The sequence below is a fragment of the Scatophagus argus genome, chromosome 6 (assembly GCF_020382885.2).
Source record: "Scatophagus argus isolate fScaArg1 chromosome 6, fScaArg1.pri, whole genome shotgun sequence".
NCBI classification, from domain to species: domain Eukaryota; kingdom Metazoa; phylum Chordata; class Actinopteri; family Scatophagidae; genus Scatophagus; species Scatophagus argus.
The window spans coordinates 12,775,001-12,907,500 of NC_058498.1; the positions used below are offsets into that span (position 1 = coordinate 12,775,001).

The following is a 132,500-nucleotide window of genomic DNA, read 5'->3' on the forward strand; positions in this document are numbered from 1 at the left end:
AAAGAAAGTCTATTCTGTCAGTCCTGTGGGGATGTTGGGGGAGGGCGGTGGGTGGTTGGGGGGGTATTTATTGCCAGATGTTTTTAAGGCTCCCTCAACCCCAGAAATGTTGTATTTTGCAAGAAAACAAGACCCCAGAGTTTCATGGAGAAATAAGGTAAGGGATGGAAAGCAATAGGAAAGGCTGGAAAAAGCTTCAGAGTTTCATGAAGCGGTTGCCTCAGTTAAAAATATGGGCAAGAAAGCAAGCAAAAGACAAAACAAAAGAAGACTGGGGGAAGGAAGATTTGGCTGAGCGGGGAGGGTCATAATTGAAGAAAACAGACAATGAGCATTCATGGCTCTTTCACACAAGCACATACATAAAGGTAGAAAAAGGAATGAAGAAAGGCTGAGATGAGTGAGGAGAGTGAAATTACAGGCCCAAAACTTTCCTTGACTTCGGTGGAGGTAACAGCAGGCAGAAAAGGAAGAGGGAGGAGGTGGAAGGGGAGGGTCACAGAGGGTTAAGTTTGGTGACAGAGACTATCTGAAGGTGCAAAGGTTCCTCCTCCCTGATAAGAGGAACTGAGGTGCACAGAAATTAAGTGCAGCCATCAATTCAGGTACTTTTTGTCATCTGCCACATCACTGTGCCACCCACATCCAACACCCTGCCATCACTTCCCACCACACACATACCTCAGGCTTCTGTTCAAAGCTCGGGAGACGAACACCCACTGTCTGTCTGAGCTAAATGAATGAAGTCATCCACGTTAGGAGAACCTGAACGCTCACCAAGCACTGAAGTAATGAACTGTCTGCACCGATAGGAAGAACACTCAGGACTGCATGGCCACATCAAAGACTTCCTGGTTTGATATATTGCTTCACACAGTATCTGTGTGGGTAGGGAGTGCATGGATAAAACCACCCTTCCACTCTGACTGTTTGGCTTCCATCTCCTGGCCCGTCAGATCCTGACTCAGTTGATTCTGGAGCTCCATGAAGGATACTTTTCCTACACATACCAAGTTAAGAGCTGACAGCAACAAGACAAGGAATGCAACTTAGCCTTATCAACCAGGTGAAGTGAGCAGATGGCAGATTTCATCAGTTCATGCTCGCTTGACTAGGCTGGGACTGGTCAAGCGAGCATGAACTGATGAAGCTTTTTGGATGAGAGGTGAAACGTCTTCAAAGACAAATAACTAAGTCCAGTTGCGTTCGATTGAATTTCCTTGAGATAACCATGACCTGGATGAATGAGAATATTCACAGCCCACATGGCAGAGGAAAAGCTGCTGTTTAGTGTAGTAGGTCAAATGTACCGGTATGTTGATCTGCAAAATCAAGTGGATAAGTTTAAATATACACAATGTATGTTTTCTCTCCCAATAAGGAGTGCAAACTCTGGGTGGTTTGTTATCTGACTATCAAAAAAAAGTGAATGTAAAAAAAAAAAAATTCCAACTGTGCGCCGGTACATTGTTTAAGCAGTGTTTGGTTTTCTCAGTAAAATACCAAGCGAGGACTCGTACCATATCCTCTATCATGTCCATCTAAACCGAGCTGAAAGGAAGACAGTGGAGAATCAAAACAAACTGTATCAACACAGAAACCAGGATGAGTTCTCACCTCTCTCGCACTGCGGGCCAGTGAAACCATAGACACAGGCACATCTGTTGGGTCCGATGCAGCGCCCACCGTTCTGGCAGCCATTCTCGCACACAGCTACAGGAGACAGAGGAAAAGAGAGTGATTCACTGACAATTACTCACACATGCTCTCGCTCGCTGCTATTTCTTTCTTTCACAAACACAGATCTTTCATAAAGCTTCATATGACTTCACCTTTTAATCACTTGCATCACCAACACATAAACACATCCTGTATCGTATCTCTGTATTATAAACATATGTGAGGATTTTCATTAATGACATCAGTTCTTAAGCCAATAACATCAGCTCCCGTCATGCTTCACTTTAAACTTTGATCTAACCCAAAAATTAACCCTAAGGCTAGCCCTAAAAAACTGCAGTACTTATCTAGTTGGCCATGTGTTTGGCAAAAGTTGTAAGTAAATAGTGTACTGGCCTTCCATTTGGCCATGCTGTAAGTCAAGGATGAACTAATACCAACAAAATGGCCAGATTCATAAAAAGTTATAATTGTTTTAAAAAGGGATAAACCTCAAACACAGATGATGTGTACTCACGATGCCCAAAACAGAATATATGATAGACAGAAATATGAAGTAAAACTATAAAAGTGCAGATAATTTGCAGAAATTTCCACTTGATCCTCACAGGTACATATTCTGTCAGATGGCACAGTTCAGCTACACGAACACACACATTCACATTCAGGTGAGATGACTTTGCAGCAGCTTTCACTCACGTTGTCCACAGTGGCTGCCTGTGTAGCCCTTTGGGCAGGTGCATGAGTCCTCGGCACAGCTGCCTCCATTCATACACCTGACGTTACAGGTCTGAACTATGGGAGGAAAGAGAGAAACGGGGTGATGAGGTGGGACAAAAGACAAGTGTGAACTTCACATCCCCTGTTTTATCAAAGGCTGCAAAATAAATAAGAATGAGAACACTGAATATGTGCTGTGAGTCAATTACTACTTTATTCAAAAAGGCTTTAGTCAAAAGGTTTTACTATTATTATCAACCAAAACTGGACTTTTAAGAAATGAGCATTAAGCAACTGACTGGTTAGCCTGCCTCATTATATTATTATAAGAGTCGTTTCCAAGCACGTGACAGCTAAATTACCATGGTCATTATAACACATTAAGTGAGTTTTTTTCCACTTCAGTTGGCTTCACACAATGCTGGTGTTTCTTTGGCAGCTTTAGATGAACAGACAAAGCTCAAAGACCCCCAGGCCATAAAACCATAGCTAATCAAGCATACTGGGAGAAGGAAATAAGTTGAGCCAGCTGTATGCTCCAGTCAGTCAGGAATTTGCCGAGAGGAGAGGGAAACTGGGCGAGAAGGAGGAAAAGTAAGGTGTGATGGCAAACAAAAAAATCCAAACATGATGCATGAAAGAGCAAATGTATAAGAGTAAGAAGAAGGAGTAACTTTGAACAGTGGTGCTACAGGTACTGTGTTGTGAAGCAGGAAGCTCTTTACCAGACTGTGAGAGGGCCAGTCCGACAGTCTCAAACATGGAAGCAGCAGCTTTCACAAAGGAAAACAAATGATCTTCCTGGCAGACTTTCTCCTGAGCCAGCCTTTTACCAAACTCAAAAGGAGAGAAAAGACACCTACAGTGCCGGATGTTAGGAAGCTGAATCCCATTAACATTTCTTTGCATCTTCTTTCATCCTTGCCCAAGGATTTTATTGTCCTTCAGTCTCGCCTTATTTTTCATCCTTCCTCCACCTTTGCCTATTCCCTCAGTGCCTTTTCATGCTCTTCTGTCTATACCGTAATCACAAGTTCAACATTAATTTCCTCCCTCTCCTTCTCTCCATCTGCCTGTTTATATATTTTTCTCTCTTTCAGATTTCTGGCATGCAGAGCTGTGGAGCACAGGGGAAATGACTGAGCTTCCCCATAGCAGAGTTTGTCTAATGAGACTTTCTGAGTTTGCACACTTGCCAGCAGGAGGCATTTCAGCCACTATAATCCACCCACTTATTCTGACTTGACACAAACACACTAAACATGACTTGTGTGAGTCATAATGAGTCAATATACTCTTAGGTAGCTTTTCATTGTGATCACCCATGCCTGCCTTACCAGTAGCTCACGCATGACCGGCTCCAAGCTCAAGAGTCGAAGCACAACAGTTCGAATCTTGGATGCAGACCCCGTGTACTAATTTTTGGTAAATGTAAGGCATAGGTGTATTTCACTGGATTTGTCAGCAGAGCTTTCATTTCCATGTAGTTAATGCATCTTGAAGGAATTGCAGTTAACATTCTCCTGTGCAACACTTGGCAGACAAAGTGTACAGATTTGGCAGAAAATGCTTTTTGTCTGGATTGTGTCTCATGGCAACATATGGCGATAAATTAAAGCAAATACTTTTGGATTCTGGGACAGGCTGGGTTTATAGGTCAGCGTACTAGCATGCTGTCACTCTCTGCCTTCTTCTTATGGGAGATGGGTCAGGTCTACCTCTCAGTTTTCAACCTCAATTTACATTGAACACGTGAGGTTAACGGCGTACAGTCGCTTTTTCTTCTCTCAAGGTCAACAACTGGAGACGTTATGTGAAACATGAATAATGACTGCAGTGAGTAATTTCAGTTCTCCCTGCCATGGAACAAACTGCGGAGAGAACAGTTCCAGTGTGCTGCAATGGAGACTCCTTCAGTGAGTGCAACTTGGGTAAACTCTTCCATTTTTCAACCCCAAACACCACAAAAAGTGTTTCTAAAGAGGTCAATGAATTATGGAGAGATTTTATTGCAAGGGTTGGTAGGACAGGAGACGTTGTGTTAAGAGTCTCTCTATAGTCGCTGAACTCCTTGCCCTCAGGAACAGAGGAGGACGGGACAGGTGGTGAAGAGAAGGAGGTGTGATGTGTTTTTTCTGTAACAGGAACTTGATGAGGAGGAGAAGGAGAAGGAAGCAAACAAGCACATTTGGAGACAGGAGGAGATGATCTCACTGGTTAACTTTGCCTCCCCCCCTCCGACACACACCATGGCACTTTATTCCCCTGCAGGTGGAGAGAGATGGTTTGCCCCAGTGACCCGTGCCTGGAAAGCTGCACGTGTAGAGCAACAGGATGGGGGGATATACACGAGCGTGTGTGTGTGTGAGAGAGAGAGAGAGAGTCTTCCAGACATTGTGCAAAAGAAGTTGGGTGTAGCTTTGCAGCACCACAATGCACCTCTGTATTCTGGTAGTGTCGTCGGTGAGCTGCTCACATCTGGGTGTTTTTTACGAGAGGCTGCGAAACACAGGAAGTCCAGGCTTGTGTGTTGAGTGTGTGTGCATGCGGGCACATGTGTGTCTGATGGAAAACTGAGGAGCTTTATAGCTGTGTTTTGTCCTGATTTACACACACACACACACCCCAGGGACCAGTGACAAGACGACCTCAGTTTCAGCATGGATGGGAGATGTATTGAAAGCTGCAGGAGATGCTGTCAAAGCAGCTGGAGAGTCAAAGACAAAGATTTCTTTCCATTCTAGGAAAAATCACAGTCTTCCACCTAGTCTTCAATGAGTCCTTTACCATCATACTTTTGGGTAAATTAGAGCAATTTATTTTCTGATATACCTCATACCTCACAGGATAGGACACTGATTTGCAGTCAGGATGGACTACGTGGAGGTAACATGGCTTCAAATTGAAGAAGGCCTCTTTCTGTTTCCCAGTAATCACTAGTGAGCCCACTCAATAGCCAATGGAAGCTTGTCAGTCTAAAGACAGCTGTTTCCCAGCATTAGTGCGAGAACGTCTGTGGTAATGATTTTGTAATTATGGTTATGGGAAGCAAAGGTTATAAAGATGGCCTTATACGGTCCTGAGCACAGCTGCTCTGCCCTAAGCTGTCAGTGGGTTTATTACAAGGGTGACTAACAGTGTGAACCTTTGTCGTCTGGGAACTGGCATGTCACAACTCCAGGTTATCAGTAAATGTGACTCAGTTACAAAGCCATCCTGGCTGGGCAAAGATTTTACTTTTCTAATTCTGGAAATGTGAACACTCTAAAGTTCTGCCAGGCGATTCACAGAAGCGCATGCTTGTATTGTTCACTGGCAAACAGCAGCGATTCCAGGAAGAATCATCCAAAAAAAAAAAAAAACCAAAATCATAGATAACCATCTGGTGGACACAATAATAATCACAAACATGTGGACTACATGTTAAAAAAACACAAATGTGTTGCTGATTTATCTAAGCCTCTGCATTCCACATGCAAGACGTAAGACATAAAGATGCTATCTATAAACCAGCGAACCAGGGTGCTAGAATCAGACTGTATAATTAAGGCAGAGGAAATTAGCATTTCCAAGTGGATTTCCATAGAGCTACAATTTGTTTCCAACTGCATTGAATTATCCCGTTAAATTGTGGACTCTCTCCAAAAGCTGGATATGGGAGTTTGCACACTTGGGAAGACAAGATCTATGATGAGGAGTTTTTGCCCTCCCTTGGCATAGCCAGAGGCCTCTGAGACAGATAATGTTGTGAAAATAGTTTTCAGTTCAGTAATATGTTCAAACCACATCCCAATCAGTGAGTAGGGTTCTCTGGGAATTCAAATAAAAACAAAGTTTTATAACCATTATCAACTGGAGGAAGACAACTGGAAACATCTAACCCAAATACACCAAAGATTTAGAGACAGCAGATTTTGGGAATAGCAACACAGAGGTCACTGAGGAAATCAGCAGTAACTTTTTACAGTTTAGCAGAATTATACATTCAAGTTTGAGACCAATCAAGTATTAGGAAATTGGGGAATAAGGTGACCTCCACAGTTACTCAGGGACATTGAACAGCATGCCACATCCATTGATGGTGTACGTTTATCTCAGGTCACAAAGCTTTGACCTCTGGTCTTAATGAAAGCTCTCTGAGAGGCCAGTGGAAGGTCATTCACAGTGACACACTCTTCACAGTGCACTAAAACATATTTCCCATTTGCTAATCATAGACCAATAAAGCTGTCTCTGATTATTCAGATCAAACTGTATCTCAGTAGTTTTCTTTCCTCCTTCCTTCCACAGCCTGTAAACCTGTGCAATAGCCACCATAAATCCCTGCTGAGGAAAGCTGAGAATCACAGAATCTAACAATCACTTTGCTGCAGCTCTGCAAAGCTCTCACTCTAATTTATCACTTTGCGTTCTCGTGCAATTCCTGCCCCTAAGGAACATGACTTCATAGGTCTCGCCAAAGCACTGACTCTGCAGGAGATCTGTGTGTATCCTGCCATGCAGGTCAGGGACTGTTTTTCTCCACCCCACCCTCAATGCCCTTCCTCTAAGGGTCATCCCTACTTATGGCTGGAACAGATCCTGTTTTACCCTTCTGGGTCACAGCCAACTGACGCTCACTGTGTGCGTTTGTGTGTGCCAGTATGTTTTTTTTTGTGTGTAAAAGTATGAGGGTCTACATATGAGAGTATATATCTGTGTGCAGTCGTGTGAGTGAAAATGTGTGTGTTAGTAGGTTGAATGGAATGTGAGCATGTGTAAAGGGTCTGGCAGGGCCAGGCGTGACTGACGAGCTGACTTTGGCCAACTAAAGCAGTGGAGCTGAACATATTGCACGCTACTTAATACTCGCATACTTTGTACACTCCCAAAGTGCTGCGGAACAACAGTTTCTGCATGTTAGGCACACGGTAACTTCATATTTAAACCCTGCACACACTGCACTAATCTCACTAAGACAAACGTGATTTCACACAGCGTGCATGTGCAGTAAAACACCTCGCTCCACTCCAAACACACACACACACACACACACACACATCCTGAGTGGTCTGTAACTAAGCCCAGCAGACTGAGCCGGGGCAGCCAGACTCTCCACTTTAATCTTGACAAACCCTGTGACCTGCAGAGCAGGCTTGGGACTCTATACACGACTATTAGACTGGCTACAGTATGGATCTAAATCCCATGGTAACTGGATGAGCAATTGGAATCGAAACTGCTCAGTGTAACAAGCAATATCATTTCATCAGTACTTAGGACCGGTTTGGTAGATCCCAAAGCAAAGCAAAATCAGGCTTAAAGTCATTTCATAGAATAACAGGAATGTGCTATTTCTATACTTGACCATCCATAGTAACAATAGTCAATTGGATTATTCGGACAGTCCTTGTGTACAGTATAAGAAACGGAAAAAGTTGACCTGCTGGCCAAATGCTCTCTCACAAAAGCCTTCAATCTGGGAATGCAGTTGAAGGAAAGCCTAGTGCTGCTGCTTGATTTGTCTGCAGGATTAAAAAACTAAACTTACATTTATGGAGTCTTGTGCTTTGGAATTTATAGTATCTGTAATTGAATTCCCAAGGCTGTTGGATATCTGCTGCAACTCAATAGTTTTTAGGGGGGGGAAACATGCCAATTAACTTTCTGGTCTGGTAGAAAGTAAGTGGAGAATATTGATACCACTTTCATATCGGTCCAGTAAAGATAAAGCTATAGAACTACTGCCAGCAGCCAGTTAGCTTAGCTTAGTACAAAGACTTGAAACAGGGGGGCAACTAGCGTCCCTCTGCACAAAGGACCTTCAGAGCTCATTAATCAACACATTACAGCTCAGGGTTAATCCATACAAAAGATGAAGTATAAAATCTATAAACTACACTGCCATTTTATTGGGGTTTATGTGCTTTGAAAGTTACAGCTGCCAATCATAAAGAGGTTCAGGCAGGCACCTTTGCAATATTCGGACAGAACCAGACAAACCTGAGCTAAAAGACTGCTAGCTGTAGGCTTATATTTAACCAACAGATATGAAAGTGTCATTGAAACTCTAATCAAACTCTCGACAAAAAGCAAATTTCTCAAGCATTCGTAATATCATCAGAGGTTGAGCTTTATCCTACTAAGACTCAAATGCTTGAAAATATTAAGTGTGCCATTACAAAAGACATAGAACAGCAGCCAATACAATCTTAGAAGGTGGACCTGGGCACTGGCATTTTGCTTGAAAAAAGTACTTGTTTAACAGCACCTATCCTGAGGCAGTGAGGTGACTTAACGTCCAATCATCAGTTCAGTCCATGAATTCAACTTAACGTGTGCCCCTCAGCAGGTTTCTTAATGCAGCAGTCACTTTTGTTTTATTATGTCTGCTTGAGTATCGATATTTGATCTGCTTATGTTGATTTGTGTATTCCGTTGATGCTGTGTTGTGAACCTTAAGCACACCATGACCATGACAAAGCTTCATTTACTGTATGTATGTATGTATGTTACTGACCTCCTCCTCCTGACCCACAGCTGGGAGAGAGCTGGCCACTTGAACAGGTACACATGTTGGGTCTGGAACAGAAGCCATCGCCACATGAATTCCTGCAAATTGCTGGGAAGAGGAAGAAGAAGGGGAGAAGAGGGTGAATTTAATTGGTTTATTTATTTATTTTTAATGTCATCAGCCATACATGATGAAACGAACAGAAACAGAATCATCCCACGCCTATTTGTTATCGCCGCCATTGGGCTTTTCAGGATATAAGGATGAAGGAACTTACGAACAATGCACTGGTTCCCTCCTGGCAGAGTCTTCCAGCCTGGACAGCAGTATGAGTGGAAACGGGATCCACACACATTTGGCCTTACAGATGCAAGAAAGAATAAACAAACAAATTTACTACTCATCCAGATCTCCTAAACATATTTTAGTAAAACCCCTAAACAAATACACAAAGTTATTTTCTGAGCTGCCCGAGACCTGCACGGCCTTTTCCTTCAAAATAAACAAAACATACTTTGATACAAAGCCTCCTCCAGTGATGGATGAAGGCATTTTGAAAGAGGGGAGGAGGGGAAGGAAATGTGAGGGGGCCTACAGCACGAGGAATAGCATTTTGTTTTCATTCAAGGCTGAATTTAAACTTGGATGGACAGGATGTATAAAGTCCTCCTTTCTTCCAAATTCCATGCCTGCTGTCTTCTTCTCTGTGGCAAATATTCAACACTCACCCACCACCACCAACACACGCACACAATCATGTTACCATCACTTATGGGGACTAACCCTTACATAGATTTACATTCATTTCCTGGAGGCTTAACCACCCCCTAACCATAACAATAAACATTACTTGCCTGAGCCTACCCCTTACTTTAACCTAACCCTAACCTCAGCCTAACCCTAAAGCAACTCTTAACCCTAATATTTAATGTTTGATGTTGTGGGGACTTGCATTTTGTCCCCATAAGTGAGGCTCATAACTACAGGAATACACGTCCACACACACACACACACACAAAAACACATATATACTTGCAGTGACCTTTGACCCTGTCTGACAGATGTAAGAGTCATCACATCTTGTGGAAGCCTTGATTGGTCTGACAGGTTAGCCACAAAGTTTTCGTCTGAGGAGATGGCTTAACCACATCTAGAGATGACTGGGCTCTGCTCACACACGCTCAAACACACACATAAGTATGCAGGGGCACTTCGGTCTGCAGCTGCAAGCTACAAGCTAATGCATAGAACACTTCAGTTTTTAATCTTCCATGAATAATTGCACACCTATTTATAACTCAGTTTATTTAGAAAGTGAGTAAAAACCCCGATGTGCATCAATCACAAAACCCAAATACAATAAAGAAGTGTGTGTGACTCAAGTGAAATAGGCAAAGATGTTGTATAAAGCTGTTTAACAAGCTGAAGGGATTCCAGCAATGTGGTGGTACTAATGATATCCTTGGTGACCTTTTAAAGCATATAATGACGGGTATATCTGTGGTCATGTGTGTTGGCGGTTAGTTGCCTGCATTTGCTGATGGCATGACTAAGAATTGAGGGACCACAGCTCGGTAAATTGGGATAAATCCTGACCCAGATGCTCATGGTAAAGTAATTTGCCTCAGGAATCACCCCTCTTTCTGCCCCCAGGACATGATTTATGACTGTTTGAAATAACGCTAGATTTCTCAGTGGCGGTGACCAACGACTAGCAAAATTAGACAACAACTCATCGAGCCAAGGATACACCAGGGATTTTGTCCAACAGTGAGACACAGATTTAAAGAAGATGTCCCGAGTACAACATGATGTAATTCAGCTGTTTCATAGACTTTTCCTTGCATTTTAAATGCCCTCATCTTTCAAACTGAATTTATAATTTGTAATTTATAATGCATGCTTTCTGTCAAATTGTCAGAGTCCGGTGATATCACTATGACATCATTGTAGAACACCCTCCAGAGCCGCACAGGACATTTTTATAGCTGTTTTCATAGGCTGAGTGGTACACCTCATGTCAAGTAAACTGACCTATATGTATAAAACTGGTGGGGTGCACCTTTACATTTAATTTGCTTTACTTTGGGGGCACACCATTCCACAACTTTTGCTCAGTTGATATAAAACCTTGCTGCCATATTACGAGGTTTTAGCTTTAGCTTTACGTACAGAAATAGCAAGCCGTCGTACCTTGAAATCTCACAGTTTCCTTGTAAGAAGAACAGGTTTTAGTCAAATAAGCAGTCTAAATCAGTATATTAAAAGACCGGAGCTAAAGCTGGAAATTAAATGTCAGCTCTGACGAACCTCTCAAGTTCCTCCTGCGTAAAACAGTACTCTGGTAGATGGAGAGCAGAGCACACCTCCAAACCCATTACCAGATGGCATAGGGAGACAGACAAACAGGTGGTCAGGCAGAAGAGAGATATTTATGTAGGCAGAATTAGTAGTCAGACAAAGACGGAAGATAAAAATAAAACAGGGAGAGAATGAAAAAAACAAGAGCAGTGGATTCTTTGCTAGATTTGTGAAAGGTGAGGTCTGGTTTTAGAGAAAAAGTGTGAAGAGGGTGAGAGGAATGGTGGGAAAGGAACAGGGGGACCAGTGGGAGGGAAAACAAAACAAGTTTATGTTGAGAAGAGGAGGAAGCAGGAGGAGGAGTGGGAGTTGAAAAAGAGATATGGAAACAAAAGAGAAAGCAGTATAAGCAAGAAGAGGCCAGAGACTTGGTGGGGGTTGAATTTCCAGGGCAAACACACAAACCAAAGAGAGCTTCGACAAAACTTCAGAAATGCACAGAGCAAGACATCAACATTCCAGCACTTAATAAGCAGTCAACCCAACTTCTTCCCTGATCTATTTCTCCACAAAGCGTTGAAGATTTTCCACTGTTACAGACCTTGGAGATGTCAATATATGAAGGATTATATGGATCTGACCCTGAGGTGCTCTGGTTTGTTATTCTTCCTCTCTCTCTCAGTCTTTCCTACAGGTCAATGCCTGCTCTCCTATCACAGAGAGGAGGCTTTAGAGGATGAACTGAAGTAAAACAGAATGAAAGACAGCCATAAAAAAAGGAGTTTTGGCCCCAGGGGTTTTCCTCAATATTGAAACGTCCTACTGTTCTCAGGGCTCAATCTAAAGGAGATTAACTCTTTGAAGTTGCCTCCCGGGCCGTGGATAGCTCGTTAACTGCCATTAATAGTAATAAAAGGAAAATGGCTGCCACCTAATTGGGGAGGAAATATGAAGAATGTTGGAAAGACGAATACTTTAGTCAAGAGTTCAAAGTCTAAGGGGCAGATTCATATTCATTTTCAGACATGAACTTAGTCATCGTATGCAGTCTTAAACTCTGAAAAAACAAAACAACAAATCCATTGATAGAAAATTTGCCAAAAATAAACTAGATTGATAATTAAGTAATCATTATAGTCATTCTTTTAAGTAAATGAGCCAAATATACTCTGAGCTTTCAAAATATGAGAATTCCCTGTAGCTTTTCTTTGTCATATAAGGATTGGATTGGATTGAAAACAAGCAACATAAATAAGTGATCTTGCCCTCTCTTTCACTATTGTGTTATTTTCTTGACAAAGAAATAAATGGACTAATTGTGACAAATTAACAGCAGATAAATTGATTCTGATAATATTGATGGTTAGGAGCTCTGGCTGATTTTCCTCTGCTGTTAAGCACTGCGTTTTAAACAAAGAGTAAGAGTTATAAAATTAGAAACTGCAAAATCAACAAGTTATACAACTGCAGCCTGAGGGTCCTCTTCTCCTGCAGGAATCCACAGGGTGAAAGGTTAAGGCAGTTCAGAGCAGCACAGAAGGGCAGCAGCGGACAGGCATGGAAAATGACTACAGACGGTATGTTTCCATAAAGACACAGACCAGAAGTTCACAGTTGCTAGGGCCCCAGGTCAGGTGTCTGTGTCTGTGTGTGTGTGTGTGTGTGTGTGTGTGTGTGTGTGTGTGTGTGTGTGTGTCGGTGTACTGGCCATAGGTCAAAGGTCATTGGCCTGGTATCTGATCCACCTCAGCAAAACTTGTATGCATTGCTGCCTCTAGCAGCACCTGGGACTGTAGCTCTCCTATCAGATCTAGGTGTCGAATGAGGAAGGAATGTAGCGTATACACAGTGACCCGACCACAAAAACAGAAACTACAGGTACACTATGTGGACAAAAGTATTGGGGTGGGGTTGTTTCTCAGGGCTTGGGCCCCTTACTTCCAGTGAAGGGAGATCTTAATGCTTCAGCATACCAACACATTTTGGACACAATGCTATGCTTCCAACTTTGTGGCAACAGATTGGTGAAGGTCCTTTCCTATTCCATGACTGTGCCCCAGGGCACAAAACGAGGTCCATAAAGACATGGTCGGATGAGTTTGATGTTGAAGAACTTGACTGGCCCACACAGAGCTCTGACCTCAACCCCATCCAACACCTTTGGGATGAACTGGAATGGAGATTGTGACCCAGAGGTTTTGATCCAACATCAGCGCTTGACCTCACAAATACTCTACTGCATGAACTGGAAAAAATTCCTACAGAAATTCTTACAAATGTTGTGGAAAGCCTTCACAGAAGCTGTTAAAGCTGCAAAGCTTGGCCGTGGTCTACAACATCAGAGGGGATATTTGTTTATTGTTCTGTTTAAAATGGCATTATCCTAAATCTTTCTCATATGATTTGCGGCAAAGCTCACATTGTTTGTCATCAGCCATAATGATGTGCCATTCAGCACAACTAATAATCTGTAAATCAAATCCTTATGTGTGTGAATGTAAAATATATGCATTTTCTTTTTATTTGTATTTTGTGAAAGTCAAATGTGAGACGTAGACTGATGGTGGATTCTTTCTATACAGTCTGGACATTAAGCAGAAACAATTTTATTAACAGACCACATGCCAGTCAGCTGTCCCAGATAATCCTGCCTTTACAGCTCAGTCTTCGCCTGCACATACAGTAAGCATAAAATGCAGACTCATAAAAACTTAAAATGGAACCTAATGCACATAAAACAGAAAGGGAAACTGGCAATTGTTCACTCATCTCAAATATAAATGATCAGCAAATTTTTTTTTTCCTTCCCCTGTCTTCAAAGCACTCAGATACTGTAGGTCTGAGGTAAGGAGGTTTGCCCTGTGACATCCAAAACAGGAAAATCCCTTTGTTCTTTTTCTAATTAGGCACATGCCATGGCAGAAAGTAAGTAAAGGACTTCATCCAGGCCATCAGGGTGGTATTGACATTATCCTGGAAGGGCCTTGAGAGGCTAAATGTAATTCTTGGCTTTGGGGCTGACAGTCTGCCAAGTTAGCCAGCATCCAAAACGTCTCTCCTCAGCGGAGCTGGATGAAGCTTTGCCAAGCTGGAGTACGTTAATAAGGTGGGTGGCTGCTAAATAACAAAGAACTTGGCTGGATTCTTCGACTCTAACATACAAGAGATCTAATTGAACTATAATTATTTAACTCTTTTAGTTGGTAGGAATTTTGAAAGCAAAAGAGAGAAAAATCGAAAGCCAAAACTCTCCATCGCCGCCTCACACTTCCGTTCTTTCATTGATTGAGTAAAGCAGACCTGCCAGCTAGTCAGCCTAAGGTCTGACCAGATACCGCCCTTGGGTGGACTGATGCCAGGCTGCAGTGGGAGCCAATAAATCAGAGTCAGTCAGCATCAGAGCCAGCACTACCAGAGACAGACCAGGGGATATGGAGTCCTAGCCAGCAAATAAACACTGCACCCCAGCCCAAGGCCAGCATAATGACCATCATTAAACTAACCTCCCTCCATCTCCCACACAGAGAATCTGCGAAACCCATGAGGAGTTACTGACAGTCCACTATGATTGCTGCAACTCTTTACGCATTACAGTACAGTAATACACAAGCCTGAGGTCGTCTGTGTTGTACTTTATTGTGGTGAATGAGTTGTAAGAAAATTCAGCAACTCCTGTGTAAGAAACATTTGGCTCTCAATACATGAAGCCTTATCAAAGGCCAAAACACTTACTCACTCACCACAAGCGTGATTTCTTCACCCTACGGCTTCTGTCCAGAGCTGGTTAGAGGAAACATGCTCACGTGTAATGTTACTCAGTTTTGGATTAACTGTGATCTTTTCGGTTTTCAGCCAACGACACTCAAATGGTAACTGAAAATAAATTCAACACATTCAAAGTTATTTGCTTTGGCGAGCCTTGCCGCAGCACATGGGAGGTGCTTTAACGTTTTAGAATAATTCAACGGACAGTTACCAGGCAACACCTAGAAATCCAATCCAAATTATCAGAAATATGTCAAACACTTAGATAGCTTCAGTTTGTGGTACTCATTCTGGCCTGAAGACAGATTCTGTGTAATCTCATCTGTGATGCTGTGTAATCTCATTACCTATTTACTTTGGTACACAAAGCTACATGGACATTTCATTTCCAACACAGTAGTGTTTCCAGAGCTTAATGTAATGGAAAAAGTCTGCAGGCTTTTGTTACCATTCAAGTTCTCATGAAATTACACACTATTCAAATGGGGATAAAAAGCTATTGTGCAAGGTCTTCTGATTTCTTCACTCTCTCCTCTAGCTGCTCATTGTCAGACTGTGAATCTGAATTATTGTTCAGTCAGTTCATATATTTCATGTGTTGGACTTCAATGCCAAACTTTTCTTTTGTGGTTCAATGGACACTTGATGTGTCAGGATAACTTGTGTAACAGGGTAACTTTAACATGGTGGCTGTGAGCAGTACGATGGACGTTAGAGCAGAAACGCTAAAGGACTAGCACGCTTGCTCGAAATCTGGCATAAAATGTCTCCTTGAAACTATGTCTACATGCAAATGGGGGTAATTTTCCTTATGTAACAAGTACAAATGTCTTCCATATTAACCAAATGAGTGACAGCAGGAGCCATCACTGAATATGCTTTTAGAGAAAACACTAGTTCTATGACGCTATGTGAGTTTTGCCCCATACTGTTAATCAGCTCTGTGAATAGAATTCAGCGAGTTTAGTTGCTTCTCACTATCGCTCCCAATTTCTCCCTCATCTCATCTTTCATTGCCTCATGTGCTGTCTTTCTTTCATGCTTTTCCTGCCCTCTGTTATTCCTTCTGCTGCTTTGTCACCTACAGCAGTGAAACAAATGCCCCTTTTCATACCCCCCCTCGGGTGATACGAATACCTCATTTCCTGTGGCTTGGCACTGGGAGAACCATAAGCTGGGACAGATGGGAGTCTGATTGGAATAACTGATGCAGACACTGAAAATGGGCCCCAACAAAACACCCTTTGTTTTTGAAGAAGTGGCGAAATATACAGTGAAAATCCTTTGCTGCACTGACATACATCCCACACACAGATTCATGGTGTTTAGGTAACAAAGTGAAAGAGTTGGACTGCAGGACGGAGGAAGGCAAAGAGGGAGGAGGGTGGTGCTGGTGGTGGTGGTGGAGTGGGGTGGGGTGGGGGGGTGTTACAGCTGGTGAAGAGTGATGTGATCCCTGTAGTGGATACTCCCCACATGCAGACAGTAAACAACACCTTTAAAAACACTTAAACAATCATAACGTATGTTATGTATGTTTCTATATACCCACACATTTGCCTTCCCTATTGACTGTGTCAACTTAAAACACTGGGGCCAGCAATCACCCCACAGCAGTCATGAACTACTTTCTCCACTAATATACTCAGAGGACTTTGACTCATGTTTTTCACTCGTCATCCCCTCATGAGATGTATAGAAAGCTGCCTTCTCCTCCCTTTCCCATGAAAATGTCAATTTGCTGTAAATACACTGGGAGATTTCAGTGTGGCAAGCAGCCTATTAAGGTTGAACATGTGCTGTTTTTGAGAAAACAATGTGGTAGTATTCAGCAGCATAATTTGGTATAAGGCGAACTTGGCCTCAGACCAGAAAGCACAGCAGTTGAAACAGAGCTGCCAGGAAAACAGAGAGGGGAAAGCCATTTATATTTTAATCCTTCTCAAGATAGAGCTGTTATGAGCCGTGTATGCAAAACCAACCCAAATGTTCTCTTCTTAATAATCTTCTTATGAATGTTTCTATACTAAAACAAAATTAATACAAAATTAATTAATAACTGTATTATGCACTTTCTTGCCAAAGACATGAGACACACACACATATCATCCGTCTCAAGTGCCTACCCCCTCAGTGTCTCCTGGCCACGGCGTCGAACCCGCTGCACCTCCCTCTGGTCCACAGTCCCAGTGAATCGACTAGCTTGGTATGGTCCATCCCCAGTTTGACCACAAGCTACATGGACCACTGAAAGACACACCACTGCCCATCCCAGCAGCACCTGAGCCAGCTTCCCTGATCCCATTGGTCGGTCTGGCTATCCCTCCAACCGTAGCACTTCAGATTTACCACTCACACCACTCACACTTGGTTCACCGTTTGGACCCAGGCTAAGCAGAGGGATAAAGACCTGGATCCAGACCAGGCCCTGGTGTGCACTCCAGAGTAGGGGCTAGACAGCAAAGAAAAAAAAATAAGTTAACACAGAGGGATTGATCAAATTTATTTTACTTACTAACTGCATATTAACTACCACATTCTAACACAGTGGTTTCCAACATTTCCAAACGCTCCATAGAGAATTGGGTATAATATTAATATTTTTTCATACAATTGAATATTCAATGTTTATGAACTTGGGAACTACAATTCTCAGTTGCAATGGTCTGCAATGGAATTATCCACTTGTTTGATTTTTTTTTTTTTCGTGACATGCTTGGTGGTTATATGGAGAAAAGAGAAAACAGATGATTGGGGGGGGGGGGGGGGGGACTAAAGATGAACATGCAAGGAAATAAGAGACACTTAAAACTGAATTCCAGCAATCTGTTTTCACTATACTGCAGTTCAAAGCAGTCTCATAAGTGGTTTATCACTCCAGTGACACCGAATACTGTATGTAGTACTGGCTACAGACTATAGAGGAAAGTCATAAACTGATTACAGAGACATGCTCGTTGTCACAGATCCTGTGTGGTTAAATATTAAATGTTCATTGACATTAAAGAGGGCGTTAATAAGGATCACATAAACTCAAATCCTGAGAAACAATGCACAATGACGAAGCCTTGGCAGTAGGATAAATGCAATGTGTTAAGCACGATGGGTTTGCATCAGTTTTCCTATTTTCAATGTTCTATCGGTCATAGAGCATTTTTTTTATCAGTAGTTTCCAAACTACTGATTAATAACCAAAAGGTTATATATGTGAGGGGTTGTGAGGAAATTAGAAAATAAATAAAGAACAAGTAACCTATCTGCTGCACAAATTAGCTTTTGGTTTTCTGACTAATATTTGTCTTAAAGTCCCCCTTCTGAAAAAAGTCTTTAGATTTAAGTTAAGATAAGCGTATGAAACCAATAACCAAAATAGTCATACATTGTGTCAATGCTTATGGACAGAGTTATGGTGAAAATAAATGACCATCCTTTTTCGTTGGGAAGGGTTAGAGGCCATCATCCGCTCTCATGTCCTGAATGCAAACTGGGAAAGGGGTAATAAATACACATTGCTTTGATTGAAAGGATCTCAGGGCAAAAGGTTAGGAATCACTGCCATAAATCACAGCCTTGTGCCTAGAGGGAGCCAGAGAGGCAGAGCAGGGGATTAAGACTGGGCTGAGTTAAATGGTGAGGTTAAGATGATCGATCAGCTCAAATGCTCTCTGTCTATCACACATACCACAAAGTAAAGAGTGGGAATCTTTATTTGTTAACCAAGACCAATTACTCTTTTATATAAGCACACAAAATTAAATTACTCCCATTATTTTTCATTATGTGATTTATGGACTATGGATTTGTTAATCAAATTATTTTGGATTTGCTAACCCCATACATAGCCTGTATAGTCTTACAGTCCGGTTCTAACTGCATTAGGGTAGACTATATTGAATTGAAAAAACATCTAGTGTCCAACTGAATTGGACAGTCAGGAGGTTTATTTTCACTTCTCCACCTCATTATAGGCCACAGGTTTAAGAGTGAGCTGTGGGCCCCTGGTGATATATAACCTCAGCAGACCCAGCCCTCCAGGCCCCAGTCATGGGTCCAACCACATTATATATCTGGCCTGGACAACGACAAGAAAATACATATGACCCCACATCCCACCAAGTCCAGCTAATTTTAATGGAAGATGAGAGAAAGATGAAAAGATGACCAGAGAATTAACTTAAGCATGCAGAGAAACATACAGAGAGAAAATTAGCTGGCAACACAGGAACTGGAGATACAGAAATTAAGATTTTGTTAATATAATTACCAGTAATTATTCCGTATTTCACATTTAACTTTGTGTTTTATTAAGGAATAGACAAATAAAAGTATTCAATGCATATCTGGCACAACTAGTCTACTTTGTGGTGTCCTATTACAACTTCAGTGGCAGATCAAATAGAAGGTTAACCTTGCAGTCAAAACAACACAGACTTCATCAATTCCAGTTATGGAAAATAAATATACGTACTGTACCTACGAATAATTTTGAGGTGCTTGTCCTATATTTGACTATTTTTCTCTTTTTTATAATTTCTTGCAACCTACCTTTTGCGCCACTTCATTAGCCCCACATTTACCAGCTGCAATGATAAAGTGATGTACACTTGAACGCACCGTAATCATAATCCGATAATATTAGGTGATATACGTTAATCTTTAATGGGCTATTCTGGGAAATGAGTAGGCCTACTTTTACCTTTTGGTATTTTATGTATATCTTGATGTGATTAACTAAATCCATTTAAGACGTAGGAATAAAACATCACAGCGCAACTTAACTTCGCATTCCTAAATGAGACTCGTACAGTTGGATAATCTTACCGAAAATGCACTATTAAGAACCGCAGACCCACTTTAATCGCTTAAATGATAAACAAACTGTTCCATCTGTTCGCTCCTGCGTTTTAAAAATAAGCTATAAAACAGCCACCGAGGCGCTCTGTTGCAAACTGACATTAAGTCTTTCTTTTTTCCACAATCTTGCAGCAGTGAAACGAGCTGTGCATGTCACCGCAACTTTATGAATGGAGTAAAACGCAACATCAGCTCCCGCTTGCTGAACACAAGTTAATCTCAGATGGGAAAACAACTTTTTTTTTTTTCTTATTCCACCTTTTCTGCTTGGAAAACTAATCCCAAAGTATGAACGTGTATGAACAGAGCGTGCAGTCAAACAGTAAAACGTGACTAGCCTGTCGTGTTTTCTTTTCCTTGCAGTTAAAGCCGGTAAAATAAAGTGACACTTCCGACCTGCACCCGCTTAGGAACACATTATTAACCACCTTTCTGCATCTTAATCTTTTGATTTTACCCCGCTTCTATCTAGCAGACACGCATTAGGAGATAATCCCCCGTGAAACAACGGGCTTCTGAAACAATAGTCACAATCAAAGCCATTGATAACTTGATTGCAGTGCAGTAAAGAGATCACTAACGCACACAGTACCTTGCAACAATTGGAGTGCCTTGGCGTCGAGGAGCCCAGAGTCGGAATTTGAGACAGGATATGTACCCCAGAATGGAATATTGAACTATAGCCTTGTGAGAAAAAGAGAAAAGTTAGGGAAATGCCCTGTTTGGGAGAGGGGAGGGGACACAGAGTGAGGCAGAGACAGAGGGAGAGAGGGGGTAGTAACGGACTGCAGGACAAACCCACATTCCTCAAGACTCCTAGAGTTGTTATAACAGGGGCCAAGCAGCTAGACCTTCACACTGTGGCAAACATGGCTTCACTATCATCCCTCAGCCAACTGATGAGAAAGAGGTTTCAACAAAGTAAATGATTTATGGTGATGACTGCTAAGCGCCATTTGCATTGAAGACGTGTGGAACAACATTGACAGATCTGACATTATCCACTGGAAGGTGAAGAGGTCGTTATAGTTCATGGTTGCAGTTTCAGATCAAAAGTAAAAGTAATAAATAGACTGTGATTAGCTGCAACATGGTTATTTAGAAGAAATTAAACATTAGGCTTGAGCCTACTTTCACAACCTTTAGTTCACACTTCTATTACAGGCTACAGTCAATTTAGAAATGAAGACAGCAAAGCACAAAGAGCATGTTACTCTTGTCACAGTGTGTCAAATTTACGCCTGCTATTCAAATAGTCCTGCTATTTACTGCCTCAGCCTACTGGTGCTTGTGATTGACACATCCTTGTGCTTTGTTGCCACAAGTGCTGATAGGAAGTTAACATTGAGAGAGTGGCCATCTGGGTGGTATATTGGTGAGGACAGCTGAGCACATCTCACATGTTTCCACCTACTGCGCTGATCCCAACTCTCTGAACCAAAATGGTTCAACGTAGCTGAGAGAGGAGACACATTCGGCTTGAATAAACCGAGAAAATGCGAGTAGGGTTGCCTGTTCTTGATTAATTGTTACTGTTAGTAATGAAAATTTATAAATCGAGACACTCAAATGGATTTTAAATTCATGACAATGGCCTTAAAATGACCATAACCACAACTAAAGTGTCGTTACAGTCTATTCAATATGACATCTATCGACAAATTGGAGCTACTTTTTCAAAGTTCCATTCCCTTTCACAAAACATGAGCATTTGTGCTTTTGTGGGGTTTGGTAAGACACTGTGAAAAGAAACATCTGACAAACAGGAAATAAAGGTTCAAGATCTCGACATGGCAACATCTGTCCTGCTGAAGTATCCAGAATCTGTCCTTTTTTAAATAGAAGATGTGAAAGTGGGATCCAGATTGTATGATTTTATTACCAACACTGCTGTTCCAATCAAATCTTCCCATCAAAATTGTAAACTTACTCCCGTATGACTCTGTAAAAAAAAACATTTAAACGCAGTGGTGCCTTCAACGAGTTCATCACAGACATAATCTGTCCTTGGAGGGCAGTGGTTTAAGGCCTTTCACTATCCACGTCAAAGTCGTTCACACAGTGGTCGGCTGGATTTTGGAACCACCACAGCAAACTCCTCATAAAAATCACAGTTTTATATCAAAAGTAACAACTAACAATTCTTCCAGGAGAGGCATAAAGGCATTTGAAATTTCAAGCAGTTCTCCAGACAATATTTGACACCATCAGACCCCTTAAAGGACCTCTGAAGAACCACTGTTTATCAGAGTGGAGAGACATTGTTTGGCACTGAAAACCCCTTTGGTGGACAACAAGCAGAGTCACTGATTGCCATGGACAGCAGGACTCCAATCAGGTCCTCTCTATGTTGACACACACACTGGTTTTCTAAGGGTCATAAATACTTTTTACACAATGGGGTATTATGTAGACCTGAAGGCTACCTGGCAATACTTTTATTTATTTTCTCCAACATCCTCTTGTGAGCCTGAAAGAGCAAAGACGTTTTGTTATAATGTCTTGAGCCAGTTTTCAATACGACGATTAACAAAGTTGGGTAATTACAACCATGTGCATATCCTTTTTGTCTCTACAGGACTTGGCATGATATGAATGTACCAGACTGAATGTGTGTGTGTTGGGGGGGGGGGTTAGGAATTCAGATTTCTGGAGATGATATAAAACCACATTTAATTATAAAAGGATGCATTTCGATTTTACTTGAAAACGTGAACATTTCCACATTGTTTTCATTGATAAATGTGCGTTCAGCCTTGTTGCCATCTCACGATTTAAAGTACAGTGAAACTAACCAATGAAATTCCCATTAAGTCAGATCTTAGCCTTGTTATATTCTCCTGGACAGAGACATGCAAGCTCCCACACACATCAAAATACAACCCACTGCATTTTCATATCCACTCACACTCACACATCCCTATTGAACATGGCAATTCATTCTAATGGGGAACATGCAGCGTGGTGAAGTACCAGCCTTCAGCATGCAGCAGAGTCATGCAGGATGATTTGTAGTGTGCTGCAGAAGCTCTTAGAGAGTCTCACAGTCCAACAGTGACACAATGAAAGAAGGGATGGATGGAAACTAAGAGTTAGACCCCTAAGGAGTTTCAAGCTCATTTATGTGTGTGTACATATGTGTGTGTCTTCCCTTTCTCTGCCTTCCCTCCCTTTCTCTCTCTCTCTTTCTCCAAGCAGTTCCTCCCTCTTCACTCTAAATAGAACCACATTTCGCCATGCAGCAATCTGGATACAGTGAAAACACACCACTGTCTATGTGCATTGTACTTTCAGAGCCCGAGGACAAACTTTTACTAGCCCTCCCTTCCCCTTTTTCTCCCGACTCACTCGTCTCCCATCTCTTTTTTTTTCCAGCACTCACATTTGTATACGTGTATGTAAACTTTCACACACACAGACACACCATATGTCGACCTAAGGTAAATACACATGGCTTGAGAAACTGGCTGCCTAAACGACCCAAGAGCCGTGTGTGTTTGTGACATGATTTTTCCGATCGTTGTCATCAAAGCAGAAGACACATTTGTTTGTGCCCTGGATTCATGTTTAGAGGTTTGAGTTTGCATACGCTCAACAGCGGCAACATGCAACTTGAACATATGCTTTCAAAATAAGAAGTTGTCTTTTCAGGTTTACTGTGCTATTCCAGAAAAGAAAAGAAGTGGTCCTTGTCAGACTTGTGGTGGTCACATGTGTTCACATGTTGATTTAAAAATAAAAGCATGCTGTTTGTTTTATATGGACCAGACTGCATTATTACTGTATTGAATGTGCCTCGCCCTGTAGAGGCAGGAAGGCAGGGGCTCAGTCACTGTCATGGTGCCGAGCTTAGCTTATACAGTATAAAATAAGACAAGCCAGCACAGAAACCAGATGATAAATGCAATGTCCTCTCATGAACATGTAGTTACTCACTTGAACATACACACACACACAAAACTTGCCTCCCCTTTAAATGCCTCCCCTAACTCAGATTCTGTGTATGTCAGCTTTGATTATCAGTATCATTTGTTGATAGGAGGATATGTTGTGAGGCAACTGTGTCTCTCTGTCTGTGCGTGTAAGTGTGTACTTTTGTCTATACTTATACTTGTGTATTAGCTGAATTCTTGAATCGATGCCTGATTTCTCCCAGTGTTGAAAGAAAGAACCAAGAGAGACCACCAGAGCCTGACGGGGGCTTGCAGACTGACTTTAGCTCGGCCAGGAGAGCCATCACTGAGCCAAATCACTTCCATGACAGCCTCTCTGCAGGGAGAGATTCATGGCCAGAATTAGTCATACTGTACTGCTGTCCATAAGGGGTGAACCGGTGCGTTTGTGGGTCATCACTGGCAGGGCTGTGAAGTTTATTTTAAATGATTCAAAGTTGTTTCCATAAGTCGTTTTTTTTTTTTTTTTTTTAAATATATGTTTTGGCTCTGGTCATCCCTAAAGTGGCAACAAGCCTGAATTACATGCACAACTCTGTATTCTCCTTCATGGTGTAAAATATTGTACAGCTAAAGGTCATTGTTCGCTACACATAGAGGTTCCCACAGGCTCATAAAAATCAAGAAAAGGCTGTTTTGAGAAAGGGTTTTGACACATAAAAACTGTGCAATGTAACTTCACATGTGATGCAGGAGATTTCATACTGATCTTTTGGGTATCACACAGCTGAAACTGGGGTGCTGAAGCTGCATAAAGACAAATGAAATGATGTGTCAACTAGGATATAGCTCAAAGTGGTACTTCATGGTGGGAAATCAGCTGTCCAGAGAACTTATGCTTGTTTGAGGTTTGTGTTTGTTTTAAAGAGAAGTACGAAAAGCTCTGTTTAAAGATGAAGATTTTGGAGGGAAAATATGCAAATATATGCTAACCAAGTCAAATTATGCCATGATGAGGTTCACTGGAGCTTCAAAACGCTGAGATGTACATCACTGACTGTTATAGTTCCCATTTTCCACACTGAATATATTCACTCTCTCTCTCGCTCATAGTGGTGTGGAGGTGTGTGTGGTAAGGTGGGGTTGAGGGATTAGAGCTTGATTTTGTATTGTCATCTTGGTCTTGGGGTTTGTGGTTGGAGCCTATGGGGTCAGGGTGGAGCGTGACCGGGTCTAGAGATGGTCCCAACTGGGAATTTTGTGGTCTGCTGGTGGTTTCCTCCTGGGTGGATGTAAATATGATCACTGCACCACACACATAAAGACACATAAGAACACACAAACAAATATGAGCAAGCTAGCATAAAGTGTAAAACCACAAGCAGATAGATAGATAGATAGATAGATAGATAGATAGATAGATAGATAGATAGATAGATAGATAGACTTCAGCATGTCCACACGTGCAGGACACAGAAACAACCCACAACCTCCTCCCTCTTCCTCCTTCTCTCATGCTTGTGCACCCCCCCCTCCCCTACTTTTTCTTCTGTCTGTCTTTCCATCACTTTTCCTCCAAGGCAGGCATTTCTTGCCTCACCTTACCGGAGCATTACTCTGCCTGGCTGTGTGAAGACCTGGCCTTGTGCAGCTGTGCTGCCCCAATGATGCAGTGGGAGAGGAATGTACAACTTCAAAGTGTAACACAAGCGGAGACAAAGAATGGCCGTGTTCAAGGGGAGATGAGAGTATGTGATCTCATAAAACAGAACACAAACACATTGGTCCATTTATGCGAGGTTAGGCTGCAGAGCATGATGATAAGGAGGGAAGACCTGCCTCACATGGCCCCTGTCTGCTTTGTGGGAACCAGAAGAGGAAGAGGCGGGCATACACGTGATGTTGTTCCCCAGTGATAGAGAACATTGTAACTCTGCTCGGCTCGTTTGTCCACGGTTAAATGACTGTTAAAACACACAGCTGAGAGAGGGATGGTGAGACGTTGATGTATGTGATGCAACTTTGGTTTTAGTGGGTCGTGGACTTTCTGGATAATAGTTTTGAAATTCCATAACCCTTGTAACTGCAAAAGACAGAGTTTGGGGCCCCTGAAAGAAAGAAATGAAAAGAGAAAAGAGGCAAAGAAAGAAATGTAGCAAGATTCCAAGAGAGCGGAAAGAATCCTCAGACTGCTTGCTAACAGTTTGAGGGGCTAATGGCTTTCAGATGTGCGCGACGTCTTTTGTATTTTCAAAGGAGCATAAAACATTCCCTCTCAGAGGAATCCAAACAACGGCTGGAATTTGCAGACTGAAAATTTACAGCAGAGGCTAAAGCGATTGTTTTTCCTGTGTTTGCTCATGTCACAAGCATTTTGTATTTGACATCCACAAACAGTCTTGTATGTTTTTATAATTAAACCTTTCATTTTTTGTGTCCTTGGTTTTCTTTTATGTTGATGTTTGCTCTTTGGGAGTGCTGTAATGGGTGCAAGGAGCAGGGCGGGGGTGGTGTTCTCCCTGTTTCCTGTTCAAACTTTGGGGGGAGCTGCCTGGGACTTAGATGAGGTGAGGTCATTTCTCGCTCCAACTGTAAAGTTGACTGTAGAAGAGGGGGTGGCAAGGTGGAGTGCTGTAGTTTCCCTGTCCACTTTCATGAACATAGACATTTTGGTTGCTCCTAGTCAGAGATTCCATTTATCAGACAGACAAACCACTATTGTCATTTCAGTGAATAACATGTAAATGTGCTTCACATATCCACTTCCTGGCAGACAAAAATGAGTAGGTTGTCGTCACTCTTCCTCAGTGGAAAAAGGGAAACAAAATTCACCTGCCAGCACATCTGAAGCTCACTAATTAACACATTATGTGTCATTTGTTTATTCTGAAATATAAAAACTGAAATATGAAATACGTGCTGGACCGTTTGTGGGCCGGGACGGGAAATGTCCTGGAATCTTCCCTGGTTGCCAGACAGCTAGCAACTGGAAACCGACAAATGACCTCACCTCATCCAGTGTGAGTGTGGAACAGGCTCATTGTTGTCCCTTTTTGTTGCCCCATTTCAGAAGAAAAACACACATTGCAATTGCAGTTCTCACCAACTTTGGAGCACCAGTGGGTGTTTTCCATTCTGTGACCTTAGGGGGCAGTAATGAGCTCATTTTGGCTAAGAGGAAAGCAAGAGCAAAAAACTAGAACTGGACTCAAATGAGTGGCACAAAAGTGAGATTTATGGTTCATCAGAAGTGTTTTGACCTAAGGCTTGAATATTACATAGTAGAACACTGCAGTAATCTTATTTAATTGGCAGATATGAGTGCGGTGTCTATCTTGTCACTCCACTCTCACAAAATGTCAAGCTGTTCTGTTTAAACCAAAAAAATCTACATCACACTTTGCATATTCTCCTCTACCAAGCAAGCCTATTCAGTAATAGTGTATGTGATATATAATGAACATTTACATTGTGTATATATTTACTGCAAAACTAGCCAATAACCAACTTCAACTCATTTTTTTTCTCATTCCTAATTAAACCCTTCAAACATTTTGTCCAAGCCCAACCTCTGTAGTGAGTTTGAGGCAAGTCCTCCTAAATGACTTAAAGTTAAAAAGGAAAAGGGTGAAAATGATGCCTAATCCTCTTTCTCCCCTGTCATTGACTCTTGGAAGATGGGGGGATGGGGATAGAAAGCCATAAGAAATGATGTCTGGATTTTTGAAACAATCTGTCAAACAGAGTGCAAAAACTTTGATGACTCCTCCTCTTAAAATGTCTTCACTTAAGAGTGTCATAAACTTGTCATCTGCATTCCAGTGAAGCTGTAATTTGCTGGAGTACATGTATACCTGTATGACTGAGATTTACTGTAATCTCATGATTTAAAACTTACAATATAAAAGTAGGGATTTACTTATGGAGAATTCTGTGTTCACAAGGTTTGGAGGCTAATGTTTCTGCTTCAGTATGTTTTCTCTATGTAACCTGTGATGAGGTTTTGGCCTTCATCCTGCATCTTTTATCCTTACATTTGAACATTAGCTTTTCTGTTGTTGCATTAAATATATTTAACCCATGATGAAATGCTGTAATCTACCTTTTAATCCTGTGAACTTTGCCTCAGTGTTATTGATTTACTTTGTTAAGTTCACATTTTCCAGAAAGCCCCTTGACAATCCCCAGAGAACATGGCTCAACTTGCTGCATTCAACTGCAAATGATAATAACTATGTGTAAGAACGACTAGCAATAACAATAATAACTTGATAATAATTATAATAACAGGAAGACAACATTTTCCAGAGTCTCCAGAAAAAGTGAGTAATGCCCCGCAGTCACAACACAGCATGTGGCTGTTTTGCACTGGAGTGCGTTACTGTTAAATATCCCAGTGCAATTTTGGCGCATCATAGTAACATGTAAATTGTTAACAAGAACAACACAGACAGATGTATTCCAGTTGCTCCTAAATTTCATATATAAACTCATCTCACCTGTAACCTGCTGCACCCTCTGACTTTCATTTGTGGTAAATTTGGTTCTTATCTTATTAATTATTAATCCATGCAAATCTTCGGACTTCCAGTGGCAGAAGGACGAAGTAAGTAAAAGTACTCATTAAATGAAATTGCCTTTGACAGAATATTAAAATATGGAGTGCCCAACAGACTGTTAGTTTTGTTGCACCATGAGTTACAACTTCATAGATAGATAGGTAGATATACTTTATTGATCCCAGGCTGGGAAATTGCACCATCATTCTTACATTGCGCAGCTATAATCAGTCACATAACTGAAAACCGCTGTGTTAATGTGCACGACCTTGACAGAGGTTTGTACCACAACAACTGAAAATACTCAATCAAAATAAAATGTCAGTACAATCACATTATTCTTACAATAAGTAAAGGCGAGATTCACCAATATGCTCCACCTGAATTCTGTATCTCACATTACAAACACGTTTTGATTTCTGTCAGTTAAGAAAAAATATCTATCTATATATGTGTGTGTGTGTGTGTGTGTGTGTGCATGTACACGTACCACAAGTGTGTGTTCTTGCATTGTCAGTGTGTGGGTTGGAAAAGCCACAAAAAGCCTTTTATGAGCGTGAAACTCTTGTAAAGCAGGTGTACTTGGGACAAATGGGAGAACAGGACGTCCAGCTAGCAGGCAACCTGCCGTCTGCCCTGTTCTACTGCTGCTGCTGCACTGTGATTATTGGTGGTTTGGACAACAGATGCTAAGATACTTGGAACATACTCTTAACCTACCTGCCTATGAGCATTCCTTCCACCTTTCATCCGTCACTCTAGTTGTTCCTGCCTGTCTCATTCGGTTCGGCTGCAGCTGTTTTCACGGGATCCACAGAGAGAGATGCACACCAAAGTAGAGGAAGAGCAGATCTTTAATGTAAGTGGGTGAGGGGAGAGAGAGAACAAAAACAAGAAGGAGAGAAAGGAGAGAGACTGATATAAATATGTCAGGATTCTACATGCATTATGTGAGTTCTAATAAAACAAATCAGGAAAATGCCTCACTTATCCTCTTTGTGGGAAATTGAACTCGTGCCCCTCTATCAACACAAACAGATCCTGTTGCGACTGTCTCTGACACATTTGTTTAGGGTCGGACCTCTTTTGCTGTAAGACACGCATATGCTCTGAGGCCTATTAAACCTGGGTATCAATGGACCACCCAAGAGTTTTACACAAACTTAAAGGGGGTGGGGCCTTAGTCTAGAAACACAGAACAGGGCATATGTAGTAACAAGACGGAAGATCTAAAGAGATAATGAGTCAATTTTCACGCTCTAAGCTGCTGACATATACAAATGGTCCCATCACATATGTTTGCACGCACACACACATACACAAAGCACAATACAAGGCTGCGTGGTCACTACCATGGCGGTTTCTCTGAAGGTCACTTTGGGTTGAAAGCATCAGGCGGCCAGCTGTGTTTGCTACGATACTATGACCTGTTTCTGTTTCTCCCTCCCTCCCTCACTCATACACACATTATTTTTTAGCTCAAAAATTGATCAGATTTAGTCAGTAGGTCACAGTGTTCTCGTTGCTCTGAAGGACATATGGATTCATTTACAGCCCTGTTTACTCAAATGGCTTGTCAGTTTTCCTTCTACGCCTTATCTATTGTTTTGCTTGCTTGGTCCTTCTATTTTATTCAGATATTAAGATAAAACTTGCAATGTCAAAGTCTACAAAGCTGTTAAAAACCTACTTTCCATTTTAGGAAATTATAGGATTTTAGTTTACAGCTGGATTTCCGCTGGTAAAACCTGACTATTCTGCCAAGTATATTAAAGGTTTTGCACGTGTGCAAGGAGGAACCTCAGATTAGGAGGGTAACGTTACGCTAAAGGAATGCATTATAGCATTTCCTTTTGGCAATAATCAATTTCACATAAACAGCACAAAGGAGGATACAAAAAAAAACCAACAATGATGTCAGATGCCTTTTTTTGTAGAGGTAGATAAACACAACACACACAACACCTGTAGATGCATTTCCTGCCTTGACCTGATTACTCACAGTAATCTGTATTTTTATGTGCATGAGTCTCTTTCACTCACTCACTCAGATCCAGAAGTTGCTAACACCAACCCTCCAACATGTGTTTGCCTGGCACTGACAAGCGCGATCCTGCTCGGCTGGGCTGTGACTACTTGTCACCCCACCGGAGCTCCTACACAGGGCGCTTTGAAGTGTTTAGGGCCCCCCACATAGAGAAATCAGTGTATGGGCAAGACAGGGGCCTGGGGATGGGAAGTTGGTCTTGTCAGGATGAAAGGCGGTGCTCTAGCAGCAGTCCAGCTGTTTGCGCTGACAGACCAACACCAAGAAAAGGATCTAGAAGAATCAATATTTGTTGATTTGTGTGTCTGGTTGAGCCGATGATGACTCAGTGAGCTCTTGAAAGAGATGTGAGCTGAGTTGCCACCTCATCATGATTCTTGCTCATTGAATTTTTGCTTCTCCAGCACTGTGAAAAACACCTCTAAAATGCCAAATATACTTGGCCGTCAATCCCCCACCCAGACTTCCTGTAATGTTGCTTGGAAGTGAAATGAGCTGAGATGTGACTGTGGAGGTGTGTGGTCTCGCTGAGGAAGTGTGTGTAAGCCTCTCTACAACATGGTCTCCTGCATCTGGTACCAGTTGATGGTTGGTGGTTTGAATGTGCTCTGCGTAGTTTGAAAGTCTTTGCTGCATCAGTGTACTGTTTCATTCGATTAGCATAAATTACTCGATTGTGTGCCACCACATAAAAGAAAGACTTCACATGTGGGCTTTACGCAGATATGGTGGATCTGTGTAAAAAAAAAAAAGATGAATGTCGGTGCACATTTGTCAGCAGTAGCCATCCTTTGGATTTTCTAAAAAGGTTTTTCATTTCAGAGAGAAAAGTATGAGAGAGAGTATCGCTGCTCTCATACTCCTTCCACACTTCTTGCATATGATGAACACACACCCAGCATACTCAATAGTATTTGTGTGCCTTTGCGTGTGTGGAGAAGGGTAAAGGTTATGGGTATGTTTGGAAGAAGTTTGTGACTATAGTAATAATAGGATGTCGTTCAAATACATATTAAGAATGAGGTTACATTAGATGAAGTGTGAAATTACATGTTATAACAAATAAACGTGTGTTTGTGTGTGTGTGAGAGAGAGATCACTGTAATCGGAAGACTAGCCTGAGGAATGCAGTCAGCTCTGTCAGCTCCCTCTCCAGCCCGTCCATCTTCATTATGGCCATTCCCACATACTGGTCATGTGATTTACAGCTAAGGGCCCCAACTCTGGTAATATAGGGCAAATTCCTGACCAGGATCAGTCAAGTTTCATACACACAGCAGGGGTCAGGAGCCTAGAAGAGAGGAGGGATGGAGCAAAAGAAGCTGAGAGGAGATCAGGAGATAAGAAACAAAGGAAGGGAAAGAAAATATAAAGAGCTAATGCATCTTTAGATTTGTGGGATAGTGCTGTTAACAGACTATTGCAAGAGATAAGCAAAGACGTTATGGTGAAAGAAAGAGTGAAAACTGAAGAGAGGTTAACCAAATGGGACATAACATGGGAAAAACCACAGAGAATAAAAGTCATTTCCAAGTCCAGGGTTTTCTCTGAGAGGTGTGAGGTTTTACAGTGTTTAAAATCTCCAAAGTCCTGTTGACATAAGACCTCAGCTGTGTCTGCAGGCAACATCAGCGAAACAGACAGATGAGTACCTCTGCTATATACTGTGGAGACGGCAATCAGATTGAAATGTAACATATGCCACTCCTGTATGCAGCCTGGTTTTTATCCTACATGCCTCACAGTACATTTTCACCACAGGAAGCAATGTCAGAGCCAATCCGCTGCTCACATTACAGATTTACAAAACTTTACTGATGTCATCAGTCTTATCCAAAACAGACCGTTAATCGTGCAAACAGACTGACACAATTCTTTAGCATGTGTGCCATCGGGAAAACAATATTTCCGTGGACGCGAAAGCAAAGTGGCAGGTAACGACACATTCCCAGCTGTCGTTGCTGGTGCTAAGATAAGAGTGCTGCTGTGGAGTGATGATTGCTATCATTGTGAGTGGTCAGTGCAGCCGACTGTGAAAATAACTCAGTCATTACCTACTTGAACAAAGAGCTGGAATCGTAACACATGAGATAATGTAAAAGGCGTGGTGCGTCATTGCCTCAAACCACTTTAAAACCAAAAAGGACAAACAAGTCAAAGTTGGTGGATGGAAGAATCAAAGCAGCCGCTGGTCACAAGCAGTAGTCAAAAAGGTGATGAGTCTGTTGTGACAGTAACGACAGCAGATAATAATAATAATGATAGGATGATGATAATATTGATTGTTATTTGCGTGATAATGATAAGGGAAGTTCAGGTGGCAGATTCTGACACAAGTATTTTTCCATTTGCCTCCAAAATATGCTGCTGTGATGATGACAGCACTTCTGTCCTGTGAGAACTTTGTATCTAAAAGAATAAAAACAACAAACTTTCTTAAGCTCAGAAAAATAAGCCTGTTTCCAGCTCACATTTTCCAGATAATTCAAGAGAGGGTTTAAATAGTTAATTTAGCTTAAGAAGTAGAATTTTCTCAGCCCACAAAGAAACATAAACCTTCAGTTTGTCAGAAACTTTCAAATTCATGATCACCAAATTTGTTGATTACGTGGTTTTCACTGAACAGGAATGTTATAAAAAACTGTAATCCGCAAGCTAACCAGCAACTTAAGCTGCCAGAGAAATGTAGTGGTGTGAAAAGTACAGTAGCTGTCTCTGAGATGTAGTGGAGTAGAAGTTCCACAAAATAGCTCTAGTAAAGTACAAACATCTCAAATTTGTACTTAAGTACAGTACTTTAGTAAAAGTACCTCCACTACTGTCTATTATCCCCTTAGACATTTTTTTCCCTCCTGACTGGGACGGCAGTCAGCCAAATATGATGCTGTTGGAGAGACCTTAATGGTGGTATGATAATGATAATCATTACTGAAATGATGATGAAAGATGTGTTGCTGTGAGTAATTCAGTGATGTCACTGGGAGACAATGAGAGGCTGAGGTTAGGGAAAGGCAGCTGTGCGCGTCCTGACCCGTAAAGCAACAGGACGAGACCGAGGGCAGCTGGGATCAAGGAGGAATCAGGAGACAGAGCCGGAGGAACTGTGGAGGACATTATTAAAGGGGGACACTAATGAAATTATGCTGGAGCCTTGCCAACTGCTGAAGGACATAATACAGAATGATTGGGTGTAAAGGTATAAAGGTTGCTAGGAGAGCAGGGGAAGGTTTTTGCAGATGAGGGCACATTTTCATTTTCAAAATTCTGACAAAACAAAATGAATCTCATGTGGGAATCACAGCTAGAAGGAACAATGTGTGACAATGAAACATCAGTGATGGTTTCCATTTGACTTTGGATCCCTGATTTGGGATGGAGTTCTGCTTGTTTCCAAATATTAGTCTGATTGCTCCAAACAATAAGAGCAACACTTGGAAAATATATATTCTTTGTTTATCTCGTTATAAACAAATCCACTGAAACGATCGAAATCAACAATGAACTCATCCTATTTACAAGTATTTCCTGTGTTGCTGTTGGAGAGTTGTTCCAAACATATCAATGAGCTACAACTTTGGGCTGGGTGGTATGTTCCTTCATCACAATGAACATGAGCTCTGTGGGTTATTGAGTGCTGCAGACAGAAAGAAATAAAGAGGCTGAAGAATGCATTGTCGGTTTCGGTGTTTTCATGGGTTTTGCTGACAACAGGAAAATTACAGAATAATATAACTTTCTGTCTACAGCTGTGCACTTCTTATTCCCTTCAGTGGAAGTCTCGAGTCTTTATCATCCCTACGGTCTAATGAAGCCTTTGAAAATGTTAAAATGAAGGTAGATGAAAAATTACACTGAAAGATGATTTAAGGATTTTACAAAGAAAATGTGATGAATAGCTGTATAGACAGGATAGCATTCATTGCTGAGGAATGCAACAAAACAGACCTGTACCTGAGAATACCTGACCTTTAACCTGAGCAAAAGTAGCTGAGCGCCAGCTGGACATAATAGCAGGTCATTAGTGAGGTGTGCTGTTAGCAGGGAAAAGAGACAATGGTTGATAGCAATGATTTAATGCTCAGCTTCACCTGGTTTCTCTTTCCAGACATCTCAGAGCTGCTGAGTTGAAAACACAGCCACAAGTTAACCATGAGAACCTGGTTCCTCTGTTATCTTCTCAGAGTTGTTATCCAGTATCCAGATATAATATAAGTAATATTTGTGTGAGCCCACACAGGTCCTGAGCGGGAGACTTTTACTTTTGCCACAAACACAATTACATAAAATAACAAAATGTTGATAGAATCACAGGAAAGTTTTAGTCCTCTGACTCTGTCCACCTTGTCCTTGTGTGCTCAAACCTCAGCCATCTGTGTTACATGTTTCTTATAAACAATACTAACTATGTGCAAATGTAATATGACTCAGGTTTGTTCCTTTCTGTTGCCATTAGATTTAATATAGTTATGTTTTCAAGAGGCTTCCATTTCATTTCACGTTCTTGTTTGTCCCTTTTTAAAATGTGGTTCCAATTAAATGGAACATTTTGTGTCAGGTTTGTTGTCACGTTTTATTAATAGAAATTGTCTTTTGTTTTGTTTTGCAGACTGAGGTTTGTTTTTCCTCGACCACTCACTTTTCCATTCTATAGTTGATAATTACATCAGCAGTAGGCTTTGCTCTGATTTACTCTGGCTTGAAGAGCACACCTGCACATACAATTGAACTGAACAATTTGACCTTTATAAAGTTTTCTAATTAGATTAAAGTAAATTAAATGGGTTTGTTGCATTTCTGTTTTATTTTCCTCTATTTTTGTTTATAAGAATAATAACCGCAGAAACTGTGTCCCATTAGCATCAAAGTTGGTGCCAGTACTCAGCATTGGTTGGTTCTCTGGGAGGTTATGTCTTACGACCTCAGGGTCTCTTAAATACTTCCAGAGTGAAGCTATGAGAGACTGACCCCCGCCCTGACAGGGCTGACGACATAGCCTCCATCTGACTTGGAGTTTACTTGTTAATTAAAGCTGCAAACAGGTGGGTGACAGAGCCTTTGTAGCTGACTTTATACTTGACAACCAAACTTCCTCACTTGAAGTTTAATGATGTTTACCTCTTCAGGTCCCCTTCAAGGATGGAAATGTACCTTTGACCAAGCACACAAAAACACATCTGTACACAGACGCACAGAAACACACAATGTGAGGAATACCCATGCAGCTTGTTGTTGTGTTAGGTCAAGTGTTCTTGCTCTTTTATTGTTTCCACAGCAGTAATTCATTAACAAAATGCTCCCATTGTTCTACTGGCACGCATAAAGCACCTGAAAATAATAAAGCTTACTTTACAGTTATTAGGCAACCACTAGGAGTGTATTTCTCTTGTTTTGGGGATTTTTTTTTCTGGAAATTAATAAGATTTGCAATAAATAGCAAACAAACATACAAAGCATATAAAATTTGTATTTCTGAGGGGGAAAAAAACTGCTGTGCCTACTTTCGATGCAGTTAGGCAATCCAGTGGTTACAACTTTCCATAATATCTCAATATATGACATTTGATTGGCATTGAGGTGATTAATTGGAGAGAAAAGTAGAAAAAGATGCAGTTTGGCTACACAAGTTTTGATTTTCAGGCTTTTCTATGAGTCACAAATGTTTACTAAAATGGGAACTCTCAAAATGTTTAGAGAGTCTGTGTTTGTGGAACTGCCAACAGTTCATACACATCTAAAATGTGACAATGGCTGCAATGCAACTGGTTTCCCCTTGTGAGCGTCACAGGGATTATCTTCAATGTCATGGCTCTTAGCTAAATTTAGCAATTTAGGTGAACGACTCAGCAGTTTAATGTAGATGTGAAATGGAGAACAGTAGGTTTCAGGGAAAATGGATCAATTTTTTCTGACTTCATGGGGCAGATAAAGTAATCTGCCCAAATGCTAAATGCCACTGTGAGACCAATAATAAGTCCGATGACAAGTTCATGAATTTTCCTCCTGTGTGGCCCTCAATCACATGCTGGTGCTAAATCATCAACTCTTTGAGAACCCCTGCCACATACTGTAGTCACACATCTACAAATCCTGCAATATCTGGCACCCTCTGCTGGAATGAAGTGGTTTCACTTTTTCCTCCAGCAAAGGAATGAGGTCAAATCTTGCCCATGAGGGAGACTTCCAATTACCCCAGGAACACAATTCTTACAGTATGCCTCCAGTTGTTGTGTTAGCCTGGTCTTAGATAGAGTATGGGTTAAGAGGAAGAGGTCCAGCAATGTTGTCTTTAGAGCTTAGAAATGGGAAGCTAACTGGCTTCACTCTGTGGGTCCGAGGGAAAGGTGGCGCCAAAAACAACGGCTAAAAGAATGAGAAACAACAGTGGAGACCTTGAGGAATGCTCAGAGAGAGACATTAGAGGGAGGAACAGAGAGAAATGGAGGAATAGGGTAAACACAGAAAGAGAAAGAAAGAGAACCTGCACGTGAGAGCTTCCACAGAGAGCTGAGAAGAGAGGCCCTGTTGTGTTAGCAGCCACAGGGTGCCGACAAAACACCTGGCTGAGAGAACGAGAAGGGGATGACAGGGAGTGTCAGAGCTCAGAGAGCCCAGGGGGATGGCAGACAAGAATAAGATCAGAGCTTAGACAGAGCTAAACTGTGTGTCTAACACATAAAGTATATGTGTGCAAAAAAAAAAAGAAGAGAGGAATAAAGATAATTAGAAAATCAAATACTGGAACACAGCTAATGAGCATAAGTGTATGTGTGCTTTTGTGTGCACTGTAATCCCCAGTCAGGGTCCCATGGTAAAGCAGTGTATGTGTGTGAGTGTGTTTCGTGGAGGAGCCCACCCCAGCCCCAGCTGAAACGTGACTGTGCTCCAGCCAAGCCCTCAGCAGCTCAGCTCAGCTCAGCCAGGCTCAGAGTGGCCACCACCACCATCACTGCTGCTGCAAAGCACTGGTTTCCTGTGCACATTCCCCACCTCCCCGACTGTGTTATTGTTGGCCCAGACAGAGGGGTACACAACTGAGAACCGGGGATCTTGCAAAGGCATTCATGGTCCCTGATCCTCAAGGCCTGCAGAGACCTGGGAAAGTGGTTGTATGTAGATGCTGGACTTTGTGGGACCTTGTGAGCTTATTGTGTTTTTAGCCACAATAGCAGCATTCCTTTGTGGATGTTAGTCTTATGGTCTAAAGTGCAGACTTTCCTGGTTCCTGGAGGATGAATCCTATCAACAGTGGTGATGAAAGTTGTGAGATAACTGCTGAAATAGTCCAAACACCTACTAAAAGGAAGCGTCAACAACTAATGGATGAATTGCTATGAAATTTGGTTCAGACATTGACACTGATGGGTATCATCAGGATGAATTGTACTTTGTGATCCTCTGAGCTGTCATCAAGTTTCATGATCAGGTCAAAATTTTAATTTGTCCTGTAATTCAGTTTGTGGCCAAATACCCACTAAGCTAATGATCATCCCATCAGCCGCAGCCTATCTTTGCGTTTAGTGCCATTTGACATATGTTAGCATGATATCAAGTTGAATTAAAAGGGCGCATACAGTAACCCTTATATCTACTAAACATTAGCATGTCACCATTGCGATTGTGACCATTTTAGGTGACTGATGTTTGCATTTAGCTGTAATTTAGCTAAAAGTTAACACAAATGATGTAAAGTTGTGGAGATCGTTGACACTCTGTTTGGAGCACAGGGAAATGCAGCAGACATTCGGTGTTTCTCAGCATGTACATAAATACATTACTTACACAAACTAGGACACTTTTGCACATGGTTTTAAGTTGAACAAATCCAAGCATTCTGTATACTGAGCATTAATATTTACAATCTTACCCAATGTGTCTGAGCATCTGTTGTTGTGATTGGCTGTAAAACAGGAAATGAGCTCAGAGGCAGCCACACTTGTTTGGACATCAATGTTCTGCTCATTATACCAGTTATATAGCAGTCATCCAACACACACACATGCAGAAAGAGAGAGAGACAGAGACCTAGTCACACAAGAATTTTCTTTATATTTAACTGGTGGTTTCACTCTCTTTATTACCTGTTTTTCTGCTGACATGTACATGGGTGTTTACTTTCTACCAGCCTAACTGACTATATTGTAACCTGTTATCCAGACACTCACCTCTGCTATTAACAGTGACAGTGGTTTCTGCAAAGTTAAAGCATGTCAATAGTGCAGTATATCAACATCTTGTTGGACCTGTTGCCCATATCTCAAGAATTCAGCAGCGGCAAACAGAACAATCTCTTCATCTATCCATCATAGCTGCCTTATCAGTCACATGTTCTGTCTGCTTCATGAACAAGTCTTGCAAACTAAACATCGCCAAACAACACACAAGTTAGGAGAGATGTATTAAAGATGTTTACATACAGCAATAAATCCCATCACTATCTCCAAACTGTACATCATGATTCAAAGCTTTAAAGTTTTCTACATATACAACTACTGTATGTAATTTCTCCCCCAAGGGAGTTCGCTCTCTGTAAATACTGCTGGAGTATGACTGGTATGAAAGGCAGCATTATGTTAGCACAGCTCTATACTATCAGCTTTCTTAAGGTGATTGATGGTTGCTAAACGCAATGAATGATGGAAAACATGCCCATACTGCATATCATTCTCTTACAGCTTTGGTGTAACTTCCTGAACCCACCCAGCACAGTAAAACATGTTTCCTCTCTAACAATAACTGCAATATAACAACAAACTTTAACATCGCTTGTTGAAATGTGTATGTATCGTAAGCAGTGGGGCACTCAAGCTGGCTGAGGGGCAGGGGCAAAAAAAGAAATCAAAGGGCACCAGCTGTATGCAGCGAGGTGCCGGCATGCAGAAATTTGAGATGGATTTATGGTGAAACCGTTAAAGAAAAGATAAAAGTTAAAATTGTTTTGTTATGTGATTCAGATATTGCAACCAATACATAGCTGTAATTACAACACAGCATGAACTATCGGCCTATTTAACAATGTAGGGCGATGTAGAAGCCACCTTACATGTAGGGGAGCATAGACGGAAATGTATTTTTTTTCCATTTTCATTTCCATTTTTTCATTGTAATGGCACTTTAAAGGTTTTTTCACAGGATAAACCACCTTTTAATCCTGTTTTTTTACTGCCAGAAATGAATCCAAGAGGGCACTTTTGTCATAACTCAAGAATTCATACCTCAGTTTTGACAAAATTTCACACAAATGTCTAATACGAATAACAATGTGATGACATTTTATATCCATAAGGTCAAAGGTCATCTTCACAGTAGCTGTGTTTCTATTTCCAAAGGATTTTTACATGCATTTTTAAGTATGGCATTAGAAAAGGTTGATGGAAAAAGCTTCTCAGATTTGCAAAAATGTTTTAACGCTTGCTTGAGGTGGACAGCGACTCCCTGGCTATTCGCATAACCTGTGAAAACGTGGCTGCTAGTTGAAAGAAGCACATTTTGGGGACATGATGAGGAGACCAAATTATGCCTCTGTCTGATCCATTCAAAAACATCTCAGCTTTTTCAGAGGGAGCACAGCCACATGTAATGTAGCCTATACTGCAAACTTCTGAGGAAACTACACTTTGACTAGTTTATTCACATTGACACATTGACAGGCGGATTGGTGCAGCGACAGCAGTAATGCGGTCGTTGTACCGGCCCGTCGTGGTGAAGAGAGAGCTGAGCCGCAAGGTGAAGCTCTCAATTTACCAGTCAATCTACGTTCCTACCCTCACCTATGGTCATGAACTTTGGGTCATGACCGAAAGAACGAGATCTCGGATACAAGCGGCTGAAATGAGCTTTCTCCGCAGGGTGGCGGGGCGCTCCCTTAGGGATAGGGTGAGGAGCTCTGTCACCCGGGAGGAGCTCGGAGTAGAGCCGCTGCTCCTCCACATCGAAAGGAGCCAGTTGAGGTGGCTCGGGCATTTGTTCCGAATGCCCCCTGGACGCCTTCCTGGGGAGGTGTTCCGGGCATGCCCCACCAGGAGGAGGCCCCGAGGAAGACCCAGGACACGCTGGAGGGACTATGTCACTCAGCTGGCCTGGGAACGCCTTGGGGTCCACCCGGAAGAGCTGGAGGAAGTGTCTGGGGAGAGGGAAGTCTGGGTATCCCTGCTCAAGCTGCTGCCCCCGCGACCCGGTCCCGGATAAAGCGGAAGAAGATGGATGGATGGATGGATGGATAGTTTATTCACTGCAAACCAGTTGATGGAAATGTGACCATACTGCTGCAGGGTTGAGGACGTGTGTGAATCATCCATGTTTAAAAATTTGCAGCTTCTTTGTAGCAACATCGATGTTTGCAGCATCAACGTCCACCACAAGCTCATCGGTTTTGCTGAACCTGAGCTTGATGTGATTGTCTTTGTATTCTGTGACAAAGCTCTCTGCATTATATCAGTTTGGACAGACATGGATGACATGAAGAAATACAACGGCAAGGCAGTAATTCTAGTTTGTGCTTTTCACTGCATCATACTACGAGTCTGGACCATCAATGCACATCTATATTCTGGACAGACATGGACATGAACTAAAACTACTGTTGGTAATTGTACTCCTCCAACATCTTGGTGTACTATAATAAGGAGACGCTTTGAAGAATGACATAAACATATCGGTCTTTTACAAAGAAATCACTGGTGAAAGCGCTGCCTCCTTATTGCACTGTCTTTGCTCATTTCCCTCTGCTCACCTTAGGAAGTAGAACAAGGAAAGTAGGACATAACTCAGACTTCTGTGACTTTCTCCAGAAATTTCCAAGGCTCATTACTAACAGCCAAATATATCTAAAATTAAGTCGATTTTTAAAAGAGAGACAAACTTCTTTATCTGTGGATGCTGAGTTCTTGTAGTTTCAGCAGGCTGGGCACAAATAGGTTATTCACTGAACGTTACAGAACATGTTTTCTTCACAGAAGCTGAAAAAAACCCTTCACGTGGGTCCAAAGCAGATAAACTTTAAATGACCCTGACACAAATGGCTGTAAGCCAAACAGAAACAGAACATTGTGCAACAGATTCTGACACAAACTGATTCCCATCTCGAGGCTTTGACTGCAGCCTGCGTCCCAACTGTTAGGTACTGACAGAGCATTTGCTCATCACGTGCATGGTAACCAATGCGGGTAACAGAAAAGACTGCGAGGTGATGACGGTGATGATGATGATGGCGCGTGCCTGTCTCCGCCCTCGAGAGGAGCAGGTTACGTCAAACACGCTCCTCCATACCCATTTGCTGCTGTAAGCTTCCCATCCTCAGGATTGCGTGCAGGTAACCGAAATGTTGCGTTTGTGTTCTGTTACAGGACAGTAATGAGGCTTTTTTTGCGCTGTTTCTGGCGTGTACTAATAGATAGATGTGAATGAGAAGGTAGGCTGTTTGTTGATGGTGCTGCTCAGCTCCAGGCTGTTCGGCTCGGTGTGAGAGGTGTGCTCCCTCCTCATGAAATTGATTTTAATGATATGCATTTTAGTGTATAACGTGATGTACTTGTGTCTTTAGAAACGCTGTGTTTCTGTCAGCGTCCTGCTGTCATGCGCAGGATTTTTTTTTTTTTGTTCTTGTTCTTTTCTCTTGCCAGCAGGCTTCACGCAGGCTTTAACGTAGGCTGTCATGTTGTACCGCTACAATCAATATGTCAATCAATGTGACGCTGTAGAAGCAGATTTCAAACGCTAATCGATCGCTTGTGAGCATTTGATTTCGTAATCGCAGACAGTGTGTTTATGTGTTGGTGTCTATGTGTGTTTATCAGTGTGTTTGTGGGTGTGTGCGCGTACGTGCGTGCGTGTGTGTGCGTTTATGGAGAGCAGCTAGAAGTCTTGCACAAATCATGGCTGTGTTTTGTTGGGACACATTGAGTAGTATTGTTTCTTCCTGTTGTTGTTTCCTGGCCAAACCAAACATTTTGTGTCGTTTACCAGGACTAAAGTAGTCCTCCTATAGATCAAAACTTCAGACCAAAAGATCAACGAAAGAACCTGTAGAAATCAATAATGAAAATAATGTTCAGTTGCCCTGTGGAGAGTTAAATATAGATTAAGCGTGAAGATCAACGCTGCTTTGTTACGTGTGTGTGTCTTAATGTCTTTGAGGGTCTCAGCTGCAGCTTGGCATATGAATAAGGCATCAATGTTTTAACAGGTCAGGTCTGCTTGGGAGATCACACAGAACACTGTTCTCCTCCTCTCCTCTCAGAATGGAGGCCCTGTTAAATGAGTGGCTGTGGCAGGCGGGGTTCTGGCTTCCTGCTGGCGTCCACTGGCAGGACATGGACGATGGTCACTTTCCTCTACCCAGGGACCTTCTCTACACTTTGCCGCTCGCCGTCGCCTTTATAGCCCTCAGATATGTCTTTGAGAGGTGAGACACACCAACCCGCATCGCAGCTAGACCATGAAATCACAGATGCAATATGTACTTTTTCACTGCTGTCATCAACTATGACATCTGCTGTGCCTGACTCACCGAAGCAATAACCTTTATGGTGGACTTACAAATGGGTTCTTAAATGATGTATAATTAATTTAAATGCATTAAGGAGACAGTTAAGCCTAACGCCAGGTGAAAGTGAATTTATAAACGCATTGTGTGTGTCTGTTTTCCTCTCTCACTCACACTCATGCCAGTTGGCTGTTTTGCTGCCTGTGTAGCTCAGGATAATGGCTCCTTTACCCCTCATTAGTGCTCCCTGTGGATGGAGGGTATAGATGAGACATGCAGAGAAAGGCAGGGATGGTGAGTAGACAGTTTTTAGCTGCTGACTGTGTGAAAGCCTTCCCTGATCCAAGAGGGACCAGGTTCAGCCTTATAAAGAATGATGTGTTGGAGGAAAAGGAGGATGATAGCTTACTGGAGAAACAAACAGCCTCTGCTGTATATACCAACCACGGCTCAGACTGGAAAACTTAAATACAAATCCCCATTAGGGCTTATTATGAGAATCCTGCTGAAGCATCAAGGGACTTCTTAGAACCCGTCAAAACATCTCTGTGGTCGCGACAGACGTGAACTGAATCTTTTCTTGATGTATGAGATTAAAATAAAAAAATCTTGTTTCAGGAACAAGAGATGTATTTTATTCGTCTTTTACAGAACCTAACAGAATTTAAGGCTATATTTACCTTAGAGTACAGTTAATTGATATCAGTATTTAATTAAGCTCCAGACCTTTTTTTTGTAATCAATTCATTATTTAAATACATTTTTAAGCAGAAATGCCAAAGTTCCTGGTTTTTAAATGAAATAAATTGCTGCTTATTTAGTAGCTGCTTATTTCATGTGAGGAAAATATTCATAAATGCATCAGTTGTTTGAAACAGAGTCCCAGCAGGTCAGGAGCACAGGCTTGTTAATTATATAAACTTTCTTCATCTCTCAGTTAATAATTTTGAACGTCTGGTTTGGCTCAGAAGTTTGTTACCATAAACTGATGTTTAACAACAAGGCTGCTGTGAAAGTGAACTTCAGAGTCAACCTGCTCCTACACTTAACTGGTTTTGCTGGTACCCGGAAGCGAAGAGAGTTAAATGTGCAGATGTGTGATGGAAGAGATAGGAGGCTTGTTTTTCTAACGCTTTCCCTCATCAGCTACTGTTACCTGTCCTACAGTGGAAAAACTCATCAGCTTCCTTGACATGCCTTACAGCCCTGTGTATACCTTCTTCAGGTATTTAGTAGCAGAAGTCAGATGTAGTAGCAGAGGAGGGTTCGGTGTGTGTGTGTGTGTGTGTGGGGGGGGGGGGTTAGTGTGACACAGCAAATTATTCAGGAGGAGTTGTCTACATCTAATGAGCTGTCAGTTAACTGGAAGGTGGAAAGGTGTGTCTTCATTTCATTATCCTGCTCCGCAGCTGTTTCCTGTATTGAAGTAGGGGTGTGTGTGTGTGTGTGTGTGTGTGTGTTAGAAGGTCCTGTAACCGGAGACCATGTTTGTCTCTCAGTGTAAAGCTGTCCCCTCGTTCTCTCTGACTCTCTGATCTCTCCCTCTCTCCCCACTTCAGGATGATTATCTGTGAGCTAGAGTTACGCACATGTGATCAGGCGTGTGTTCACAGGCACATGCGCGCGCACACACACACTCCTATCAAAACATCTCTGCAGTGCGTATCTCATTGTCGTTATTCTCCGTCGCTCTGTCTGTCTCCATCTCTCTGTAACACACACACACACACGTGCAGATCAAGTGTCTCCTGATGTCGTATCAGCTAATGACAATGGCAGTGTCACCAAATGTCACAGTACGCCCCTGGGAGCGGCTCTACGGGCTGTCAGAAGCAGCATAATGGGCTATGTTTTTGCCATCACTGTGTACTGGCCTGTGATAGGATCATATTGGGCAGCTGTTGATGAAATATAATCCAGTTTGTTGTGCTATAAAGACAGAAGCTGATATATAAAAAACACATTTTCTTTTCTCTTCTGTTCTCTCTCCTCTCAGGCTTGTCGGTGTCCCATTAAGCAAACATTTAGGTGTGAAGGACCGGATTCGGGTTCGACCCGCTTCCATCCCAAAGCTGGAGGCCTTCTACAAACAGAACAGTCGTCAGCCGTCGCAGGTTCGTATTCCTGTTCTGCTTTCTCATTATTTTGACAGAAAATCTCTCTTGTCTCTAACTGACAGTTTTCTGATCTTGTTTGAGTTCGCCTTACTTTTACATCTTTCAGCTTTCAGTTTTCCTCAGTAAAGTCTCCCAACAGTTGTTCTCATATGTTCATCTCAGTGGGCATCACTCATTCCCCTGTGCTCACAGCGAACAGCTTTAGAAGGAGCAGCCTGCACTTTGTGGGGCTTCTTTGCCCTCAGTGTAACTTCACAGGCTTCATACAGGATGCCTGAACCTTGTTGAGAGGAGGAGCATCAGCAGAGTTAGAGCTGGAAAAAGTGTTTTTCAGGAAACAAATAAAGCATAAGACAAGGCTGTCAATAACCGTTCTTTTTGATAATGACGCAATGTATCTGCTGTTTATTGTTTTATTTATCATGCACAGTGCACTTTATAATTAAAGTTGACTTACATTGCTGTAGGTGTGACAGAGTTAGCTAAGAGACGCTTTTTCATCTATAACCTCCATTAGTATTTGACAGTTTTATTTGAATAAGTTGTCTTCAAAACAAGGAAATGATTTTTTTTTTTTTAAAGGGAAGTCCCCAGAGAAATTTAACTAATGCACGAGTCACTAAATGAAGCTAAATGTGTTACAAGGTAGGCTCTGAGGTGTGGAAAAATGTGTGGGTCAGAAAATGGTTTCTTCCTTTAAACAATTGCGTGTCCTCCTCAGTTATCATTTTTTATTTGTCATTTCCTCTTAATCTGATACTTGAGTAAAACTCTGCATGATAAATGCAGTTACTGTATTGTCACAACTGCTCCTTTGACAGAAAATGTTTTATTTATTTTTTTTCCTCTTAGTCATTGAACAGCTTAAGGCAAGTTGCAGCTAAGTTTTGGTTCACATGGGATGTCTCCGCCCTCATCTTGACTTGGTTTGGCATTGTGACACCAATGTTTCTGTGCAGACAGGCTTTGCTGTGCACCTGTCTGATATGTCAGGACATGACTTAGCTTATTTAATGAAAATGATTTGATTCATGAGCACTGTTCTGTGTTGTGTGTGTGTGTGTGTGTGTGTGTGTGTGTGTGTGTGTGTGTGTGTGTGTGTGTGTACTTCCATTTTGCCTGTGTGCCCTAACTTATTTGCACATCATTTTCATGTGACCTGGACTAGCAGCAGCAACAGCACCAGCCAGATTCCTGTGTTGTTCAGCAGTGAAAACACCAGGCCACAGACACATGACAGAACAGAAAAGTGCAGATGCATTTTCATAACGCAGTCAGGGTTCAAGTCTTATGCTTCAAATTTTATCGTTTAATACAGCACAAGTAGAGTTTCTCCAAGCACAAAGACATTTTCAAAAGCAGTCTTGTTACAGACGCATCAGTGCAGAATAAATGGTTTGATTCCACAGAGTTCTCCATTTTGGCAGCTCAAACGTAACTCGTTTCACAACTTTCGGGGACATCGGCAAGGAGCTTGGTGATATAGCACGTGTGAAACGGCGCATTTAAGTCCAACCCTGTGTGTGTGCTCCCATGCTGCGGGCGTGAATATGTGTTTGTGTCTGTGTGTATTCAGATTGAGGTGTTGAGTTTGGGGAAGCAGTGTGGACTCTCCCAGAGAAAGATCCAGACCTGGTTCAGACACAGAAGGAACCAGGACCGACCCAGCAACACCAAAAAGTTCTGCGAGGCCTCGTGAGTTTTTATTTTCTTAAATGCATCTGTCTGTTTTAAGAAAAAGCATACCAGTCTTCTTGGCCCAAATGGTAAAATGGATGTGCAGCTGAGTGTGCAAACACTCAATCTGAGATGGTGCAGGTTTGCTTGGTTTGGTTACCTGCAGCTGCCTGTTTGTTGCCTGTGTTGTGTTTTCAAGCTGAACAGCAGTGAGTGTACTGATGTCACGTCGTAAAACTTGCTGCTTAGTTTGTAGAGTGCGTTAAGTTTTTTTTATTTATTTTTCCATGGTGGATGTTGTGTAGGCATTTTTTATCGAGGTCTCTCTGATATATTAGCTATTATGTTCTGATGTTTTGATTATATCAAAACAGGATGAGGTCTAACTTTACAGGAAAAAGTAACTACCATATTTGAAGAAATTACATCAGTTGAATTCAACATGTTGGAAAAGTCACGTAAATGCACAGTGATGCTGTGTAACGTGCCCTCCTTTTGTCCTTGGTACGAATTCACCAATTTAATTTATACTTTAGCCTCTAACAAATGGTGTTTATTTTTATCTGTGCAGCTGGCGTTTTGTCTTCTACCTCGTAGCGTTCACTGCAGGGCTCGGCTCTTTAATTAATGTAAGTCTGATAGTCACTTTTTTCTTTTGAAAGACAAGCAGGCCTTCATTACAGATACAGAAGTGCAATGTGTAGGAATAGCACTGCGGTGATGCTGAGTTAATACTCAGGCTAAAGCTTGTATCATGTGAAGACTCTGCTGATGGTTGTTTGATCTTCTAGACGCCATGGTTCTGGGACCACAGACACTGTTGGAGGGGTTATCCCAAACAGGTGAGCAGGAAATGGCGTGATTTGATGTGGACGTTTGAGACAGACAGGATTTTAACAAACAACTTAGCCTCATCACTGTCTTATATTGTAATCAAGAATACACTGACTAGTTATTTAGCTGAAATTCCATCAACAGCTTTCATAATTGAGTGTTCACTTGTTCCAGATTCTCAAATGTGAAGTTTTGCTCTCTCCCTTCATATTATATAGCTGCAAAATTAATATTTTTGCTTCGGGTTGTTCGTTGGACAGAACAAACTGTTTGCAAACCGTAATTTGAACTCGTATTGGGCACGTCTCACTGTTTCCTGAACGCCTATAGACTATAACTTTTTCAATGACAGCTTTATTGGTTGTGAGAATAACTGTTATACTTAGCCCTAATAAGAAAATTCAACCTTGCCTCTTGCACAACTGGGACACACACTAGCACATTTAAAAGAAAAGAGAGTAGAAAAAAACAATGGCTGGGAGGGATCCAACAAAACAAAGTCTTTAGTCTCTGTGGAAGGATTTAGCCACAGAATACTGGGTTTCTAACACATTTTGGTCAGCACACTCCACCCACCCACTAACTTTCATCTGCATTCCTTGACTTCCTTAACAGTTGGCCTGACTGCTTTTGTCTTTTCATTTTTTTACCCTGAGTTTGAAGAGCTAATATTTCTGCAGAGATAACAGTTAGCTGTGCCTGCAGGTCGACATTCTTTCAGAGAATGACAGCCCTTCCTTGTCGGGTTATGGCCTCGCACAGAAAACACCAGAAAAGAAAAAGCAAAACTTTCACTATTTGCAGATTGACTGATTGCAGCTCCTGTGGGCAATACTGCTGCTGACCTTTTTCCCTTTGCTGAGGTCATGTGGCCTCTGACAGAGGGAAAAAAATGTGTTTTTAGGGGTTGAATGCCTCAGTCAACTTCCTACCATTGCACCACAACAGGCTGTGTGTGCCATGTGTTCTACGAGAGGTGTAGTACACGACCACGTTCTCTGAATAAAAACATTTCCTCTTTCTGAAAGCAGGATATGTATTTTTTTTTTGTGTACGAAATGTTCTTTATGGGAATGTGAAGGAGCGCTTACACGACCCTTAAGAGCTTTGGAAGCACTGAACGCTTGCTTGACTTTACCATTAGAATTCACACAGACAGACAGGTTGAAGCTGTAAAAGCTCAGTCGTGTGGAATCCTGGGAAGTTTTAGGACAAAAGGTGCTTTTAAGGGTCCTGTTACTTCCAAAACCCCCATGAAACTTCAGATTTTTCTCAGCACCCACATGCAGGAGGGGCTGAAGTCACTCTGAAATATGTTTTCATGCAGATAAGCAATGATAGAAATGTTTCTGTTGCAGCCACATGCCACTGACTGTAAATTTTGACTTACTGTTTTTCTCTCATTCTCTAGCCGATGGCCGAGCCTCATTACTGGTATTACATCTTGGAAATGGGTTTCTATTTGTCGTTGCTTCTTTGTGTCTCTGTGGACGTCAAGCGAAAAGTGAGTGTGAGCTTCAAAGATCCTTTCACACATGTAGATTTAAAACCCCACAGCGTTTCCTGTTGGTTTTCAGATGGTTTCCTCTGCATTTCCTCTTTCCGCTTTGTGCCTGAGATTAGATCTCTCACAGTGTGAGGGGTTTTTTTGCACAGTGTAGTCCAAATGTTGTTTTTCTCTTGCTAGATTAAGCTTAATACGGATTATGCACTGGATTATCTGCTGTTACATCATAACTATGTGTGTTTCGTGTTTGCTCTCATTTTAAAACTCACTGTTGCAGGATTTGACATCTTTCATCATCATCTTGGAAAGTTCAGTCAAATAAACATCAAGAAGAAATTGAAATTGATTTACCACTACTACTACTTCATTAGGCTTTACTATATTGCAAAGATGCTTTATATACCAAAATAAAAGTATATAATAAATGCAAGCATTTGAGATTCTTGTTGCTTGCAGTTTTCTCTTGGAATTCAGTAAGGAAAAACTGCTGATCAACAATATTTGAGCTTCAAACAGTACAACAGATCACTCAAGACAACATATTAATCTGCCGTTCCAAGATTTGGACACAAGTGATGAATAAGACGGCAACTGAGTGCTGAAATTTTGGTTACGCTGCCATACACTCATACTGTGTGGTCTCTGTGTGTTCCAGGATTTCAAAGAGCAGGTGATTCATCACATTGCCACCTTGTTCCTCATTGGTTTCTCCTACTGTGCCAACTTTGTGAGGGTTGGCACTCTTGTGATGCTGTTGCATGACTCTTCCGACTTCCTTCTGGAGGTAAAACACCGCTCCCAAATCCCATCCCAGAAAAGGGAACGAGGAAATACACAACAAGTTGAATTATCCTAGTGTATTGACGGTTGAAGGAACTTGACCTGCTTGCATGTTTTTAAGCGCCATAAAGCTGCACACAGATCACAGGGACTTGAATACAGCCATTGTGTATTTATTGCAGAAGTTTTCCTGTGTGAACTGAGCTGTGCGCAGGAAAGCAGTATGGTTGATGGTAAAAGTAAAAATACCTTTTGTGGCTATAAAATTATTCCCTGTAAGTGCTTTAGCGAGACAATGGCTTTGTTGTCCTTGACTTACTGATTTTCTTGGGTGTAACGTTTCACTGACAGTATCTGAAAATCAAGACTGTCACTGTCATCTCAGAGATGAGGAAGTATGTAGAGCTAGTCATGTGACCTCAGGCGTGACTGGGTGGTGTCTGGCAAATAATGCAGGTGGTGTGTTCAGCCAGGTGTGTGTGCATGAGTAAAGAAACTTTTTTTTAAAACTGCAAACTTGTTATATTCAAAAAGTACATACTTTTAAAGGATTTTCGTCCTGTGAAAATTTGCTCTGAAATTCAATGTCTGAATTTCTTTTTCTGTGTCAGCTTAAAGGAAGACTGCAGTAATCATTGGAAGCATTGAAGATTGAAGAATCTTATTTTAAATATGAAAATTGAACCAACTGAATGAATGTGCGGTGAATGCAGTGAAGGAACGTATGTTAGAACAAATCAAGTGAAAGTAGTGAAAATATGAGGATTATTATGTAGAGATTAGTCATGGATGCAAGCTGTTTGGTTACTTTTTTCTTTTGTAATTACTGATAACTAAGAGGCACTTTTTCTTCTGAAAGTCTGCAAAGATGTTTCACTATGCTGGTTGGAGGAGGACGTGTGACTCTCTGTTTGTCATCTTCGCTCTGGTCTTCCTCGTGACGAGGCTGGTGGTGTTTCCCAGCAGGTAGGGTCAGAGCAAAATGTCCTAGCGATAACACACTTTCACTCAGATTTTTACACTGCATCATACACTTTTTGAATGCTGTTTTTATATATTTCATGTTTTGTATCCTAATGTTTTGTTCCAACGGCTGAGGCTCTGCTCCATTGTTCTGGAGCACCCAGCTGCGTCCATGTTTTCTTGCATTTCCTCATGCATATTTGCCCTTTTCTCATTCTCCCGCCAACATGACATCACTGTTTTTTAGTTGAAAGCAGCAGGTTTACTTGTCCTTGGCAAAGAGTTGATTTTGCCTGTAGAGAAATGATCTAAACCATTCAAAAGCTGGTGCTGGAGCAATACAAAACTGACTGTCTCACTTTGTTTGTTTCTCCAGAGTACTCCACTCAACTCTGGTTGTTTCTCTAGAATTCTTCAAGCCTTTCAAGGGTTATTATTTCTTCAATTCATTGCTGTTAGTTCTGCAAGCACTGCACATCTTCTGGGCTTATCTCATCCTGCGCATGGTCTACAAGTTCGTGTTCCTGGGCAAGGCGAGTAAAATGCAAATGAAAAAGAAGAGGAATGACGATGAGATCAGTCACGTTGACACCAAAAAGTTGTTTTACTGAATTTATTCTTGGTTTCAAAGGTGGAACGTGATGAACGTAGTGATGAAGAAAGTGAGGTGGAGGATGAGGAGGAGGAGCCTGAGGAAGATGGGGACGAGTGCAGCTGGGAACAAAGAAAGGGTGCAATAAACTCCAAACTGGCATCACTGGCCAACAACTGTGTCCTGAACAACCTGACCAACCAGAGGAATATAAACAGTAGGCTGCCCAAAGCCAGATAGTGGAGCAGCGTCTTTCAACATCTGCTAAACCTCACTGGAAAAAAAAAATTCCTTCCCGCCCATCAGAGATCAACTAATTTTTAACATATGATACATACATATGGCTTGTGTGCATCCAACACGGTCCATTGATGATTTCAGATGAGGGTAAGTCTGCATCCTACTTATTTTGGGGGGGGGGGGGCGAAAAAGCACAGATGATTGTAAATCCGCATACCCAGATTGAAGGGAGGAAGAAATGCCATCATTGCACCCATACCACTGCATACTGTAAAGATATATTTGGCAAAACAAGGAGACAGAGAAACTTCCTTTACAACAAATCACTTATCACATATGTTTTTTGCATATTTGTATTAATGCTGGTTCTTTTCATTCTACTATAAATACGTTGTTTGTAAATACATAAGGATACATGTACCTAGGCTGTGCTTTAATGTATTTATCCTTCCTTTGGTCAACAAGAACATAACTAAATGTTTTTCAGACAAACTCAAACTGTTCTAATATGTGCTGTAATATGTTTTAAACAGTGTAAGCTAAAGGTGAAATTTAATAGCAATCCAATCCTACAGCTTTGTATGTACATACACAATATGGTTGATTGTACATAGACTATTGAATATAGTATTGAATTATATATTGACATTGAATATAGTATATCTGTTGATAAACCACTTTATATATCTATTTTTAAAGAACCATTTAGTACATAAGTAAAGTAGTAAATTCTGTGTTGTTGTAATCTGTGGCACAATACAAAAGGCAGGAGTCCATTCAGGAAGATAAAGTTACATGTTTTTCTGTGATGAGATTTGAATATGTTATTTACAGTATGTCGGAGCTTATGCCTTAGAAAAGATATGGCGCCCCCTGGTGCAGAAAGAGGAGGATGTCCTTGCAGAGAATCCAGAATCCAAAAATATGTACTGTTCCAGGAAATATGGACTTAAACTGTGTGTGTGTGTGTGTGTGTGTGTGTGTGTGTTTCTTTTTCTACTTTGAATATCATTGCGACAGGCAGCATGATTTCTCAACAAGGTTTTTGTTAAGGTTTGCTCCACTGGACTTAAGTTTTGTGCCTTGGCTGCTATTTTTTTTTTTACACTATTCTATGACAAGCACTTGATTTTAGTCTGTCTGTATAAGTAGGATTACCGTTACTGTACAAACACAGGCGCCAGGCTTTACTGTGACTGGCTCGAATATTTTGTTTAAAATGTTGTCGAGGCTGGTAATGCCCAGGCAAGCCATGAGAAGTGTGCACACAGATGGGCATTAGTGAGGTGTGAGATATTTTAGATAGCTCCGTTGTTTACAGCGGTCATATGCTTTTTGAATGAGATGAACTAAAGTCTTACTGTAAAATAAAGAATGGTTTAATGGTTATTGGACAACATGAAAGTTAATGAAATGTTGTGATATGACTAGACCATGCTCTGCTACTTTACTAAGAACCAGAGGTGGATTTTTACATGTATTTAAACACAATACACTCATGTTTATTACCTACAAAAAAGCTGGTATTACATTTTCATAGGGCAGTAAGGGCAAGTTAGTCAGGTAAGCGTTTCCAGTTTCCACAGACTGCATTTAACAAGATTTTATATAAAAACAAGTATGATGGGAACAGAAGCAGGGTTATGTCTGGCTCTGAACAGGAACTTCACAGCACTGAGGCCTGCAGCACAAGGTGTTAAAAGGGCTGGTCATCTGAAAACACCCATGACCCCCAAGACAAAATACTGTTGTTTTTTTATTATTATTAAACATAGATATAAATGAAATGTCATGTTTCCATTAAAATAACTTGTGACTGTTCCCTTTTGAGTGAGCTTTGTTGATTGTGTGGCCACTTGAAAAATTTTAATAAATGACTTACTTTGAATAAATAAGCACTGGTGTCTAATTTCAACTGCTACTCTTGAGGTTGTGTGCATTTAAATCGTAGTTATAGAATTTTTTTCATGAATTTTTTTTTTTTCATTTGCCATTCAATTGCATCACACACCATCATGTGACCATTCTCATGGTGACACACCCTCTGAGGGGCACCGGGCAAGGTATGGCATCATCTGCTTCAATACAAGTGTCTATGTAAGGGTCCATCAGCACCATGTTTGGGAACGCTTTGTTGCTCTTCTTCTCACCAACCAGGTATATCTGGCTGCTGACTGTTGTGCAGCCAGAGAAGAACTTCCTGTCCAGACATTCCTCGTCCTCCAGGAGAGTCCACTCATCTGTCTCCACATCAAGACGCAAAGCTTGGCCTCCAAACAGGTAAAGGGCACCGTTGAGCTCTGTGGCAACCAGGTCATATCTGTGAAGGGGTTAGAAATCATTTAATCATCACGTAATTATGTCAACTAAAGCTGAAAGAAAAGGTCAGTTTGACAAAGCAAAATTAACTCACCGTGGAAATGGAGAATAGGAGACCACATCCCACTCATCCTCCTTCACCATATACCTCTGAATTCCACCATAGGCCTCACCGTTTTCATCCAGGCCACACGCCACATAGATACACGACTCCAGAGCGACAGTGGCTGCCCTCTCCACAGCCCTAACCATAGGACTGACCTCCTCCCAACCCTTCTCTGACTCCAGGACCAACCTCTCTACATCGGCCACAAGCCCTTCATCCATGCTGCCCCCAAGGACATACAGTACTGTGTCCAGTCCTATAGAGCAGTGGCTGTGCCTGGACTTCCGTAGGGCCGGACCATCCACCCAGCGCTGGTTCCCACATTCATATATCTTGACCCAGTCCACGCTGAACCACAGCACATCCCGGAAGTAGCCACCTGTCACAACCACATTATCTCCTACATAATGACAGAATCAAAAAATAAAGTTTGGAAATGAATGAAAATTCTTGTTTCTAAGATATGTTTGTTGTGTTATTTGGCTTTTAAATTTACATAGTCTTGTGAAAAAAAAATCCACACTCAGGCCCTCACTCATCATTAGTTTCATCCTCATCTTCATCACCATGATCATCATTATTCAACCATTACCTACTGCAGCTACCGAGTACTGTGTGAGGTTCTTTCTCTGCAGAGGTGCACAGCTTTGCCATCTACCACTGAGTGGATGAAACTGGTAAAGTGCCTGTTGTTCCTGATCATGAGGCCCACCCAGGACAAAGAGAGTCTCTCTGGCCCTGGACCTCCTCATTGACCTGCCCATTGACCAAGATGCTGGGAAATGTTCATTCAGCATGCAGATCAGCTTGGCTCTGGGGTCGGAGCTTTTCATTCTGGTCAATAGTTGAGTGATAAATGGTACAGAGAGTGACTCAGGCCTGACCAGCTCAATGAGCTCCATAAAATGTTCTTCGCGTTTTGGGTCAAATGACACCCAAAGCAGGGTGGCCTCCAGGGCCAGATCATCTTTATGGATGACCAGGTCATCACTGGCAAGAAGGTCTGCTATGGTCTCTTTAGACAGGAACAGGAAGTCCTCTTCAGTGACAATAGCAGAGAAGTGTGTGAGCACCACCTGCCGTGCCGCCTTGTAGAGCTGAGTGCAGCCCAGCTGCCAGGCATAGGCCATCATTCCCAGACAGTTACTCAGGTGCAGCTCACGTTCCAGGAACTTGCAGCAAAGCAGTCTGGCTCGCTCCAGCTGTAAAAAGTCTGCAGTCTCAAGGATCCCCAGAACATTTTCTCGGTCCAAAGCTAGACTGGATGTCCGGCTGTATTCCATCAAATCCCTGAAATGCTGCAGACCCACACCTTTAATCTCAATTTTCCTTTTGCTGCTCTCTATGCCACAGCCAAAAAACAGAGCTCTGAAGTAGGGACTCTGGAGGGCCAGCTGTTGGCGGTTGACATAAAAACATTCTCCTTCTACTTGCAGAGTAGCATCAGGGATTAAATCAGGCTCAGGGTCTTGTACAGCAGATTCGTCCTCCTCAAGTTTCTCAGTCTGTTCAGAAAGAACTACGAATTTAAAGCTATGAGATTTAGTCGCAGTGTCAGCTCTGCAGGCCATTTCACAAGAAACAGCTGCACCAATGGTCTTTTGCATACTGCCTCGTCCTCTCTCTGGTTAACAACACACCAACTGGTGCTATTAATAGACTGTCCCCCTGACTGACTGCTGGCTAAATGCAATGAGTCAGTTTGAAAAAACAGATGCTATTATAACACAGGGAGGGCATAAAATTATTAACAAATCTAACAATTATATACGTTTGTCAGCTTTGTAAATTAATAATAGAGTGAACAAGCTTATTAACAACAAACTGATGACGTCAACTACGGGCGCTCAACGATTTGATTGGTGGAATATTTCTGAGGTCAAAGTTTTTCTTCCGTGTCACGCAGCTAACATGGCGGTGAGTTCATATGGTTTTCGTTTTCATTCAAATATCTTTTTTAACTTTGCACCCATAAACATTCTCGAGGATATCTTTAGCAAGTAATTGTTTATTCTGAACCTGACTTGAGATGTAGAAAAAGTATTCGAAAGTAACGCGGCGTTTTATCTTAGATTTGACAACTTGGCTAGCAAAGCAGTGCTAACGTTAGGCTAAGTTAGTGAGTGTGTGGCTAGTTGCATGCAACCTAGTTACATACAATGTCTGTTTGCTCTGTTTAGGACAAAGAAAAGAAGAAAAAGGAGAGCATCTTCGACTTGTCAAAGTACATCGACAAGCCCATTCGTGTGAAGTTTCAAGGAGGACGAGAGGGTAGGTGGATTAATGCTGATATTACGTTAACTCCAATACTTAAGCTACTCGAAACGATGCATGTTTGGCTATTGTTTCCCTCAAAGTCATTGAATTGATCTACACTTACTTAACTATGCGATTTTTATACTGTGTATTATTCTCACAGCCAGCGGTGTCCTGAAAGGTTTTGATCCTTTGTTAAACCTGGTGCTTGACGGCACTATCGAGTATATGCGAGGTAAGTAGATACCGTATATTTAATATACGTAAATAAAAAAAAGGAACCACGAGGGCCTGACAGTTAGTCTCATCATTTAGCTTAGGTTTTCGACGGAAGCACTGTCAACAAGAAAAGCAAAGATTTTATTGAAGTGTATAGTTTGTGGTCAGATTTGTCAGAGCTTTCTAACAGCTTGGTTGCAAAGTAAAAAAACTGTATTACAGTCAGCAAGGCAACATTTTGTTGCCAGATGTGTATGTTAGATTCTTTCATGACAAAGATGAGGTAAAGGGCTCAAACAGATTGTATTTTGCTGTCCTTGAGGTCTCACAAATGTGTTGATTGGATTTCCTTCATTATGGAAAAAAACAAAACAAATCTGAATTGCTTGCTTACTCGATTGACCATATGTAAAGATAAACAAAGGAGAGCTCCTCATAAGTGAGGCCAAAACATCTTAATCGCCCCCTGGTGGCAGGCTCCTGTACAGACCTTGAACCCCCCCAGACCTTCATGTTAGCAGATGGAATATGGGCCTGAGTTAAGTAAGTCACACATCAAATAATTTTTTTACGATGATGGTCTCTGATGCATGCCGTGTAATTGCAACTGCACAGACTCTATCTGTAAATAACAACACCTCCACAAGATGATAGTGCTGGAATTCAAGATTTCTTGCCAGAAGGTTTTGTACAGTGGGGGGAAGTAGAGATGCAAATAGTGTGAAAACCTTTGGCTGTGTTTTATGTCGTCCACGTGTGCGTGCAGTGGTGACCAACACTCATAAACATTGCTCTGTAGTGCTAATAGTGATCAAAAACTCCATAGGATATGCTTTAATAACAGGTTCAGGTTCTTCTCTTTAACACATGTCCATCCTTGTCCATCCAGACCCAGATGACCAGCTGAAGCTAACAGAAGACACCAGGCAGCTGGGTCTGGTGGTCTGCAGAGGAACCTCCGTAGTGCTCATCTGTCCTCAGGATGGCATGGAGGCTATACCAAACCCGTTCATACAGCAGCAAGATGGCTAACGGTCCACGAGTCACTGGATTCTAGTCATACACACATACGAACACCAAGCACACACTTACATAGAAGGTTTTTTGTTGTTGTTGTTGTTTTAATTTTTTTTTTTAAATAACAGTAATAATGTGTAAAACAAAGCAAATTTCTGTTGTTAAAAATCTTAAGTCGATCAGTAAAAGGACACTTCAAAGCACTTCACTTTTGTTTCTGTCTGTGATGTGCAAATTTGGAAAGATTTGAGTTGTCAAGCCCACAAGTCTGGGAAGTGTTAACAGTAACGTTTTCTTTTTATCCAGAATAAGTCAACTTTTTACTATTGTTTGTGGTTTTTGATAAGAAAATAAAATGAAAATGTATGTTGTAAATTTTGCTCTCTCTTGTTCTTGTACGTATTGGATGTATGGAGTTAGAAGAACCCAGAAAGTTCCAGTAATTTAATGAACATTGAGCTGCTGATTTCTGTGGTGTTCAGCAGTCTTGAATCAAGCAGTTTCTGACAGTAGGAATTTTATCAAATATAGTAGTCTGTCCAATGATATGATGCATAGTTACTCAGTCTCCCACGGTCTGTCTGCAGCTTTGTGTTTGTGTTCATCCAGAAACAAAAGCAACATTCTGCAGTTAAATAAATGAAGGATAAAATATTACATCTGGATTGATCACAGCTAGTTTACACCTGCAGTCCTAATAGATCGTGTCATATCTTTTATAACCACTGGAAAACTAGTTCAGAACACTTGATGTACTTCTTAACTATTTAGTGCTGATAATCTTTGGACAAACTGATGGGCTGGCTACAAGCTTAATTTAATTTTTCACCAAGTAGCTGAAGTGTTTGACTACGGAATAAAGGGTGTGTGTGTTGTGTGTCAAGATAAGCCATTCAAGCCTGTCTGTACACTGACAAAGAGACACTTGTGGCACCGACTGTGATGAGACAGAAGTCCTTTAAGAAGGGTGAGGGAATAATTTAAGTAGACTTATTTACCTTAGTTAGGATTGCTCCCTCAGGGGGTGGGTGGCAGTGGGTTATTACCTCAGAAAACGGGCAAGTAAATGGAAGCAATTTAAACAAAAATACAAGAAGGACATTGTTATCAAAATGACAGATTCATTTGTTTAGACAATTTTTCTTTTGAACCTTAGATTCTGAGTTGGGCTTAAATTCACTAAACGTGTTTGGATTTGTGAATATAGACTGTGTTCTTTTTTAAAATAATGAAAGAATAATAGCTGGTTAGGGAGGCTGTAATCCTGATACGTGCAGCTGGAAGTAAAGAGGCAGAATTGCTCCTCCTCTGCTGCTCAGTCACTGTGTCAGTGGAGCACAGACTGGCAGGAGTTAGAGGGACTACTGAGCTTCACTTGAGATGTCTTATGGCCTATTTTTTCCTTCCAACTGGCTGTAATGCTCGTTGCGTAAAGGAGTAGCCGATGGTTTTTATTTGTTCGGAGATTATGGGGGCTCTGAGGTGACAGCAGAAATGCCTGTGCACATCGGGGTGTAACCAAAGGGATCGAGACTGACGGGAGGAGGGTCGGCCGGGGTTTTCTGGGGCTCGACCGATTTCCTAAAGTAAACTGAAAAGGTGAGTTTCCTGCTGGACGGTCACGGCACGCCCCTTGGCAGGTGGAACAAATAGCGGACCTCTCGGAACTGTCCCTTGTCTTCCTCCAACCATTTATGTAGCCTACTGTTGTGTGCGCCAAGTCACGCACTGAGAACTGCGGGATATCGTGAATTCAGAGGAATGAGAAAAGAAAGAGGTGAGTGAGTTTACTTCTGAACATAGAGCCTTTATTGTTCAGTGCTCCGCGCTGTGATGCACCTGGAGTCACCGTGCGTAAGTTGCTGGTGCGGTGAACAATGGATATTCTCACCGAGTCAGTTTATTCGCTAAAACACCGTCCTGTTCTGTACGACCTCTGAGAATTATACTTGTTTTTAGTGTGACCTTTTTCCACATCTGATCTGTGGCTCGCCAGGCAACATGGCCTCCCTGGTCTCTTTTACGCGCGCCCGTACAACCTCAGCCAGCTCTATCGGGTAGAACTACAGCTGGAAAACAATATTGTGTTCAACATTCATCGACTATCCGATGATATGAACACACTTTGCTGCCGTCTTACAAGTCTGCTGCATGAAATAATATCAAGCTACTTTGGATTAAAAATGACCAAACGTAGGTAATTTACGGTTTCGTCTTGTGTTTTTGTCTAATAATGTAAAACAATTGAACCCAACAGCCAACATATTCCATATTGTCATACATGGTCAACATGAATATACTCTGATTAACATCAGGATATTGAAATCCATCCTGCTGTCAAGTCCTTTCAATTCCATTGCTACATTAAAGAGTATCCTGTAATATTTTAGCCCACAGCCAGTGCAGTTAAGTACAGAACAGTTCTTAATGTACTTCTATCAGGACTGGATCATTGTATATGCCGGGCACTATGATACTGGATACAGTGGAATGTGAGTGCTGAGGTTGGTGCTGTAAATCCAGCATGGAGGTGAAAAAGGATGGAGGAGGAGGGGGTCCATGGTCTTCGTCAGGAGCATCTTCTGCTCCCTCCCATCCTGCCTGCTACAGGAGCACACTCACAGCCTTCATCCTCTTCTTCCTCGTCATCGGGGTCTTCGTAGGCCTGGTTATTGGTGAGTTCCTAGACTTCAGACTGCTCTGTTAAGCACAGTTTCTAAGCATACTTCTTCTGCGAAGCTGTCTCTAGGAATGAACAATTTCTCTTTCATTGTTGCCAGCCTACCTGGTGCAGGAGCAGCATTATTTCATGGAGACGGTGGAGCTGAATGGTCTGAAGTACGATCCTGTTCTGCAGGATGAGAACTCTGCTTTCTCCATAGTGCTATCCTCTGTTTTAAAGTCCAAGGTTAGACCATACTGTAACCTTGTTTAGAGATCAGTAATTCCTTTTGAAAAGTGTTAACTGCACATTTTGACTTTCTTACAGATTAAAAATGTCTTCATTGCCTCATCAATATCACATCACTACGTTGATTGCAGTGTTGTTGCCTATGGGTAAGTGAAAGATGAACTGAGGTGGATCATTTATTCCAAGCAACAAACAACACTGTCTGTTTCCCTGCTTTCCCAGTAACATTAATGGTGACGTGATGGCAACATTCAGACTGGTCTTCAGGGTGTCCAAGGTCCAGCAGTATTCAGACAACTTTGTTCAGGACTTGCTGAGAGCAGGGCTCAGCTCAGCAATGCATGGGAAACCACTAGAGGTGCCAGAATTTGGAGAGATCAACACTATCATCTTACTGGGTAGTGACTCTGTACTGTCATCAGTTGACTGTCTGTGGCCTTAAAATAGAATATGTGTTGTGGGAATGATTAAAAAATAAAAAAACATAGGCCACATGTGTGCAACATATTGTCTCAGAGCTTTCATAGTCCTCACACGATCTTATGTTTTTTCTGTCTCCTCATTCCCAGGAGCCAGTGGGAAGTCGTTTTATGCCATTGGAGATGAGATGATTGGTGAGTGAATATTTTGCAGACAAAAGTGTGACTGCAGAGAATCCTTCAGCTTATTAGTACACGTCTGTGGAATACCCAAAGGAGTGGTGATTCTGATATCTAATGAGCTAAATGTGCGTTTATGTTACAACTTTGTTAAAATATATAAAGAGCAGTTTTGTCTCTTTTCTGTAACTTTTATTCAGATCGTAAAACAAAACCAGTATGTACACTGAAAGAAGTTTTAGTTTCTGTAATTGTTCCTTCAGCAGTCGAAGTTAGACAAATTTTTCTGTCATCTGGCATCTCTAGCCAGGTGTCCTGACAACACCTTCACCTGTGACAACGGAGAATGTGTCACCAAACTGAACCCAGAGTGTGACTTCATCCCTGACTGTGCTGATGGATCTGATGAAGCCCGTTGTGGTGAGTGATTATTTACGCTTAGAATTGTTCTCTTTTGCTCTGTTCAATTCTGTTTTTTTTTTTCAGTTGTTATTGGTAAAAAGCACGTCTGGTTAGCACAGCCTGCAGCATAACATGTGACAGTTCTGTTCAGTTCACTGACAGTTCATACACCAACTGTGAGGTTATAGAAATATTTGCAGGAAAAACCGTCACTGCTTCATCTTAGCCACATCATCCATGTTTTCCCCACAGCCTGCGGTACACGTCCCGCTATGGGAAATCGCGTGGTGGGCGGTGAGGATGCTCGACAAGGGGAACTGCCGTGGCAGGTCAGTCTGAGGCTTCACGGACGTCACACATGTGGAGCCTCCATCATCAGTGAACACTGGCTGGTCAGTGCAGCACACTGCTTTGAGAGGTAGGCAGCAATGACTTCCAAGTCACTGAAGAGTTATTTATAAATCTCCCAAGCAGTGACGTGAGTGGACTATTTCATTAGTTCAACTGTAGTTTGATAAATCTAATAATCAAATAAATGTACCATCAAGTGCTTTGCATGTATATTTTAAAGTTTTGTCATCTTCTGTTCACAGGGACAACGACCCCAGGGAGTGGACGGCGCTTGTAGGGGCCACGCTGGTCAACGGTGAGGAGTCCGAGTCCAGAACGATTAACATCAAGTCGCTGATTGTGTCTCCTGACTACAACCCAATGACCACTGACAATGATGTTACTGTGCTGGAGCTGGAAACCCCTCTCACCTTCAACTCGTACATCCAGCCTGCCTGCCTGCCCTCACCCTCTCATGTCTTTGCCCCCGGCCACAGCTGTGTGGTGTCAGGGTGGGGCGCACTGAACCAGTTTAATAGTGAGTCTGCCTGCAGTTCACATACCCAATTGATACCCAATTCTGTGATGTCAATAGTGTGTCATTATTTAAACGATAAGATAATGAGAAATAAATCATTTATATTACTGATACAGTAAATAAACAGGGCCATTTAGGCATCCAGTGTCTGTCACTGGAGAATTTTATCTGTCAACACTAACACAAGGATGTAATAGTCCTACATCATGTCTAATCCCATCACAGTTTTCTATCACTGGATCCCCCAACTCTACATGCGGTGCTCTCGATTAACAAGAATATAAACCATAATCACATAATTCTTTTAATTAATGCTGAATACTTCCATTGGTTGAAATATGATCAGCGTGAGTAATTCAGCTGTCCTTGGCTCTTGTGTCACCCAGCTGAGGTGCCTACCACACTGCAGAAGGCGGTGGTGAAAATCATCGACTCCAAAGTGTGCAATAAATCGTCTGTGTACAGAGGTGCTGTTACTCACAACATGATGTGTGCTGGATTCCTGCAGGGCAAGGTGGACTCGTGTCAGGTCAGTGCTGTTTCACCTGGTTCACATAGAGGTGGTTACAATAGAATGAGCTATTAACTTACATTTCCTTACAATTCTTTCTTGTCTCGGGGCAAAGTTTGCATCCATACACCGATGATCTGTTCTTCCTTTTCTATCTTGAAACTATAAATAGGGTCAGAACTGTATGTTAACACTGGTTCTGCCCTAACAATAGAGGCCTGGGGGCTGTTGCTGTTATTTTCATCGCAGCATGACACGATGTGTGTTGTTAATATTACAGTGAGAAAAACATGGCATTCCTGCCCAGAAAAGGCTCAGTGCAGTCTTCTGTTAAAGCTCAATGGACTTAATTCACCTGATACAGTTCATATTCACACATAACACATTGTATGGCCAAAATATACACAACTGATATACTGCGTTCTCATAGTTACCTGATCTCAATGCAGAAATGTCTGTTTTCTTTGCTCAGCAACCCTGAAACTGGTAGTGATATGGTGGCTTTTCACAGGACAACAGGACTATGCCAAGTAACTGTTATTATATTAGAGAATCAGAGGTCTTGTGTTTTCTACTCAGGGTGACTCTGGAGGGCCCCTGGTGTGTGAGGGGGCCCCAGGGAGGTTCTTCCTCGCTGGAGTGGTGAGTTGGGGTGTGGGCTGTGCCCAGATCAACAGGCCTGGGGTTTATTCACGCGTCACCAGGCTCCGCAACTGGATTCTAAGCCACACAGATCCCAGCTTGGCCCATGATTATTCCCAGTATGTTCTCACTGTGCCAGTTACTGTGACGGCAGGAACATTTAATCATCCGCCAGTACCCAGGACCACAGCCACTGATGTGTTGTCTGCACCAACGCTACCTGGTAATGTCGTATTGGAAGCAGCTTAATTTGTTAGAGAGAAGTCATAAATAAAATATCACAAATATGGAACTCAGTCATTTCAGTTTTAGTCTAATATTTAAGCCACATCATCTCTCCATCATGTCCTCCAGTCTTGAACTGCAGTGGAAACTTCCAGTGTAGCACCACCTCCTGCATCAGCAAGGTTAACCCAGAGTGTGACGGAGTTCCAGACTGTCCCAACAAGGCCGACGAACAAAACTGCAGTAAGTTTATGTGTAAAAGAGTGCACCCACTGTTTAAAGGAAAAGCTTCTAATATGTTTTTGTCGCAGACTGTGGTGTGCGTCCTGCGCTGGGCTCCCAAAGGATTGTGGGTGGAGTAACAGCTCGAAGGGGGGAGTGGCCTTGGATTGGCAGTCTCCAGTACCAGAGACTTCACCGTTGTGGTGCCACACTCATTCATAGCAAATGGTTACTCACAGCGGCACACTGCTTCAAAAGGTACCCTGCGTGTTTCACTAGAAACTCAGTGAAACTCCATGATACCACAGCACATTAAGAAAAATTACACAAACCACACACACAATAATATTCTCCTGACAAGCTAAACCTAAACTTCACCAAAATGTTTATTTATATCAAAAATAACTCTTACAGAATAGTACTGAGTCTTCATTTATAACCCTCAGTGACCCCAGCCCCACTAACTGGGCTGTGAGCCTGGGATCTGTGCTGCGCTCGGGGGTGGGAGCCCTGGTCATCCCCATCCAGAGGGTCATCATCCATCCAGCCTTCAATGACACCAACATGGACCATGATGTGGCTCTGTTGGAGCTGGTCGTCCCAGCCCCCATGTCCTACACCATCCAGTCTGTCTGTCTCCCTTCACCGTTGCACCGCTTTCTGAAGACTGCTGAGTGTTACATCACAGGCTGGGGATCCATGAGGGAAGGAGGTATGAGATTTAAAATCCTCCTGACTTCAGGCACTGCTGTGCAAGTGTACAAAGTGTACAAATTATTGCGATCCGAGACTCCGAGAAACAGAATTCAGAACTTATTTTGTAAAATGGTCAAAAGTATTTTTGTCCAGAAGTTTCCATTTTTCCTACAACTTTATGATATGATACAAAACACTATCAAATGGTCTGTTTGCTCAAATTACAAAAATCATACAGTATTTGTCACTTATCTCTCTGGTATGTAGCCATACAGATAGCTTCTCTAGTGCGGTTCTGATTTATTTACCGCTGAGCTTTCCTGCTGCTACACCAGAACAATGGAGGTGAACGGCATTTGGTTTGTCACACTCGCAGCGGTAAAAATGTCTCTCTAATATAAATGTTATTCTTTGGCATAGGTTCATTGACAAACCTGCTGCAGAAGGCTGCGGTGAACATCATCGACCAAGCAGACTGCCAGCAGTCATATGGGAATGTGCTGACTCCATACATGATGTGTGCTGGTTACATGGAGGGAGGCAGGGACACCTGTTTGGTAAGATGCAGGACATTACACCATGTGACACGATACCTTTAAACGCAGCATGGAAACGGTTCGGACATCTGGGTGGTACAGTGTTGGCAGAATCTGAGGGGTAAAATTGTGGTCCAAGACAACACAAGTGGACAGGGAAATAAGGCCATGGCTCCGATTTTACAGTGGATGGTTAATGGGGTCAGAGCAATGCAAATCTTCCCCTTGACTCCTTTGAGTTGTGTGAAACAAAAGGCAAAAGCTCATGAATGATTCCTGCTTTGAAAATACTCATTAGATGGTATTATGGTACAAGGTTGACGTTGCTTGTTGAAGAACATTGCAGCACTTTATGTGAGAGATGCTTATCTGACGGGAGAGAGTAGACTTCCTTTTCTACAAATACAGAGCCCCGCTTTTCACCCGATCCCTCTCTGTAATCTTCTTATGTAAGGAAAACCACATGCATTCCTGTCTCGGTCAAAGCACCTGGCATCTCAGCAGCAGTCCCAGTGACATTCTCTTTGTACCTTACTCCTCTGCTTCTCAACTCATCTTCAATCTTTATTTTATTTTCCTTTACCTACTGGAGACCTAAGGGCATTGAGGCTATTTTAATTTCTGACAAATTATTTAATGCCACACTTGTCTTCCTCTCGCTCCCTGCTCTCTGTCTCTCTCTCCTCTCCATCATCCAGGGAGACTCTGGAGGGCCGCTGACCTGTCGTCAGCCCTCTGGCCCGTGGTTTATTGCTGGGGTGACCAGCTGGGGACATGGATGTGGGAGAACTGGTTTTCCGGGGGTTTACACTCGTGTGACGTCCATCAGGAACTGGATATCTGGATATCTGCCTTTCTGAACAGGCAAAAAAGGGAACTAAACCTGCAAAAAGCTGACAAACTAGACAGACGCAGTGGATTTTCCTGATCTTCTCCAGCAGAGTGTACTGTACAAGGACTCAATTCATGTTAAAAGCCAAAAAAACAAACTACTGATCTGTGTGACCTACTGGTCAGGGGTGCTCTTTGAAATACTGTGCAATGATCTCAACTGGGATCATTCTGTCATATTGTACTGAAGAAACAAGGATAATGCTGAACTGTAGCTTATGGACATTCTGCTAGCACATGCACAATTGAAAATATTTATTTCAGTTATTTATTTTCCTGACCGGTAAACTTACTGTACATGGTGTTGTGTATTTTGTGTCGGGGTTCAGAATATATTTGGTTCATTTATGGGTACAACTGCTTGTCTTCTTTGTATTTTTCTTAGGAAATAAGAAAGATGAGACAATTGATAATTGTTTGTTGTTGTTTCAGCGACAGATATACAGCCTTTTTTGATGAAAAACACAAGACACTGATTGAGGAGATCTGTTGATTTTATTAATGAAAATCATTCACTTTGCTCACAATCACATTGAAAAGAATGTTCACCGGCTTTTTCTGGCTTTTGCTTCCCGCCATAAACTATCCCCCTCATAAAGGAGGGGGAAAAAGGGATTGTTGCTCCCAGACATTTGACAAACCGTGCACACAAAGCTGAGAAAGGTTCAGTACCCCGTGTAGAGCAAGGCAGACCCTGCTGAAACAAGCCCACTACTGTGGAGGGCTGCAGATAGAGTGACAACTAGAAAACAGGTCAGACAAAACTGTTTTGTTCTCCAGGCGTACTTTGATATAGGACTGTTTGGAGGCTTGTGAATGTCAGGTTCACAGCTGTGAAAACACCCAGTTGCTCCTCAAAGTTAAAGCATGGGTTGCCCATTAAGGGCTCCAGTTGTGCTACTTATTTTTTTAAAGGACAAACATTTAGTCTCTCTCTGAGAGTTTATGCACAATGAATAGAATGGGCAACAAGCATGGGCACACAGCAGTTATAAGGAGCACCTGCAGTGACTGAGAGACTGTTTACGGTTATCAGTATCATGTGTCCTAATTGTACAGGCTTAGCTTAATGGCAGGAAGGTATCAGTGTTTCTACTCAAACCACACTGTTGAAAACACAATGTTATACTTATTCCCCTAAACAAAAGCCATAGTGCTGCATTTGACTAATGGCCACACTGCATCAGTACATTTATTTTCTAAACTGTTTATCCTATTCAGGGTGCTGAAACGTGTCCCAGCATGCACTGCAAAAGACATGAGGTACAACCTGGGCAGGCTGCCAGGGGCTGGCACATACAAGCACATACACACAAACACATTCAAACTTAAGTTCACACCAGTGGGCAATTTGGAGTTTCCAATTCTCAAGGCCTTCGAGTCTTTGGACACGCAGGTCCGAACTGCAGGTTTTTACTATACATGTTTACCAGGTTAAGATTAATTATTTAGATCATAAAACCACAAATACACAAACTCTGTCACAGAACTGTTCCTCAGAGGAAAGTGAAAATGTCCACAGAGACATTGTTATGGCTAGAGTCCACAGGTTCTGCCCTGCTTGTCTGTGAGGTATTTTGACAGAAGTAGATGGTATGCTGCTGCCATGGCACACCTTCACACAGCTCCTGGCCCCTTCCTCTGGCACACTGTTCTCCTCCTCCTCCTCCTCCTCCTCACTGCAAGCATCAGCCTGAGGAAGGGAAGACTGAACAGGAGGATGTTCACATGCGAGCCCTTTCCCTCTGTAATCTGGAGTTGTATGTTCGGGACACGGTGTTCCAGGCATCCATATATCGGTCCATACACATGGCAATACATTTCTGTGAGGACAAAATCAGTGACATTAAGTCCCTGTAAAAGTGACCCTGGGATCTTTTTTAAGGCTGCAACTGATGGTTTTATTATCTCTTTGTCTTTATTGAATTTCCCTTGGGATCAGTCAAGTATCTATTTATCTATATTTATTATAAAATACTCTACCGCACTATTTTCTTGATTAACAGCGTAGAAACTATCAAAAATGATTACAATTTCCCAGAACTTAAGCTGACAAGCTGAAATTGCTTTTTTTTTTGTCTGAGCAACAGTCCATAAGACCGACTTGGCTTTGGCCAACAAATCTTCACATGAAGTTAGAACCACTGGATTTATATTTGAAATATAACTTACACAATGAATGAATTATTACAGATTTACAATCAGACTAAAGTGTAAGCACTAATGTTTTTGCACCTGAAAGCAGACTTGTTAATTATAGCCAAACGCATACCTGCTCAGAGTTGTCCAGCGTGCTTCCCGGTTTACCTATGCACTTCTTGAAGCATTTGTCTGTCATTCTCTGAAAGACGAAGAAAATGTTAGTTCATTATAGTTTTAATCTGGCTTGCATTTATAACACAAGCTAACAACATCACCGGGTGAGCATTTATTTGTCATTTTGTAGGTGAACAGGCTAAACTAGGTTAAAATGTAACTTACGCCTGATTATAGTCAAGGTTTTTGGACCTTAACGTTACATTATGTCAACTTGGTAAACATATTAATGGCAACATCTTCCTGTGACATAACTATTGGATTAATAAAGATGTCCATACCATCCCCAATAAACTTAACCACATTTAACCTTACTTTTCCACTCACTAAGTTTTAGGTTAGCCTTTTTAGCTTAGCAGCAGGGTCCATTGATTTACCTGCAGTAGCTCCTGTGCATTAGCCACCGCGATCTGGACCTTGACCTGCTCCATGATCGCACCGGTGTCCACTTTACCACCTGATCCACCTGCTGAGAAGTCTGAACCGAACCCGTCCATTTCCACCGGAGTCGTGACTGAAAATTGCTACTTTATCGATCACCTTTAAATGCACGTGCAAACAGCCACTGCAAGATGTGGCTAACGCAAGTTTTCGATGTCCTTGACAGCAGCGGAAGACTGAATACGTCATTTCCGTGTAGGGGATTCCGACATGGGAAATGTAGTGTAGTTTTGGTGAGTAGACAAACTCAAATTACAGTGCTATAAATACAATTATAAAACATTTCCTGTGTGATAAATTTAAGCTCGTGTTTAAAATACTTAATAGACACAGACGGCTTGTTAGTATTCATTCACACATCGCCCCCTACCCATCACTCCCGACAACGCATGCGCGCAGGCACGCACGCATGTTTGCCACAAGGTGGAGATCTACTCCACTTAATAACTTAAGTTTTAATCTTTAATAGAGTGAATCAGACTCCCAGTCTGACTTTTAACAATCCTTCCAACACATAAGACGTGTTAGACAGATAGATGTGTTTTCTGTTTGCCCATATTTTTTCATGCTTGACCATATTTTGTATGATGTGAAATTTAGAAATAAATTGTGTGTGTGTGTGTGTGTGTGTGTGTGTGTGTGTGTGTGTGTGTGTGGCAAGCATTTATCTCATCCGATCCCCCACAGCAACCTGAGTAGGAAAAGGAATGCAATTTTATAAAATGCATCAACAGTGCATGATTTTAATCAGGGTATTTCATGTTCTCTTTATCCATTATATTGCATTAATTCTTAGCATGTCATTATAAGATAGTCGTTGTAAGATCTGTAAGATTTAAAATCAAAGATTTAAAATATCAGTTAAAACTACACTTGTCCATTTGCCTGTTTAATTATGTGTAAAGCAGGATCAGCCATCAACACAAATAGAAAGTCATAAGAACTTCTGCTTTATTTGTTGTTGAGGCCTGGGCATGAGAATGACCCCCTCCGAGGACCCCTCTCCTTATGTTTCAGACAGGATGACCTCACTGAGGAGACCACCTGCCTTGACTGAATAAATATGTGGTACAGTGAGTCTGCAGGCAACAATGGAGTGACGGTTACTGTCATCTAAACAGACACTGTGAGTGGCTCGCTGCGATGCTGGGGGCTTTGACGAATAATTGTGGGGGGTCTGATTAGTGGCGTGCCTGCCTGAGAGTAATTAATGACCAGTTACACAATTCTTGCACCCAAGCACATGCAGACACACACATACACCCAAATTCACCAGGCAGTCTGGCTCAAAGCCACTGCGCTGAACGGGGGGCGGGATGCTGGGTTAAAGTGCAGCAAAATGAATTAACCCTAGATTACAATCATGAGTTCATTAATCTAATCTTCTTAAATTTGTAATCTCCTTTAGGCACACTTGTGTGTATGAAAGCATTTGGCCCAGTCAGCTACAAGGGAGGCCTCAGTAAGCACAGGCAACAATGGTTATGAGAATGTGATCACCAGTGAGTGTGTTTGTAGTGTCAAAGTTTGAGGCTTCACAACACTATTTAGTAGTAACTTTATGGATTTCACATGATGTGAAAATAAAAGGATGTTTGTGACTTGAGGTGTGTCAACAATAGGACATAGTGGATAAAAGGAAAGCTGCCAGGAAAACTCACACACACACACACACACACACACACAAACTCAGACACTGGAGAAACAGCAGCGGCTTTTAATCTTCAAAAGCAGCTGCTGAGTGACAGAGACAGACAGAGATGGAAGGAAGGGAAACCTGAGCAGTGTAGCATCGACTCTGGTAGTGGTGTTAGTGGTGTTGGAGATCAGTCTGCTCGGTGCACCGACGGTCTGCACCAGTTAGTCAGTTTTGAGACAGAGAGAAATCATTGTGCATCCATTGTCTGAATGAAAATTAACAGTTCCAAGCAAATCTGTAGTATTCAATTTTCCATTTCATTCCAATTTTTTTCTCACCTGGCTTCCATGGGGCCTTTTTCACAGCCTTTTGACTTGTTAAAGCATGAAAAGCACAAGTGTAACCAGTAACACTGACACTGTTAATTTAACTGTCCCTGTTAGGCTAAGAGCCATCTTGCATAATAGCAGGGCACACCTAAATAGGATCAAGCCATTATTAGTCATTAATTACAACTGCAGATATGTTGAGACATGTCCCAACAAAGACTCTTACACGGAGAAGAGACTGAAATCTGCACACTATTTCTAATTACAATAACATCTAACTATCTTTAATTGTCGGTTACTTTGACATATCTCCTTGTCTTTTTACCACTCATAAATACATACAAGATGTGCACACACACACAGGCATGTTTTGGCAGTGCTTCAAAATATTTACACCAACTTTCATAGCTCCTGTGTTGTATCATGTGTTAAGAAACCCATGAAATTCCATGTATGTGCGCTACAGGCTGACTTGGCTGCTTTCTGACTGACTGGTAGCTCACAAGTACTTAAATTCTTTAGAAAATGTGAGGAATGCAGCTAAAGAAACGACCTCATGGCCCTCAAAAGGATTTTAATCTACCATCATATGATCATTAAGACCGCTGGGTATGTGGAGCTTGCAAACAAAGTGAGGACTGTATGTTTTCAATGCTTCTCCCCCAGCATTTTATTCCTGACAGTGTGGAGATGCCATTCAGATCTCCACTGCTGACAATAACGTTTTACAGAAAGCATTGCTAAACCATCAAGTGAATAAATAAAATTCAGAATAAATCTGGAACAAAGCGGGCATGAGCTCTCTTTTTTAATCAAGGCTAGAAAGATTCCTTTTGGTCACTGCTTCATATTGAATTAAATTTTGAGGCTATTCTTTATTCTTTTTGACGTTTTACTCCCTTATTCTTTATAAATCCTATCTATATAAATCATATTTGCATTTCTTTTATTTCTTTCCTTTTTTTCTGTGTCTAATGCAAATCACTTTGAATCGACTTGTTGTCTAAAGGTGTACATTTGCCTTTGATACTAGTGTCAATGAGCGGGCAGGTGACACATGAAGAGGCAGGTGTTTCAGTACTTCTTATGGTATTGATATCTTTTACCATGTCGATGTGCATTGACCCTGAGGTTGGATGCAGCATAAAGAAGCCTTTTAGCTGTGCTGTTTTAGCTCATTGGACAATAGCAGGCGGAGTGGGAGGAGCCAGTGGGGAAACTCAGGCTGCCTCGGCTCTTTCTCTCCGGTCCTCTCGTCGCTCTCCTGCAGGCTGCGTGGCTTCCCGAGAACAAAACCGAGCTACGAAGTTTGTTTGGTTTTTTGTTTAGACTTTGTGTTTGCGCGTTGAAACTCAAGGCTCGCGGCGCAGACAAATGGCTCAGCCATTTCCCAACAGTTTAGGACACGATAGAGCTTTGTCTTCGGAAGGCGGATTTGTCTAATTTGTGCCACAAGTTCAAAACAGATCAACGACGGGACAGTTGTAGTTGAGATAAAGGAATCCGGATCAGCTTTGCGCCCACCAAGGTAAGCATCAGACGCCCAATCGCTCCTAAAGTATCGATCACCAAGATATGTGCTTCTTTTTACGTTTCTCCAACTTCCGAAATGTGAGGCGTTTAGTTCCAGGCTGTAACGTCGGATCCTTTGATGTTTGTGAGGTTGCAGCAGTCCGTGTGTTTGCAGGCTGCTGCTAACTTGGGTAGAAAGTTGAGAACGCATGCTGAAGTGCTGACCGTAGTTTCACATTTACTGCACAAAACGAATTGGATTTCACGCTGAGTCCCTCCACGGAAGTCCACCGACCCCCTTTTCAGAGGGATTGAATAGCCGACTTAAATTTATCTGCGTTGAAACAATGGAGGCTTCTAAGCGGAAGATATTTATTTGGTCGCTTTCAAGTTGTTGAAAGTGTTTATTAATCCACGGCGCCATGATTTGATTATTACAGTAGTTTTCACAATTAGGTGAAATGGTCAGTGTTAGACATTCAGTAAAGTTAGGCTTATTTTGAAAGTCAGCATAAGGCTTTCCAGGCCAGAGAACAGTGACTGCAGAGTAAATCCACTATGATCAAAGAAAAATTTGGGTTTTACGCGGCAGTTACTTAATTTTGTCTTCAAGGAGCTGGTGTGAGGTGTCACATCTTATGTCAGATTGAAAGCCTTGCCTTTGGCATCGTCTTGCATGTGTGCATGTTGAGGAACAGAACAAGCTGGCAGGAAGCTCGTAGCTCTGGCTGTGGCTGGAGGTGACTCACAGTCCTGCAATGTTGATAGGGGTGGAAAGATGTGATATAGGACAACACACCCAGGTGTTGTTTCTTCGCCTGGACAGTTAATGTAGCTCATTTGTCATTGCAGGTTTTGAGGATTGAGTTTTGACACTGATTTATGCCTTCCTCTCTGTTTCACAGTGTCCACAGGCAGGTTTTTTTTAGGAGTGCTCCTTATCTGATCTTCTTTCATCTCTAAAGTCTGAAGTCCATTTCCGTTGAAATCCATCCCACAGATAAAGGCATTTTATTTCTGAGCAGCCCATTCATCCCGTGTTGGCACAGCAAGTTTTGTTTGATTATAAAATGGGAGGGTTTATGGTAGCGTTCACATCAAAGGAGTGTGCGCTGCATGACCTTAAAATCTCTTCCTCCTCTCCAGCTGTCATGAGTGCTTGAATTAAACAAATATAAAGGAGCGTATCTTTTCACATGTGCTTACATTTCTTTTTTGCTCTGTTCTCTTCCCCAGGACCAGGTCAAGATGTCTGTCAGTAACCACGAAAACAGGAAGTCTCGCTCTAGTTCGGGCTCCATGAATATCCAACTCTTCCACAAGACGTCTCATGCTGACAGTCTGTTGACTCAACTCAACCTGTTACGCAAACGAAAAGTCTTCACAGATGTTGTCCTGAAGGCTGGAAACCGATCCTTCCCCTGCCACCGGGCTGTCCTGGCTTCCTGCAGTCGATACTTTGAGGCCATGTTCAGTGGCGGGCTCAGGGAGAGCCGGGACGCTGACGTCAACTTCCACGACTCTCTCCACCCAGAGGTGTTGGAGCTGTTGCTCGACTATGCCTACTCAGCCCGAGTCATCATCAATGAGGAAAATGCAGAGTCACTCCTTGAAGCCGGCGACATGCTTCAGTTTCACGACATCAGGGATGCAGCAGCGGAGTTCCTGGAAAAGAACCTCCACCACTCAAACTGTCTGGGCATGATGCTGCTGTCAGACGCCCACCAGTGCCAGAGACTGTACGAGCTGTCGTGGAGGATGTGCCTGGCAAACTTTGCTACTCTCTTCAAGACAGAGGACTTCCTTAGCCTGCCTAGAGACAAAGTCCAGGAGCTGATCCTCAGTGAGGAACTGGAGGTGGAAGATGAGAGCTTGGTGTATGAGGCTGTCATCGACTGGGTCAAGGCCGACATGGAGCACAGACACAGCGAGCTACCTGAGCTGCTGCGTTGCGTCCGCCTGGCGCTGCTCCCTGAAACTTACCTGCTGAAGAACGTTGCTTCAGAGGAGCTGGTGATGTGCCACAAAGTGGGTCGGGAGATTGTTGAAGACGCTGTACGGTGCAAAATGAGGATCCTCCAGAATGACGGTATTGTAACAGGGTTCTGTGCCCGGCCAAGAAAGGTTAGCCAGGCTCTGCTTCTGCTGGGAGGACAGACTTTCATGTGTGATAAAGTCTACGTGATTGACAACAAGACCAAGGAGATCACCCCCAAAACTGACATCCCCAGCCCCAGGAAAGAATGCAGCGCCTGTGCTATTGGTTGCAAGGTGTGTGTGTGTGATCTGTACTTGAATATGTGCATTTCTATATAATTTTATGTGGATGTACTCAAAATCTGATTTCTCTCTATTTGACAGGTTTATGTTACTGGAGGACGTGGCTCTGAAAATGGAGCCTCCAAAGACGTCTGGGTATATGACACGTTACATGACGAGTGGTCCAAAGCTGCACCTATGTTGGTAGCCCGATTTGGACACGGGTCTGCCGAGCTCGACCACATGCTTTATGTTGTGGGAGGACACACTTCCCTTGCAGGATCGTTTCCTGCATCTCCATCTGTGTCCCTCAAACAGGTGGAACAGTATGACCCTCAGACCAATAAATGGACTCTGGTGGCTCCACTCAGAGAAGGGGTGAGCAACGCTGCTGTTGTTGGTGCCAAAAACAAGCTCTTTGCCTTTGGAGGAACCAGCGTAAATAGAGACAAATACCCCAAGGTGCAGTGCTTTGATCCTTGCCAGAACCGCTGGTCTGTGCCGGCCGCCTGTCCGCAGCTGTGGCGCTACACTGCGGCGGCTGTGGTTGGAAACCATGTCGTGGTGATCGGAGGCGACACTGAATTCTCAGCCAGCTCTGCTTACCGGTTCAACAGTGAGACCTACCAGTGGTCAAAGTTTGGTGATGTGACAGCCAAGCGGATCAGTTGCCATGCAGTGGCGTCAGGAAACCGACTGTATGTGGTCGGAGGGTACTTTGGGGCTCAGAGGTGCAAGACGTTAGACTGTTACGATCCATCGTCAGACTCTTGGGACAGTGTTACCAGCGTGCCCTACTCGCTCATTCCTACAGCCTTCGTCAGCACATGGAAGTACCTCTCAGCGTAGAGAGAGAGAGGCGTCCTGACTCTCAGAGGTTTTTACGGTGAGTAACTGTAGTTTCCTTAACAAACAAGATGTCAGTTATACGTGCTATTCATAGCGGCCATTGTTTTGTCAGATAATATGTGGAAACTTTATGGAAGCAGAAATCTTTGGATAATTTCAAACAGCATTGTTACCTAACAAGTTAATGTCACTTTGAACCGGACGAGGCCAGTTTAAAAACCCCTCACTATTGTCGGGGTTGCTAGTGGTTACAGTTACACATTATCTAGCTGCAGTGACGGCTGGTTGTTGGATAAACATGGTGAAGTCCTGGTTTAGAGAGCAGCAGGAATGTCAGCGGTGCTGGTAATTACAGAGAGAAAGCTACAACACAAGACCTCTGTCGGTGACGGGAGCGAGGTATAGAGTCAGGGATCAGGTCTGTGCTTGTAGCACCAGGAAGGCAAGCAGGCAAGATGCTCTGCTGTACAGCCCTGGGTGCTAACTGACTACACACTATGAGTCAGTACCTCAAAACATTTGTAAGTCAGAAAAGGTCGTGTGAGACTTTGTGTTTAACACGTGGGGGGTTTGGATCAGAGGGGCTCAAGAAGTTTTCTGTAAGCTTTAGAAAAGAGTCAAACCCTTTTATCAGTTTATGTGTTAGCAGATTTTATCGTGTGGTGGGGCAGGTCCATCTGAAGGGTATGAAATTATGAGTAAAATGTAACATACCGTATCCGTGAAGAATTGACTGATCTGCCTGAAGCAGCAACAGATGGCAGTTTTCACAGCTTCACATGAAATAAGGTGATTTTTCCCAGGGTGTTTTCAGTTTTTAGCACAGTGTGAAGAGGGAGGGATGGAGGGGTACATCCAGTACATCACTCAACCCCACCCAGATATTTTCCTGCCAGTCCAGGGGGGAGAATCGAACCAGTGACCCTCCAGTCACAACTGCTTCTCCAACCTCTAGGCCACAACTGCCCCCAATTGCAGTGATTTGTTGAAGGTTTGCAGGTTGTTTTCACATATGGCCGGTGGCGGTGGAGCTAGTTTCAAGTTTCCTGACATAAGACCTTTCAGGTGATCATATTTTAGCACTTATGCAATCGATGGGAAATGGTTCGTTGCTGCAACAGTCATTGCGTTTATATTTTAAAAAGGCCGAACTCTGCTGCAGTTTTTTCTAGTTGTTTTTCGTGGCTTTACCTTCATCGGAATAAGAGAGTGTTATTTTTGACAACATTCCCTGAGTTTTCACAAAAACACCAGCACATGCTTGTCCTAATGTATTATTTTGTGCAGGTTCAGTTTTTTGTGATAAAGCACCAGTCTGTCATCAAGGAAAACGAATAGCCAAATTGTTCAGTATGAGGCTAGCTCAGCTAAAAACAGGCGAAAGAGAGAGGAACATAATCCTCCAGTTTTGTTGTTTTGAGTCTTTATGCTAAGCTAAGCTAAGGATCTTGACGCCCTCACCAAAAAGATTTCTCAGAATGGCTGGTTAAGTCTGTCTGAATCTATAAAAATCAACTTTAAACTTTTTAATCATCTCCAAAGAAAGAAATTTTATCAGTGTCACTGGGTTTACATTAAATAATGTCAATCTATGTAAACAGCAGTAAAAATACTGAAGTAAATAACATCTGTGTTGCTGTAGTTGTTTTGAATATGGCAGCTTGTTTTGTTTCTGAAGTTTGGGTAGTCATATTCCTGTCTTCTGCAAAACAACTGTTTTTTTTACTGTCAGGAAAAGGGAAAGCGATTCCAAACAAGCTCCTTTTATGCTGCCAAGAACTTTGAAAGAAAAGCTGAGCGGAAGCAAGTTAGAAGCAGAAGGCTTATGTGTGACTTGTGTCTACAGTAAACAGCTGGATATAATGGAGCTGGGGGCTTAGCGTTATGAGGCTGCTGGTATGGACCGCTGTCTCCATGGCAGCCTAGGTTTTCTGGCCTGGGATGGAGACAGACAGGCTGGCAATGAAAGATCAAGGCGCCGCATCCTTATGAACTTTTTCGGTTACGGTAGCTGCCATCCTGCTGCCAACTGCCTTTATGTTTTAACTACAGCAGACGTGGAAAAAGCTCAGGTTTCCAGCTTGTTAAGCAGGCATCCTCTCACACACACAAACACACACACACCCAAGACCAGGGACATGAGAGGAGAAATGAGGTAGCACAAATTGCGGAGATGGACACAAAGACACACTAACACACACACGCACAGAAGGAGATGAAGTGGAGAGCGAGTAAGACCAGGAGAAGCAAAGCTATATTTTGCGCCGTTTGGCAGCCGAGACTAACGCCTGCCTAAAAATACTTTGCTCCTGAGGTTGTCAACTTTCAGCCGGGGTCAGAGAGAAAACTAATTGTGTGTGTGTGTGTGTGTGTTCCTTTCATGTTCACAATGGGGCCAAACATCAGCAGTCAGCTGTTCAAGTATTCACTAGTAGTATTGTGAGTTTTTACACAGTTGTGAAACCACTCATAGTACTACTCTGTCTCACACACACACACACACACACAGTCACATAGCTGGCGTTGCCTGTCCTTTAAAAACCCAGCCATCCTTACTCTAATTTGGGAGGAATGAAGGTGTGGCCAGCATTCCCATTAGTAAAGAGCTGTTAATGTTGCCTTGCGGTGGAGGCCTTTCGGTTTGCGTGGCCTGTATGGGATTACCAGGCTTTCTGCTCTTTTTGTCACCACATACTGTAGTATGTAGCCCCGTGCAGTTCCACCAGATGTGACTAACCACAGACTACAGGGCCAAACCAGAAGCCGCTGTTGATGGAAAGTATTTGTAAATTTTAAAGCATTATGGTTCACAGTTGTTTGGTCCAGGCAGAAGAAGTAAATAATTTCTTTAGGCTAAAAGCACAAAGAATACAAATTTAGTTTTAATGTTTTGATAACTGCCCGTACAATGTTTTCAGTAAAGCTTTAAATTTTGTATTCAGTGTGTGTTTTGAAGATAGTAGTGAGCAGAATATCATCATGGTGTAATCTGGTCAGATGTTGCCAGACTACAGGCAGACAGGATGTAACCGGAGCTCCCTGCGCAAAGTTTAGGACAGTCTCTCTCCCCTTTAAACCACAGAACTGTAACGGCCACAGTGAGGACTCACCTACGCTTGAGCCCTTGTTTTCTCAAACCCCACCTCTTCTTTCTCCATACCTTCCTCCTCATTTCCTCTCCCCACTCCAAAAAAAAAAAAAATCAGAGCCATAAGCAGCATTTTTTTTCATAACGGTTCAGCTGAAGCCCCTGTGAGGTGGGCATGACTCTGTGTGACAGGGTACACCTGGAGAGGTCAGGGGCCACATAGGGAGTCCTTGGCGGGCTCTCTGCACCCCAAGACAGCTGCTGTAAAATACAAAGGTCACGGTGAGATCAGGGAGGAGGAGTGCGGAGGCCCCAGTCACTCAATACTAATGTTTTATTAATGCCTCGCTGTGAGGGCCACCAGGAACACAAACTGAATGAGGCTTTTATTGTGGCATCTGTGTACAACACCCCCCCCCCCCCCCCCCCCCCAATCCACCCCCCCTTAGACGCACACATACACAGTTAGCGTTAGCACGTGCGCACACACACTTCGTCTTCAGTCCCTTGAGTAATCAATTTGCCACGTTACAGTCCTCGACACAGTGGCTTAAATTTGCATAAACCAAATGGAGTTTTTATTGGCCTTTTCTCCGTGCTGCGAATAACAAAAAGGAAAAGGGAAAAAGATGCTTAAAATGGCTGAATAATCACCCAGACTAATTTGATTACGCCCTTAAAAAGAGACGAGCTGTCATACAGTTACAGGGGCCTCTGCAGAAAGCCAGCTGGGATGGATCTGTGTGTGTCTGCCTGGTAATTAATCTGAGTTACGTAAGAGTTGCGCCTCTGAAGTAGTACTTAAGTGGCGCGTATTCATTAACAGAGACGTTCTTTGTTCTAGTCTCAAACTGGAGTTTCTGCAGGGAGTCATCAAGATGTGCTTTAATTTACCTCACAGCTGTACCAACTGTCTTTGAGCTCACCCCAGAGTCCTTTTGTCTGTCCCTGAAAACAATGCAGACTCATGTAAATGAAGTGACTGTGATTCATACGTTGGTCAATACAGTGGAATAGTTGGTGGTCATTAGCAAACATGGCACAGGCCTCGTCGGACACAAGGGACAGATAAAGAAAGAGGACTCAGCTTTGGTATGCATTGTGGATAATTGGGCCTCTTGAAGATGCAGATGGAGTCTGAAGATGAATATCATGATTCAGGTGTTGTTCATTTGATAAACATGAACTAGTCTGTATTCACCTTCATTTATACAAGGTGTAATTTTCGACTCATAGAAATGCTTAAGTCTTGGACAATATTTTCTTTTGGCAAACTCAGTCTGGCATTATTCCCAAGAGGAGGAGAAACAAGTGATGGGAGCAGGCAGACTGAGACAGGTTAAACCTCAGAGTGCCAGATCAGATCACTTCATATCGTTCCAGCCCATCTGTTTGGTCTGCTGAAGGACACATGGACTCCTTCCATCCCTCACAGCAGTACATTGTGGTTACTGTAGACCAGAGAGGCACACGAGGCATCTGGGTACTTTCTGGGCTACAGTTCTTAACCCTTCCTCCTGTTGGCATCCCACACTCAAGAGATTTTTCTCTCTGCGGGCAGATGGAAATCAGATTTGTGAAGGTCACTTTGCTTATTTTGGTGCAATGTTCGGATCAGTCTGCCTGAAAAGTATGACCACTACGGCTCAGTGTTAATGCATAACTGACCTTGACATGACGGGTAATAATGACAGGGCTGTTAGACAGTCGGGAGCTTATTTCTGATGACAGAGGGACTCTTGATAGATGCAAGACAGGGATGCTATTTTTTTTTTAGATATGCTGATGATGACAGACACATGACGACTGTGAGAGTCTCTCAGTGGAATACATCTTGGCAGTACAATCCAGAAAAGCTCACTCTCTTTGCGGTATGGTGATAGGTGACTAAAAATATCAAAGTACAGCGCTCATGAAACTGTGATGTTGTGGTTGGAGCAGAGCAGAGCGGCAGAGTATTTAACATTCAAGACATGCTCTTCATCTTCTGCACTTGAGAGAGATTAGGCCAGCAGCAGCAGAACTCAAGATGTGCAGAAAGTAACCGCTGAATATGTACAGACACACATACACGCAATGCAGCAATGGAAACTTCCCTCAGGCCCACAGTTACATTTGATACAACCAGCTCTGCTACTCCTGCTTTGCTTGGGCTTTGTTCAGGAAGGGTGAGCTGAGTTTGTGTTGCAGCAAACGTACTGTTACTGGTTGGTCTCAGGGCTGGTGTATCGAACTCGAGGGCTTTTTTTTTAAAGTACCAAATGAAAAATGTTTGTAGCACATCAAATGTTTGAAGAGATTTTTAATCTTTTTGACTTCTGTGGACAATTAGGTATATAACTCTTGTACAGTGTATTGTGTTGGTCCAACATTTACCATTAAGAACTGTATTTACTTTTGTTCAGTTAAAGTAATGCTAAAAGTGGAGAATAAGCAGAAGGAGACAAAGGAGAAAAACTCATGACGTTCAACTGCTACACCTGTGTAGAGCCACTCCGGTGACATGTTTACAGTTTCAACTTCTTTTTAAGATGCAAAAAGATACTTTACAGAGTCATGTTAGCTATTTTGCTTTATTTCCAGTCGTTGTGCTAAGCTAAGCTAACCGGCTGCTGGCTGTAGCCTCATATTTAATCGTGAAACCTTCTTATTTAACTTAGAAAGCAAAGTTCTCCAAAAATATAAAAGTGTTGCTCTAAAAAATTCTCCAAGTAAGGTAAAAAAAAAACAAGTGTTTATACCAGAACATAGCAAACTTATCAAAACACTTAAATGATACCCGGTCCTGGCTGGTTTGAGCAATGAGTGTGTTTGCTTATTTGTTGTGTAGACACATCTGTTCTAGCATTCAGGTTTATTGCAAAATACTGTGGTTTGCGAAGCATCAGCCTCACAGAGTGCTTTTTCCAGAGGGTTTAAAACGTAAACAAAACAGTTTTCCCACTGCTTCTTACCCTGGAGCTTGTTGGTAAAAAGTTACCTATCCTGTTGTGGTTCTAGTAGTACCGTGTGCTCCCGTTGTGCTTCAGGCCATGTATTCACTACAGTAACAGATGTGGATGGATCAGTGGAGGCTTCTGTAGTATCAGCCAGCTTTGTCGGCCATGAAAATGAGCACTCATTAGGTTATCCAAACAGGCCCACAATAGAGACAGCCTGTAACTGTCAACTCTCTCTCCTAGAATAGAAAGCACACACACCCTTCGTGTGCTCTGGCAGATCCGGGTTATTACCAGAAAAAAAGAAGAAGAAAAAAATAAATTCAAACGAAAGGTAAACATTATGTTCAGGTTTCTCTTCATACCTGCGTAATATCCAGTGGCGCATTCCCTCATAACAGCAGGGAAGGAAAATTAGATGGTGGTGAAGTATCTGAGGTTGAAAAATTCACAACATTTGTAGTAAAAATGTCACTGAACATATCCAGGAATTTAAACCATAACAAAGCCCCATTTTGTCTGAATTATAGATAGAGAGAGCAGATGAACAAATGGTTTTGGAATATGTGTTTTTCTAAATCCAGAGAAGCTTATTTTTACAGCATGGGGTCCTCTCCACTGCCTCCCTCAGCTATTTATTACTTAGTGACATAAATGACAGCGTAATCCCACATGCCAGGAGGACTTTGGTTAAATAACGCTTGCCCGAGGCGTTATTATCACTATGTGGGTAAGCCTGATAAAATGGCATGGTGATAAGCTGATGTGTAGCCTGGAGGACCGCAGTCTCCGCATTCCTCCCAGCTCCCTGAGGATGTCCAGGCCACCCCTTTGGTCATGTGGCTGGTCCTTATACAGCAGAGTTCACAGGACCTAAACATTAATCTCCCCCTGTCTCTTTCCCCAGATCAGCCGTGGTGTCTGGTATGCAGGCATGTGTCCCCTTCCACTGGCTGCACGGAGGAGGGAGGAGGAGGAGGACGACGAGGAAGAAGAAAGGGGAAGACTTTGTGTGTTCCAGCTGGGACTCCATCCAGCCTGATTCATATTATCTTCAGCTGCAAAGAAGTGGAGGCCTGAGTCCTGGAAACAGCCCAGAGACTGGAAGTCTGCTGCCTCTTTCCACCTGATCTGTTTGCTCATACTTCTTGTGTAACTTTCCCACATAGCCCTTAGCCTGAACTGGACTCGTTACCATGCACACTGCATCGACTTCACAACCGTCTCTTTATAACATACAGCATACCGCCAGCAAAGGGACTGATAGCATAGATGTGTGCTCTGTGAACCCTCAGAATTTTCTCTTTCCTCCTCCTGGGACGAATCTGCTACTGTGACTGTATCGGCCCTGCACTGCTCAGCTGACTCACTCCATTATCAAGCATGTCTATCTTACCAGAGTCTGTAAGGATGGGTTTGTGTCTCTCTTACTGACATGTTTTACAGTCAACTTGAGAAGACATTGACTGTCCTTTTTGTTGTGGTTTCTTTCTTTTTTTTTTTTTTTTAAACCGCCTTGTGACACTAAGCGTTTACTCAGGTGTAATTTATTTGGACTGCTGATAGACTGAATTAGACCTTTGCTATGCCAGGCGTATGGGGATGGAGAGAAGACATTTGGGGAAGTGTATGATTTGGTGCACAGAAACAATCTTCCTGTCTGTATTTTTAGACTTTGGACTTGGGCTTCCCTCAATTTTGGTGAGCTAAATTTGCGTCGTCCTCCTCGACTTAAAATACACGCTCGCAAGAGAGAATGTGGCCCATTACGGCTGAAGAAGATGCTTTTATATTTCAAGATGTTATTTCAAACTATGATTTTTTTTGTCATATTTTTTTAATGTCTTGTGTCTCAGGGTTGTGTGTAGTTTTGCCTGTACTTTTACAAGGAAGGGTAACACGTTTGTGTCTTCGTTCTGGACATTTTTTTTTTTTTTTTGTGAATGTACTATTTTGTGATAAACGATTTTGCAGAACTGTCTCATTTTAGAATATTACAATGACATTGGTTTGCCAAATGAAAATGTATGATGAAGCTTAATAGTATACTTTAAACATAAATATTGTCAATACACTAATAGCTAACCTTAGTGGATTTAAATAACAGAAACTAACTGTCTCCAAAGTAGTTAACAAATACTTTGTAGCTAGGATATTATTGTTTTCATTTCGTATTTCAGGATCTTTAATGGAAGTCTTTTGTGTGTATAGTTTGTATATTTGCATTGTAATTCATTTGTAGAAGCCTTTGATTTGCACAGTTTGTACAAACAAATTTCTTTATGGTCTTAATTTTTTTTTTGTTTTTTAATCTTAGTCTTAACCCAGCTTGGGTAGTGTGAATAATTGAAGCCTTTTTTGTAGCAAATTATCAAGTTGTTTCTCTTCATTTGCTCTGTGTGCAGGTCAACAGTTTTCTCACTTTATCAAAGTATATATCAGATCGACTGATATATTAAGCTATCACTGATACACCATCTGTTACTTCATGTTCTACAGCTCATAACTCGTCAATAAATATCTTGTTGAAAACACATCCAGTTGTTTGTCCTCATGTTTTTTTAGGGAATGACTGGAATTCGGCAACTGTGTCATTAAACAGCGTGGGCAGCCATATAATCACACAGGTACTCTTAACGTGCCTGGAATAGTTTCCAAACGCAGGTTAGAAGTGGTTTTGGTATTTACCAGGAACACCCGTCTCCTTCCTCCTGTCTGTGTGAGAAATTCAGATCAAATAAGATTAACAGTGCTTCCTCTGTTTCTCTTAAACCCCCCCTTCTTGTCATAGCGATATCACACATTCTGGTTACGTGGTATGTGAAGTGCAAGATTCTGCTGCTCTGGCACTGGCATGTAAGATGTGCACACATATTATAAACCCTTGAACCTTGAAGAATGTGCTAATGCTGCTCAGCACTAGTCAGGTGATGCTCTTCTGTATTTCACACCTCTCTTTCTGCAGTGTGTGAGGTGTACGTGAGAAAACTGTGCAGTCCAGACTGGGCGTCGGGGTGGGAAGATGTCTGGTTGGCACATTTCAGCAGACAGATAGGGAGGTGAACCCAAGAGGAATGTACCCACTCTCATTAAGGCAGGTGGCTCTGAATGCGCTGCCTCGGGCCTGACTTTTGAAGACGTTTGTGTCTTTGTCTCCCTGAATTTCAGCAGCTTGTGGTATACTAACCTGAAGATAAAAGGGAGAAACTGTTATGGCTTTGATGAAGTGGGTATATGCAAATAAATGTTGATAAATGTACAAATGAAGAAAGAAACAACAATAAATACACAAATATAAATCACAAATTATCATTTAAATCCAAACTATAATGTGAATTTTGTCTGACACCGTTTACTCAAATCACCTTTTGTGTCTGCGAAGGCCCGACACATCTGACAATCTCTTTTGATGAAAAGTTTGCATTAAAGGAACAGTTCGCCTAAAAATAAAAATTCCATACCGGTGAAGAGTTGGGTGAAGTTTCTTAGTCCACAGGACATCTCTGGATCTTCAAAGCATAACAGTGTTGCAGCAATCCCCTAAACTGAAGCAGATGGGGAATTGTTTAACAAAATAAATAAATAAATAAATGGCTCCACACAGCTGGTCTAGCACAATCCTCTGGAAGCCCTGAGATCCCAAACTGATTTGAGCATAATGTTATTTTATACTGTTTTTTAAAGCCACTGCAGCAACTAAAGAAACAACCCCAGTTATCCTTTAAAGGTGATGGAAGTTGCTCAGCTCATTGTAAATTCTAACAAGTTGAGTTCACTTAAAGAAATTTAGGAAACCAAGTTTTAAGAACTTAATGTATCTCAGTACAGTTAAATTCAAATCAAGTTGTTGCAACTCAAATACTCTGTCACATTAACTTACTATATTCTGCCAAAACAAGCGGACATCACTTGAAATTTTTAAAATACTTCACTTGAGGTATGTTATTGTAATCCACTTCAATAAAGTTGACAGAAAGTCAATAAAGATATGTTCACCAAATTTGACCTCTATCAAATATAAAATACATATACTGTAATTTGAATAATAGTACTTGGCCATATGGCGATTTTTGTTAATACTGCGATTAATTGTTCAACCTTAGTCCAAACCCTTCTGTTAGCAGAGAACCAGGCCAGTCAGTGACCAGAGGAGAGAAAACAGGGGGAATAAATGATGCCAATTAGATGCCAATTAGAGGCAAATTCTTCCTTGTAGTTTGTCAGTTGCTTCAGATTCCTGCTAAATTATGCCTTCTAAATTATTTCCTCAATATTATGTGCTTGTGAGAGGGACTAAGTGTATGAGCGTGAATATGAGTGAGACAGAAAGTGTATGTCAGTGAGTATGAGTGAAAATCAGTATGTGATGTATGAGTGAGACTTAAAAGTGACAATGAGCATGAGTGAGGTGTGCTGACTGAACTGGGTATAAGCTAACAGAAGGCCCTTGATTCACAATGGACACTTTCCTGAATGTCTCACAGCAACAAACAGACTTGGCAACATTTAGTCTGTAAAAATTTAAAATCTGAATAAAACCTGATAATTAAAACCAGATTATTACATAGAACTGTACTTGGACATACACCTTCCAAGCAGCAAAATGTAAGTCAGCTCTTCAACAACTTTGATATATTCAACATTTGTTGCAGAAGCACACTACACTCTAATACTAAACATCATATACTGTTGTCCGAGGTTCAACAATATCTTCTGGATGAACTGAAATGTGTTCTTCATACCTTTGGGGTAATCCAGATGGCGTGCATACATTAAGTCGAACAGAAGACAGAGTGCTTGAGAGGTTGTGGGAATCTCATCCATGACAATGTTTCCTTCAAGGATGATTGCAATGCTGTCAATCAAGGGTGGCGTGTCCTCAGCCATGATTCTAAGAACCCCAACAGGCACCTGGGTGAAGTCACATGCAGAGTCCGAATCCTGCATTAAAAATAAAAGAACACAAATAAATGAAGGTAGTTATAGTGTGTTCACTTTTATGATGCACAACATCACATAGAAGAAGCAAGCACTCTGGAATACTGTCTTAGAGAGCTCTTTAGATTATGAGCAGGTAGAAATGGCTGCATTTCAGCACCAAGTCTTAACAAAAAGAATAAAGAAAATAACAAAGGCTATACAACTTCATCTGGGAAGCTCAGATTTGGCTCAAACTTTGAATACATTGAAAATCATATAAAACATAGATATGTTGTTGCAATTTAGTGATATAACCTTCTAAACCCAATTCTATATCGTGCAGAAATTAAATGAAACATTTTCACCATAGACTAAGATGGAAAATTACTTTCCTTCAGCATCACATGTGAGGCATCAAATTTGTTTGTAACTCCCAACTGATAAAAAATATGTCACTTGTTTAATGTTGTGACATCCCCACTTAAATACATTTGGTTTGCAAAGTGTGATTTCAGGCTATAATAACTAACTTGAACTCAGTTTTTGGGAATTTTGCTATTGGCTAAGGTCTGATGATGTTCTAAAATGTGCACTGTGCAATGGTCAATCATTATCATCATAAATGTACTTACTGAGCAGCTGAGGAAGAATTCACTGGAATTATCTCCAAGATACAGGGGCAGACATTGCAGGACAGCAGTGCGTGCTGTGGTGATGTCATTGGTCTCATGGAAAAGATGACAAAAAAGAATAAGCAGAAGACTATATGAAAGTAAACTTATTTGGAAAATTGGAAAATTCTGTGGATATGTGTGCACAAGTTACAAAGTTGAATTCTAAAGAATTACTTGTACTGCACTAGCAGCTGTAGGCCTAGCTGAAGTTTAAGCACACTACCATAAGGTGGGAATGATGAAGAATCTGAAACAATACTTACTTGTGAGGAAGCGATTGAGCGACTGGCACCAAACAGTTGTCTATATTCTATAAGACAATACCAAAAAACATTTGTCACGTTTATCATCATTTTTTTTCCAAAGGTTTTTGATAATAATTTTGCAATGGTGAATCAAAGTAAGACACAAAAATAAACATGAAATAAAAGTTAAAAATACCGTCTCAGAAGGATTTTGGTCCAGTCTACTAAGAAAGCTTCTTATCAATGAAGCAGCAGTGAGGGAGGAGGTGTAGTGGGACGAAAGGCTGCGGCTGCTGCTGAGTTGGTCTGCCTGGGTAAGACAGTAATCTGGTACCCTGGTGGCCAATACAGTTTTGGTGACCTCTTTTCCAACTGCCACCAACTTCACTGTGACAGACACCACCTAAGATAGGCTATATGGAGAAAAAAATAAAAATAAAAAAAGTATTAAATCAGTACAATTTTAACAGTCATGTGTTACCACATCCTCATGCCCTTCATATCTAAGCAAGATTAAATGATGAACTGGTTAATATTGTTTCGATAATGTTTCCAGATTAGTGTATTGAAACAGACCGCAGTGTCTATGAAAACCTCCTTATTCAGACAAAATGTATTACTGCTCTTGAATTTCCCTCGGGATCAATAAAGTATCTATCTATCTATAAGCATCACTAATTAATCTGACCTGCACTTTTGAATGTCTAAATGAAAGCAGAACCCATCGTGTCTCCTTTCTTCTGTGTTGGTTTGTTGGTTTTAGTATTTATGGTCTCATACCACCTGCATGAAATAAACCAAACTGGGTAAAGTCACTAGTCTGTGCCAGGCATCAGCATTTATCAAAGATACTGTGGAGGTTATGATAACATGATATTTTAGAAAAGTACGACGGCAGCGCTCGACTTCCGTGCGCATCGCGGCTCCAGTTGCCGGCGACGGCCGTGGATCGGCCTGTATTTCCCGTTCTCTACTGGGTCAGTTATGACCGCAGTTACCTGGAGCAGCGGGCGTGTACTGAGCCCGAGAAGAAGCGCTCAGTTTGAATGTTGTGTCCACACACACACCGTCTGGACTGACCTTAGCTAATGTTTACGTCCCAGCACGAGCATGACTGCACCCTGACACACTTATAAGTTGTTGCCTGGAACTGAAGCACGGAGCCGGAGCCGCCGACCATAGCCTGTTAAGCTAACTGGCTAAATCATACAGCTAAATTAGCAGCTCGTCGTAATCCAGCAGCTAACAGACAGAAACCGGCGGGGACATGAGACATGACAAACATTAACACTACACTGGGGCTCCAGACAGAGTCAAAGCACTTTTAATCGGATTCGCTTATGCTGAACTGCTGCTAACGTCAGCTCTGTGAACCCGCACAGACACACACAAGCTAACATGCCAACAGAAAGTCGGAAAGTCGAGAAAACTCTCATTCCAAACATTAAATTATATTTATTTTATATTACAAACAAAAGCTTTAAACTTATCGAAATCAACGTTGGAGTCAGCTTTCGGTGAGAGCACTGGGGCCAGGTGCACGATTTTGACCTCACCTCTAGCGTTTGAATGAGTTTGGCGGTAGATGCACGCTAACCGGAAATGGACATGCGCACTGGGGTGCACAGCTTTGTAACTTAAGTCTCATACCACAAACCATGCTACACACTCAGAAATATTGTTTGCATTTACAGTGTTCATAGCAGGACCATCATGGCAAGAGGTCATCAGTTTGGTAAAAGTAACTTGTCTTTCTCGATGGTTTGAACACAGGTCCCCTAACATGTCGGTGAAATAACCAGCACTTGGTGAATCATCTGAAAGCTCTTGAAAAAGCTCTTACTAGTTTAATATTGTTTATGCCGTTAACTGGCCTTTATGGCAGGATTAACCTTGAAGTTCTCTTTTGTTTAGACCATCACTTTGTCGTCGTCTCTCATCTCTTTCCTCCTCACTGCTCACTTTCATTTCCTCTTGCTGCTTTGCATGGGTGGAAATGAGATGAGTTACCTTGAGGATGTTTGAGGAAGAAGTATGGACGAATGCATCACTGTGCATGCACGTGTGTGTGCGTGTGTCAGACAATGAAAGGGCGTGGGAGTGAAATGAAATGCTGGAGAGACACACAAGGGAAACAGCCCACTGAATGTTTTGCAAGTTGTTTTCAAGTTGTGCTTTGAGCAATCTGAATGTCACATTTGCTCAGTAATATGTTGATTGCTGTAACATTGTGTCCTAAATGTTTAAAGATGGGTGTAATGTTGTGTCTACAGACTTAATAAACACAAAATATTCTACCCAAAAGGCCCTGAGCTCCACTTGCATGACTGATCCACCTATAAATAACATGATTTATGAAACTAATTACATAAAGTCTTTAGGGGATGCCCTAAAACAAACACTTCAGTGACATAATGCAACAGCATTGTAAAATCTATTCAAAGCCAACCAAAAAAACTTCAAAGGATGCTGTTAATTGGATGTAAACAACAAGCGGCTCCAGAAACCCCTGTCTGCAGCCGTGACATCATGCCTGTAACAGACCATGTGCCCAGTCAAGCATGTGGACATGTTTGTGCCAGTATGGGTACCGGGATTCATCAAAGGTTAATTTATGGACTTTGAAATACAATGCAGACTTGGATAAAAAGATGAAACACGCCTCTTTGAAAAGGCGGCCTGGCACTGGACAGTGAGACAGGCTGGTCAATGGCTCCTATTGTTATGCAAAATGTGCAAACTGAGCAATTTCAAACAGATCTTGCCGGCAACACAATTAAACCACAGCGAATAAATAGACATCTGAAAGCGGCCGGAGACAAAAGAACCTCAGTAGCTACCAAAACAATATAAAAAAAGAGGGAGGGAGGAGAAAAAATAGGACAAACTGCCATAACAATCTGGATCCTGGATTGGAAGATATGTGGGGTCTCTGAGCGTGTGTGCGAGAGGTGGGGGAAGAGCAGTTAAGGCTTCTTCTTAATCCATCAGAAAGGAGGCAGCCAGCTGGAACGGACACGGACGTTGCGCTCTGCTTCTCTACCCAAATATCGGCGTGTGTCTGCTGGCCTGAGACCCCCAGCTGGGGCTGCTGCCTTTCTGTGGACGGGGACAAAGACGCCTTGATGAGGCCAGAATCGACCTCCTCTCACCTTCCCCCGGGAGGCCTGGAGGATGCCCGTGCATGCTGGTCCTGGAAACCCCACAGCCAAAGGGCAGATCAATATGTACTCTCTGACAGCAACTGATCTGATCTGACTCATGTGCTGAAAACTGCCTTCAGTGTGTATACAGTCTGTACTGAATCTTCTTGTAGTGTAGTCTTTTTAAACTCCACAGTAGCTCTTGGGTAAAATGTATTGATTTTAGAGCATCTTTTTTTGCAGCTAGGTCATTATTGCGAACAATCAACTTTTATTGGCAGTATATATATATTTTTACATACACACATACTGAATTTTACTACTGCATTTATCCCATCCTTAGTTGAACACACACATGCAACACCCAGCAAATTACATGCAGTGAAACACACACAGGAGCAGTGGGCAGCATCAAGCACCCGGGGAGCATATTGGGGGGTTAAGTGCCTTGCTCAAGGGCACATCAGTCGGCTAATGAAGGGGGGGGGGGGCATTTTATCGCATTAATCACTCCACCACACCCAAATTTTTCCTGCCCGTCCGGTGGGGGAATCGAACCAATGACCCTCTGATCACAAGCCGCTTCTCCAACCTCTAGGCCACAGCTGTAAAGGGCATTGGCAGCGGTGGGATTCGAACCCACGCCATCGAAATGACTGGAGCCTAAATCCAGCGCCTTAGACCACCAATAATGAGCAATAAAATTCATGCTTATGTTTTTGTGGCTGTAGATAGACAGGGAGTGTATACAGTGTGTCTTTGTGTGTGTGGGTGTCTTTAAAAAGCTGACTGGTCAGAGCCAAATCCTAAAAACTGTAGACAGTGTGAAAGGCCTCTTCACTCCCTCACTGTCTCTCTTACATAAGTATCCTTCATTGCAAATCTCTTCCACTAAACATGTCTTCCTCTCTCTCGTATTCTCTTTCTGTTTCAAATTCTCTCAGTTCCAGTGAGCTTTATTGACATGAATGCTAAGAAAGAGACCACGAGACCATCCAACCCTCAAGAATAAATAATCGCTGAACAGTGTGGTCCCCCTTTTCTGTGTCTGTGCTGGTTGTGTTGTTAAATGTGTCTCTACATCTTCTTGTCTTGCCTCTGTCTCCCCCTCCCCCACCGTCGTCTCTCTCTGGCTGTGGGCATCTCTGCTGGCAGCAGCTCTGAGGTTTCAGAGCTGACTGGGTAAACAAATGAGGAGTAAACAATGTGCGAGACAGACAGACAGACAGACAGACAAACAGGCAGACAGACAGACCACTGGAGCGAAAGCAGGGGTTGTTTCATGTCTGCTGTCTGAGCAGGAGGTGTGAGTGTGTGTGTGTGTGTGTGTGGGTGTGTGTGTGTGTGTGTGGGTGTGTGTGTGAGCTTGGCTGGCACTAACTGTAAACTAAAGTGTATAAGGTGTTTTGTGTGTCTGAAATGTAATTTTCTTTCTCAAAATATGTTGAAAAAATATAATCTCATAATGTAAACCTAACAAGGTGAACTTAGAAATGCAGTTCTCAGTTCTCAGATAATCCAACATATTTGTAAATGGTTTATTTATCTCAGGAAGTAGGAAAAAAACTCTGGGAGCTGGTTCTGTCCTGGGAGTGGAACTGCAGTCTCTGGCAGAGGTGTCTGAGCAGCGGATGCTGAGGAAACTGCTCAACATCCTCAACAACAAGTCACATCCCCTGCAAGCCACACTGGAATCCTTCCTTCCTGTGGCTATCAAGCTCTTCAGCTCATCCCTTTTCCCCACATAGGACAATAATAATTTATTCTGCACTACTATCAACACTGTATAGTATCTGCACCTTATCCTTTCCATTCTGCACCTTAGCTTCCGTTATCTATGTCATGTATATACTGTTATTTTATATTTTGTGTGATTACTTGATACTTTGTATTGCAACCCTGGCACAACAATTTCCTGCGGGATCAATAAAGTTCATATCTTATCTTATCATACCGTCCACAGTGTTTGTGCTTTGCATTTGCCTACGGGAATAAACTGTACGCTCAGGCCGACTGACACCGTCTGTCACTGTGCAGCATCGTCAGCTGGAGCTGGGATTTATTTATTTATTTGTCACTGTTCATGGTACAGTTTGATGCCATGTCCTTAAATCAAGGACACAGAGTGGATCTTGCTTTGGCGAGTCCGCCAAAACCTTTTTGCCATATAACTTCAAATACAGGTAAACAGGTGATAAATAGGTGAGTTAGATTACCTCTCTAAAAACTATGATCCATTGTTACAAGTGGCTTTATTATGTAAAAAAAAAAATAAAAAAAAATACTGTGCTGGCAATCTAATTTGGCTCCGAGGTGTGAAATTGTAATCAGTGTGGATTACAAAGGCAGACTTGTTTCAACATTTGACTCTCTCTCTCTCTCTCTCTCTCTCCACCAGATTAATGTCACGGCTTCTATTTTTGAGTGTCTGAGGAGTGAAGACCTGTGGCTTTCACAAAGCGAGAGGGAGAAATGTGAGCACTGTGACAGAAGGGTGCTTTCAGACCTGCCAGGATCTGGCCACAGTAATAGCTGTTTACACAATGGAATAATTACCCAGTAAATTGCAGGGGGATGAAAGAAGAGAGTAGAGGAGAAGACAGGAAAGGAGAGGAGAGGGGAGCGGAGGAGCTTTCTGGTGCTGGCAGGCACACATTGCATTTGACAGGCAGAGAGTTGATTCTTCAGCGTTCAGGCCTTTGATGAGCTCAGTTCTGCGTGTTTGCTGCCTTGCACTGACACTCAGACATGCAAACACACATCTAATTATTTTACTGCTATTTGCCTGCAGATTCAAATTCCAAGCTGCCCTAAATGATAACAAGCGAGCTTGTTTTTTCTTGATGGAACCAGTCCACGATCAGCGGTGGAAGGAAGTATGTTTACTTGAGTACAGCACTCAAGTATTCAACATTTCTACATTTATTTGACAGTAGGAGTGTACAGTATGGTGATACAGTTATCAGTGATCCACTATCATCAATGCAATGTAAAAATAAATAATCCTTACAGATATGCCTTTATTTTGAAATTGCACTTCACCAGTTACAATTATTTACAATTATTTACAATTTTTTAGTTGTCATTTTTTGTCTTTTATGGCTAAAAGCAGAAAGGAAAGGAGAGGCCCTGTTTTTTTTTTATTTTTATCAGTCACAGATTCAAATCAAAGTTGGACTGTAGCAAACTTAATGATGCCAGCAAATATTGTATCATTACCTACAGAGATACAGTGTGTCATATGAACCCGATGATTTAGACTCCTCTGGGACAGTTATGGCTACTTTTCAGGTTTTAAGATCCCAACCTTTTGACCCTTTTGACCCCAGAAAACTGTGTCTATATGGGGCCTGTTGTCACATTTCAGATAAGCTGTTCCTCCACTGAATGTTCAGAACATAAGAAGTAAAATCATACCATATTTCATAAAAAAGGCAGAGATTGGATTCTGATTTTTTTGTTGTTGTTTTGTTTTTTTGTTTGTTTTTTAATTCTTTCACATCCTTTGGTGAGGGTCCAAGCCTATTTGGGAACCAATGGACTACTAAACTACTTGAATTCTATATATAGGAGTTAAAATTAGCCCCAAATTAAGCAACTACAATAGTGAAATGTTATTTACACATGGAATAATTAATAAATCTAGTGGTGGTAAGATTTCAAATGAAGAACTTTTACTTGCAATTGAGTACTCCTACATCGTTCTACTCGTCCTTTAACTTAAAGACGTCTGTGAAATCTGCGTACTTCTTCCACCACTGCCCACGATTTCACGAATGTGTAGATGCATGCCTCGCCGACAAACGGCATTTTTAAGATTCCTCTCCACTCCCATGTTTTTCTCTCCCTTACAAACAGATGTGGGAGGATCATCTGAAATATGCACCCTGGTAGAATAGCCATTGTGATCTCCCATCACGTCAGAAAGTCAACACGAGGACATTTCATTCACAGGAAAAGGACACAAAGGCTTCGTCCACTGACCGTAGCAGATGAGCAAATGACTGTGGGCAGAGGAGAGCAGGACATTCCTGGCATACTTCATGTGGTACAAAAAGATACATTTCTCTTCCTCTTTGTCTCAAAGACACAGCAAAAGCCCTTTGTTTGCTACAGGAAATGAGATTTTCTTCTTTTTTTTTTTGATACATAATTGACGTTTCCTCTGACTCTGATTAATAAAACATTTCTAGAATAATTCCCAGTTGGGTTGGAGTGAGGCTCAAAGAGGGGGTTGGCGAAGGGTAGGGGGTGGCATGGAGGGGTTTGATATGTTGCCTGAGGTGACACATTGACACACACACACACACACACACACACACAGCTTCTCCAATCAAAAGCTTGGAGAAATAAAAAACCCAGAAACTTCAAAAGCATCATCCACAGCTTGATGAGAAGTCCTCCAAGCTGGAGTGTGGCAGATGTAAATCCGCCCTCAGGCACATGCACACACTTACAGAGAGACACACCAAACAGAATTATGAAAAAACACCACTTGCGTTTGTGTGTGTGTGCTTTCTGGCAACCCCTTCTGTTGCAACGTGTCCGGCTGACCACTTTGGATGAGATGTGACACTGAGGATGAATAATACAATAGAGAGATACTCGGACGTGTCAGCAGCATCTGTCTCTGTCTGGGGCTGACGTGTGTCGTCCTCCCTCCTCATTCAGAGCAGATCGTGGGAGCTTATACAAAACTAATGAAGCAGACACACGTTGTATTAACACACACACAAACCCTCATGCATGCACGCACACATTCAGAGACAGAGACAAAGTGTAGGTCCGACTGGCCGCACCGTGACCAGCATCTCAGATTCCTCAAACTCCCCCGAGAGCCTCACTCTGCTTTTGGTACACAAAAATCAGATCTCAGTCAAGAGGAGGGTCACTGCAAAACACAAGACCAAAACACTGAATGATTTATGATATGACTGTATTGTTGTTGGGAGGTGTAACTGAACTGGAGTTAGTTGTCATATTTAAGAAGTCAGTGGCCGGACTCCTGTGCTCCCATTGGCTGACAGGCGCTGCTTCCAAGAGGAGGGAAGGGACGTTAAAAGACAGAAAGAGGCAGGAGGAGATTTGCTGTGTTTGAACAATAGCGCAGTCCTCATTTGTTTGTGTTCGAACAGGTTCTTGTGCCAGTTAGATGACATTGAAGCTTGTGTCACATTATCACATCATCCTACTTAAAGCACTTCAACACCTTCTGCCAAGAATCTTTGACATGTTAATGGTCTGAAATAAGACCCATGATTAAAAAAAGAAAAGAAAAAAACAGAGTATGTGTGTTTGGGTGGGTGTGTTTACAGTATGTTGTGCATGAGTGTAAATACCCAGGAGTGATTCCATTGGGTTGGCAAATAGTTTCTCCCCTGTTGCATAACATAAGTTTCTTCCTCAGACATTATGAAAGCCTTAGCAGACAAGTGAAGGCTTTAAACCATGAAACTGTGAGTTGAGAGGTAAGTCAGAGGGAGCCTGTACTGACTTTGACAAGAGAGAAACACACCGCGTTTAATCTCGATCTGGTTGCTTGTTCAACGGAACTACTTTTTTCATTTGATTTATACACTTTTGATCCAAGATATTTTGTCAGAAAGAAGGATGCACACGTGGTAAACTTCCCATCTGGGTGGGCTAAGTTTTCCATTTGGACATCTGGAACAACTAAAGTTCAGGGTGTTGGCTTGACAGGTCAAGTGTAGGTCCCGCAGAGGATGGTGGCAATCCAACCAAGAGCTCAAAATGCCTTTTATCAAACACTGGACAGTGTGGAGGTATTCAGATTTAAATGAATTTTATTTGTGTTTGTGTCTCTCAGCTGTTTCTGACCTATTTTTCTTTTTTTTTTTTTGATACAATCATGCAAACATGTTTGTGTTTTTAAATTCAAATTCTTTCTCTCTTTTATTCTGCAAGCTGGCACTCAAATCCAACCAGCTTTGTCTCGTTATGGTGTTTGGTGTTGCAGCAGTTAGTGGCCTTTTGGACTTTTGGCAGTGTCTTTCCGCCTCCACCGCCGCAGCCCCTCCTCCCTCCACCTCCCCCCCCTTAACAGCGGCCAGACAGCCATCCAACCCTGCCAGCTCTGGTGGGAGGCTGGCGACAGCTCTGTTCCAGCTTCTAAATCAGAGAGGCTGTGTTTAGATCCCCCCTGTAGAGCAGCGCTACACTTGTGAGGAGTTCTGAAAGAAAGAAGTGCTGAGGAAACTGTATGTGGTTATTCTCACCCCAGTTTGCCCTTTTAGAGTTTGGATCTTTCTGATTTTGTGGGCCTTCTGTCAGAATTTTCCCCCCTTTTTATTCCTTATCAGCTAATGTTACAGTTAAGAAAAGTACTGTGAGGGAGTGTTGTGGTGGTTCTGAAGATGCACCCAAGGAAAACATGAAAGATCACAGACAGATATAGGACACAAAACCATCATATTTAGACAGAGAAATGAACTTTCCACTGCACTTTGATGATGTCGAAAGGCTCATAATGGAGTGAAGTGCACCACCTCGGGCCAAACCCTCAGAGTTCCTCAAGACAATACAGAGAGATTTAAGTGCATCTACATCACCTGATATAGCGAGATCCTACAGCTCCCTTTTACCCACTTTAGATTCATTTCACATCGCTATTTGCAGTTAAGGGCTTCCTACGGGCATTTTGCTTCCTACTTCTTCCCATTTTCTTAAAAGCAGAGCACATATTCTCCTGCCTGGCACAGACTTTCAGAAACTTTTACAAAAAGCTCCTATTGGGTCTTTCCAGGGAGAAATGTAGCTACTTAAATTGCCCACATCTTCACATTCTGACATGGAGAGGGTTTTCCATGTAAGCTGCCAGGAGGCTATTTGTCTTGGCACCAGCAGCATTTGATTTTAGGTATAAAATGTGTGAGAGTGTGTGTTTATGTGCAGGAAGTTCTGTCTACTCCTTTGAAATTGCCACAGAGACCTCCCACACTGCATTGGCCTTGAACAATAGCCTACTGCATCCTGAAATACACATGGAAAATGCTAAAAACTGTGGACAGGCCGTGCACTGATTCAGCAATGTTAATTATTGCACAGCCGGAGGATTATGAAAAGGTGAAGGAGTCCTTCAAACAACTGCCATTCAAACTACAGGCTTTGAAAAGGAATTTCCTGCAGTCAGTAACAGTAAACATAAAACCAAATAGTACAATAAATAATCTTATAAAGGAATAGTGCAACATTTTGGTGTTCTTGCTGTGAGTTACATGAAGATTCATATCACATTCATTTCTGTGAGGTTAATATGAAGGTTAGTTTAGGTTAGCATAAAGACAGGAAATGTGTTGTTTTACATTTTGGTTTTTGTTAAATTAAACAAACAAGATAAACCCTGTCAATTTGAGCTTTTGGGGTGACTTTTGTTACCTTGCAAATTTGAGGTAAAGTTTTCAAGGTGGTACTTTGTCTTTTCCACCCCCCCAAAAAAAATAATCACTGCAGAGCATGCTTAATACTTAAAATATATTTTTGCCTTTTCAAGATTTATTTTTAACAAGTTTGATAGATGTAGGTCATTTGTGTTTGTCAAGATTACTTTTATCACACCTTATCTTAATTTAATCGTAATAAATTAACTAAGCGGAGATGGAAATTGCTCTGCTAAGCCAGTCATTATCAGGAGATTATATAGGCGTTTTTGTTTCAGCAGAGTTTGATTAAATTTTACAGCTAGGTAAAAACTGGTATGTCAATCGAGTTAAAATTTTAAATTTAATTTTAAAATTTAGCCAGCTAACACTAGCTATGGCTCTCTCACCAGCTTGCGTTCATGGTCCAGTTCACTGTGTTTTTGTGACAAGGCACAGTTACAGTTTAAGCAAATATTACATGCCGTTTTCATGGGAATTACACATTTCTGAGGTTTAATATCTTCAAGCATGTTAGCTCCAGCGTCAGATAGGCTGCTAGAGTGGTAAGCTGATCTTCCTTTGCATTTCACTCTTGAAAGGAGCCATGAGTCTATTTCCCTAAAGTATTCCTTTAATCTTACAATCAACATTGTTTTGTAATCAAGCAATAATTTGCCTCCACTGTGTGTTAAAGGATAGTACTACATGAGAATTAAACATGTTTGCTCAAGCTGATCAATCACAAGAGTGGCATTCATCCCTTCCTGTTGCAGTGTAACCATTACACATGCACATGGGAATAAAACTGGAACGACGAGTCACCAGACTACAGCTGACTGCAAAGTGCAAATGCGGTGAGCACAAAGGGCGTGTGAGTACAGAGCACACTTCCTTTATAAACCACCCCCCCTTTTCAGTTCACCTGAGGCTTCTCTTCTGAACAAAAGTCTTCCACCTGATCTGAATTTTACTGGCAGAACCCTTCTGTTAGGATGCCTTTTCACCGTTGCCCCCACTCAGGGACCTGCTTTGTTGATGCAAGATGGAAGATCAGTTGAGCAGGTTGGAGGAACAATGACTCTCATTCATCCAAAGCAAAACTATGAAAGCAGAGGGCATGAAATCAGTCCAAGTTTACATATCACACTTTACACCCATGATAAATATCTATTATCTGAGGGAACATGCTGGAAATATCTAACTACACAGTTGTTGTAGATCATAAACATTTACTGTCCTATCTATCACGGTTAACAGCTGCAACCTGAACAATGAAAACAAGTTGTCTTGGACAAACTTCTTGTTTGCATAAAACACCACAGCCTGCCAAGAAGGTTATGTAAGCAGAGTCTGAAGCTGCCAGATGTCTTTCCATAATCACCTTGGGTGCAACGAGGAAAAGAGTCCACTCTGTGCCTTTTCAACAAAAGGATCTTTGTGTCAGTCAGGAGCGATGAAACAACACTCAGATAAACAGCTATAACAGTGCATTGCTTCATAACAGGCTGGAGGTTGAGGAGGATGTGATACAGCTCAAAAACATTGCAGATGTAGATTACAGTTGCCAGCCTGGGGGTCAGGACCACCACCAGAGGCAACAAGAAAAATTGGAGGAGTCGCAAATGATTACCATGATAGCGAAACAGAAATAAAGATTTCTGTTGTACAAAACTGTTGTACTTTATTAGCCATGCTAACAGTGTGGGTTTATGGCATTATCGTTCAGCTGGTCCACCACTATAGTCCAGACTGAAATATCTCAATGACAGCTGGATTCATTGCCTTTCAAATTTTGTACATTCATTACTCCCACAGACGATTCCCACTGGCTTTTATGATCCTTTGATTTTTATTCGAGCCCCACTATGAGCTTCCCAATTGTAGCTTTGAGCAACATGTCTTAACGAATGTCGGACGGATTGCAGTTAGATTTGGTTCACACATTCATGTCCCCTTTAGGATGGCACATAATAACACCGTGATCCTCTGACTTTAGTTGCGCTATCATCCGCTCAAAGGTCCAATTTGTCTAATATGTTGGTTTATGACAAATACTCAACTGTAGTTTGAGTTAAGTGCTAACTGTTTGCATGCAAATACACTAAACTAAGTCGGTGAAGTTAGCAAACATTATACCTTGTTAAATGTCATTATGCCTTCTTAACACTGTCAACATTAACATCACTATCATTGTGAGCATGCTGGCATGCTGACAGCATTCATCTAAAAGCACCGAAGCCTCACAGAGCAAGCTAGCTGTCAGTTCGCTAGTCTTATTTCCTCTCCTACAACAAGAGGTAAAATTATAATAAGCAGACCTTTTATAACTGCTCACATTTTTGACCTCCTCACAACCGCAAAGGCAAATGCAACTGGTGGCTGCAAGGCTTGTTTTTGAATTGTGGTGCCGCTCAGTAGCCAGGCCGAAGCCTTCCAACCTGCGCGGTGCCAAAGTTCAGAGAAGCTGAATGAAAGAGCGGAAACAAATGTAAACCAACTGCTGACACAGTCTATCAAATTAAGATTTGTCTCAGCATTTTATGAGCCTGCAGGGAGGTTTGTCTGTCTCAGTGGAGCGTCTATGGGTTTAACTTTGCGGTTTGAAGGGCCTCTGACTGTGAACAACAACAACAAATACTCCCGAGTTCCTGCATACGCTGCATTACATAAAACGCCTCTTAGCTGTGAGGCGGCAGAGTGGAGGACAACTGGAGACACTGGATTTGGGGGGTGGGGGGGTGGGTGTGCACAACAAGACTTGAAACGGGCTGAACAGTATAAGGAGCGAGACAGAAACAAAGACGGTGTAAAATGCAGCTTCCCTCCACAGGGGAAGCAGCTTGGAAAAATAATTGTTGAGAGGAGACAGAGGAAAGCCACTAATGACAGCAGACAATAAAAAACTGGCCACTATTGTAGCGTCTTCCCAGCCAGAATGACAATAACACAGGAACCAACAGGCCTGCTCTTAGCAAGGTCCACAGAGGGATTGAACAGCCACAACCACAGCACCTGAAAATAGTGCCTTGCCTGGGGAGAGACTGTTATTAGGTTGTCTAAACACAGGGTCAATAAGACTATTACTGCACCTCCTAGACACTGAGAAATGGCAAGGGTGCTAGCTAATTGGGTGGTAAGGATTATTTTGACAAGCAGTGAATCTAAATAATGGGGAAGAATTATAAGTTACACACACACAGTTGTGAGGGGGGAAAATAAGACAGAGAACAAATATTTGTAAATACAAATTTACCTGAATGGGAAACATTCATTGCATGTTTGACTTTTGCCTAAACAGCAATGATCCAAATATGCATCAAAAAAAGAGCGTTTCCAGGCTGTGATTTTTGAAGACACAAAAAAAAAAAACAAAAAAAAACACAGATAAACATCATTTTAAGACTTTTTATTACTAAGCTCTCTCTAAGGCAGCAGTTTGTGTCCACAGTTCATTCTAAAGTCTGGCAGTGAATAAAATAAAATGGTACAAAAATCAGTTCTGATGTGTGCTACAAACATCATTAGACAGCTCTTGGTCAATAAAAGTTCACAGACAATAATAATAAGCATTATAAACATTCATTTTCCCCTTCAAGTATGCTACTATCCAAAGTGACTAGTGTAAAGTTGGCCGAGGAAATAAAATATGTTCATGGTTATTTACACATTATAGGTCCAATATGTGTGCATAAAACCACACGGCTGGAAATGCGTCGGTTAGAAATGTTTCTGCTGCGTTTTGGGAGGCGAGCATACACACACGGACACACACACAACGATGTGACTGAAGTTTAACAACAGAGAGCAGAGGTTAAGCATTTCAGTACAGCAAGATAATATTTAAGACATGAGTTGATGCAAGAAGTGGCACAAACAGGCAGCAAGGACCTCATCTGCAGAGGTTTACTAAGAGTCATGTGCCTGAAAGGCTCTTTATACCAGCTTTTCCTGTTGCCTAACATCTCTCATTCAGAATTAAAGGAGACAATAAAAAAAACAGGAAAATGGACAGACGTGAAGCATGAAAGGTCATTCTTAAGTTTGGAAAAAGTGGTCTAACAAAAAACAATCACAACTCAAGCTTCACTTTTCCTGAAGTTTCAAACGCATCACATGGTATCCATTAGCAAACATGTAAGATCAGTAGCTGCAGTGATTTCGTCAATAGCACTTGGAGGACTTCTTGTCCATGTCAGCCTTCGGGTTATCAAGCTTCTAAGTGGAAGTTGAGTTGAAATCGTTTTGTCAAAGTCTGGAAACATATGTACATCTTTAAGAGGTTCCACTCACTCAAAACCACCAAGTATGTTCACATGCACATTAATATTCCACTGCTGTTGTGACTGAGACATGACATACATATCATGTCTTCTCACCTTATCTGGATAATAAAAAGATTCAGATTGTTGGCTTGTGCCATGGGGAACACATTTGTGATCTTGTGGACGTGTGGAAGCAAAAATAAAAAATTAAAAAACAAAAACTCAGCAAATCCCATAATTAAAAAAACAAAACAAAGAAAGACAGAAAAAATAAGACCTGAAGTAGGACACAAGATGGATTACAATGTACTGTGAACACACTTCTTATGGATGCTCCCCGGAGGATGTTTTCACAAGTAATAACACTTTGTGGACGACCACACAACCAGCACAGTGTCATTTAACCTTCGTATGAGAGCACGGACAGGAACCCGGTCGGCCGAATGCGTCTTTGGTTTAACCAAATGAAACAAGCTGATGATTTTGTTTCACAGCTGCTACATAATCTTGCTGAAACGTTACGTGTGAATCGCAGGAGAAAGACGACAGACAGCACACCTCGACTTCAATGCTACAACATCGACACACAGCAGGTTAAATACGCACACCATCATCTTCTTCAATTCATTTAAACAACAGCAAAGACTGATTGCGGTTTCATTAAACTACCATGAGACTGTCCACACAGTAAGTACTGTACTCTACATACACACCCACATGTGTATTTTAAGCGTATATACACATATGCACAAACAGTCTTTTGGCTGACTTTTGCGTCTTAATTCACTTGAAATCTCTCTGTTTCTATTACAACAATGCATAGAGCGGCCGCTGCAACAGTATGTACAACAACATGCATAATATACACAACAACACTCAGAAAACTTGCTCACACTCCAGGTAGTGATCAAACACAGTTATTTAGACACAGACAAAATGCTCCTCTGACATTTTCCCATCCAGAGACTCAAAACACATTAATGTGTCAACTACTCCATGATTTAAAGGGGTTCTTGCAAATATACAGATAAAGAAAATGAGATCTCCATACTTCTTCTGTGAAGAAAGATAAAGACTGAAATTGTAGACAACAGCTGATAGTCATTTTTGCTGCAGGACTACTGTGTCCATCACAGTACCGTTTTTCTGTCAGGCACAGAGATAAAAGACCCAGCTAATGAAATGTCATCAGCAATCAATGAAACACACAGTCGATGAGGCCTCAGGGTCTCAATTAAAACTGACATCTTCATATATATATATATATATATATCTAAGATTTACCAGTTTAATTAAAACAAACGGATCCTGAAAAATTTACAAACTGTCAAGCCAGCAGAATGAGGTCCACAGACGCAAACTTTCAAAAACATGACTCGTCAATCACATTATGAATGTTTAATTTACTAACTTGAGTGGAAAAAAAAATGGGACTGAAGTGGACTCAACTGAGAAACCATAAGCTTCAACATTCTGCACACGCCGGCAGTGTTGTCCCACGAGTCTCTAGAAGACTCAGAACATGTATGCTGTATACGCGCAGTTTAAGCGATGAGTATTAAATAATCCAATAAACCACAGGAGTGAAGCCATTTCAGAGGGGATATTAAAGTTTTACTGCTGTGCTCCATCATGCACATTTAGACTTCGCTGCTGTCGTCCAATTTGTTTAAATGTGAGATAACACATTACAGGCTTTAATTGTAATGGATTTACTAGTGCAAAAATCACTACGTTCTATTTTCTAATAGTCTAACAAGGGATTTTAATATTTTCAGTCAATATCAACTCTGTTTACTATCTCCATATTGTGATTATTGCTTGTGTTCTCTTGTAAGTCTGTCACCCCAATTTTTCTCATCGCTGTTGAAACAGTTAAAAGTGAATTTAACCCTTAAAAACAAAATTCAGCATAAAATGTCATGAACTGTACAGTACGTTATATGTTCCTCACAGATGTGTCTCTTAAAGGAATAGTTTATGTGAAAGCTAACGTGAGACAAACTCAGTGAAGCCTTTCTGGCGTCTACAACATACAACATGCTGAGTAGAGTTAAGTGTAGCTTATTATCTGGATGTTTATGGGGTCAATAGCAGCTGACTGCTAAAAGTTTCAGAAATATGTATGTAAACTCAGTAGGTTTAAGGCTAATTTAAGTGCAACCCAAATTTACATTTATTTGTTTATTAAAAATTTCTGAATTAAAAAAAGAAGTGGGCTTTTATCAATCAGCTAATACACTAACTGTTAGCTAATCTGTAGGTATGTGAAATGGTGTTTAGAAATACTACGGCTCCTTCTTTTCTTTAAAGAAGACCTACTGGTAAGAAATAAAGTAAACTAAGCTCACATAACTTTACATAACTTTCAACTGTACAGACCCAGTGAAGGCTTGCATGAGTTTGTCTCACTTAGCACAAGCTGGAAAAGAAAAACAGAAGAATCTTCCCCGAACCGAACTCTCTCTTATTAAAATGAATTATTATTACAAAACAGCATGAAAAAAAACCAAAATAGTTCGTCTGTAATCTGCTGACCAAAACAAGTCACATCCAGTGGCAACACTAGAAATGTACTCCAGAAGTTCAGACGTCTGCAATAAGATGATGAGGAACAAGAACAACAAAATGAAATTTTAACAACTGTACAACCACACAATACACATTTAGTCCACAGAACTCGATTCATTAGTCCAGAATGGAGTATTTACACTGTGCAAATGAAACAGCAAGCAGAGAGCGTTCATTTATTAAGAGGTGGATCATATCAGAGCTCCTGTTCAATCGTATGTTGTGGTTCCAGGTCGAGTAGAAGCAGACGGTTAAGGTCAGGGGGTGCCGTCGCTACACCTTTCACTTTTCGTGCTCCACTAACCTCAGTCTCGATCACTCGACCAACATGACAGATCACATTGGCCTTTTCAGTCAAATGCCCTTCAGCTCTCACAAGTCTTTGGATTGGTATAACTTAATTTTAAACCTTTTCATACATGATACACAAACCTTTGTTTTGCCAAAAATTTCCTCTCTATACCTGCTGTCCTCTTAGGTTGAGAATTTGAACTCAAAATTAAATAAAAAAATGAAACTGTGGCAGCTTCAAAACTAAGATGGAGTAGCAGTGTTAAATGGAAATGTTCTTTCTGCATGGGCTACTGCAGTGCTGACCTTACTCAAACCTACGTAACAGCACACCTGCCCACACTAAACATACCATCAACATCACATTATGTCATGTAAGAGGCTCCTTGGAATGGGACACATGCTGATCTGAAGGCTGCAGTTTAGAAGAAGATGACGTCCTCCTTGTTGAGGTCTTCTGTGTTGATCTTGTAGGGTGGCGGCAAGCTGTGGCTGTGGCTGAGGCCGTGAATATTTACCTGGACATGGGACTGGGCGTTAGCGCTGTGGCTCTGCGGCTGCACATGGGCCTGGAACGGGAGGGAGCCGGTGCTCTGCGAGTGGGGAGGGATGGTGGGAGGCTGCATGGAGGGCTGAAGATGGGACTGTGCAGGGGGCATGGGAGGTTTCTGAACATTTGGAGGGTGGGAGGTGCTGATGGAGGAGGTGGACTGGGGGTCTGGATCACCGCTCTCTGGAGGACTTAGCTGATCTGTCAGAGACATACAAGAAAGGCTATTAGAGAACAAGGGATTACTTTAAAAATAGCATAAAAGCTAGCAGCAGATTAGTTATTAGTACCTGTGAACACAGGCTTACCCAGCCTAACTGCAATCTATCACATAAAAATCCTGCCAGTGTTTCCTTTAGGCAGCAGTAATTGTGAGGGCGCAGGATTAAAGTGTTAACATGTCTGTGTCAGCAGTACACCCTGCCATTAATCACAGTAAAGCATGTGAAACTGATAGGTGTTTACAGAGGGTGAGGCTGGGCATGAAGGTAAGCTTCAGGGAGGAGGAACGTGATCGGGTGGGGTCCGGTTTGTCGAGGCAGAGAACGTGTGTGCGTCATGTTTGTGTTTGTGAGAACCAAATTTAATAATGTAGCAGACAAGACAGACGAGAAGAGATTATTATGTTTGGGTTTCTGTCCTTACGGAGCAAAGGAGGAAGCGTGGGCGTGTGCTCAGGAAGGGTTTGTGTGTATGTAGAAGAAAAAAAAAAGTAGTACCTGCGTGATGATGCAGGGAGGAAGGCTGAGGAGGGGCCGACAGCGGGAGCTGCTGGTGGGGGCTGATGGAGCGCTTGGCCTTGAGGGAGCAGTCATCTCGGGCGGACAGCTTCAGCGGCAGCATCTGCTTCATATCCACTGAGGCTGGGGGGAGGGAGAGCAAAGAGGGAGAAAAGACAACAAGAGACAAACACAGACAGAAGGCGATTCAATTGTAAAATTAGATTTCACTGGAAAATTAGAGCAGCCTAGCCCCTCTCAGGCCACTTTTCCATATATCCGAGGGCAGACTCAATTCAGACAGCTAATGTGATCCTAATGAGCTACTTGAGTCATGCTGATCAGGTCACGCTCATGCCAGGAACAGATGGCTTGTATACTGATGACAGTGAGCAATAAAAATCCATTTTAAAACAGAAAAAGCTGCATTGTTATACATCAACTGCAAGAGTAAAAGAGAGGAGAAAAGCTCAATGCAGCACTCACAAAACAGTACTTTTATGTTAGTATGAGTGGCGTCTGACACACTGCAGGCAGCTGCTTTTTGACAGGAAAACACAACATCAAAACATCAAACTGTGTGACTGTTGAGGGGCAGGCTGGTAGAAAGTGTGTAACAAAAAAGTCCAACAATCCACGAATGAATGTCTGAGTTATTTCCATTAAAAATTTCTATTTGTGAGTGCACATTATGTAAAGAACGAATACGCTAGGACTGTAACGATTAGCTGAAAAAGCCTCTCATCTGTTTATTTTCCTATCTAACTTACTTACCAGTGCTGTCAGTGCGATGTGAGGCTTTGCTAATTTTGCCTCCTTTTCCTTTGCCGCTGCTGAAGGCTGCCAGCTTGGTGGGGATCTGCTGTTGCACCCCCACCGCTTTGTGCTGCTGGTTGGTGGTGCTGAAGAGATGAAGGGGCACCTCTGTCTTCAGCGGCAGCGTTGAGGAGCTTGTCTCCCGACGCATCACTTCGGGACGCTCTGGATAGTCGGCTGGCGCAACAGACAGGCTGCCGCGCAACTGGGGCTTCTGGGGAAGGGGCAGGTCGGAGGCACCGGTGGAGGTGGCGTGGCCAGAGGACAAGAGGAGCTCCCCGTTCAGGCTGCCGGACAGAGGAGTCACCTGGAGGAGGAGACTGCAGGTTATTTGCTGAGATGTGACTTAAGTCTTCTTCACATCTTCAAAACTTAAAAATCAGTACTCAAGTTTACAAAGGGATGGCTTCCCAACACTGCACTGTAATTATCCATGTTTGTAGTTGGATTTAGAATCTGAGTTGTGGAACTTGTCACGTTTGCATGTTGTGTGTACTGTTAGTTATGCATGAGGATCTTTTTAGTATTTTTTTGAAGAAAAAACAAAAACTGATCTTCTTAAGAGTACGGAAAACACTCTTGCACACAGAGACAGAAACTATAAATCGTCTGTGTGCCGCCGTGCCATTACAGACACACAATCTGTTGAGGAACAGGGCTTTTATGGGCTGAGGAGGGAATCAGAAACACATGAGACGCTTTCTGCTGAGCACACAGTTTGGTAAGTTTGGTAACAAGCTTTTGATGTGCTCCAAGAGGCTCAAGGACAATGTGCACGCGCGCACACACACACACACAGACACGCACACAAAATGAGAAACATAAAACCCTTAATAGTCCCTGTGCACATAAAGGCGTGTCTAACAAAACAGGCTGGGCTGTTAAACAAGTACGGGAACAAGAAAATGGGTCTCATGACATCAGTGGATAAAAAGACACTGACTGCATTGTCCACTTAATTACTAGACTGAAGGAAAGATGATCTACAGATAGAGCCAACATTATCATCCAATCTACATTCAGAGAGTCTGGCCTGGAGGATTTCTGCTACAATGGAGCCATGCAGTGTTTGTATGCACTAGTAATCCCAGATGTGTTGCAATACTTTGGCTATAAAGAGCATCTTTTCACCATGTTAAAGTAAAACATACAAGTTTAAACCCTTCAACATTGTGACCCGGAGTGCTGAGGACACGTGTCACACGTTAAATGGAAAAAGTCAAAATATAAAAGAAAACCAGTCATAAAGGTTTAGGATGGTTGTTAAGAATCAGCAACCACGTAAATAATAAACAACCTCCAAAAGCAAATTCTTCAAAGTCTTCAGACCAGTTATATTATATTATATCAGACTAGTTTAATAACATTTGAGGATGTTTGTTTCTTTGAATTTTCAGTGTTGTGAAATTAAAGGTCCACTAAATAGACATAAGGATTAATAATAAACAGTGATCAGTCACAACATTGATACACCTGCTTGATATTTTGTATGTCCCCTTTGTGCTGTCAAAACAGCTCTGACCCGTCAGGGTAAATGACCCAGGACCTCGGGGGGTATTTTGTGGTCGCTGGCATTGGGTCATCTGCATTGAGGTGGTAGGTTGGACACCACTTATTCTGGTGCATCTCAGAGATTCTCGATCAGGTTGGGGTCTGGAGAGGCTGTGGGCCGTTGTTATGAGGGAGGCTGCCGCTGACGGGAAAGGTTGTTGAAATGGGGGAGGGGTGTATTTGGTCTGAAATGTTTAGGTGGCTGCTATGTGTCAAAGAAGATCCACATGATTGCCAGAAACCAAGGTTTCCCTGCATAACACTGCACTGTAAACAGATGATTAATTTTATTCACTTCAACTGTCAGTGGCATTGATGTTGTGGCTGATCAGTGCACATCTTCATTCACTGGAATCACATACAGCTGTTGCACTACAAGTAACAAAGTAAAAGGTTTAACGTAGACAACTAGTGGTTATTAATGTTATTGTTATATTATTGTTAAAGGGAAATGATGGCACTGGCTGGTAAAAGAACATTTAAATCACTAAATACTGATTGGTAAAATAATATGTAAGAAGTTTTTAAAAATGTCAGTATATCACCAAACAAATATCAGCCAGTCAATCTAACACCAGTTTTAACTGCAGGGTCTTTAACTTGTAGTCAGGCATCATTGGTCTGTAACTCTCTGTTTGGTTATGCATTCCACATGCTACATGACTGATGACCGTGCAGAATACTTCCTGTGGAGATGAGGAACATTCGATCACCGTGTTTTACAAGGCATGAAGGGCAAACTCATCCCACTGCGACTGCGTGTGCAGACTGTAGCTTTCCCCAGTTGTAACGGCAGAGCATGACAGCATGACCCCAGGCAGAGTGGGGCCCTGCAGTGGGGAAAGTCTCCACACTTCCATCCCTAAATCCCTTTTTTTTTCTTTCCTTCCATCATTTTCCCCTCTTTCTGCACTCACTCATTTTGGCACACAGATGTTCTATTGTCCCCAAAACAAGGTGATCGGCTTCAAGCGGCATAAACAGCAGGTTTCCAGGGCAGTAATGGTGCGGAAGCTACAGAGCACAAACAGGCCTGACTGACAGCACATAAACAATTAGCACTGGCTGCCTTCCAGAGGCTTCTGTTAATGACAGGCTTGGACTAGCTAATTATATAGCCAGGTTCTTTTCATCCTGAAACTTCCTGGATACTATCATTTCATACATATCTCCAAAACACTGCACAGTGCCCTGTACACAATGGACAGCCAGTGGAAAGGAGATACCGACTGTTACCTAAACTGGATGATGTTTGGAGTCGGAGAACATAATGTGGAAAATGATAAAAAATATAGGGGGGAAAAACAATTGAGAATGAGTTTCTATGGGCTGTGTGAAGCCTTGAGTTGTGGTAAATAATGAGTTTAGCAAACGCTACAGGTTTAACCCCGTCTAATCCAAAATTAAATTATGTCTAAATGATCACAGAGCAAACATTATTTTTAAGCTCGGTGGTGAGCAATGACTCGGCTATTTATACAGTGACTCAGAGTCAGGACTTTTGAGGCGAAACATTACGTCAGAGCTGAAATGATTACTGGATTAATAAAATTACTCAACAACACTTTGAACTCTTACAGCAAACATAACATTCTCTGATTCCAGTTTTTACAATGTGAAGATGTTCCACTTTATCAGTTTTATATCAGTGGAAAATGGAATATTTATTTTTTTTGAATTGTTGGCTGGACAAAACAAGACATCTGAACTTCTTCTATTTAACATTTTTCACAGTTTCATACACTTAAGACTTGACAGATAATTAACCAGGAACATTACGCAACTATTTTACCTTAAAATAATGACTTTATAATCATTTTGATGGGGCACTGACTTATAACTGCCACCTGAACCCCAAATGGTTGTTTCTGCACTATGTTACTTTGCTTAGGCAAGTACGATCAAAACATTTTATAGCACTGAATAACATTTTTTTTTCTAGGGGAGGATCCCCAATTTCACTGATTATCTAACTGAACAAGTCTGTTCCCCATTTTAAAACATAACCAGGCACCCTGATCATCACTTTTATCCTATTAAAGATTCTTGTGAAACTATGTCATAACTAGCATTTGAACATTTGAGTTGAGTGACCTTGGCCCCTGACCACCAAATTCTAATCAGTCCATTGTTGAGTCCAAGCGGACGTTTGTGCTAAATTTGAAGAAATTCCTTCAAAGCATTGAGAAATATCACATTCATAAGAATGGGATGAACAAATGGACAGCCTACTGGCGAGCATAAAAACCAAACTATTGATTGACAACCTGCACATGAATTGAAAATGAAAATAATCTTTTTGTTTAAGCCCTCTATCAGGTTACCTAAACCTGAAGACTCATGGCTAAAAACGCACGAAAGAAAAGGGCAACTTAGTTTATAGACAATTAGTCCAGGGTGAACCCTGCCTCTTGCCGGTAGTCAGGACAGGCGACCCTGACAGATAAGTGATATACAAAATGGATGGATGGAAGGAACAGAAAAGTATTGCACACAGTGTGCAGCAAACAGGTGGAAGAGCTACACTGACAGATGGTGCAGAAAGATCTGCCCTAAAGCTCAGTGTTCTGTATTAGCTCTGCAAAGCAACCAATACTGACTGATTATAAAAGAAATGAGTCACAATCATGTTGGTAGGTGTTTGCGTGTGTGTGTTACTGAGTAAAACGGTACTGCTTGGATTTTAACTTTTTTTCCCAGGCTGCAGGAACACACTCTGACAACAGCATCATAAATCAGCCTGAAGGACCGTGGCTGTAGAGGGGAAGAGATAACCGAGGGCAGGGGACACAAATACAGGTTACTGTTTTAACACTGACACTTTTCATGTTTCTCTTGAGTTTTGCCAACCTTAACCTTTCAGGTAGCAAGCAGTTTTATATTTTTCCCGCTCTTGATCAAAAAGCTGAAAAAAAAAGAGCAGCTGTTAAAATAGATGCTTTGCCAAAAGGCATCTTAACTGACATAACTGAAGAGCGACAGTTATTCTTCCATGCATTTCCACTTCACGACTTTTCTGGGAGACCAAGGTTTGAACCACTGACTTTGAAGTCATGAGCCCAATTTATACGCTCAAGTGTTTCCACTGACTGCATACCATTGATACTGACTGCTGTTTTGTGTAGGTAATTTCTCTTCTTGTTTACAGTTAATCAAATCCCCCAAAAATCCAGCTCCAAGCTTGATTATGAACATGCCTTACGACTTGGCATTTACAAGACTATTGAGCAAATCAGACTTGAGGCTCTGTCCTGGGACAGAGCCAGTAAAGGAGTTTGCACCCAGTGCCTTGCCTATCAAGGGGCCAACTTTGATCAGATGAGATAAAACATGAAAGAGAAGCTCCCCTGAAGTCAGGACATGCTGCGACTAGCACCGCTCTTGCACAAACACTCACATATGTTCTGAAACACAAACACAGGGAGGCATGTCTTTTCATTTATAAGGTCTAATTATAGCTCAACGGGTTTGCTGATGAGTCTTAATGTTGGGTGGTGCTGATTAAATGTCTGTTGATATCAGGCTGGCATGGAGCCTGGAACAGATTCTTAGGTCACAGTTGATGAAAAGACTGTTTGATGTGTTTGACAAAGAGGGGGAATTAAACCACTTCCAAATCTCCCACAACCGCAGCCAAGAAAGTCCCATAACCGATCCAACAGTACAGAGCTGCAAACCATACTCCTGCATGTATACAAAACACACAAACACATTACTAAGCTGGTCTAAAACAAATATTATGGCCGTGATTTAATAGGGTGCTGAGTATTGACAGGGTCAACACTGCAGCTGCTTCAGGTCTTATCTTTCAGTCTACGCCACAAACAAACTATGCAGCAATCTTATTCACATCACTATTTCAGTGATGGCCTCTGTAATTACCAGGGTCCCTGGATTACTCATCACTGTAGATTAGATCAGTTGAGCCAGAGGCTTCTTTGCTTCACAAGACCAGAAACTGTGGTTTCCCAGGAGTTACCATGAAGTGTTCCAAGTACAGCTCTCAGTCAGAAGTCTGTCTTCTGCAGCCTGTTATGAGATGAAAAATGCAATAACTCACGTCAGCTGGTTGTTTTTGTGTACGCCTGGAGTCAAGACTCCAGCCAACTGAGGACGGAGGCACGTCATGAAAGGCCTTGTTACCATGAAATCTTTGGGGTGGCAGATAAGTAGCCAGATGTCTGAGGATGTTATGAATAAAGGTGCAGTAGATAAATAAGAAGAGGAAGACAGGCACTGTGGCATTTTTTTTTTTTTTTTGGACTTGAATGGACAACACTGTGTCATCCATCAGTCACTCAGCTTGGTATGCAGAATGAAGAAACACTGACCAACAAGAGATAACTGTGATGCACACCCAGGTAGGAATGTCAGACAGCAGAGAGCTGGAGACAAACTCAGTCAGAAAGGCATTTGTGTCAGTGTGGCCCTGGCAGACAGCTCATCGGGTGATTAGTCCAACTTCTTGGAAAACAGCAAGCCAGTTTTTTCACATACTGACCAACTTTTCAAGGAGGAAAAATGACAGTGAATCACACTGCTGTCATGACAGCATGACAGCATCAGAGTGAACAACCCCATCATCAGGTGTGATTTGCATCAGGCTGATGATGTATTCATACAGTAAGGAGGCGACACTCTTCATGCTCCTCTCCTTGTGACAAAATGTATCCAGCAATTAAATCAAAACCAGTTTATAAAAATTACAAAACCAGCTATGCATTAATAGCGAAAGCCATACAAGAAAAAGCGCACTTCAGGTATTTTAATAATAATTTGACAGCATGTGAGGATATTGTTTACACTGAAGAACAACTACTTGTGTAAAGTTTATGGATGGGCAAAGTGATAATCAGAATGAATAATTTAGCCTTAAAATAATATTGCAGTGTAGCTTTGCAATAACAAACTTTATGATATATCATAGAATTCTTAAAAAAAAAAAAACATTATTAATTGTTGCCACTAATAAAGTGTGTTTGGTTGTCTCGTGTTTTCGGGCTCTCTATAAAATCAACTTCATGAAACATGGTGAAATCTGTAATTTCATTAATTTGTATTTGAATACTGTGATAAAAGATGACACGTACTGTGATTGAGGTTTTGCATTCATACCCCTAATAAGCACAGCACAACTGCTGTTACAAGTTAATCTTTTCAGTTTGATTAGAAGATAAAGTCAGTACAGAGATAAAACTGAACATGGTACACTTACCCTTATGTCTAATCAGCTTGCCAATCACTAAAACGGGATCTTGATATAGAGCTTTGGAAACACTAAAGGCTGATATTAAGTGACTTTGCCATAGCTCCTTGACAGATCTGTTAGCAGAGCATGGAATTACAGTCAGTGACTCTTCCTCAAAGCTCTTCTCCCATGAAACTCACAAACAATGGCCTGCATTGTACTGTGAGGAGGGAAAGACTCAAACAAGTAAGGAAACACAGGGAGGACAAAAAGGAAAAAGGGGTAAAGGAGAGGTGAAGAGAAAGACTGCACCTTGTGTAGGTGGAGTCCAGGACTCAGTGGTTAAAAATGTATTAGTTTTATGCACTTTTATCTCGTTCCTATCGCTGAAACACGCTGTGGGAGCTGACACCAAATTCCAACCAAGCACATTTCTACTTTCGCATTTGCTACTAATGGATGACAATAATATGAATAATTACAGAACAATCTAACACTGATTTAGGGGTGACCGAGGCAGACACTGCCATCAAAAGCAGAAGACTGGCAAGATTATAAGTGCAAACAGCCACCCAGCACTTCGACCTTGTCTTCAGTTTTACTACTACCACTTTAAAAAGGTGCAGTAATACACTCTTTTGTGATCTTAAAGTCAGAGTTGCATATTTTTCAAAAGTATTTTTTAAAATCAGTGTTATTCTAAGCTTCATTTATAGTTTCTTCTATGTGACTCACAGGGTACACATGATGTAAATTTGGTCTGCTAACGTGCTAAACATCCTCAACTTCTACTTGACAGTCCTGGCCTGTATGCTGAGCCTCTTCTCTAAACATAAGGCATACTGTGATGTTCTTGCATAAACAAATTTTGCATTTTGTTCTGCCATTAAACACCTACTTATGGCATTTAATATCATATCCACCACAATTTCCCCCACCTCAATTGTCTTCCTCTTGATCTTCTTCTGGTTTTCCAGGCGTTCCTTTTCTTTCTCCACAGCTCTGGTGGACTCTCTCAGCCTCTCCAGGTCCTGCTGGTACATCTCCCTCTGACTCTCCAGCTCCTTCCTCTCCTCTGCCAGATGCTCCTGCATTAAAAGAACCATAAATTCAAATATAAAGCATGAAGTTCAGCCTTCTGCACATAACTTTTGCTATTAAAATCTGTCCCACAGTCCTCAGGTAGGACAGAGCACTTCACCTCCAGCCGTCTGCACTCCTCCTCCCTCTGTCGGAGCCTGGCCTCGGTGGCCTCGACTTGCTGGCGGTGCCGCTCCCTCTCCCTTTCCCAGCGCTGCTGCTCCTGCCGGTGCTGAGACTGCAGCTTGTGGAAGCTGGCCAGCTCTTCTCTCTGGAGGGCCAGAGCCCGCTGCTTCTCCTGCTCCAGGAGGACGTTCCCTCTGTGGCGGCCAGACAGCGAGGCCCGCTGCAACTCAATGTGACTGTCCCACTGTGATATGATGGCCTAAAGGCAAGGATAGGAGAAAAGTATTACAAGATCAATAGATATCATATTTGAGTTTTGAAGTGAGAATATGTTTATTTGTTGTTATAACATGTTGGTTATGAAAATTCTCAAGTTTAAGTGATTCAAACCGCAAACACAAACCTCAAATATAATTAGACATCAGTGACAGTATTACCTGCAGACTATAGAGCCTTTGCGAGAGCATCAACACCCTGTCGAAGAACTAGAATGGAGACAAGGGCAACGTTATCATAATCATATAAACACCCGCCCCAAAACAGTACATAATTTTGATTAGCAAACTTCTTATGGATGTATCTTTTTTTTGCTCAGCAGGCATAGCTATGAATACCAACTCCAGAGGTGTAGTGTTGCACAAGGTGACAGAGTTACCTCAGCCTCAGGGAAGGAGTTGGACCAGATGTTGTTCCATCTGGCAGGAGAGCAGCAGCTCTCATCAACCTGAGCAACAACAGTCAGAATCACAGCCAGTCATGAAGCAACATCACTGTTCACCATTATCCTGCATGAAAGCTGAGCACCATCTTTGGTATAAAATACTACTCAAATATTTGTCAGAAATTTGTTAGTATTTCCCTTGGAGCGACACAAAACCAGTTTACCTTTACTAAAATTACCTTATTTAAAACCCTTTTGTAGGTCCACAAATTGCGCAAACTCTGTATGAACCTTTTCACAGCACTACAACTTTCCTCAAAAGTCTGCCTGATCGTTCTCAAAGACCAGGATTTCATGGAAGGTAAACCAAGGAGCACATTGTTTTATCAAGGCTTCATCTATTTATGATAATCTGGAGTGGTCTGCGAGAGGAGGGTTACAGTAAACATAAGGTCATGGAAAATTTCCAATTGACTCGCTCTGGCTATTACTATTTACAGGAAATAGCATGGTGACTCATCCCAAGATATACTGTGCGCACATGTGTATGTGTTTACGTGTGTGTATGCGTATGAGCTCCTACCGTCTGCTCCAGGGTGTGGCTGCCACAGAGGTCTTTGAGCTGTGGGTCTGAGCTGGCTCTCTGGCTTCTGTCTCTGTTTCTGGGCTCGCCAGAAAAGTTCTTCTTCACACTGCCATCTGGCACAGACACATCAACACAGACACACACAAAGACATACACACTATAATAATTAAATACACCCACAGAAATACTGACAATCACAAACACTGCACAGAAACAACACACATGTACATTTAAATCTGGCCCCATGGCTGTCTTGAAATGCCTTGTTTTAGTTAGAAAAAACAATGAAACCAATTCAAGGGATTAAAGCATTTTATTTACTTTTATGTATAATTTGTTAATGGCATAAATGCTGCTGAAAAACAACTGCAAATCCATTAGCTGGCAGACTTCTTCAGGGACTGGACTGTGCTGGACTCACTCTTACTGAGGATCGTAGGGTTGCTGTCATAGCCTCCAAAGGTATCCGCTCGCCTGGGCAGAACCCCTGTGCCATTGCCATCCTCAAGCCGTGAGGTTGGAGCCTCATCCCTGACTCCAGACTGTAGCAGGTTCTGGAGGTTCTCCACTGAAGTGAAAAAGAAAGGAAGTTAAGGCTGAAAAGCCGGACTTAGTGAAGGGTATGAGGGAACAGAAGCAAACAGTCCAGATCAAATCTGTGTGTAAAATTCACACAATGCCATGGTTGCCTTACATTTGAATCTAAAGCAGACACACATATCATGCAGTATCATCCTACCCTCAGTGATAGCTTCTTTGAGAAGGGTCTCCCCCTGCTGGAGGTCTGGGACATCTCCTCGGAGCAGAAGTCTGGTACGTGAAGCTGTATCCTCTGGACCAACCACAGACTCTGCAAATTCTGCAAAAAGCTGCAGCTTTTCAGCAAGAGCCTGGGTGATCACCACATCCCTCTGGCTCAGTCGTTCTACAAGAAGAAACATGACACAGAATAAGTGAACATTTCATTCCTTAAACAATGAATAATGATGCAGGTTGCGACACACGCTACTCAAAAGTGCATCACCACAGCAACCCTTATTCTTTAACCACACCCAAATAGTTTTAGTGTTTTAAACCACTTTTGCCGCAAAGAAGAACATTTTTATTTGCTAAAACAATTTTGACCTCCTGAGGTGAGATGTAGAGAAAAAGTCTGATCACAGTCAAACAGTTTTAAGGTTGATATGATACATGAGCACCCCCTTGTGGGGCTGTATCTGATTTTCCAGGGGATTTCTTTATGCATGTCAGTGTTTACTTGATGTGCGGTTACCTTGAAATTCTTTGAACCTGAAAGCTCGTGCCTCTTCCTCCTCACTAACCAGCCTCTCTTCTGTGTGAGGACAACTAAAGAGGGGACAAGAAAGAAGCCATTACAGAGGAAGGACAGAGGAATGGAAACTGACTAAGGGGTCTATAATTTTTCAGCTATGTCAAAATTATTTTCACATTTTTTTTAACTTTACCCAAAATACAAATGATAACAACTGAATATTTCCTTTCTGAGCAAAGGCAGCTACCTCTCCACAGCTTGCCGTATGTGTGTCATCCAACTGTTACGCTCCTCCTTGGAGTTGGTGTGGATCTCGTACATCTCTGGCTCGTTGGAGGAGGCACAGATAAGAAACATGGCTTTCTCCTCATGGGCCACTTCCCTGACAATCAGCTTCTGAAGAGAGATCACTGACGGCTTGCTGTCCTGGGAGGATAACACAAAAAAGGAAAAAGAAGGGGGAGGAAAAACAATGCTTTTTGATTACTGACACTTCTGGTCTCACTCACATATTACCACATTACTCTTACGTACACACTGTTATTTTAGACAGTGACCTGTGCAGAAAAAAATGAGTATATTCACATACCACTGTAGCAAATACGTATCTCTGATCCTTCTCTTGCAGCAAGATCAATACATCTGACAGGAGGACTGCAAGAATATCTGGAAGGACAAAAATCACAAATGAGACTAAAGGCTTCAGTCTGCAAATTGGAAAGCTCTATGAAAATAGATATCTGTAAGTATATAATAATTCTTTAGGACACATCACCTTTGAGCCTGCCAGAAGCAGCTTTCCAGTTGACTGTGCCCTCATGCAGCAGCCGTCTCCTGACCTGTGCCAGATCCTCCCTGCGAAACACACGACCATCTTTGATTTTTCCAAGTGCCTTTGGCTCCATCTTGTTGTATATGTCTCGGAGTCGAGAGTTCTTCTCATGGAGATTAACGAGCGTGTCAACCTGAACGATGGTGCCTTTAATCAGACACAGTGATCGAGTCAGATCCTCATGCTCCTCTGTATCTGCTGGAAACAGAAAAAACATTTGGAATTTTATAGAATTTAAAATAAAGGTATGAAGAATGAGACTATTCCCTACTAAATATATGGGTGTACTTTCTTTAATTTATTTAGCAGTAAAATTCATGTGAAATGCTGGACCTTCAGTGTACTGTAGAATACGCTCCACTAGTACAGGGTACTTGGTAATTCGCTGTGTTACCAACAGGATACACTCAGTCACACCTAACCTCCGCACAATGGGCAGGTTGTTGATTTTCTGAAAGGGAAATAACACATCACTTAATCTAATGTTTATCATGCTGAAAGTGCACTTTACATACTATACTGGAGAGGTACTGTGGATTATACTGACATCATAAATCAGAAGACTGCTAATGTGTCTTACTCGAATGATGTTTTGGAACTTTTTGTTGTTTTGCAGCTGTTCTTTGTAGAAGCTGACAGCCTCAGTGTGGTGACTGCAGAAATCTCCATAGCTGTCCTTCATCCTCTCGCCTATTTCACCTGAGAACTGGAGAGCAAAGAAACCTGTCAACTCTGGCACACAGATGGCTCTTTGTTTACATGCTGCTCCACGCTGCACTGCGGCAGATGTGCCATGCCGTTCAATCACGTGTTCTCCAGCCTACCTGCGCGATCAGAATGTCTGCCACTCTGTTGATAGTGTAGTTCTTGCTGTTGGGCGAGACCAGGCTTTCTTGCTGCCGCTCTTTGAGACGAGACAAGAAATGTGTGTGAAGCTCGAGGAGGTTTTCCAAGCGGGGGAACAGACAGTCCAACCTGCCCGAGTCCATTTGGAGGTTCTCCTTCAACTCCCGGACGTACACATGCAGCATTATCTTCAGTGTTCGCACATGGTGCATCTCTGTCTGCATCAGCTCTATGCAATGACAGAAATTCACAGGTTTGTTCTGCCATGTAAAGAATATACACACATTGCAATGCTATGGACTGGCTTCATAACCCTCCATAACCTCAACTTTTCCCTCATTCCCCCCCCCCCCCCGTACGTAAATCTGGATAAAGTCATTCCTTAAAATAGTGATGAAATTTAAGGGCTTTTTGTAGCTCCAGAGCAATTTTTCCCTTGTGTTGTGTGTAATACTAACGAGCCAGGGTGACAGCTCACCAAAACTATCCAATCCATGAGCTACCTGCCGATCCGCGGAAGAGGTGACTCACTGACTGGACAGAGCAAGGTGTAAACATGACCCAAGAAATCACACTTACCATATATCACATCCTGCCTCTTCACTGTTTCTTTAGAATACTTCTTAACATGCTGCTGGTCAACGGCCAAACTCCATGACTCCGCATCCAGGTCCTGGGCATCAGACTCCAGATCAGTCCGCACTGCCGCATAGTGAGAATCTGAGGAGAGAAACCGAGCCATCAAAAACTATGACACATTATGGTGTGATGATACAAAACATGTTTTAAGTTGATTCCTGATATGGCGGGAAATTGCACGGGGGTCCATGTTTAGGTCAGAGTTTCCAAAGGAAAGTCAGAGTTAAAGACAAAATGTAATTCAAGTCTTCAAATAATTTGAACAGAATTCTCTACATTTCGGAAAATTCATAAATGATTAACAGTGATTTTCAAGGAATGATTCCTTTTGAAAAGGTCATCAGTTACTTATGGTGAAGCATCCAACTTTAAGAATAGTTCAGCACTGACCTAATGTCTCGTCTTTTTGCGTTTTGGCAGGGCTGAGAATAATACTGTGTGTGAATGAGATAAACTGTCATCGAGTGATGACAGCAAAACGCGCCGTATAAGTTAAAGTTCTCACAGTGTGCATAAGCAATAAATAAGACTAACCTCTGGTATAAAAACAAATGAGGCCAAGCTATTTTTAATCTTCTACTTTAGCCTGAGCACATCTGAACATTCAACTCAAGAGGTGCTAGTATGTTTCTGTCCCTGCACTTTACATTTGCATGACTGTAATACTTGTAAGTGTAGGGACATCCTTAAAAAGGTGTTTGTGATTTTATGATGATCAGTTGAGGTTAGTGCTTAAAATGCTTAAAGAACGTACAAGATAGTAAACCAAATGTTATGCTGCATGCTTTTATTAGGGTCCTTTAGACATTGTCAAATTAGTCATCTGCACTTCTTTCACCAATACACTGTAAAGCACCAGACAGAGAAAACAAGCAATTCCTGAGTGACAGAGTGTGCCTGATAAAGCAATAAACCTGCAAACATGCCAGCTGGGAGAAAAAGATGTTGCAGTAGCTCTTTGTATGTGGCAAGTTAGTATCCAGTTAGCTCTCTCTCCCACACACTACAGCTTAATGAGAAAAGGTGCGGTCACCCCTGACTCCACAAAATACTCTCCACACTCTCTCCTCCCTGGATTTACAGACTCCCTGAAGACAAACTATCACTCCGTACCAAGGCAAACGTGTAGATCTTAGAAGACTGAACAGGCTGAGAAAAGGTAGTCATATGAGGAAAAAAATAGTTCTTCCACCATCAAAATTTCAAGCCAGAGTTTAACTGTCTTAAATAAAATTTAATCCCCACGTCAGTCAGTCAACTCACCTTCAACGATGATGGACTCGGTGGTGGAGGGAGCGAGGGAAACTGCATCTTCGTTGCAGCGTTTGGAGCGGAGAGTATCTGTCTCGTCCATCTCCCCGGGGAGGGATCTGAGGGATGATAACCACAGGTCCAAGGTGGCATACATGTTGACACTGATAGAACTTAACCCCACTAACCTGTGGCAGCCTAAATAAATTTGTGAGCCAGCATGTTCATTTACAAGCCCAAAGCAACAACAACATAAAGTTAGACACCCAGACAGCTACATATTTCTTCCCTACTGACTCCCTCTCTTCTGCTTGTTAAAACCTTCCCTTCGCCTTGATCTCTCACTCCCTCCCACACAGCCTTCCCAATTTCCCTACACAGTTTTCTTAGCAGTGCAGTGTAAAAAAAGTCCACTTCTAAGAACCGTCTAGACTCAAACAGATGTTATATTAGAAAAGACAGCTTGCCTTGATATGTCAACTATAAATACGCACCTTACAATGGCATAGAGAAAATAGTATCTCAGCAGCAAGGAATCTAAAAATATCCAGCATTGACATACAGCAAATCCTGTAAACATCTACAGAATTCTAGATTTACGAGAGCGATAGCTCATTATCCTACTGGTTTTTGAACTTTTCAAGCCATCTTGTTAAAAGAAAACAAAAAAGAGAGAAATAAAAAAAAACTTAGACTGTAGAAGTCTAACTTGCAAGGCAGAGATGCTCACCCTGAGCTGTTGTGGTGACGGTGGCTGTGGCCAAGGCTGGAGGTAAGGGCTGAGGTGGAGCTGGTGGTATGGGCGGCAGTCAGCTGAGTGCTAGGTCCCCACTGACTAATGGTCATGCCTGGGGTGATGAAAAAACCTGGCTGGCCATCCAGGGCATATGATGAGGCTGGACCACACTGCTCCCGCTCTCTGTCCCGGTCTTTTAGTGCTGGGGAAGAAAGATGAGAGACAAGTGAACAGAGGAAATGAGAGGATACAGACGACAAAGGAGGGGAGGACAGAGAGAGCGAAGAAGATGACCAGTGAGGAGGACAAGAAGAGGATATGGACGAGGAGGCAGGTGGGTAATTGTCTGACTCCTGTCTGAAACGCTGCCAGTATCTTTTCAGCCAAGGCCGAGACAGAGATCGCAAATATCGGCAGGTGATCAGGTCACGGTGCATCAACAGCCGGACACCAACACGCCCGGACAAACCGGAGGAGGAGGAGGAAGAAGAGGATGGTTTAGCAATCCTGGAGCCACCAATGGAGGCCGCCCTGGTTTGGGTAGTGCTCTTGGTAACAGTTAGCTCCATTGTCAGTGTCTCAAACTACTGGCAGAAGGAGGAAAATAAAAATCCAAACTCCAAGGTCAGGTTCAATACTGTTGCAGTATCAGTAGTTGCTATTGCAAAATTAATAAGTGATGTGCCTTCACTTGTGCAAAGAAGGACAGTCAGAGGACAGCGCAAAAGCCTAGTTAAATACGTGACCCGTCCAGATCTTTCACAACTGATCTCTTCTAGCAACTTCTGGAAACACATACACCCTTTTATATTTCTCACACTCTTCTTCGCTTTTTCTCAATTCCTCTCACCCCTCACCGTCTTCCCGACCCCCTGCACAAGCTACTGATTGGCCAGAGCAGGACATGATGAGAAATCAGGTGGGGCTGACAGCACTCCAGCTGTTCAGAGGAAAATAAGAAATGCTACAGGAGATTAACTTAAGCTGCTGCTGCTGCAACCACTCATGTCTCCTGAGGGTTTGATCAGATGCAACATGAGTTGTTGAATATTCCTACAATTAGCATTGACTGAAATTTCCTGAGACAGACCACTTGATAATAATGAATGACAGCGCACTGCACATTTGTTCTCAGGCTCATCGGTTCAACAAGTCAAATGACCCTTTATATAACCTAGAGTAGAAACAAAACATTGTAAGGAAGAATCTGATATGCCTTTAAAAAAACGTAGTGTGTTGATACAAACCTGACTACTGTGTAAAACTGGTACAACATCAGTAAATCTAGGATTGAAGCAGAAGTAGACCACCTGACTGTTTTTAACAATGCCTCATCATCACCTTTGCCTTGAGCAAAGACACACGCATACACCACACTCACATATACAAACCCAAACAGTCAAAGACAGAAACAGAATGATTGTTTCTGCAGGTATCAGAAAGGTTCCTCTTTTTAATCATCCACAAACCACCAGAGAGGCAGCCAGCTTTTTAATTTGACACATGGGGACTAAACCATCTTCCCATGCATCGATGCATCCTCCTGCATCAACTGATACTGTGGTCATTAGGATTCACATGCAGTTCATCTGTCCATCCTGCATACCAAGGTTAGGAGATCCCGATGAGCCAGTCCTCGGTACAGAATCTCTCTGTGTGGAGAAAATAAAGAAAGACAGTGGGCTTTTTTTCTTTCAAGGCCATTCTTTCAAGCTTCCACCACCTGAGTGACAGATTATAAAATCCCTAAAAATTGCAGTCTTACTGTACTTTCTTTACAGGACCAGACTGCTCACATGGTTTGCTTAACAAGCAAAGTCCATCTGAGGCAGATTCATAGGAGTGAACAGGGGCATATAATCTTTAGTCAAATTGTCTTAAATGCCCTTTCCCGAATGAATGCACAGCTCTCCCTGCCAAAAACGGATTCATGCTTCTTTGTTCAAGTGATGCAGTAGTTACATGCGGATGTTTTGTTTGCTGCTACATAGTCGCTTCCCCTATAGCTAATATTCACCCACTGAAAAATGCAACTACAGTGCATAAATCATGATCTACATTTAAAAAACAAGAACTGTGGCTGCAGGTGCAGGAAGTGTTTGTTGATAGCAAAAACAACATTTTCTAAGGCATACAAAACCAATTTTTTTCAACATAATTAACGAACACGATCTAATCATGATAAGTGCATTTAGTGTTGCAGTAGTACTACAACAACAAAAACGAGAGTTAATTCTGACCTATAAACTAGGGAACTACTATTCAGGTTTGACATTGTCAGCATCTAAATACTGCTAATATGCTGTGACAAAGAAGCACAAATTTCTCTTATGCAATTGTCAAAAAAATGTATGATCAATAGATCATACATCAAGATCAAGATCAATCTATGTTTTTCTTTCTCTGTGAAATGAACTGTCTGTGTTAGTGATCAAATGTCTAACCATGTACATGTGTATGCACCTCATCTATGAATAGAAAAACAAAAAAATAAAAAATAGAACACAGTTAAGTTAAGGTACTGGGGTGACGTCACTGTAGCCCTTGTCCTTGTTTTTCTGTGCTTCAGTGTAGTGTTTACCTTATTCTTGCTGCTGGTGCACTCGCCCAGCAGAGACTTACAACTCTTGTGAACGTTCACAGCACAATCTGAAAAACAGCAGGACAGGAACACAGAGTCAGTGTGACATTAGATACAGAGTATACAGTATACAAAGGCAACAGTGTTGGCTTTTGGATTCAATATGGATGGGAACTACGACACAGTAGAACAAACAAAAAATGTAAGAATCAATCCAACAACCCCTGGAGGTCTGGAGGTTCAAAGCAAGAGTCTGTGATATAGACAAAGTGTTGTAATGATGCCGAAGCAAACACCGAGAGGCAGCTGTTGTTATCAACAATCACAATGTCGAGTATTTGCTTTCAGACAATCATTCTCAACAAGTGAAAGGATCACTTCTGGCTTCATGAGACTATGTGGTCTCTGTTTGTTTACCCGTACGAGACACAGAGTCACTCTGTAGGCAAGTCAGGAGCTCAATCAGTAATATGTTTCTCTTTTTATCCACTTTTCTCCCTGTATGGAAAACAAAGCCGCTGCTCAGGTTTAGATGATATGACCGATTGTATCTCTGCTGTTTAGCACAGATAAAAATCAGAGCTGTTTTGGAAAAACATAATGCAGGCAATAAGTTCTCCTCTCCGTGGTCTACTCAATTACTGGAAAGACAAAACGCTGGTAAAAGAAAACAATCCAATCTTTCAGATGGCTACATACTGTATAAGGTAAGCAACAGAAGCCTTTCCTGAGGGACCAGGCTAGCCAAACAAATTAGGTTATAACTATGCAAAGTCTGATCCGAACCCAACCAGCCTGACATGGACAAAAAGCACATGGCCTTCAATGTAAAACATATACAGACGTACACAAGTGCAGATATGCATATACACACAGAAAAGACAGCTGCTACTCCGCATAGAGGCTGATCAGCCCGATATAATGCAGCAATTAGTGAAAAGTAGACTTCAGCTGTCTGTTACACCAAGTGGGTCACTCAATAATGGAAAATACCATGGTTAAAAAAAGAAAAAAAGTCAGAGACTAGAATTTATTTTTTATGATATCAAAGATCTTAATGTTGTCATTATTTTCAAGTTAACAGTTTATTTTCTCAAAGATGCATTTCATCATTTCCTATTTTCTTGTGACTAATTGTTCATCACAGTAAGTAACAAAGTCACTTGCGATGAACAATTAGCCCCTGAACTGTCACATTTACCAGGTTACATATGGGACAAGGCAGTATGGTGAGTGTTTGACCTGGCTGTATAGTTTGTTGACAAAGGTAGCAGTGCTGTGAACAACACAGTTTAAACAAGAGCCATACTAGTAACTTCTACTAACTGCTGCACAGCCTACTGTAAAAGCCTCTATTGCTTATTCCCCTTCTGTGTGCTGTGGACAATGGATACCATGACAAAAAAAACCTTCTTGCTGCCCAGCTAAGGCATGAAGCAGAGATATAATAATTTGTGTGTGGGTGAAGTGGGGAGGACTAAATAATAGTTGCATATACAATGTTACCTTAAAGACTCTCCTATCTTGCCCTTTCAAATTTTTGACCTAGCCCTAACCCCGTTAACTACATTATATCACTTCATTTGTAATCTCAAACCTATCCCTTCTGTCTCCCTCTCTCTGGTAATAAATGAACAATTGCTGGCTGAGGCAAAGGAAAAAAAAAACAGAAACTGACTTCTGAATAATCTTCACCAGCAGTGCTGCTGTGTCCCTCTTTGAGTTGGATCCAACAGTTCTTGACCAGTGCAAGCCTGCCGAATGCCAATGCTGACACAGAGTAGTATACACTTGGCCCAAAAGCAAAAAGAAACATTGAATGCAAAAAAGACCTTTACAAACAAAATAATTGCTTATCAGATTTCACTCAGTTTTGAGGCCACAGAAAAGACTGTTGTTGATTTTACCTTCGGAGGAGGTAACAGACACATACGACAGCAAGCCAGCAAACCCATCAGCAGTCAAGCACACAAACAAAAAGATAATTTTCCATCTCGCTCTAACTAACATGCAAAATTCCAGTTTCTCTGCCAGCCAGACTCTTTCAGACAAAATGTAAAAGCAAACCAGCCTCAACATCTAACAAAGTCTATCAATTCCCCAGCACATCTTCAACAAACCCACCACACTGACTGGGCAATGCTTGGAAAAGTATTGCAAAGAATAGGACAAGATAAGAGGACCTGGTGGGTAAGCAGATGTAGATGGAATAAAAATCCATGTAACTGCAACAACATCACTTCAAGTCATCACAGTGGAATTCAAACGTAAGCTATTTCTCTAGAGGAATGTGTAGTGTAAGTGATGGTACTCAAACTGCATTCAAAAGAGTTTATGCTTAATGGAAGCAAAAAATTAACGTAAGATAAGGAAGAACAGTGTGTTTGCTATATACTGATAACACTGAACTTATCAGCTACAGTAAAACAGCACAGAGTGTCATTTTGCAAGTCCTGCATCAGACAATCTGCCACAAAAAACAAAAAGACATCAGGTCTGTCTAACAAAGTAATTTATATTATCAGGTTGGCCGTGGACGTATTGGGTGAGTGTTGACCAGCTCTGTGATAAGGTCCAGTCACTTCATCAGCCGCACCGCTGATCCATGGGACACTCGGTCTCCATGAAAACCACCACCACACCCAGATTCTGCTGACTGGTAAGAATCCTATCACACAAGAAGCACACTTGTGATGTGCAGTGCACAGTTCAGTTAGTCACTCAATGAACTGGAAACACAAACAACGTCTAAGTCACCACTGTGATCAGATGAGTGATAGATAAGCAACATTTTTTTTGCTTGCCCTTGGTGGCAGAATGAGAGTGTAACCAACAAATCAGCAGATCCTATCATATAATGTCTTAAATACCATACAATACCCACATTTAATAGAACTGAAAGTATCAAATCTATATATAGAAAGATATTAACATTATTACAAATGTGTTGGTTTGTGTTCAGTGACTTTTTCTGAACGAGCGCTGTGTGCAGGTTTAAGAAAAAAATTATCCTATTTTGTGTGCTTAGGATTTTTTTCCTTTTTGCTTTGATATTGAAAGAGGTATCAAGTATTTTTTTAATCTAGTATTGTATTAAAGATTGAAATTCTGGTACCATGACAACCTCAACAGAAGAGGGGGGAAATAAAATATCAAAGCAAGTTAAAAATCACCTGTACTACCACCCTTACGCAGAGAATGCGCTGCCTGCTGTTATCATACAGGACAAAACTGGAATCGGCAGATAAAGAATTAGTTCCTTGTTTTGGAGCATTCGCCAAGAAACCACTGTAAAAAACATACCTGTCCATGCACAGTAACATATATTGTCAAGTTCATAAATTCTGTAAAAGCACTACTGCAGCCGAAATTAAAGATTTTCAAATCATACAGGTTAGTACAAGCATGCACTGTTTTCTATGGGTCATAGTGTTTGATTTTAGCTAAAGTTGTGATCCACTACACACATATGCATTGTTCAGTTTAGGTGTATGACAAGTGTTAAACAGCAAGTACCCTCTGCTTGTTAACCGAGCCAAACATACTAATCTCGCACAGTGTAACTTTCGATGGTGCTGTGCCCCCGTAACAGGTGAAACCAACTTGAGGAAGTATTCAAATGTAGGTAAGGTTAAGGTTTCCTGACGCTATTCTTGGCAGAGAACCCATATCTAAAACCTCGTATAACACAATCTGCAGTTCTCAGTAAAACCATGCCACCAATAGACCAACATGAAGGAAAAGACATCACAGCAACTGTTTTGAAAGTATTATTTTGCAACACAGCAGCCAAAATTGACATCACGTGTTTCCTGAGCGTGTGTGTGTGTGTGTGTGTATAAGAAGTAAATTCCCTGAGACACCAGTGACAGAGCACCAACACTTGGGGCAACCTCTGAAGCAACCCATGACATCAAATGGTGAAACAGAGGAAAGGGGGAACTGTTGACTCAGTGAAGCGAAACATCTCACTCAGTTACATTTCTCACCCTGAAGGGAGGGTCATGATCAAGCTAAGCCTTGGGGAAAGCCAAGGGAGAGCCAGGGAAAAACCAAGGTGGAAGTAAATTAACATGTAAATAAATGTTTTCACGTGAAAGGAAAACACAGTCTAAGATCAAATATTTTACACATACAACACGTTTCTCCTTGTCCCATTTACGAGACTTAAGTCCATCACCTGACTAACAAGGCCAAGACACCATGAAAAGTAGGTAACAATTTTAGAAGGAAAAATCCTATCAGAGAAGACGTAGAGGGAGATGGACCTTAAACCTAGCAAATCGCAGACACCCAGAGAGTCAGGCATGCTGGAAGGCAAATCAGTGATGCATGTTGAAGTGGTGTGCTAAAAAGAGAGAGGTGGGTGAGACCCACAGTCAGTGGAGTGGGCTGTTATGCACCGGCAGACCTGCCAAGCACAATTAGCACCATGTGACCCAGTCAGAGAGAAAGCTCAGCCAGAACTGAGGTAGAAGAGAAAGAAAAGCAAGTACTTGACACCCAAGAATAACACAATTATTATGGCGTTTCATAACATCGAACCAGTTAGCTGCTTTAGTCTCTGTGCCAACGATAAACGGGGAGGGAGCAAAGGATGAGAGACAACAAACACTTATGGGCTGGCAGTTGGAGACTAGCATTGACTTGCACGGTGGATTACAATCCAACTAAAAGTGTGAATAAAGTAAAGGTTATTGTAGCAAACCCCTTCACATTAGAGGGTACATCTGTGCAGGCTAGTAAATTTTAACAGCGGATTTTGCGTGAATAACAGGAGTTATCTTATCTACAGAAGCTAACGTTAGCTAACAATCACCTGTTGAGCTTCAAAGTCTACAGCCAAACAGCAGACAAAAAAGGCACCTAAAGTAAAACTGGGGAGAAGTTGGGCAGTGTTCAGAAAAGAAGACAAGCATCGTTGATGTGGCTGCATACTCGTTTATATAAACTATCACTTTAAGCTAATTAAATCTAAATGATTACCCAACTAACCTTGTTTTTCAAATAGAAGCGGTTGTAGGCAGGCTAACGCACTGGTGTTAAGTGGCTAATAGTTAGCGGGCTACACGTACAAGAGTAACTTGGATTTTAATTTGAGATAGTTTCTTGATACATTAGATATCGAAGATACTTTAGGAGTATGCTGCCCTTTTTAACACACCAACTTAAGCCCAACGTATCACCATGTCTTCAGAAGGAAAATACACGAAGTGGTTGGCTCTGGTTAGCTTTTAGCTAACTGGCTAGCTAGCGGTCAGGATGCCCGAAAAGTCCATTGAGCGAAACAACGGGAGTTATCCACCTGATCCCGTTTGAGACCATCGCTGCAGTGGCTGCCTCTTACCGTTCCAACAAGACCCGGGCTCCTCTGAATTAGCTGCAACCAAAAGGGTAGTTAGTGTGCCCGCAAGCTAGATAAATCAGTTCGGACACTGAGATCAATAGCAACAAGTATCCCACATTCTTGGTCTTGTCCAGTTCTGTGTCCTACTCTCACTGGGAACAATCTCTGGCATACAAACGACGCATTCCACAGGCTGATTCTCGGCTGAATCCCCACAGGGCTTGGTTCAAGTTAAAGGGACACTCACTTGTTTTCTCACGCTCGTGTGTATGTGTGTGTGTTTAACCCCACAATAAGTGTCAAAATGTAGCGTAACTTTATCACTCAACAGCCATGCTTGATGAATAGGGGGTCGTCTCAGAGAATAAGCGAGAGAGATAGAAGTGTTGGTTTCTGGTTAATGTCTACAAGAGGCAGTGCAGTCTGAATCACACCGGGTGTGTGATGCCCTGTGCTCTGTGACATGTGCCAGAACAACTTTGTTTAATAAGCACACGATTTAAAACAATCATACGTTATATCCCTTCCTGCCAGACTGCAGGATTTATAAAGGTTCTGGACGCATTATGGCCTTTGTCTCCCACAGAACAGCAGGAGAGAGGAAACTTATTAAGTTATAGCCATGAAATGATGAAGTGGTTCCAATGACTAACTGCTCTTCTCTTTGGACACAGTTCACTATTAAGAACAGTTCTGTTTCCCTGTTCTTTGAAACTTTATTTGGTGAAGTGACACACCACATGGTTTAGGAGAAGACAGCCGCTGACTTATAAGAATGTCATCAGCTGTGTGGCCTAAGTCCACACAGCTGATGCATCATGAGGAAATACCCTTTGGGATTATAAAGGTATCACCTTTAAAAAAAAAAAAAAAGTATGCACTTTTATGGACACCCACCTCTTTATTCTTATGTTTTTCTTCTGAGTGTGAAATAAAGTAAGAAGCTGGCTCTGTGTGTATGTGTTAAATTATAACTAACTACATTTACACGACTCAAGTTACATTCTGAGGTCCTCAGTATTTCCGTTTTATGCTACTTTATGCTCAACTTCACTTGAAGACAACTATAGTACTTTTTATTCCAGTTTTCATATAGTTGTAGTGTCCCCTTGCTTTTAGAAAACTTCCAAATTTCATATAAAACACAACTGACATAACTTATAGAATATGATGTACTCATATTGATTAAACTGCCCTTGAGGCATCATATTATTTGGCATAATAATATATTAATTCCACGACAAGAGAGACTTGATCTTTTCTGTAATTAGTTGGAAAAAAATATATGCATATATCAGCATCCGCAATCGTCCATTATTAATCCATTATGTTGCATCTCTACTTTTAACTCTTGATTATTTCATTGATAAGTGGTCTTATTTTTCAAACATTTATTGTAATAAAACTGTATTGTATATAATGCTCTTTCAAGCTACTATCACTAGTTTGGCTCAGAATTTTCCACTGGACTCTACTCACAAACATTTGCATGTTTTTCACTGGGTATTGCAGGCTTATCAGCTGACCTGCTGGCTGCTAGGAGTGGCCTAAGAGCAGCAGCAAGCGGTGTTGAAATGTCCTGTACAGGTCTACTCCTTGAATGTGTGCCCTATGTTGCAGACGCCTACAGACAAAGCAAGGCCCACGTTCTCATTGTAACAGTTCATCTAACACACGCACAACACACAGGAAATTTCAAGCTAGAGGAACAGAGTTCAGGCGTGCTGCTTCACATAAACAGCTGTCAGGATACAGGGCAAATACATCAGATAACACATCAAAAAAGCTGAGATGAGTTTTGAACAACTAGGACCCACAGTAGTGATGCAGTGTGAAAAAAAGTGCAGAAAGAACCTCACTGCCTTTTTGTATGAGATGCCTCACAAGTTCAAATGCTGTATGCAGAGGAACTGAAAGCAAACACCAGCTTGCCACCTTCCAACTGATGTTGTTGTGATCACTTTCTCATGGTTATGACATAGTTGTGAAGAAAAACTGAAAACTGTATTTTCAATAGCAGTAATCTGACACACAACAAAGGTGCCGACAAATGTCCTAAAACAACATGGAGTCAGAAACACTCACGTATTGCACCTAAACAGGGTGCTTGATTACTTCCTGAATACTTCATAAATGTTTTACGATTTGTTACAGTTTCTGGTTGGGTGTGTGTGGTTGTGTAGGTGGCTCTGCTTGTTTGCCTGTATGCTTGAGTGCTCCAGCGAGTGGGTGTGTGAGCATGCAGCAGCATCGGCATACATAGATGCACGCTTGTGTGTGAATTGAACACCTGTGCACGTGTGTGTCAAGCATCGAACAAGCGTGGGTGCGTGTCCAGCGGTGGTTGTGATGTTACTCACTCATGCACTGCAGGCCATGCTTTTTCTGCAGGGTCTTGCTGCACAGCGAGCAGGTGGCACAGCTGGAGAAAGAACCCGGCACCAGATAATGTGTGTTGCTGCTGCACACTTTTTCTTTGGCCTCCTTCCCTTTCTCTTTCTGCTGCTCTTTTTCTCGGTTCTTACCCTGCAGACGAACAAGAAAAGCAAACACAGAGGGAGGTTTTTCCATGCAAATGTGTTTGTTCTCTTTCACTATGATCACGTGATGTTGTTGGGTATGATAATGCATAACTGCGTCAGAGGCAGGATATTCAGCAGGGAAGATTAGTGGTTTGTGTGTGCAGAAATGTGCACACCAGTGGAATGTTTACACTGCAGGATTTGTTCTTTATAATGTTAGGAAATGCATCAGAAATGACTTTTCTGCAGTCAAAGTAAAAAATGTGGTGGAGCATTTTGCATAAAATTTTAAAGGTTAAAGTTTGTTAATGCTAATTAGATCCTATAAGCCACTGCATATTGCACTAAGAGTTCAAAGTCTTGGTGCACCATGTGTCTGTGGTATGAGTTTACCTTTTCTTTATTGAAGGAGCCAG

The 132,500-nt window shown here is 41.9% G+C and overlaps 8 protein-coding genes and 1 long non-coding RNA gene across 18 annotated transcripts in view; 4 read left to right on the forward strand and 5 right to left on the reverse strand.

The window, feature by feature from the left end:
- The window catches only part of fbn2b (fibrillin 2b), a 59,147-nt gene extending 41,836 nt beyond the window's left edge, over positions 1 to 17,311 (reverse strand). For both annotated transcript variants that reach the window (XM_046391886.1, XM_046391885.1), the window contains exons 1-5: positions 17,086 to 17,311; positions 9,171 to 9,253; positions 8,900 to 9,001; positions 2,380 to 2,475; positions 1,618 to 1,713 (exon numbers count right to left, since the gene is read on the reverse strand). In XM_046391886.1, coding sequence (XP_046247842.1) covers positions 1,618 to 1,713; positions 2,380 to 2,475; positions 8,900 to 9,001; positions 9,171 to 9,253; positions 17,086 to 17,264 — 556 coding nt within the window. In that variant the 5' untranslated portion in view covers positions 17,265 to 17,311. The remainder of the gene's footprint in view (positions 1 to 1,617; positions 1,714 to 2,379; positions 2,476 to 8,899; positions 9,002 to 9,170; positions 9,254 to 17,085) is intronic.
- A 24,104-nt stretch (positions 17,312 to 41,415) lies between these two features.
- Positions 41,416 to 53,398, forward strand: LOC124060484 (ceramide synthase 2-like). Of its 5 annotated transcripts, none has more exons than XM_046391514.1 (11): positions 41,416 to 41,620; positions 42,494 to 42,712; positions 44,790 to 44,907; positions 46,487 to 46,605; positions 47,159 to 47,216; positions 47,379 to 47,429; positions 48,833 to 48,925; positions 49,584 to 49,712; positions 50,568 to 50,674; positions 51,048 to 51,204; positions 51,303 to 53,398. In XM_046391514.1, the coding sequence occupies exons 2-11, from the start codon at positions 42,549 to 42,551 to the stop codon at positions 51,501 to 51,503; spliced, it is 1,197 nt and encodes a 398-aa protein (XP_046247470.1). In that variant the 5' UTR covers positions 41,416 to 41,620; positions 42,494 to 42,548; the 3' UTR covers positions 51,504 to 53,398. The 5 variants fall into 5 exon arrangements, with proteins under 5 accessions (XP_046247470.1, XP_046247471.1, XP_046247468.1 ...); XM_046391515.1 differs by having other exon boundaries at positions 42,548 to 42,712; XM_046391512.1 differs by lacking the exon at positions 41,416 to 41,620 and adding an exon at positions 41,632 to 41,719.
- Positions 53,399 to 53,505: 107 nt separating this feature from the next.
- On the reverse strand, positions 53,506 to 55,688 carry LOC124060483 (kelch-like protein 23). Its single transcript, XM_046391511.1, has 3 exons — positions 54,521 to 55,688; positions 53,917 to 54,328; positions 53,506 to 53,823 (listed from the first exon to the last, which is right to left on the reverse strand). Exons 1-3 carry the CDS (start codon positions 55,533 to 55,535, stop codon positions 53,517 to 53,519), a joined length of 1,734 nt encoding a protein of 577 aa, XP_046247467.1. The 5' UTR covers positions 55,536 to 55,688; the 3' UTR covers positions 53,506 to 53,516.
- A 17-nt stretch (positions 55,689 to 55,705) lies between these two features.
- On the forward strand, positions 55,706 to 57,795 carry lsm7 (LSM7 homolog, U6 small nuclear RNA and mRNA degradation associated). The gene is made up of 4 exons (XM_046391517.1): positions 55,706 to 55,845; positions 56,109 to 56,199; positions 56,348 to 56,419; positions 57,293 to 57,795. Exons 1-4 carry the CDS (start codon positions 55,756 to 55,758, stop codon positions 57,433 to 57,435), a joined length of 396 nt encoding a protein of 131 aa, XP_046247473.1. The 5' UTR covers positions 55,706 to 55,755; the 3' UTR covers positions 57,436 to 57,795.
- A 1,099-nt stretch (positions 57,796 to 58,894) lies between these two features.
- Positions 58,895 to 66,305, forward strand: tmprss9 (transmembrane serine protease 9). Of its 2 annotated transcripts, none has more exons than XM_046391508.1 (16): positions 58,895 to 59,019; positions 59,863 to 60,095; positions 60,201 to 60,328; positions 60,410 to 60,477; positions 60,554 to 60,729; positions 60,901 to 60,945; positions 61,237 to 61,350; positions 61,585 to 61,750; positions 61,926 to 62,200; positions 62,587 to 62,729; positions 63,291 to 63,576; positions 63,708 to 63,821; positions 63,890 to 64,058; positions 64,247 to 64,512; positions 64,917 to 65,053; positions 65,731 to 66,305. In XM_046391508.1, exons 2-16 carry the CDS (start codon positions 59,945 to 59,947, stop codon positions 65,890 to 65,892), a joined length of 2,400 nt encoding a protein of 799 aa, XP_046247464.1. In that variant the 5' UTR covers positions 58,895 to 59,019; positions 59,863 to 59,944; the 3' UTR covers positions 65,893 to 66,305. The 2 variants fall into 2 exon arrangements, with proteins under 2 accessions (XP_046247464.1, XP_046247466.1); XM_046391510.1 differs by lacking the exon at positions 58,895 to 59,019 and adding an exon at positions 59,167 to 59,197.
- Positions 66,306 to 66,399: 94 nt separating this feature from the next.
- Positions 66,400 to 68,874, reverse strand: timm13 (translocase of inner mitochondrial membrane 13 homolog (yeast)). Its single transcript, XM_046391518.1, has 3 exons — positions 68,617 to 68,874; positions 68,196 to 68,264; positions 66,400 to 67,746 (listed from the first exon to the last, which is right to left on the reverse strand). The coding sequence occupies exons 1-3, from the start codon at positions 68,734 to 68,736 to the stop codon at positions 67,648 to 67,650; spliced, it is 288 nt and encodes a 95-aa protein (XP_046247474.1). The 5' UTR covers positions 68,737 to 68,874; the 3' UTR covers positions 66,400 to 67,647.
- Positions 68,875 to 71,838: 2,964 nt separating this feature from the next.
- Positions 71,839 to 83,831, forward strand: enc3 (ectodermal-neural cortex 3). The gene is made up of 4 exons (XM_046392066.1): positions 71,839 to 72,176; positions 73,397 to 74,431; positions 74,522 to 75,305; positions 82,203 to 83,831. Exons 2-3 carry the CDS (start codon positions 73,409 to 73,411, stop codon positions 75,266 to 75,268), a joined length of 1,770 nt encoding a protein of 589 aa, XP_046248022.1. The 5' UTR covers positions 71,839 to 72,176; positions 73,397 to 73,408; the 3' UTR covers positions 75,269 to 75,305; positions 82,203 to 83,831.
- A 129-nt stretch (positions 83,832 to 83,960) lies between these two features.
- Positions 83,961 to 87,714, reverse strand: LOC124060771. 2 transcript variants are annotated; one of them, XR_006843628.1, is made up of 6 exons: positions 87,331 to 87,714; positions 87,153 to 87,199; positions 86,848 to 86,940; positions 86,038 to 86,236; positions 84,757 to 84,840; positions 83,961 to 84,482 (listed from the first exon to the last, which is right to left on the reverse strand). It is a non-coding gene; the product is annotated as an uncharacterized LOC124060771 (long non-coding RNA). The 2 variants fall into 2 exon arrangements; XR_006843627.1 differs by lacking the exons at positions 83,961 to 84,482; positions 84,757 to 84,840 and having other exon boundaries at positions 85,347 to 86,236; positions 87,331 to 87,573.
- Positions 87,715 to 101,047: 13,333 nt separating this feature from the next.
- Positions 101,048 to 132,500, reverse strand: part of arhgef18b (rho/rac guanine nucleotide exchange factor (GEF) 18b) — a 35,134-nt gene continuing 3,681 nt past the window's right edge. Inside the window, exons 7-30 of one of the 3 annotated variants that reach the window (XM_046391359.1) lie at positions 132,478 to 132,500; positions 131,923 to 132,088; positions 124,216 to 124,283; positions 123,241 to 123,286; positions 121,629 to 121,836; positions 120,911 to 121,017; positions 119,588 to 119,728; positions 118,987 to 119,237; positions 118,743 to 118,868; positions 118,496 to 118,613; positions 118,106 to 118,357; positions 117,920 to 117,996; positions 117,578 to 117,756; positions 117,331 to 117,404; positions 116,797 to 116,982; positions 116,479 to 116,625; positions 116,055 to 116,170; positions 115,466 to 115,534; positions 115,248 to 115,295; positions 114,806 to 115,069; positions 114,543 to 114,692; positions 106,824 to 107,172; positions 106,050 to 106,193; positions 101,048 to 105,531 (exon numbers count right to left, since the gene is read on the reverse strand). The exon at positions 132,478 to 132,500 is cut by the window's right edge and continues 86 nt beyond it. In XM_046391359.1, coding sequence (XP_046247315.1) covers positions 105,203 to 105,531; positions 106,050 to 106,193; positions 106,824 to 107,172; positions 114,543 to 114,692; positions 114,806 to 115,069; positions 115,248 to 115,295; positions 115,466 to 115,534; positions 116,055 to 116,170; positions 116,479 to 116,625; positions 116,797 to 116,982; positions 117,331 to 117,404; positions 117,578 to 117,756; positions 117,920 to 117,996; positions 118,106 to 118,357; positions 118,496 to 118,613; positions 118,743 to 118,868; positions 118,987 to 119,237; positions 119,588 to 119,728; positions 120,911 to 121,017; positions 121,629 to 121,836; positions 123,241 to 123,286; positions 124,216 to 124,283; positions 131,923 to 132,088; positions 132,478 to 132,500 — 3,638 coding nt within the window. In that variant the 3' untranslated portion in view covers positions 101,048 to 105,202. Of the gene's footprint in view, positions 105,532 to 106,049; positions 106,194 to 106,823; positions 107,173 to 114,542; positions 114,693 to 114,805; positions 115,070 to 115,247; positions 115,296 to 115,465; positions 115,535 to 116,054; positions 116,171 to 116,478; positions 116,626 to 116,796; positions 116,983 to 117,330; positions 117,405 to 117,577; positions 117,757 to 117,919; positions 117,997 to 118,105; positions 118,361 to 118,495; positions 118,614 to 118,742; positions 118,869 to 118,986; positions 119,238 to 119,587; positions 119,729 to 120,910; positions 121,018 to 121,628; positions 121,837 to 123,240; positions 123,287 to 124,215; positions 124,284 to 131,922; positions 132,089 to 132,477 lie in introns of all 3 variants that reach the window. The other 2 variants (XM_046391360.1, XM_046391362.1) reach the window with 2 other exon arrangements.

Excerpts from the sequence above, each read along its gene's own strand:
- enc3 (XM_046392066.1), top strand. The coding sequence starts at position 73,409 with ATGTCTGTCAGTAACCACGAAAACAGGAAGTCTCGCTCTAGTTCGGGC. Across the intron at positions 74,432-74,521 it reads CCTGTGCTATTGGTTGCAAG|GTTTATGTTACTGGAGGACG; the intron begins GTGTGTGTGTGT and ends TCTATTTGACAG.
- LOC124060483 (XM_046391511.1), bottom strand. The coding sequence starts at position 55,535 with ATGCAAAAGACCATTGGTGCAGCTGTTTCTTGTGAAATGGCCTGCAGA. Across the intron at positions 54,329-54,520 it reads GTACTCGGTAGCTGCAGTAG|GAGATAATGTGGTTGTGACA; the intron begins GTAATGGTTGAA and ends GTCATTATGTAG. Across the intron at positions 53,824-53,916 it reads TCCTATTCTCCATTTCCACG|ATATGACCTGGTTGCCACAG; the intron begins GTGAGTTAATTT and ends ACCCCTTCACAG.
- lsm7 (XM_046391517.1), top strand. The coding sequence starts at position 55,756 with ATGACGTCAACTACGGGCGCTCAACGATTTGATTGGTGGAATATTTCT. Across the intron at positions 55,846-56,108 it reads GTCACGCAGCTAACATGGCG|GACAAAGAAAAGAAGAAAAA; the intron begins GTGAGTTCATAT and ends TGCTCTGTTTAG. Across the intron at positions 56,200-56,347 it reads GTTTCAAGGAGGACGAGAGG|CCAGCGGTGTCCTGAAAGGT; the intron begins GTAGGTGGATTA and ends TTATTCTCACAG.
- tmprss9 (XM_046391508.1), top strand. The coding sequence starts at position 59,945 with ATGGAGGTGAAAAAGGATGGAGGAGGAGGGGGTCCATGGTCTTCGTCA. Across the intron at positions 61,751-61,925 it reads GCAGCACACTGCTTTGAGAG|GGACAACGACCCCAGGGAGT; the intron begins GTAGGCAGCAAT and ends TTCTGTTCACAG. Across the intron at positions 62,730-63,290 it reads GCAAGGTGGACTCGTGTCAG|GGTGACTCTGGAGGGCCCCT; the intron begins GTCAGTGCTGTT and ends TTTTCTACTCAG.
- LOC124060484 (XM_046391512.1), top strand. Across the intron at positions 47,217-47,378 it reads GGCTCGGCTCTTTAATTAAT|ACGCCATGGTTCTGGGACCA; the intron begins GTAAGTCTGATA and ends TTGATCTTCTAG. Across the intron at positions 48,926-49,583 it reads CTGTGGACGTCAAGCGAAAA|GATTTCAAAGAGCAGGTGAT; the intron begins GTGAGTGTGAGC and ends TGTGTGTTCCAG.
- timm13 (XM_046391518.1), bottom strand. The coding sequence starts at position 68,736 with ATGGACGGGTTCGGTTCAGACTTCTCAGCAGGTGGATCAGGTGGTAAA. Across the intron at positions 68,265-68,616 it reads ATGCACAGGAGCTACTGCAG|AGAATGACAGACAAATGCTT; the intron begins GTAAATCAATGG and ends TTCGTCTTTCAG. Across the intron at positions 67,747-68,195 it reads CGCTGGACAACTCTGAGCAG|AAATGTATTGCCATGTGTAT; the intron begins GTATGCGTTTGG and ends TTGTCCTCACAG.